General features: G+C 40.9%; 2 protein-coding genes across 7 annotated transcripts; both read right to left on the bottom strand.

The window, feature by feature from the left end:
* Positions 1 to 2,995: 2,995 nt before the first annotated feature.
* Positions 2,996 to 24,880, bottom strand: SMARCA5 (SWI/SNF related, matrix associated, actin dependent regulator of chromatin, subfamily a, member 5). Its single transcript, XM_066186456.1, has 24 exons — positions 24,680 to 24,880; positions 22,220 to 22,294; positions 19,856 to 20,022; positions 19,132 to 19,232; positions 18,351 to 18,451; positions 16,343 to 16,522; positions 15,830 to 15,985; positions 15,597 to 15,728; positions 15,270 to 15,338; positions 14,777 to 14,886; positions 14,277 to 14,503; positions 12,718 to 12,839; positions 12,477 to 12,629; positions 11,190 to 11,326; positions 10,578 to 10,722; positions 10,073 to 10,192; positions 9,729 to 9,839; positions 9,103 to 9,216; positions 8,376 to 8,498; positions 7,035 to 7,167; positions 5,970 to 6,088; positions 4,696 to 4,908; positions 4,147 to 4,257; positions 2,996 to 3,290 (listed from the first exon to the last, which is right to left on the bottom strand). Exons 1-24 carry the CDS (start codon positions 24,818 to 24,820, stop codon positions 3,225 to 3,227), a joined length of 3,126 nt encoding a protein of 1,041 aa, XP_066042553.1. The 5' UTR covers positions 24,821 to 24,880; the 3' UTR covers positions 2,996 to 3,224.
* Positions 24,881 to 34,694: 9,814 nt separating this feature from the next.
* GAB1 (GRB2 associated binding protein 1) lies at positions 34,695 to 130,431 on the bottom strand. 6 transcript variants are annotated; one of them, XM_066186453.1, is made up of 12 exons: positions 86,917 to 87,169; positions 85,698 to 85,845; positions 74,235 to 74,529; positions 63,540 to 63,753; positions 55,915 to 56,516; positions 53,984 to 54,069; positions 53,474 to 53,684; positions 42,189 to 42,278; positions 40,340 to 40,433; positions 39,874 to 39,997; positions 36,795 to 36,917; positions 34,695 to 36,586 (listed from the first exon to the last, which is right to left on the bottom strand). In XM_066186453.1, the coding sequence occupies exons 1-12, from the start codon at positions 86,928 to 86,930 to the stop codon at positions 36,428 to 36,430; spliced, it is 2,160 nt and encodes a 719-aa protein (XP_066042550.1). In that variant the 5' UTR covers positions 86,931 to 87,169; the 3' UTR covers positions 34,695 to 36,427. The 6 variants fall into 6 exon arrangements, with proteins under 6 accessions (XP_066042550.1, XP_066042546.1, XP_066042548.1 ...); XM_066186449.1 differs by having other exon boundaries at positions 53,474 to 53,777; positions 86,917 to 87,168; XM_066186451.1 differs by lacking the exons at positions 85,698 to 85,845; positions 86,917 to 87,169 and adding an exon at positions 129,961 to 130,431 and having other exon boundaries at positions 53,474 to 53,777.
* Between the last annotated feature and the right edge of the window lie 5,043 nt (positions 130,432 to 135,474).

Raw genomic sequence — 135,474 nt, 5'->3', positions numbered from 1 at the left:
TTAGGTTATTCCAGTCAGAAATAGAGGAATCAAACACTTGTACCCTGAAGCTTCTTGACTTGGTCATGCAGCTATTCTCAACTGCAGACTAACTCACCTAAAACTGAGAATCATTCTTGATCTTGGTCGGAATTCTGGCCCAGGGCAGGTGCTCACACCCACTGAATTCGCTCACTGATGAGAGCTGTTATCAGGTTCCAGGGGAACTTCTGGTTACAGCAGTATTGGACTAGAAATAAATTTTGGTTTAATTGGTCCCTGATTTATCAGTCTAAAACTCAGCTGTCCTGTCAAGAACCTTATTTCGCTTGCTGTAATGTTATCAGGCTGGTGGTTCCTTAAATGTGGTTGTGGGCTGCCCTCTAGTGAAGAGAAGGGAGAACTTGCTTAAAGAGAGATGCGCTCCTAAGAGCCGCAATTGAAGATGAATTGTAACAGACTATAAGACTAAAACCCATGATAAACCAGTAGTGGTACTCATGGAACACAGTGTCTTCCCATACAAAAATAAATACGCTTCAAGGTAGGTAATTCCTCTCCTCAGAGTTTTTGAGAACAGCTTGGTAACAACCCGATTTAATCGTTTTAGATTGACTGGCGTGATGTGAGAGGTGTTAATCTGCTTTGCCAGGATCTGAAATCTACAGGTGGATCCTGTTCAGAATCTCTGTGACTCCTTCAGCTGCGACACTAAGGTGTTCCTTTGCCCTGGGCAGTGTTCAAGTGCAGCCAGACCACCAGGAATAGGGATAGATGGCTGGGATGGGTGCCTGGCTGACTCACCCAGATTAAAATCCTGGTGCGTAAACAATGCATGATAGCAGGCATTTTTAGATCCCGAGGGCTTCTTTGCACAGGAAGAACCTAAGAAATTAGACCTGATTTTCTTGCAACTTAAAAAAAAAAAGTGATTGGTGTGTATATGACATGAAATTGAAGGAGACAACCATGCCTCCTGCTTTAAGTCAGATTAATTCAAATTCCCCTGCTCTCTTGTGGGTCTCCTGGCATGGAGTTTTGCCTAAATTAGACCCAAGTTTTGTTAGATAAATGCAATAGCTTCTCTGCATTCACACTAAGGAGAAATAAGCTGTCTTGGAAATATTTTATCTGTTCTACTTTAGCAGTCTGCCTTAAGGAAAGAGTAATCCTTTCTCCAAGTGCCTTTTACTGCCGTTGACTTTAATATGTATTTCACAGCAGACTTGGGACCTCGGTCCCGATGGATCTGATGCTTGGTGTTTTCTAGTTTATAGTAAACACGCACAAGGGGGAGTTCTGGTTTGTTAGGGCTTTCTCTGTGCTTGGGTGTATTTTTTAAGGTGGCAGACAGCGTTTTCTCAAACTTTAACGAGCACCCCAAGCCATAGGGACGGGAGGCTCTCACATGCAAGGCTGTAATTGCAGCTGGGTGCAAGGAGAGCATGGCAGGTGGTCCGTGAGAATTGAGACTGTATTGTAAAGCCACGCTGGAAAAATAAGGTGCTTTAAGTGCTTTCAGACATTCTTAAACAGACTCTAGCACTTCAGAACAATAATAATGACTGCTTTCCCATATTGTACAGTAATAACCTATTTGTTTGCTTGACAATAACATCAAAATACTGGCACATACTTAATGAAAAGGCAGCTTTTTTTTTCCCCCATATGACACTGGGAAAACACTTGAATCATCTACAAGCAAAACATTTTATTTTACCTACTTACTGTAAACAAACAGATTTTTTCTAACTTGTAGGATGCCATCTGGGAGAGTAAGTTTTAGTTCCTTTCACTTACTGCATGTGGACATGTGACAGTCATTACAAATGAAGTGCTGATAAACTTGTTAAAAAATCTTTCCCTTCTCTTTGCTCTGAAAGTTTTTATTTAGCCCAGTTTAAAACAAGTGCTCATGGTTTCTTTCGGGGTTTTTTGATAGTATTTGGTTGGGGGGGGGGGGTGTGAAAATGGATGGTTTTAAAGGAAGGCTTCAGCATTAAAGCGTTTTTCTTTAGGGTACGCTAAGTTTAAGCAGTTAAACTGATTTCTTCGAGGGCTGCCAGGACAATTCAAGGTGTGACATGCTGTGGCCTGGCTGTTAACACTGCTACACATTATCATGTTCTTGGACTTTTAGAATAGCCAAGTGTGGTTACTGAGCCTGTTCGCAGCAGGTTATTTGCAAGTCAGTCAAGAAGAGAAACTCATGTCCTGTGCCAGTAAGAACTGTGCTGCATCTGAGACTCCTCAGCAAAACTGACTTTTCATTTCTTTTTACGCAAAACTGCTGCCTTTTAAATTCATGTTCTTACCAGGCCAAAAACCGAGCAGAGCTTGTAAGCATTTGCTCTGTTTTGGTTTGTTTTCCTAGCAAATTCCAAAATTATGCTACATTAGATGATGGCATCTCAGTCAGCAGATGCCAGATACAGCACCAGGAAGGGACAATGTAGGGATCACCCGTGCATGGCTGGCTCAGGGCAGAGTGAGGGTGGCTAACTACAGCTGTGCACAGCTGGAGACAGCACCAGTTCCTTCCACTCCAGTCACAACCATCTCTGCATTTACCACAGCTGAGTGTGAGAGAGAAGGGCTTGTTTCCCAAATTGTCACATTTCCTGTTCAGACTGTGTGGCTGTTTGCCAACAGACCCAATTCTGCCATGTTTAGGCCACTCTAATGAAGTGCAGACCTCAGCATGACTCACCAACCCTTCTTCTGGCTCAGATTTTAAGCAGAAAGGGTTAACAGTTTTGTTCCAATCATTATTCTAAAAGTAAATAACCAGCCTCTGCACAAATTTCGAAGAACTGAACCTATTGGTACAATAAAAACAGTAAAGTCAGAGTCACAGAATTTCCAGAAATAGAGTGGTGGCTTGTACCAAGAAAACACCACTGAACAGTTCTATTTATCATAATGTTCACAACACCCTAAGAGGAAAGAAACTGGGGGATGACTAAATAAATATGTATTGAAGTGGAATTAATGAAAAAAAAGGTCACAAGAAGCCTTATTAATAAATGAAGACAATTTATTACTTCAAGTGTTAATGGTAAAAAAAATTCAGCACAGCTGTTGCATTTAAAAAAGTGAAACTACAATTAAGTACTATGTTCTAGTTCAATAAACAGATGAACCCAATGTTCTTTAAAACAGTTAAGCATTATACAGTGCATCTTATGAAGACCCGTAAATTAAAGAACTACTTCTTAAATTTAGAGATTAAAAAAATTCCGCATTCACAGCTTTAGCTTCTTTTTTCTCCCACGCCCATCAGGAGTGCCGTCCATTTTGCGCTTTTGTGCCTGCAGGGTAAGATTGGATAGTAATTATTGTCATACGGAAAGGTTGTAAGCAAGCAACGTGCTTCAAAACAAAGCAAGTGGAGAAGACTGACACCCTGGCAGCTTTAAAATGTGATAAATTGCAAATGTGGCATAAGGTAAATATGCACATCTTTGCTGTTGTTTTTCATTCCCCAAATCTGGAAGAGCATGATTTCACAGAGGTAAAAAGTGTCTAAAAGCAAGTATGGATGTTATAAAGCTTCCTCTTACGAAAAGGTACTTCTATTTAAATACCCATTTAAATGTTCTGTGAACAGGTCTAAGAAACTTAATAATCCATCACTATTAACCTTACTGATTTCTGTACTTCTGTCAAGTAAGTTGTGCTTCTAAGTTTTTGCTACATGGGTAAATGGGTAAAGGTGGTATTTTATTTATGAAACTGGCCTGCATATTAGCAATACTTTGAATTTAGTCAGCAAAGAGAGCTGTCAAGCATACGTGCTGCTGTTTTCCCAAATCGAGACCCATTTGTAAATAGGTCCGTGGATGATATAGCAGATTATATAAATCAAAATGCCCAATACATCCCTGGTATATTTACCAGGGTAAATCTATACAGTGTACCAACCCAGTGATCCAAAACATAACTTTATCTGCTCCAAAGCATATGAGCTACACTTAAGAGCCTTTCTTCCTTCATTTGACATCCTCAACTATACAAGCTGGAACACCGACACAAACTTTAGGCAGCTTTTGACATTGCACTCTAAGTTGTTGGTTTCAACTAACTTTAGATATCACTTGTCCGAAACATTTGGAAAAATGCTGTTTACAAGTGAGATTTTTCACAGAGATGCCTTTGAAATCTTACCGAAGATGGTTTTGGTCCGCGTTTCTTCTTTTCTGCCTTTTCCTTTTCTTCCAGTTCCATGTTTTCTCTTTCAATGAGAGTGATTAAAGTATTACATCTCCTTTGCAGTTCCTGCATTACACAACATATTCAATCAGTACCTTAGGCAGCTACTTAATGTAAAAATCCTCTTAGAATATTAAAAATGCTGGTGAGTAGGTAAGTGTGTCGCTGGATCTTGTCAGAGGAACAAAGAGTGAAATGTTTCATGATACTTACTTAGTGGCTGGCTTCACAGGAATGGATTTGATTGCAGATGTTTGCTTTGTGAAACACATTTGTATTTCATTCAAATTGGAAAAGGGTACCTTAGAACTTTGAACTTCTCCTCCCATTTGCCATGGCTCCATTTGACACCCAGACAGTTGTCAGAAAGTTATAAAAAGGTAAAGCCTTGTTCCCGTGCACCTACCTCAGTATTTCAGCAGCAATTTAAATAATTTAACTTAATATTGTGATAGGCATTCATGAATAAAAAAGAGCAATATATATATATATATATATATGTACCATTGCAGTTCTGGACTTGAGAAACCAGTCAAATCTGAATTGCGGCGAGTTTCGGATACATTGTCTTAATTCATCATAGACGTTTTCTTTATCAAATCCTAGTTTGTGAAGCATACAGATTAGGAAGCGATCCTCCTCTTCAGTGTAATTCTTCCCTTTATTAGTACCATAGGATATTCTTAGCTGGTGGAAAGGGGCTTTATATCTCCCAATCTGAACAAAACAAAAAAGACCACATAAAGCTAAGAAAGAGGTCAGGAATTAGCATGGAAGTCTTTTGTATGAAAGCAATAAATCACATGAAGACAGAAAACTCGATCTTTAAGGATCTCCTATGCTAAGTCATCACAAGAAAGGGACTGTAGGTTCAGGACAGTGCATTTATCAAAGCTATCTAAACTGGCAAATTTTGGTTTAGACAATAGACAGCTTTGTTATCTTCTGACTAATGGCAGACTTTCACTACATTTGAAAAGAGGCAAGACTGATCAGGATTCAAATGGCGACGATCCTTTTTAACACAAATCCTCAGGAACTGGTAAAATCAGAGTAAGAATAAAACGGTGCATGAGAGTTAGCACATGGTTCAGCTGCATTCTGGTTTATTGAGTCTGACACTTCTTCCCTAGAGAAGAACTAACTCAGCAAACTTCAGGTGGGGAGAAAATTCTGATAAAATGTCTTAATTAACTACAAATCTCTCTCTACAAATAATACCACATATTGCTTGGTGAAACACACACAAGCACAAAAGCCTCCTCTGTTGGGCAAGTCTGTCTTTTTAAGCGCTCTAAACAGGAGTCTCTAATCTCTAACTCCTCCCATTGTGCCACTGTCTCTACCTGTTTCTACCTCTCTCCATCTCTCTCCAACTGTCTTCCTTTGATTCTCTCTCCATCTCTCCACCTCCCCCGCTCTCCCCTCCACCTCCTCTCTCTCCATCCCTCTGTCTCTCCTATTTTCATTTACATGTGTCCAGGAGGAACGGTGCTCCTCCCAAAGCCTGCACTACATGGAGTTTGTTCCACAGCACTCTGAACTGTGTGCTATAATACAGCAGACTGTTACAAACACCAGGGTAGGCCACGGCTAAGGCTCTCATGGCAGCGCTTCCATGGGATGGAAAAGCCATAGGGAAGAAGCTGCTGAGTGTTACGCAAAGAGGCCGCTGTCATGCCCAAGATGTCTTCATACATCAGCAGCACTGGCCAGACAGGGGTCCTGTATCTCCTCACTGGCACCAGGAAACAAAGCAAGAAACTGAGCAAACTCACCTTTGTATCAAGAGCCTTTTTTATGCTGATTCGTCTCTGAATTCTGGCTTCTCCTCTTTCAATCTGAGCCATGATCTTCTCTATGTCTTGGAGTTCATTGCATCTTTCCCAGAACACAGCTAAGAAAAGAACTACTGGTTAGTTTCTTACCATGCATTGTAAAAGTCAGAGGTTTAACCTTAAAAAAGGATGTTAGCTGTTGTTCCTTTTACCAGAGCTTACTGCCACGTAATAACAGACATGCCTTTCGCTGGTGAGGAACCTTCCCTTCTGGCTACCATGTGCTTCAGTATTACAAATGCTGTTTTCAAGAGGGTAGATATAGGAATCTTCAGTTTAAATGAGGTGCAATACAGGCCAGAAAGATTTTTGTGTGTCAGTCTCCCCACTTCCTTCTTCAAAGGGAAACTGATGGAACGGAATACTGTTTTAGCAAGAGAAGCTAGAGGGCACCTGAGTGTCCGAAGACAAGCAAGTGCTAAAAAGACAATCAGGTGTTTAAATAAGGGATTTTTTTAGAAGAATTTTTACATTTTCAACCTGCTCTATACCTTTAGAAATGTAGTGCCAGGACTTTGTAGCTACACTACAGTGGAAGAAAGCTCTGAGACATGAGACTCAGGTTACAAAAACCAGTGGTCACTGCATGTTCAATCACGATGTATTTACTGTGTTCTGCTCCCGTGGAGGAGGTAGAGGTTAACTTCTGGCTAGTGAATACAAGGAAAAGGGAAATCTCTCCAGCTAAGCACTATTTCTCAGCATTTCCTTTTGCTAAAATTAACAAGAACTGAAGCCAGTGCTACCCAGTGAGGCTCGGGATATAGTGAAGTGGCTCAGCAGGAGTTTACAGGTGCATTTTAGTACAGCTTTAATTACACAGGTGCTACCGATGGTAAAAAGCCAGATCAGCAAATACAAAATCCATCAGTACAATTCTACCCTGAAAATCTTGAATAGCAGTATAAGAAATTCTCAGCAGTAAGATGTTACCATGCTCACAGGCAGCTCCAAGGAGGCAAGCAGAGTTAGATACTCTCAGAGCTGAGTACAGAATTAAGTTACCTGAATATTCAATGACTTCCTCTGGGGTTTTCCCTTCGACTTCTCGTGCTATATTTTCAATGTCATCACGGCCCCACTTCTCATTGGCTTTGATGAACTGGTTGAAATCTCTCTTATTCCAGTTAGTGAAGCCCTGTACAGCAATCAAGAGGAAACATGGCACAAAGGTTCAGGATTTGTCCATCTCCAGATCTGATTCAACAGGTTTCTTTAAATTGCCTGTAACACTTCCATCATTCCAGTTTCTCTGCAGTTTAATTTAGTAGAACTGTTTTTATACTGCAGGCACTGTAGTCTCTCCATTTAAATACTGCATAATGACTAGCACTAGTTCCTTAGTCACCTAGTAATTTCTGATAAGTTTTCAGCTGATAAATTAATCCCTCCTCCTAATAGTCTCTGCATGGCATTGCTTTTTAAGAAAAAAAAATTCTCAAGAGAAGCAAGGATTGTCTATAATGGCTTTTGTTTTGTCAAAAAGGCCCCCAAGTGGCTCAGAGACACCCTCAGCCACTGCACCTGGTCACTCTCCCTCAGAAGGACTAAAGCTATCTTTTGATGATGACACTCAGCAGGGACACAAGTAGCACTGCTGAGGTTATGAGCCAAAGTAGGTTCATTTCACATTACCAGTAACTTCTACAAGTAGTGGGGAGTAGCAAGTTCTGCCAGCCATGTTGTGATTTAGCCACAAGCTTACTGGACTGTACTGCTTCCTGACCTCTGTGATTCTGGTGTCTCCACAGCGAGCTGTTCCAGCTCATTACTAGGCAAGCAAGAAATCCTGTCCTGTAATTCCGATCCCCTGCCAAAATACAACGTGTAAATACAATATCCAAGTAAGGCATATCAGGCATTCACCTGTTTTAAATTATTTAAATATACACGCTTCCTAATTATTTAGGAATATTCAGCTCAAACCCTCTTTTAGAGACGGGCTCTATCCACTACCAGATGTCGTTTCGGAAAACTGACTGTTCAGACTCCCAAGATTCACTTCCATATGGGTGTGAAACAGAGGCAGAAGATGTGCATTAAATAATATGGAATGCAGCACACCCAACTCTGCAGCTAATTGGCAAGGTCCCAAGGAAAGACATCACAGTCTACAGTCAACACCACACTCGGATTCAGGAGAATCCAAGTGCACGAACTTGGTGCACATTCCTCAGAGATATCCTATGACAAACCTAATGCTGGAAACTCTTCAGCCAGAACCAAAATTTGCAGATGTGTTAACTATGGCACACGCCAGTCAGTGCCCAAGAAATGTTCCCATAACGCTGTGAAACACAAAACAAGCTTCAGGTGATATCAGTCTCACTGAAGACCCAACGATACCTGGGTTAGAAGTTTCTCTTTTTCTTCTAGTTCTTCATCATTAAGAGGTTCAGCCTCGTCAATCTTTAGCTGTTCTTCCTTTTGTGCTTGGGCTGCATTTGGGAGATCAGGATTACGAGGTACCTGAAAGGTTTCGCACTTTGTAAAACGGAATGAACTTTTCACAGACAATTGCTAATTGTCACCTTTCTGTTAATATAACCTAATAATTTCTTCAGTTAGATATGATTTTATTCCATTTAAATTATTGTAAAAGGCTGGAAAAGTACATATTCTCCTGCTGTTGCATTAAACTGTTCCATTGTGGGAATTCAGAGAATCACACAAAAGGGACTGGACCTTAAAGATCACTCTTTTCCAACCTCCTGCTATGGGCAGGGACAGCTTCCACTTAGACAAGGCTGCTCAAGGCCTTGTCCAGCCTGCCCTTGAACACTTCCAGGGAATGGAACATCCACAGCTTCTCTGGGCAAATGGTGCCAGTGCCTCACCACACTCACAGTGAAGAATTCCTTCCCAATATTCAACCTAAACCTGCCCTCTGTCAGTTTAAAGCTATTCCCTTGTAAAAAGCCCCCTCCAGCTTTCCTGTAAGCCCGCTCTAGGTATCAAAAGGCTGCAATCAGGTCGTCCCAGAGCCTTTTCTTCGACTAAACAACCCCAACTCTCAGCCTTTCCTCTTTAGAGAGGTGCTCCATCCCTCTGGTCAAGGAAATTCTTCAGTTACCTTGTAACCAATTGTTTTCCTGTAGTAGAGAATCTCTTTTTCCAATAGTTCAAACAGGCGAGGAGGAAAGAACTGGAAGTCCTGTACATTTGGCTGTTTTGGAGGCCGTGGAGCCTGAAACACAAAGTTTGCATTTGGCTCCCTTTCACATCCAGAATCTGCTTCCTTGTAAGAACTGATTTAAGTTTATGAGCAAACAAAAAGCTTTACTGTTACGCAAATGCACTGTCTTAACATGGGGGGGATAAAAAAGTCACACCATTCAAGAGAAAAGACAGTGAGAGAAGGGGAAGAGAGGTCTTTTGGGAGGAGGTGGCTGGGGAAAAAGTCACACATGTTTAAAGCATCAGTCTTCCACAGGAAAAATTACAGCTGCTTGAAAAAGAACCAGAAAAAACTCGATCTTACCCTCCCCACCACCTTACGAGTTTCATACTGTTCTTACTTTTTTCTCGCGGAAGTTTGTCTCAAGCCCTTTGGACATTTTTTCTGAATTTAAATAGTCTCTCCGCTTTATAAAAGTGAACAGAGCCGTTTTTATGACTAAAGACCTATTTGTTGCTTACAGCTTTAGCCATTAACCAGGCATATTGAAACAATTCATTTCTTTTGATTAGTCAACTCACCTTGGGTGCTTTTGGTTCACTGACTCGAAGAGCCTCTCTGAAGTAAGCATCCACAGCATAATTGGCTTTTCTTTCTCTTTTAGGTGGTTCAATCCATTCTGTAAATGCCAACTATAAAAAACAAAACCCACCACCCCCAAAAACAAAAATTAAGTCTTGCAAGATCATCAGACCAGCTACAAATTTTATATAAAATTAGCTCTACATCTACTTCATTATAAGTGTTAGTAGTGTTTTCATTTAAACTATTACCATAGATGACACTGTTATTTTACTCAATACCTCTTAAAATGATTAAAACATGCAATTTAGTGCATTCCTCCAAAAGAAACTTAAAACATTACCTTCTGTTTTTCTCTGTAGTCTTCCCCTTCAAAATTATACACGCTAGATTCAGTATCCATAGTAAAATTCCTAAGGGAGCTTTCACCCATCTTTGAAAGTTTTTCGTTCATTTCCGCAGTCTTGGACGGGGGATACAGAAAAGAACAGTAGCCATTTGGATGGTACTTCATTATTTAACATCTCATTCCCAGACAGAACGGGAGCCATTTTGGAAGGCACGTCATTATTAAACACCTCATTCCCAGAAAGGAGCCACTCTGAAAGGTACTTCATTTTAAAACATCCCATTGCCAGAAAGAAGAGGAGCCATTCTAGAAGGTACTTGACTATAAAACATCTTATTGACAACATCAGAAAAAACAGACAGGATTGAGCAACACGAAAACCCTCCACAGCAGAACCCCTTTTCTCTCCAGCTTGGAACCAAGTTATCATCCAGAGACTCACTATCTTGCCATCACATTTAAATCTACACGTGGGCTTCCCCTTTTCAAACCTTCTCACCTTCTTTGCCCCTCTTTCCAAAATGTGATCAATATCTTCATCTGTAATCTCACTGTCCTTTGAGGCAAACACGTGTGTCGCTCCATGTCTGATCATTTGGAGCATTTCATCCTTTCCAAGTTTATTCAGGTTTTGATCCACCAATCTTCCTAAAGATAAAAACGCTTGAGGATAGCAACTCACTAAAGAGTTTATGTTATGGAAGCAGCAAGACAGGACTTTTCTCCCCCTTATATTTCCACATACAAGCTATATATTACTGATTCCAAGCAAGTCAACCAAGGTTACCTTACTTTATCTATTAGAAAAAGGAAAGGCATTCTTTTCCCCAGTTTTAAGTAGAAGGTGAGTGCTTTAAAAAACCAAACCTGACTGCATCTACTTTTATGCACATATCACTAGGGAAGTAAGCAGAAAGTTAGTGAGGAAATGCCTACTCCTACAGTAAAATAAATTTTCAAGTGGATGAGGCCTTTGCACCTTCTCTTCAGAGCTCAGCTGAGGAAAAAGCAACATTCCCACTGGCTCTTACTGGCTGATTCCACCGTGGTTGCCAGTGGGAGAAGAAGAAGGGAATTGCATCCTATCTAGATACAAAGTGCCTTCATGTACTTGCCTTGCTGGATGACGATGGAATCCAGGCGGAGTTTCATTTCCGCACGCTCCACTATCCTTTCCTCCACGGTATTGTCTGTAATAAACCTGAACACCCGCACAGTCTTGGTCTGGCCAATCCTGTGCGCTCGATCCTGCCAAAAACAGGAACAGAAAATTCAGCACTTGCCTTCCACCATGACTACACAATTAGACTTAAGAGCTTCATTATTTCCGGCACATGAATTTACAAAACAGAAAAGGATAGGTTACTTAAATGCTTACAGCTATCCATGGCTACCCAAGATATTACATACTTATCTACACTGCAAGCTTTGGGATTTTTTGTTAAATAACATAGGGGAGAAGATATGGATGCTTCTGACCTGTAGCAAGCTTCTTTAAAATCAAAGCATGAAGAAATCATCTCTCTGCTGACCAAAAGTTGCCTTTCTCAAAATCCTTCGGTTGTGCCATGAACAGTTCAAGAAAAATACAATACCATGCCTCTCCTGACTAGCCAAACCTGAACCAGAGAGAATCACTATTCTCAGCATACACCTGTAGTGGTAGCTGGTACTGCCTCACTTGAGCTTCTAGACACCAGTTCCATCATTCACTTGAAGTAATTTTTGCGAGAGTACTTGACACCCTACAGGGTAACTGAAAAAATGAAAGAGATTCCAAGACTTGCCACTGAAAGGCCTTGTTTGTAAAAAAAAAACAACAAAAAAACCCAAACAAACCACTGGCAGTTTTTAAATAGCTTTGCTTTCTTAGGTGGTCACTAATGTCCTTGACACGTATCCAGGATGGAGATGCATGCAAATCTACTTAAAAAACCCCTTAAGACAGTTGCTAAAATGAGATCCTTCCATTACCATTACCATAAAAGCAGGTTTTGAAAAGTTTAATTCAACTTTTATCTCATTTTCAAGATCTCAGGAAACACAGTGCAAACACATTCACCTCCACTCCCCACAGCAGTTAAGATTTAAAGCTTTATAGATTTGGGATTAACAACCTAGATTTACTTCATTTTTACTTAATCAAGTCGGCTATTTTCATTAAATAATACTAAGAGCTGTAACATACACCCAGCATAAAACACTGTATAACCCAAATGTGACTAAGGACTAATGGTTCCACACAGTGGAAGCTGCACTTGAACTGAAAATTGGTCTTACAAATCCTGCTCCTGTGCTAAAATGGGAAAATACCAATTTATTTTGGAAGCACCCATTTCTAGCAAAGTTCTGTGAGCAAAAAAAAAAAGAAAAACAAAATTTCCACCTAGAATCTTACCATAGCCTGGAGGTCTACTTGTGGATTCCAGTCTGAATCATAGAGAATTACAACATCAGCAGTAGCCAGATTGATTCCAAGACCACCTGCTCGTGTACTCAACATGAACACAAATTTTGAACTGTCAGGATCGTTGAATGCGTTAATGGAAGCCTAAATAAATGAAAACAACGTATCAGTTAAACAAAATGTTTTACAAGTAGTATTTTTACATAAATACCATCCTTAAAATTGTAAATACCTGTCGTTCATTGTGAGGAGTTTGTCCATCCAGTCTGCAATATTCGTAATTCCTCCACATGCAGTAATCTTCCAAGATATCTAGGACTCTTGTCATCTGACTGAAGATTAGAACCCTTGAGCCTGTTCAGGTAAAAAGGTTTCTTATGCTTTCACCAAAACATAATATTTCACAAACTCTGCAAGTCTGCACTACCAGAAAAGGAAGGAGGGCAGTTCCATACACTAAGAAGTAGTTTGAATTTCAGACACCAAACTACAATGCAGGGCTGCAGCTGCTGCTGTCACAGCACGTCCATGCCACGGGACACATCCGTCTTACTCTGATATGTCACTGTCTAATTAATGGCTGCCCTCTCCCTTTCATTTTGTGTTGTACTCCTCAACCAAAAGTTCCCATACACAGCAGAGTAAGATGGTAACACAAATATAAAAACATCATCAAGTATAAAGAATAAAATTTTGAAGTATTTGTTTGTTTTGGATTTAAGATCTCTAGAAATAAAGTGAATTCTTCTTACAGACTTGTCAGTTTATTTACCTGCCAAGAACAACTTCTAAAAAAAAAAGTAAATGTTTTCAGTACTTAATGCATACACACGCAACCATTTCAGTCTACTGGAGAAATTTAAGTAAAACACAAGATATAACAAAGTATCTACTTCCTTTTGTCCTTTGGATTCAAGGGTTAATACTGAACTCTCTTGTTTGATGATAATTTGATTTGAGACCAGGCCAGAATTATTACAACACCTTATCAATAAAACTGATAACAGGAAGAAATCAAGATCAAAAAAAGCACAGTAACCACTAAATTGTTTGTTTTCATTCTTGAGTTCTATGGCCACAGCTGGCTGGATGATACCTAGATACAAAGTACAGGTTACTTTTATACTACAGAAGGCTAAAGTTTGGATGTGGTTTTTTTTTTTCTTCAGTGTCCCCACTCACAAACTTACCTCCAACTCCTTTAGCAAAGTTACTACAGTAAGCATACTCAAAAAACAATGAGTTAAAAAATTATTCCAGGGTCAAAAACTCTGTGTCAAGTGAGTTTTACAGCAAATCATTTCAAAGCTTCGTCCCTACTATCAAATAACTTTAAAACAACTCAGGAGTTCCCCCATGTCTGAGTTTTTACAGAATAGACCGAAAAACCTCAGGTGCTGCTCAGAATCACATCCAGCAAGAAAGACAAACATTTCACAAAGGATTTGACTTTAACCCTGCATGAGGACTCTGAATCTGAAATGGTCCTTCATGGCAAATCCAAGGTGTGGCTAAAATACTACACAGTTATATTTCAAATAGCTAGTAAGACAAAGAAAGAAAACCTAAAGCACTGATGTTTCTGTGGTCTCAACTTATCTGGGATGAAAAAATGGAAAAAAAAAATCAAAACACTTCAGCACAAAAATGCGTAATGGACTATTGATCCAAGGTGGTATTTCACTAGAAAGCAACAATAATGCTGGCTAAAGTCTGCTGGCTTTTGCTCAGAAAACACAGAAACATCACTGAAACAAAAAACTCTCAAAACCTCAGAAAGGAGATGCATACCTTGTTCTTTCAACTTAGGTAACAATTTGTCCAGAACTACCATTTTGCCACTGTTGGTGACCAAATGCATGTCTGTTGTGTAAGGTGGGCCAGGCTCTGCTCCATCAAAGAGGTAAGGGTGATTGCAGCATTTCCGTAGCTGCATCAGGATGTTCAACAGTCTCATCTTGTCCAGCTTCCCAGCCGAGTTCAGGATATCTATATCCTTCATCAGGATACGGGTATACCTACAGCGAGGATAGGAAAAAACCTTCTGTTCACTCTAAAATGAAGTTGGTCCCCCTTTAAGCAACAAGTATCGTCAAAAGCTCACCCTACCCTTCACTTAATCAGGTAAATCTCCCTGACATGGTCCTGTCATAGCAGTGTCACAAAGTAATAGGTATAAATTGGAAGTACACCAGAGAGAATAAATCAAGTTCCACACAACCTTCAAGTCACAGACAGCACATTCCTTCTGAGCCTTAGGCACAGCCCAGTCAAACACATGCATTAATTACCATTCTCGCTGCATTTTGCTGAGGCCCACATAAATTTTAACTTCCTTCTTTGGAGGCAAGCTCTTCTCCACATCAGCCTTGATGCGACGGAGAAGGAACGGTCGTAGCACCTGAAAGAGGTTCATGGTTAAATGCATTTTGGAAACTCAAACACTGATCAGGTCAATGGACAAAACACAGAGCAGATATTCTCTACCACAGATTCCAGACCTATTATTAGACAATCTGAAAAAGCAACCTGTGTGGAGAGATTATTTGCTATATATGGGATATACATGTGCTTTCTTTGAAAGACTCAGAGATTAGGTCAAAATCATCTTCCATATGGTTCTGTGTCCTTTGACTTAATTTTGCTTGACTGAAAATTTGTGGGATAATCTCTCTTATCCTAACAGTCTATCATAAGAAGCATTAGAAGAATTGTTTAAGATTTAAACAAATTTACTTACGCTTAGGTAAATGTAACACTTTTACAAAAGGCAGAAGGACTCACCATATGAAGGCGTTCCACCAGTTTTTGATCCCCTAGACAGTTGTTGGTATCAAACCACGAATCAAAATCCTGTATCAACAAAATCATTGGTTTATAAGAGGCTTCCTTTCAAGGTGCCACAGCATCACAATGGTGAAATATAACTCTTATACAGCCAGGAAATTAAAGAACAAATTATTGGCCTATTTTATGAAAAGCTCTATTACTCAAACGTTTTTAACTCAATCTATCACTTATCAGTGACACCCCTACCTATAAATATCCAGGTCTATTTTCATATCTGGAAAACCAGCAAAATTAATTTGATTAGCAGAAATGAAGACTTACTTCAGCTGAGTTAAAGACATCTGGCAAAAGGAAGTTGAGAAGTGCCCAGAGTTCATGTAAATTGTTCTGAAGTGGAGTTCCAGTTAATAGCAGCCGGTTGGTAGTCTTGAATTCCCTCACAATTTCTGATAACTGAAGGACATTGAGACATAAGCAAGCATAAAACATTACTAGTCCCCACACCACCACCTAATCACCCACACAAATCTCTTCTTCAGTGTAAAATAAATTACCTTTGATTTTTCATTTTTAATCCTGTGGGCCTCATCTATAACAAGGTATCTCCAGTTGAACTTTTTGAATACTGATTTCTCTTTAATAAGCATTTCGTATGATGTTACACAGACATCCCATTCTCCAGGCAACAACACATCTCTCACAAAGGCAGCCTAGATAACAAGGTGACAGCTAATTACTGAGGCTTTGTCAAAGATAAAGCAAAAAGAACACAGCAGCTCTGTTACAATTTTCCTATTTTAAATCTCATGAAGGCAGTGTCCTGCCTTCATAAAAGGGACTGCAAATCTTTGAACACGAAATTCTGAACATAAAGTGATGAAGCACTAGCTGGGCAGCACACACATGAATTCTAGGCTGGTGATACCCCAGGCAGGCAGCATTGTAGGTCTTAAACCACTACAAATCCAAGTAACATCCTTCCCAGGGAAGGAAAGGGAAAGAACAGCAAAATCACATGCTGGATGTACAGAGGAATACCCAGGAAAAGCCACCATATCCAGACTTACTCGCTGGTCTTTGTCACCGATCAAACAAACCGCTCGAAGTGTTGGTACCCATCTCTTGAATTCATTCATCCAGTTCTGCAGAGTGGACTTAGGAACCAACACCATGTGAGGTCCAGGAATGTTTCTGTAGTGTTTCATATAGCCAAGGAGAGAAATTGTCTGCAGTGTCTTCCCAAGACCCTGTAAGACACATGAATGTGTTAAGAGAAAACAAAACCTCTCAGAAAATACCCTTAAGAAAACCCACGGGTGAGCTCCGAGTACAGCATGGAAGGCACAGCAGCCTGAATAAACGAGGGAGATACAAAAAGGGAATCAAAGTCTTGGTTAGGAAAGGCTTGCAGGGCTTCCCACATTTCATTAGAACAAAGTACCAAGAGGTAGTACCAAAGTACCAAGGTTGTGTAGAAATCAAACTTTACAAATTGGACTTGGGTATTCTCTTAAATTTGAAATAAAGTGAATAAATTAAGAACTCTTAGGATTTTTTAATTTATTCAATTAATTATTAGTAACACTGTCACCATAATATTATATATTATCAGTATTACATTATTAATGCTTTATAATTGCAAGTATGTTCTTAAGTAATATTTAAACAGAGGCTTCCACAGAAGCCAGAAATGACATCAGTTCCTGTGAAGAAAGAGCCAAGTAAGTGTAAAAAAACTGCATGCGCCAAAGAAGAAAACAAATACTGAGCATCTGGTAAAACCCGGTATCTGCAATGTATAATTTTAACTAAAACAAAACTGAGGAAAAACTGAAAAACCAGATCATTCCTATACTTTAAGTAATTCAAAAATATGATTCAAATGCATGGGAATTAAAAACCCCAACCAGCATCAGCACAAGTAATTTCTGGTTCTAAAATTCGAGTTTTTGTTTCCAAAATAACCAAAATTCACCGGGTACAAGATGTGGAAAAGTGTATACAGGCTGGGTGAAAGGCATTAATAACTTCAAAATGATGCATACCTAAGAATAAAGAAAAAAATATTTAATAATATTTAATCTCTTTAACACAAAATGGATTTTGGAATACCACAAATCAAAGTTTCCGAGGTGTTTTCGTTAAAACAACCTTGCTCCACTTAGCCAAAAAAAAAAATCTTCTATTCATAAGCATGTATGTTTAAAAAAATCCTTTATGTATTTAAAAGTGAAGTATGTTACAAAACAGCAGTTTAAACTCATTTGTCTCTACCTTATCTTGAAGTTTTATCAGACAGAAATTACAAGATACTGGAAATGCAATACACTGAAATTAACTAGATTTTAGATTTTTGTTTCTTCTTTTCTACTCCTTATAAAAAAGAGATATATCTTAAATTATTAAGGGGACAAAAACACCTGCCTTTGAAAAACTACAGTTTCTTCTGCATTCATCCCCTATCTTTCAGGGGAAAAGAATAAAAAACAGAAGCAAAAGCTGCTATGGCCAGTGCCAACTGATATGCCCATGGTCATGGTGTATGAGGAATTTTAACACAGCTCTCTAGCTGTATCTATCTTTGCATTTTTCCCAGAAAATTCCCACTCCTTCAGCTGTTCTGTGGACATCAGTCCACAGAGGACACTCATATCCTGGTATCTACACATGGCCCTAACAACAGGTGGTGTTTCCACATTTGATGCTCTTTTCATATATGACACTCTCCTCACAAGGGCAGCTGGAGAATACCATAACAAAACACCTGCAATTTAAGAGAGAAAGAAAACAGAGGACATGTTATTCTGTGGAAAAACTCCCCTCCACCAACTTCATGTTCCTAAAGGTTGACAGATTCCCTTTCCATATGTCTATTTTTGAAACCTGCCTGCACTATTTATTTAAATTAAAATACCTTTGACACTTTAAAATTCAGTGACTTTAAACACACTAGAAAAATAAGACTGGCAAACTATATATTGCATTTTGTGTTAAACTCACATATATATATACACACTGCTGGAGTAAAATGGCATTGTGTTCTCAAGTGATTTTAAACACGGGCTCTGTGCATACCATTTCATCTGCCAGGATGCCATTGATGCCATTTTCATACAGAGAAATGAGCCAGTTCAGTCCTCGGATCTGGTAATCACGCAGCTTTCCCCATTTCACATCTAAAAGACACCAAAGAATAGACTAAAAGATGTACAAAAACCTAGGAGAGAATTTCACCACTTGTTGGCTGCTAATTGACAGTGATTACCAAAGCTACAGGACAAAACAAAGTAATAAATTCATGTAATAAATTCAAGGACAATGCAGAGTGGAGACAGCAATATGTTAATTTTGTTTCTGCAAGCTGCTGCAACAGCTTTGTTTTCTGCAAAAAATTCCACAGAAATTCCAAATCTATCACCACTGTTCAAATGAGAACACAGTCAAACATTGAAACAACAGAATACTGAATTCCATTAAATGAACTGGAAGCTGTTAGGTGCTTCAAACTGTATCAGAATTTAGGTTACATATGTAAAAATTATAAGACGACAGACTTAAAAACTCTTTCCTATTAACTGAAATATAGCAACTGGATTTCTAAGGGACAAGACTCACTGGACCGCCTTTCTAGCCTGAATGAAAAGAAGCAGTTCCTCCATAATGCATTTTGTACCATTAGATCGGTGCTGGATTTTTTTTCCTCCCTCTCCTGTCCCACCAAATTACTTCACTATCCTTAGAGAGTATGCAAATGAAGTCCATTTTAAACATTTTGAAGAAAAAGAACAGAGGCAAAACCAAAAACAAAACAAAACACAGAAACAAACAAACAACAAAAAAAAGGAAGGAAACATACATGATGGAGATTCTTCAAATCGAGTGCAGACATTTGTTGTCTTGGAGCTTTCTGTTAACAGCTCCTCATCCTCTTCCTGCTCTGTTCTACGGTGCCGATAGCTGGAAAAGTCCAAGAAAGTAGAAAGTTTGTGGAGAAACTGAAAGGGCATCAAGCTGCTGCAAAACAAAATCTAATGTATGTTATTATGTATATTGCAATACAGAATGCCAACACCCAAAGAAATTTCTACCAAGATTCTTCGCTAGAATTCATATTCAGCAGGCTCAAGTATCAGCCCAAAGTGACTTGAAAGGCATTAATGTGTGCATCAGTACTGGCCTTTAACTACAAGAAAGGGAAAACACTGCATTTAAGTTCTGGCTGCATCTGCCAAACACCGCAGCCACACAAGCTGCAATGAAGGCAATCCAAATTTCGAGACTTATAATTTTCGAGCTGCCTGCAAGATGTTGGATAGTGATGTTCTCCATGAGCTCTTAAAATTTAGAGCCACGACTGCCTTACTTTTCTGCCCCTGCTTTTCTTCATGCTGGAAAGATTTAGCATCAACACAAATCTCTTGTAACTCCTTGAATTCTTAATCCTCAGCTGACAGGTGGGCAGTCGAAAAAAAAGGCACACACACTGCCACAGGACAAAAGCTTACAAAGTTCAGCTTCCACATTTAAAGTACAATAAAATCTTCTTTATAGTACAAGTTGGCCTATGTGTCATCACTCACTCGCCAGCTGACAGTAAATTCTGTTTCTCATCCTTCTTTATTCGTGGACGTCCGGGTTTCATTTTTAAAGGTGAAGTTGGAGTTTTCTGAGCAGCAGGCTGAATGAAATGAGCAAAGAGCTCAGTCTGCTTCAACAGATACTCAAATCTGTTTGCTCTGTCTGTTTGCTGGTGACAAGGGAAAATTAAATGGAACAAGTGTGAGACATTCCAGTATGTATTCATTCAAAAGAAAAAGCAAACAAATACTTTTTAAATATAGATTTGCATTACTTTCTACACATCACTACAACACCAAAAAAGAGATGAGCAACATCAATACACCTGCTGCTGACAGATTCAATACTCTTTTTTGGGGCCAAGGCTCATCTCCGCTACGCAGCAAGATCAAAGCTGCGAGACAGACCTGTGCCAAGACTAAAATCTGACTTTGGCACAAAGATTGCACAAGTCTCACTAGATAAGGCCAGAGTCCCCTTAACAACTTTCTCCTATCCAAAGTGATATTCCCACTCCTAGAAATTTCCCCCCACCCATCACACACAGGATTCTTCATTGTGCTAATTCATCTCTCACCAAACTGGCAACAACTGCTCCCTCCTGCACTGGTGACCTGCCTGCTCAGAGAGAGACAGCACCTAGCTGGGCTGTCAGATAAGCAACAGAGCTGGCATCAAAGGGGGCAGTGAGGGCAGAGCAGCTCAAAGCCACAACTCAGAACATCTGTTTCAGCAGCAGAGACCTTAGATATGCTCAGCCTAACTCATCAGGCTGCCCCCTTTGATAGGAGTTGCTGTTTCTACTGCGCAAGAAAGATTACAGCAGGCAATGTTAGTATCTGAAAAGTTCCGTTTCTTCGAGACAGGTTCCATTTGGAACCAACACACCTTGCCAAGGCCACACCAAAACTTTGAACAGACAAACAAGCTAAAAACAGCTCCAAGGCTAACAGTAACCACTCTGACATTCTGCCAGCTGCCACAGCATAACCTGGTATTTAGCAACTTGCAGCACAGCTACAGGAAGTCAGTTTTCTAAGTAAAAAGGAACACACGTTCCAGGCTTCTGCAAGAGCAATGGCAGCTCCATGAGTGTTTTACTCCTTAGAGTGAGTAGATCCTGCACTATGGAAGAGACAGGAAGACGAAGTGTTAGAGAATAGAGATACCACAGATGAGATCTCGATGTGCCACAGAAGACTCAGACTCACTCTAAGGGTACTTTAAGCTTGAATGACACAGCCACAATCCACATCCACTAAATTTAAGTTTTCCTGTCTATTCTTCATTGGCTTTGTTTCTTTACTTTGTAAGAGTTTCTGAGGTTTAAACTAGGTAAGATCTCACTACCATCCAAATTGCTGGCCCTTCTTTTTAAATTCTATTTTTACTGGCTGTACAAAAGAGAAGTAGAAGAGACGCAGACTGCATGGCAGAAGGTTCCTCATTCTAAAAGTTTAGTGAGGAATCTTCTGCAAGTTTTGGCCCTGCACACACATCCCCACGCTTGCTTTCACTGCAGTTGAGGATGTTCTTTTAAGGGACTAACAAACATTATCTGAGACTTTTAGACAGGACACAGAAAAGAACAGGCTGTACTCTGCAACCCTGAGCTATCCTTATACCAACAGAGACGCTCTTGCCATTTTCTTTTTCAGTGCATCTCTAAAACACAACTGCCCTTGTTATTGTGTCTGTCTAGAGACTAAAGGACACAATTCCAAGTTCACTTCCTTCAGTGTGCCAGAAAGTAGCACAAAGAAATATGCAGAAGATGACGGGGTTATTTTCAGTGGCAAGAAGAAATAACACAGGAAGCAGCAAATTATAAGAATCAGTTTCACTTTCCTATGAAGAAATTCCACAAGGAGTCACAGACACTGAAATTACAAACAGGAATAAAAGCAAACAGGGAGCAACTGAGAAAGAAACTGCAAGGAGATGGTGAGGAATGGGCAACTCCATCTCTTACATTATAAAAACTATGAAAAAATAAAAAATAAGGAAAATAGCAAATTTTGTCCTTTCCAGCCTGTGAAGCACAGAATCACAACCCATCTTCAGAAATGTGAGAACTCTAATTAAAGTTCCACAAAGAGATTCCCAGACAATCTTTCCATTTCTGACTGAGAAGTTGAATGATGGACTGCTCTACAGGTAACTTTAAAATGCTGGAAAGAAGAATGCTCCAAGGAGCTGTTCTTCTGGATAATTTTTGTTTCAAGTAACTTAAATATTTTTAATACCTAGACAAATCTTTATAAATCCAGTTAAGATAGTTCAAACAAGCAAACAGAAAACTCAAATCCATTTTAAATAAATGCATAAGTACTGAACAGCTGTACATAGTCCCAAATATTACATACCATTTTCTCTTCATATGTAGGATCTGTTTCCTGGATTTCTTTCTGTTTTGCCAGAGATGCATCATCAAAAGACTCCTGAGATGAAAAAGAATTAAAAAGAAGTATTTCTGAAAAAGGGAAGGTACCCATGTAAAGGAGAACAAGCTTGTTTCACATTGTATCAAAGCAGCAGAAGCTGGCTGTGGCACCTGATGTGGACGGAGAGTAGTCTGCTCTCTATTATTTCCTATACAATTACCTGGAGATGGATCAAAGATCCCTGCCACGGGATGAGGGATAGAGCTGGGTCTCTGTAATCCGATTTAGCTCCATCATTAAAGCATCACATCAACGTGAATGAGGGAGGCAGCTGTGCTCCAGGAGATCAGCATGCCACTTCTGGGGTGCTGAGCCAACCCCTCCTGGAGCTGCCTCTGGGGGTGGGACTGTGAACGCAGCAGCAGCTCCAGGTCTGAAGTGAGGGTAATTTCAAGGTTTTTGCCAGATTACCCCAATCCCTCGTCACTCTGTATCAAAGGAACAAATCTAAACAAGAATCCAGACTGCAGCCTTGTCCTGAAAGCGGAGGAGGAATTTAGGAAACTATGTTTTTCTTCTGCGCAGTTTACTAAATCAAATTATGTTTATCACCCGTGGTACTACTAACAACAGACAAACCAGCTGGCTGGGAGAGGGCAGTCCTCCCTCATGCCCCTCCTGCCAAATCCTGAACATACTGCCTTCAATTACTCTCTCGGATCAGGGCTTTTTTATCCTTGTCTCTTCTGTCACTAGGTTAACTCTTTCCACATCATCTCCCATATGCATTTTCATCTTCTGTTGTTAAAACAAAAAGCAGTGAGATGATCCTTCCCTGATGAGCAATGCTAAGGTAACGTACAAATATGTTAATATAACAACAAAATAACTCATGGAAGGGTGAGAAAATGAAACAAATTAGATGCTTTCAAGTGTTTATTAACCATCTGTTTAACTGAGCCAAGTAGGAATGGAGCTAAATTCAATCTTTACTGGTCAATACAGAACAAAGGAACGGGAAAAGAAACAAATGAAACAAAGGCTGGCAAGAAACAGGATGTTTGTCACTGGGTATTTCCTCACAAGCCTCTGGCAGGTGAGGCATGTGGAAACAGAAAAATCCTAACACAAATTTAATTCACTAGTCAAAATCTAAAGAACTGAGCATAAGAAGCTACGGCTAAAGCTCTTCTGAAGTCATAACCAAATCCTCTTACTCATCCCTCACTGGGCTGAGCCAGCACCCAGTGAGCACAAGCCGAGGACCGTTGGAACTTCTGTTCCCAATTCCCCTTTCTCCCGAAATGCCAAACGTGGAAAGCACAGCGGAGCAGCACGGCCAACTGAGCTCATCATCTGCTGCACAGATGACAAAACCCTGCAATTTAGCTGGAGACCAGGGAAAGCGGTCTTTCAGATGCTCACGACTCCAAGGTATTCCAACTCAAACATCACTGTATGCCAGGAAATCTTTTCCCAAGGTAAAAAAGGAACGGACTCGGCAGCACAGAGAGCCCTCGCACACGGGCGCCTCGAGAGAACGCGTTTCTCAGCCTCCACACGCTGAACTCCAGCCCGGAATTGCCCTATTTCTGCACGTTCGAGCAAGACTTATTTCCCACAGTGCTTTGGCTACTTGTTCATCCGAAAAACATGGCATTTGCAAATTTATTTAGATCAAGTAGGTTGGACAGCCCAGCGTGACTCAGAGTACAAAACACCCAGCGCTGAAAGCAGGACCGACCAGTTTCCTGCTATCATTAAAGAAACAATGCTGCGATAGAATTAGCATCTCCAGGCAATCACTTCAAACCCCCTGAAATTTCTGGAATATATGCACCTGTTGCCAAAACGACCCCCCCCCCCCAACAACCCTCATACCGTCTTCCACTCCCCCCAAAAGAAGAAAAAAAAGAAGAAAGAAAAAAAAAGAAAAAGAAAAAAAAAGAAAAAAAGTTTCGAAGCACTTCAGCAGACAAACATCGCTCGTACTTTTTAGACGCCGGGCGGGCTCGCCGCTGGAGCAGGAAGCGCAAAGGCTGGGCAGGGTCTCGGGGAGGCAGGAGCGGGGCAAGCCCGCGGGGGCTCCCGCCGCCCCGTTTGGAAAACAAACAAGCGGCGTGACCCGGCCGCAGCGCCTCCTTCCCCGTGTCCCGGCGGCAGGAAGACCGCGGCTCCCGGCCCCCCTGCGCGGCGGTCAGGGGGCACGGAGGGATGTTTTCACAGATGGGAACCCCCGGACACCCCCACGCCGCCGGCCGCGCTCCCGGCGGGAGGGAGGGAGGGCAGAAGGGCGGGCGGCGGCGCCGGAGAGCGGCCCGGCTTTGCCAGGTGCGGCCCCGCGGCCGCTCCTCCATTGTCTCCCGCGGCCCCACGCGGCCCGGGGTGTCCCACCTGCCGCCGGGGGAGCGGGGGGGGCCCCGCCGGGCCAAGCCCACTCACCTCCATCTTGATGTCACCCCCGGCCAGGCCGGCGGCGCACGGCGGCCCCGTCCCCGCGGCCTCGCCGGTGTTGGCGCCCGGCGGCAGCGGCGGCGCGGGCGGCTCGTCCGGCTGCGGCGGCGGCGCTTGCCCGGCGGACATGATCCCCGCCGGGAGGAAACGGCGCTCCGCCGAGGCTCGGGCTGGCGTCCGGCGGTCTGCGCGCTGCGGGCGCGGGCAGGCGGGATCCCGGCGGAGGAAGAGGAAGAGGCGGCGGCGGCCTGCGGTTCCCGGAGCGCGGCCGGCGGAGGAGCGAGGCCCGGCCCGGCCCGTCCCGGCGGGAGCCGCCAACCAGCGCGCGAGCCGCGCCGCGCGCCCGCGCTCGCGAGACTTTCCCCCTCGCTCACGCGGCGGGGACGGCGGGGAGCGAGCAGCGCGCGCCGCCGCCGGTGGGGGCGCTGCGGGGCCCGCGCGCGCCCGGGAGCTCCCGGGACGGAGCGCTCTGGGATCCGCCGGGATCCCGCCCGGCCTGCGGGGCCCCTGAGGGCCGGCAGGGAGCGAAGTTGTCTCTGGGACTGCGGGGTCCTCACCTCCCCGCGACTTAGGGCCGTACAGGAGAGATCAGGTCAAGTCTGGGCGGGCGTCAGGTTTCGTACCCTGCGTAAGGTCGCAGCATGTTCCGAGTTGGAAGGGACCCGTAAGGATCATCGAGTCCAGCCCCTTGCCCTGCACAGGACAACCAAGCGTCACACCCTGTGCCTGACAGCATCGTCCAAGCGCTCCTTGAGCTCTCCTGCTGTGACCGCTTCCCTGGGGAGCCTGTTCCAGTGCCCATCCTCCCTCAAGGGGAAGGATTTTTTCCTGACATCCAACCTAAACTTCCCCAACGCAACTTCCAGCCATTCCCTCGGGGTGCTGTCACTGTCACCACAGAGAAGAGATCAGTGCCTGCCCCTCCTCTTCCCCACAAGCCGTGACTGCAGCGAGGTCTCCTCTCAGTCTGCTCCAGGCTGAACAGACCGAGTGACCTCAGTCGCTCCTCTCTTTACCCTCCTAAAGGCCCTTCCCCATCTTCTCAGCCCGCCAGGAAAGGCTCAGGAATCACCCGAGGAGGTGAAGCCATGCTCTGGCTGGGGCCCAGCAGCAGCTCCGGGTGGGAGCAGCAGTGGTGTGAGATTAAAGCAGGTGACAGCAATGTGCTGTACAGTAAGTTACTGATAAGGCAGCTGCAGGTTGCTGCATGGGTTCCTCATCTCTCCGTGAGTTCTGGGTAGAGGGTCTTGAACATTCACGGAAAGGGTGTCACAGAGCCACTCTCCCAAGTCCCCTGCTCTCACTTGCTCAGGCTGATGGAGCCAGACCAAGTTTGTAGGTACAGAAGGACAGTTTTCTAACCACCTGAGTACAACACCACAGTGTCCGCTCCCTGCTTTTAGGATGGGATTGAGCAGATCCACCCCTGCACTGCCTTTGCTCACAGGAGGAGTGCAACCCCTCACTGATAACCTGCCAGGTGCCACCTGCCAGAGTGTGCATCCCAGAACCCCAGAGTGCACAGAATGGGATGAAACCGAACAGGAAAATCTGCTTAGGAGCACTAGTATATCACTCCAGGTGCACACAGAGGCTGTCCAAAGGACCCGAGCTAGTCAGAAGCAAAAGTCCCCTGACTGGTTCACAGCACAGACAGCTACATTCTCCACATCGTCCAAATTGCTCCACACAACACATCTTCTCTTGTTGATTTGTCACACCTGTATTCCAGCAATATTCACAAGTGCTGTCAGTGTAGATGCAGCCCGAGTGCACTCCACAGGTTTGTGAAGCTGCATCTTCCACATCCTGAGAAACCATTGTAACCTGGAATGTAGGAGCAAAACAGGCCATCTTCATGATGATTATTACAACCTTCATTCAATTGTCTTTTATTAGACATCCTTTAACATTTTTTGAATGTTAAAATTATTAGCTTTGACATTTCCAAAAGATTGTGTCACTTTGTTTCTGCCAGAACTACTCAGAAGAATAAATTCCCAGAAAAAATCTCAATTTTCCTAGAAGAGGATTTCTCAGCTAATCACAAATTTACTGACATATTTTCCCACTCCTCATTGTCATCTCTTATCACAGAGGAAAACACAGTCCCTGAGCTTTGCTAAATGCTTTTCTCTCTATTCAGGGACACAGTTTGAACTTTTAAAATACATGCAGCAGCAAATTACACTTGTGTTATTTTAGCCACCTATGCTCTTCCAGCATAGCCTTATGTCCACCTGCTGTGCCTCAGCTCCTGCCCCCTCTCCCAGAGCTGCTCCAGATAATGCAGTGCTCTCCGTGTGATGAGGAGTGTAGGTCAGGGTGGGAAGGGACCTACACTCCCCCTTTTCCATTTTTCATTCTTTTGCCTCCCCTGAAAAACACACAAACAAAACCACACGATCGTTGCTGAAGGAAAATGGAGTAGAAGGCCCTTGGGAAGAAGTCAGGTATTTGGGAAGAGCAGTGAGGATGTTTCAGCACCATCTCTTACAATCAGACTAAAACTGACAGGCAGAGTTTGGTTCGACGGAGAAGGGAGAAAAGCACAACCTCTGTCCAAATGTCGTTGATCCTCGGCCATCCAGCAGAATAAAACAGCACCATGCAGGGGGTGGGGGTGTTGAGATATTTGTGTGCTTAGTATCAGAAGAGGTGAACATTCACCTCTACTTCAACAGGCAAAATAATTGAAAAAAAAAAAAATTGCCAAAAGTTAAAAGACAAAAGGCTCTAAATTTCTTTTGGAATTTTCTGAAGTCCTGAAAGCAGAGCAGAAGACTATGCAAGAAAAACCCCAGAAAACCAAAACAGAAACAAGACCCCACCCAACAACAGCAACCAAACCAAAGCAGGCCCCCTAAAATCCCAACCAAAGCAGGAAAGAGAACTTTCCAAGTTAACATGACAGTGTTCATGAACACACAAGATCATGACAGTCCATACAGCATCCAAATATGAAAACCTTAAATTGAAAGCCACCAGTGGCATAAAGAAGTTCATGACAGATGCTACTGATGTGCTGAACACCTCAAATACACAATAAAGCAAGCAATCCCCCCTCAGCCAGCACCAAACTGTAGAGAGAACTAATTATTAACATGCTTACGAAGTTAGGAAAGAACAGTTTAATTACAGATTTTTGTCAAATCTCTCGGGCGACACGTCTTTCAATTTTGTTGCTTAGTTGTGCAACCGTAACTTTAATTAATATTCTTTAGATGTCTCCTTGTTTAACAAGAAATTGAAACACCACAAGTAAGAGCAACTCTAAATGATACTATTAGGTGTGCAGAAATTATGCTAATAGGCATTGCTGCACATGCATCAACACTGTAAATCTTCCCAAAATTTGGGAAACGAAAGGAATGAAATGGTTATTTGTGGTTGCTCCATCAGACACATGACAGTCATTTGGGTTCAAGAAGCTAAGAGAGGGGTGAGAACTTGGTTTGTGTTCAGATCTTAAGGTGGGGTTGTCTTTTTTTTTTTTTTAGTTTGCAATGCCAAACCAGGATACTACCCACGTGAGATGAGATACTGCCAGTTTTTCTAGTTCCTCACAAGGCTGATGTTGAGCTGGACTATCCCATCAAGAGTACAAACAGACTTATTTCAAAGCCATCACTTCTGTCACTGTCCTTTTTCTTCCAGCCACATATTAACAGTGCTGCAGGCAAGAGGTGGTGTACACACACACACACACACACATTTCAAAATCATGCCACATCTGTTAAAAACAAAACAAAACAAAACCACAAAACAAAACAAAAAAACCCCAGAAACCCTCTGCCCATCAGCAAAGGTCACTGTCATCAGCTTCGTCATAACTGACAATGCATTGATTTACACTACTAACAAACCATTCTGCCCCCCCCCAAAAAAAAACGCACACTCAAACAATACCATATATTAATTTCAGTAGATTCCTTAATGCAATGGAAATGTTTTAGAGTTTACCATATTTATGTGTATACATTTCATCCATGTGCTCTTTAAATTGTGAGTACCATGAAGAGGATGTTGAGATTGTTCAAATTACAGTGTAGCCATCCTGATAAAATTAACCTTTCATAAGAAATAAACAGCCCTGACTTCATTTGCTGTGCTAAAACAAACTATAACAAACATTTGTAAGCCTGCTGTGTGTCTACCTTCAAAAAGTAGACTGCAAATATAGTGACGTGTCAAGACCAAAAGTCTTTCAAATTTTGTCCAACCACAAACCAGAGAATGTTTGGTAACAGCAACATGGCATGCAGATAGCATATCAGACACTGCTTGTGTCCAGTTTAAAACAAGCCCTTTGATCAGTAAAATTTACCCATAAAAAGACCCCATATGGAGTCAACTGCTGATTTTCATTACAGAAATCCTCGAAGAACGGAGATTCTGTAATAAGCAGCACTCTCACAGAAAAAAAACCCCAGAATGAATAAAATGCTTTCAGATTTTATTTCTTTGCTGCTATGACTGAAAAGACCCAAGCAAAAGGCAAATATATATGTATTTTTTTTCAATCTGTAAAACACATTTTTGAATAAAAAATAATGCACAAACACCTTATTACACACAGAGAGATCCTTCCCTTTTCAAAACTCCAGGTTCTCCTCCCTCTCAGCAACCAGGTTCTGCCCAGGCCCTGTTTCCTTTCATGAAGTTCACTCCTCACCTTACAGTACTGCAACCAGAGGGAGACAGGGCAAGGAAAGGCTCTTTTGGAAAACTTACTTCCTCCACCTATTGGCACAGCAGTTAAACCACCTGACTTACAGAATCACAGAATAAACTAGGTTGGAAAAGACCTTTGAGATCATCAAGACTTCCACTTCCTCCTGCTGCTGTTATTCTTAGAGCAAAAAGGGATTTTAGGAAGTTGGATGTAGACCTTTAGTGAAAGATAGGGATAAATCTGGAAAAGATTTTTTTTTAAGCAAGACATTATACTTTAATTTTTCTGTTTTAAATACGTGGGCAGTTTTATCCCTTAAGTAACATTTCTAGTTGGATTCCACATATACACAGGTATCTCTCTGCCTCTACACCCAAATTTCAGACATTGATGCCTCTGCCATGGCATCATAATCTGATTTTCATGGTTTTCTTGCCTTTCTTATGCTTCTATGTTTCTCCTCAGTTGTGATCTGGGCCGATTTTCCCCACAGTGTTTAGATACTTAAGTACTCATGAAAGACCTTGAGAAACACTTTGACACTTAACATTGACAAGTATCTACTTTCCTGTAACTAGAGTATCAGAATAGGACATTACAGGGGCTTCCAACCCAGCTTTTATTGCACAAATGGTGGGCTCTCATGGGCGCTGTGTGGACTGTGGTTGTTTTGTGCCACATGTATTTCCTGAGCCCTCGGTTATAGACATGAATATGCCTTTTGTATTAGCCTATAGCCACTGCTTTGCATACATCGTCTGAATTCCTTTCTGCAATAGTGATTATTCTGAATCACAGCAGAGATTTGCTACATTAAAAAAAAAAAAAAACAAAAACAACAAACCAAAAACCTCCTGCTCACTCACAAAAAACAGAGCAGCTTTTATAAGAGTAATTGGTTCTCAACCCTCCATTAATTAAAGAGAAGAGTTGGGGGGAAAAATGATGTCAGAAAGACACAGGAAATCCAAGTAAGACTTCACTAAGTGTCCTGGAGAAAATGTAACAGCGTTTATTCAGATCATTATGGTGCAGGGGAGATAAAAATTACTAAGATAAAAGTCTGACACTGTGTGTGCAGAATGGATGATTTAAAATAATTTTAGGGTGTTTTTTAAATTTTGTTTGGGTTTTTTCGAAGCAGAATAACATCCCATTTACAGAACAGTAACTGCAGGCTTAATTTCAAGTTTCCATCCTTATTGAAAATGCACCTACTAAAGGAAAATCTCAAGATCTTAGAACTATCCATTGGAAATTTATCCGTAAACTTGAAATGTTGTTGGGAGCCAACTTTTTCTGATCCTTGATCCCAGACTTTAAAGGTGGCCCTTCTCCTGGTACACCAAATGCTGTACAAAAAATACAGACCACAGATATCAAAAAACTGAGGAGAACAATAGTATTCATAGCAAGATCCAGCACAGCACCCAAAGGGTAGCACTGACTGTACTTGCATCACAATCCTAAATATTATCCTGTTCATTTTACACAGAGGAAACAAACCCACCAACCATCTCCAAAACTAAATTTTTGCTTCAACTCTTGATATTGTTTTTAAGCTAACCACTTTTTCGGAGCTTGTTGGTGCTTCCCTGGTACTGGCCACGGGATCTGCGTCCCGACTTCTAAGGTGAGCACTGGAACTGGGGGCAGCTGCATCCCATGGTGTATGTGGGGATCAGAGGCTAAATCCTGGTCCCGGGTGGCTCCTTTACTGTTTTTCTTCTTTTTAAAAAGTTCAAGGGCCAAATCTATTTTGTGCTTCCTCATATTGGGTCAGTGAGTAAAGCTAAAGGCAAAAATGTCTTAGGAACCATCACTTCTTTCATTTACGAAGGACAAAATATAGTTAAGCCACAAACAAGTGTTTTTTGAATTTAATTCCTAAACTTATATTTACATCATTGAGTAGAAATTATATTTTGAAAAAGTTCTTGAAACTTTCGCTTACTTAAAGAGGACAGCAGTGCCTTGAATATTAAATTCTGCTCCTCAAAAGATCCTAAATGGATTTGTGTGCCTGGGGAATTTGTACAATGTTACACATAATGCCTTTTCAAATGCGGCTCTATGCCTAACTGGAGATTAGGGAGCTTAACTCTAAACACCGTTTGTTTCCAACACTTGGGTTTCAATTATGATTAATTTTTAAAAAAATAATTAAATATGCACACCATGATTTATAGCTATTACTATGAAGATCACCTCAGCAGAGGGTTGAATCACTGTTTTGAGGCAATTAACTTCAGACTCTGAGGTACACCAGCAGGCCAGTCTGAGGCATCTCCAAACTCCCAGACCTGTATCCTTCACCTCTAACACATAATGGAAAGAAAAAAAAAAAACAAAAAAAAAACCCAAAAAACCAACCCAAACATTTCAGCTAGTCTGCATAGTTTATAATTGTGCAAAAACCAGAACAAGTGCACAGAAGCGAGTAGTGATTCCTCCCTCTAAAGGATGTTCCCTGAAAAGGACATAGAAATATGAAAACTTAGATATTTTAAAGTCTGGTACGAATTCAGGGAAAATAAGGCATATTTATATTTTCCTCATCTTCTGGCTTTCTGATTAAAACAATTAAGCTGCCTGGGTACCGTGTGCAAGTCCCACATACACACATTAAACCCAGGACCTCAAACAGCATTTATTAAAATCTTCTTAGGATTGGCCATTCTGAAAATATGATACACATTCTCTTTTTATTTCACTGCAGATATAACTTACCAGGAAAAGGCTTGGCAATGAGGAGAGATCCTGGGAGAATTTTCAAGAGCGAATCACAGTGATTACTACAAGTGCTGGCTTTACAATTGCAGGAAAACTTTGAGAGTCTCCATTTTACCAACTTGGTGCTTTATGTTCTAAACTGTACAGGATTTATTTCTATTCCATTTTAACATATTAACCTTAAATATTTTGTGTATGTGCCCAGCAGATTACACAACTGTACACTCAGCTAACCTGCTTCTTATAAAAAAGCTGAAGCAAACATAGATCATCCCTTTCAAATAAAACATGGAAATTTTCTTTTCCATACCATCTAGAAAGAAAACCACCGGCACCAGAACAGTCTAACTCTGTTTACCTAATGACGAGATGGCAAAAACCTTTCAACTGGTCATGCATTCAATACCTGTTCTCCCACTTTTGCTACTGAAAATTAACATCAGGGCTGCGGAAGCACAAACACAATCTGGAAAACTTAAAATGTCAAAGACATTGTTCATAAGCCTCTCAACACCTTTTGTTTGTATCCCATTCTGGACCTTGTCAGGCTGAGAGCCGAACTCAATCTGTTTCTTCAGTTAAGGCAAAAAACCAGAAACTTCATTGCTTGGGATTTGGTTCACCTACACCTAATCAACAGAATGTTTTTGTGGAACACTTATCACACTAATTGCTAGACAAGCATCTTTTTTTGTGCTCATGGGCCATATTAGTATCCCCAAGTAATAAAACAAACAACAAGAAATGAACATTTAAGAAGTTTGGTGCAATACACAGAGATCAAGAGCAGGTGTAGGAAATACGGAGGATAATCTCCGAATTTAAATTCACCTCTGGATAGCTTCTTAAGAACTAGAGGTATGAAATAGTTCAACAGATGAAGTGACATTACTGCTGTCCAAATTGCACACTGATGTTGTGTGGCAATACTTTCTCCTTGAGCAAATGAACATCCATTCACTTTTCGTGACACAAACCTCTACAGCTAAGGAGGGAATGGCACTTCTTTCCAGGGCTGCTACATTTACAAAGTACTTTTGCAAGAATACTACATATACATATACATATATATATATATACACCTATATACACACACATATAAAAATTTACTGCTGCAGGATTAGCTAAACTTAAATTTTACTGTGATAAAAATCTTGCTTGGCTCATAGTGTACTGTGAAAGCTACAGAGGTGCCCATCACACTCAAATTAGCTACAAGAAGTAGCTAATTACTAAATTCTAAATTACTTAAACAGCCCTACTGTAATTTGTCTGTACTCCCTAAGTGTGGCACTATGTCACAACTGTCATACATCAATGGATTGGTATTTTTTTTTTACATAAATACAAATGTCAGTAAAGAAAAAAGACTAATGATCATATTTTCGCCTTTTTCAATGTCACATTACAAAGTGTTAGTGGAACAGATGTGTTTGCACCTGGACTTCATGAGGTAATAGTGATTATGTCACAGTGTGTAAAAGTGTGGCCATTGGTACTTACCAGATAAAAAAAAGGTTCAGATCACACCATGGAATGATACCAAATCACCTCTCATGTCAATCTTAGTGCACAAGGCATCAGGTTTTCTTTTGATTTTTAAGAGCAAGATATTGTGTATTTGTAAGAGACATATTGCAGGTATACATTTCCAATTTATAATGACACATACAGCAATGAAAACTGTATCTGCAACTGGTAACATATAGTTTGAGTGAAACAAGAAACAACTTACCTATTTGAAAAAAGAACACTTGACAAGCAACACTGACAAGTTACTACTGCACCAGTATCTACTTTTCACCAGCTTGCCTCCAACTAGAGTGTCCTCACAAAGCTAATAACTGGAAGTGGCACAGGGCTGATATCAGTTTCACTTGCTTTCTACCACTTACAACTTTAGGAGTCACATTTTCAATTTCATATTCACATCCTTAGACCATCCAAGAGCTCAGACAGATCTGCACTGTGAAGCCCCTGTAGCTTCACTGGTGAAAATGAGATGTATCGTCAAAAGTTAATATCACACCTCTGATTCTGAACATGGATGACATGTAAGATGTAATACTGGAATACAGGGGAGAAGATTGCTTAGAAATCTAATTAAGGAGAAATTGTAGACTGCTACTTAGAAAATGTTGCACTATCTGTACAGTGTGGAAGCTGCTGTTTTCCTTAACAGAAGAAAGGGGGAAAGCCTAGAAATTAGGAGTGGATTCTCAATCATAACAACAAATAATGCTGTGAATCCTGCCAAATTCTAAATGAAGAAAGTCTAAGTGTAAACTGTAAGTCAAGGACTGATATCAGCAAACTTAGAGCAAACCCGCCTTCTATCCCTAGCTCAGCAAGAGAGGCCAGCCTAGGAGACTGATTTTTCCCTGGCCCCCAGAAGAGTGGGAATTCACATTATTTGGCTTCTTGGTGCGGGGTTTTTAATCAGAGATTCACGTTAAAAATCGTTCTAGCTGTACATTTGTTTTTTGAGAGGTACTGGGAGGTAATCTACAATTCTGACAAAATGTGGTTGGTATCCAGGCACTTTCCCAGACACCCTGACATCCGTTTGCTGCTTCACAGGACAGAGTTTACACATCAAAACCGAACAACTTGATTTATTTAAAATTCACCTCAAAATGCATTGTGTTTAGTTTCTTTTTTAAAATGAACATTCAAAGCATCAAAATATTACTAATTTAAAAAGAACTTTTGTTAAGAATAAGATAATTTACATACTGTAGATTGTGGCTGTGAGGGGAGAGAAACAACAGACGGTAGATTAGGCACAGTACGAAGGCCAACATGCCAGAAAACAATGCAGCTTTATGCTCAACTTTTAAAGGATCTGGACAAAATAAAACAATTGGGCAGAAAAATGAAACCAACCACTTACTTGAGGGCATTTGCATAAAACAAAAGTGTTAGTAAGTTTTCTATCTAGACCTAACTCATTCACGTATTTAAAGAATTCTATCTTCTTCCAAATAACAAAAAATGTTTCTAAACCAAGGCAGATTATTATTTGGAACTGGCATAGTAAAACAAAAGATCACAGTATGCAGAGCTTAAATCCTGTACCAGGAAAGAGCAACAAGTGGTTTACAAGGGCATCATTTAGGTATATTATCTAATTTTTAAAAACAGAGATATAAAATATCAGTTGCATAGGGATTTAAATATAAGGCCAAGCAGGAGATTAAAGTAAAATAGAGCTCATAAGAAGGGCACTATGGTGTTAAAACATAGTATTTCCATTTGAATTAATGTCTAATTCAAAATCACAGTATTTTGCTAGTACTACAAAAAGTGAACGTCAAACTGTCCCATTAATCTTGAACTGAAAACTGACATTAGAACTTCTAAACAGTACAAAACTAAAGCTCATTGTCTAAACCTGATCAGTGTATTAGCACAACAGTGCTTGGTACGTACCTGATTTATATACTCTACCTTCTGTAAATAATATAAAGGTTATTTCTTGTTAATAAGTGTGAGATCACAATATTACTGCATGCCATCAGTGGTTTGCAGGCTTACTTGACTTTTAATTATTCAGTCTTTGAAAGTGTAAGATCCTACCCTGCAGAATCTTCACTCATTGAACACAGAACACTGTCATTAATAAAATACAATAGAAGTTCCACCACTAACAACTAACAGATAAGCCAGGATTTTAGGTCTAAACCCAGTACAGTTCATTATTATTACTCACAGCAATTTTTTGTTAGGAAGGTAACCTGTAGACTTCCAAATGATCTTGTGTGCATTAAATATAAACAAGTGTGTAACTAACGGTCGTCTCTTGGCATTTCAAGTAGATTATTCAATTGTGAAAGTATTTCTGCAAAATCAATTTTGAGTTGTTAAAATGAAGTTCAAATATTAATTTCCGTATCTACATGTAGCTTAATTAACCTAAAATTGTAAGGAATAGTAGTGTGAGGAAAAAAGAATTCTCCAGCTGAATTAGGCATTAAGGTACACTAACTGGGAATACCTGAACCAACATTGTAACTGAAAAAGTGCATAAACACAGTAATACTACAAATGTGTTAACTACAGAACAAAAGGTTTTCTGAAAGCTAAGTGGTATTATTTTACATGTTATTTACAGGCTGTGATTTTTCCAGACACCACAGAGCCAATTCATGATCTTAAAGTTCCTTTGATGTATTCAACGTGTCCTTTGGCTTCCATCCTGTTCGGTGAGGAGCTGATTCCCACCCTGGGGAATCAGGTACTGTACAGCCAAACAACACCGCCTTTGTGGTTCTGTGATTCTTCAAAATTCACTTCTTTCCGTTCTCCGAGGACAAGGCAGTGTTTTCTCACTTGACGCTTTTCGTGGGCGTGTCGGACTCTGTAGACTGCCTGCCGTCAGTCCACGCCTCCCTCGTGCTCTTCAGAGCCAGTGTTTTCTGCTGGTCCACCACAACGTAATCGACCCTCTCGTCTGCCACGCTGCTGCCCGAGCCACTGCTCTTTTTCTGGGAACAGTGAGAAACAAGGTCAAGTCAATTAACAACAAGAAGGCAAGGGGGTGTCCCAAACAGACAAAGAACAAGCACCGGTTTCGCTGAAAGGGCCGACACAGTCTCTCAATTGATCCTTTGAGAAATGACCACGAAGATCATCTTGCTGAAGGCAACTCCGAACTCCTGATGGCAGAACTGCAAGAGCTGAACGTCTGCTTACCTTACGAGGTGGGGTAGACTTTCCCGAATCTAGGTCCAGATCTAAATATTCCACTTGTTTATCTCCTTTAGGTTTTACCATAGGGCTGCTTCCTCCATCAAGGCTGTTGCTTCCAAACAAATTCTGAAATCATAGTAAAAACAACCTCAGCTACAGAAGTACAAACTAGTGGTCCACATTATCAAATATGCTTACTCTATCTGCCAAAATGTAAAAGGTTAAGGAAATGACTGAGACTCTTGCAGTCACTTAAATCATGCAAATTTCATTGACCCTGTATGGCAAGGGGATACATTCTACGTCAAAACTGGGACAGAGTCAAAAGCCAATGGGAGGAAAAAACCCGAATACCACCCCCCCAAATTTAAGGTTGCCACCAAACCCATCTGTGCCTTCCACTTAATGTCCCCTTCACATCATGAAATAAGAACAGAGCATGTTTTGTTCTTTTTAAATGTAGTTGTTATATCTCAAATTTAGCAATGCTTAAGCACAAGCTTTTTTATTTCCCTAAACTGCTGTTAAATACCTACAATAATTTCTGCTTTACAACAGTGGCAAAGCTAAAAATGACACTTTAACATTTCATTCAGAAGTCATAAGGATTAAGCTGAAAATCAAAGAGTATTGTTCAATTGACAAGATCCAAATATTAAAACTTTGGAAAATACGTGTAGGGCTGCCTGAACTGAAGTCGCATTGTATACACCTAAATTTCAATTAGCCCAGACTTTTACAACCTCACCTCCTCTGTCCTCTCCCAGCCTGATCCCTCCCTCTTAACAGGTGTTATAGGAACAGTACAATAGAAGGACTCTTCTCTAAAAGATAAAGAAAAAACAGGAAGACAGAGGGCAGCAGTCAGCAAAAAATGAAGAGGAAGGCAGAAGGAAAGACAGAAGGGCAAGGCTGAGAGCAACTCGAAAGAAAAAGCAGAATATTGCTGATTTTATTAAATAAAACATAAGTATGACATGTCCAAACAAGATGCTTCAAAGCTGATGACAGAAAAAGATGAAGAAATACAGACTCCTTGCTAAGATAGAGTTGGAGCAAGTCAAAATTCTCAAAAAGTCAGATTTTAAAACAAAGGCCGTGAGATATCTGGAAATGTTCTGGTTCCTTAGGAAATAAATTTTTTGGGGGGCTAAAGCCAAATGGTCTGGGATTTTAAATTGAAGTTATCCGTTATATCTCTATTGTCCAACTCATTTAATATTAAGTGGTAACAAGGACAAACACAGACAACTGATACGAAGTTCATTTTTGTTGCTCATATTCTCTGAACAAATTCCTGCACATTAAACATACAAAAATCAGATTCTGTATCAATGTTTCCAGCACAAATTAAAAAAAAAACTGTTACTCTTTAAACAAAAAAAAATCTGTTATTTCACACAAACTAGGCAGGCATTAGGAAATAGAATATGCATTAGGAAACAGAAACTTTAATTACACGCAAATGAAACAGAAAGGAAATCTGTAGAATAACCTTAAAACAGGACCGGTGCAAGCAAACAGAAGATATTAATGAGCTGGGGCATTAATTGTACCATCTTGGTATGGACGTCAAGCCCCTGGAACAGCCTTAAGAATCAACAGAAACGCCCGGGTTTGAGCTGTGGTTCAGTGCAGGGAGAACTCTGGGCATGGGTGGGGCTAATCCCTGGTGTAAAGTGGGATGTTTCTGGCACCTATGGAACGGGACATCACCCTTTACTTACCAACGGCCCTTGCAAGAGAGGGGCTAAGGTTTAACATCAGCAGCTCCCCCGTGCTCGGCGCCTTTCCCTTGGGAAGCACAACAAGCACGGCACAAGGCACAGCTCAGGGCGCTCCGCAGGCTCCAGAGCCTGCACCCCGCCACCTCCCGTGGGGAATGGCACAAGGGGGAGCTGGGATGCAGCATCCAGAGGCAGCAGTGGTGAGCTGGGGGGCAGGGACACTGGAGGAGACTGGGAGGGGATCCAGAGCAGCAGGGGACAGGGAAGCAAAGAGCGTTGCGAGAGGAGAGTCCGGGGGCAGTGACATGGGCCAGCACATGCCATATAAGAAGGCAGACACAGAAACAGAGCAAAAAAGGTGCTAGACAGGCTCTCCCCAAAGAAGGTCTTACGTAAATGATTTAAAGATGAAAAATGCTCCTGTATTCTCCACTAAGAACCTAAACATGTGAGCGCACTGAACTGATTGGATGGGACTTTGAACAACCCAGTCTAGTGGGGTGTCCCTGCCCATGGCATGGGAGGTTGGAACAAGATGATCTTTAAGGTCCCCTCCAATCAAACCATTCCATGATTCTATACTGGACAAAAAGCTGAGCTCAAGATATAGGTTTCCTCCAGTGTTTTGTGTATATTCTAAACCACATTTTAGTTAAGGCCTAGGTCTATCTTCCTTAAAACTACTGCTACTAGGTCTTCGTTTTCTCTCTCTGCTTCCCCTCACCAAAGAAAAACCACCATCATTAACTTCTCCTAACTAGCCGCACTCCATGCTGAGTATCTGAAGCTTCATTATCTGAGAAAATTCTCCCCCAAAGGGGAAAACATACAGATACTCAATACACAAAGACTCCTTCTATCCTCTTGTTTGAAAGAAGCCTAATAAAATACACATGGTTCCGTTTTCATAGAATGTATACAGTAAGTATCAATCCTTTTCCCCCCCCTGTTCCTTCTACATTTCCTGGAAGATGTCCTTTTAATACAGTTTTTTTTAACATGTCTCAGAGGTTCCTAGGACAGTTTATTTCCCTTGATGTCGTAATACTCAACTGGTGCATAGCCCAAGGACAAGCAATTACAAAGAGGGGACAGATTCTAGGAAAGAGGTAGGAAAAAAGTCATGTCTTGAACTGTTTTATATAATAGATATGTGTATCAACCATTCTCTTTATGCTCTTAACTTCTTCAGTGAAATCCTACCAAAATTACAGCTTTGTTACGGAGATTTTTTTTATCATTCGGTTGATCTAGAAGTATAGAGGGAGTGATATTGAGTGAAGGATCTGTGTTTGCATGATTTAAAAGTAAGGACTGCACAGGAAGAGAGTAGTTAAGATGTAGATTTTACATACTGGGTCTTCAGTGGACTGATTTGGGTTCATGGATACATAATTCTCTTCACTGTCGTGCGAGTCACTGCTGGAAGTTGTGCTATGAACTGAATCCGGTCTGGGAGACACGGGAAACCTGGAGGAGCTAATTACCAGGAATTATTTTACAAACAATACATCTCGAATATCTTAAACCTCCTGGTAAACAACAAAAAATAAGCATATTAGAGCTGAAATTTTCATTCAGGTTTACTAGAGTGTCACATTTTTTGGTTATACGCCGTCCCTTATATTTAATATCACAAAACAGAATTTCACACGGACACACTTTATTTCAATGCACATATACACACACAGACTCACACTCTTCCAAAGGAAACTTCAAGCTACAAACAAGCTAAAAATATGATACAGATGTACACACATTTATTAACACTCTAGTCAGCAAAAATGATGATTCTGAATGAGGAAAAGCCAAGAAACTTACTCTCGTGCAAAGCTTCTGGTGATAGGAGATCTAACTGGAGCTTGTAATTCTTCCCATTCAGGCAGAGGTTTTATTTCTAGTGGAGCTGGTTTTGCTATGTAAGAAATAGACAATTGTAAAGAACAGAACATTTTTAAACAAACTTAAATTTAACAGCTTTTCACAACCTAAATACAGAAAAAACTTCTACCTTTCAAATAGTAAATAGTAGTAAGGAAAGGGAGACACTTCCGTTTTCAGAAAGACATGATATATTAACTTATGTTTTTAATCTTTACAGGTAATGAGAAGAAACATCATTAAAAAATTAAAATATAAAATTTCAAAAAAAACCACTGCAATTTCAGAACTTTGCAGCATATGCTTGTAGGTAGTAATTCTGTTTTGAAAAGAGATTCTCAAAGCGGCAGCATTGTGTTCTGTCCTCATTCTGCCGTGATGACTTGTTGAGCTGGCAAGCCCAGGGCAGGGCTGATGGGCTGTTTCAGCAGGACCAACTCTGGGGACTTTTCTTGGCTCAAGGCCAGTTGTTAATAGGCAAACTGTGCCCTCACTGTGTACATGTGCCTGTACTGGTGAGGTTTCACAGCTCCACGAGTGGGCAGAACCTGCAGCTAAGGCTAAGTCTGCAAAAGTGAGAAATGAGCCAACAGCAGGAAGAGCCTGGCTCGCTTCAGTGCTCATCCACAGTCGAGCAGAGCAATGTGCCACTCATGACAGCTAACACTGTTCTCCAAAAAAGTGCCATTTTTAAATTCCATTTTCAGAACAGAACCATGAGTAGGCTATTAGCAAGAAACACATTATCCCTCTCTCCGGCTTTTATGTCTCACCCCTCCTAAACACTAGAAAAAAAAAATAAAGTGTAAAAAGGCTTGTGGAAAAAAAAATATCACAGAGTCAAACTGCTGTCAACTTTATCCTCCCTAAAACTGCTTTTAGAAAACGAAATGCAATGTCATCATAAAAACAGTCCTTTCTCTCCTTGTGCCCTCTCTCACCATGGGTTTTCTGCCTCTTAGTAGGTTCACTAAGATCAAGTGTCAGGCACGTAGTGACAGAACTGAATGTGATATAGGCCAAACGATACTAAAGCATGACTGACACAAAAATTGATCAGCTTGGCTCAAGTCCTCTGTAAAGGTCTGAGACTACCTGGCAGGAGTAAACAGTGGGCAAGGTACTGCTGCAGCAGACACAGAGCCAGGACTTCGTCCAAAGCCCACCAAGAACAGCAGAAATATTTCATCCAGTTGCAATAGGCTTTAAAGCCCAAAGGTAATCAGTGGTATTTCTCTGAGATTTTTAATGTTGTTCATTATTTTCTCTACTTCTTGTGACTATGTAAGGCACCAACTCAGCATCTTCGATAAAGCCCATCAAATGAATTGCAATCCTCTTTAAGGTGCATAAATAGATGTCTGTATTAGTGTACGATCAGAGGGTCAATATTTTGCATCATTTCAGGAGACCTAAGTGAATTCAGGTTACTGCCTAACAAAAGTTTCAAGTAACTTACAAGTTACTATGTACAATTTACAAGTTATTATATACTTCCTTCTAAATCAACAGACAAAAGCCAATCCAAAATATGAACAGCTACAACTTAAGAGAGCAGAACATTCATGTTAATATCAAAGAAAAGTTTCTATTCACTGTTCAAGCCAGAAAGTCTTTAATTCCTTATACAGGAAACTGGTTGCTTGGCATAGAAAATGCATCCATGACCTTAGACTATAGCAGAAAAGAATATGCCAGAGTTAACGTTATTCTAAAAGAACAGTTTTCTTAATTTTTGCTTCACTTATTTTTATAAAGCTCCATATACATACAGTGCTAAAGTACATACCCTTTCTTCTTGTAGTAAAGTCACCTATGGTTTGTGAATCAGTTCGCTCTAAACCATGTGGTTTAGGTCTTAAAATTTTAGGACTTTGACCTAATTGGCAAAAAGAAGACTCTCTTAATAATATTCTATTTGTAAGTGGAAAACTGGAATTTTGTAAATAAACATCACAACCCCCTGCAGAAAGGTTAATGCCACAAGCATAAGCAAGCTGCTGAAGGAGATTTTACAGTCTAGCTGAGGCTCACACTAAGGGCTTAAGCACCAAACCAGAAACATAGAAAACATTGCATGCAAGTAATAAATCTCTCTGAGGCAAGCGTAAAAGGTTTACAGAAAGGCTAAAAAGTGCATCAAAAATATTGGAACTGATCATTACTACTAACTGGTTTCATTAAAAAAATTAAAAACACCTATTTGAGGCATATTTAGCATGAAGGCAGAACAGTCCTGTTTCAGATACAAACTGAAGTATCCTCAGAGAAATTACAAATCCTCTTTAGTCACAAAATTACTTTGGAAATAATGACTCTTGGGAGTCTCCACTCTTTTGGTGCTCTTGGGAGTTCTTCTACCCACTGTGTGTCTCCCACTTGAGATGCCCCAAGAATCTTTTTTAACAGTGTATTTGTTAAACTTGTTCTCCAGAGGTCTCCATCTGTCTGTACCAAACCCCACCACTCTGACCCTGCAGGCAGAGCAGGATTTTTTTCCCAAGTTTTCAGCCTGTATACTGTCTCCCCACCAAGGCACAACCCAACCTCCACCAGAAACGACCCTGGCATGAAAATACCAATCCTACAGACAGCAACACAAATCCCCCCTCCCAACAAGGATCTTCTTTAGCCAACTGGACCACACTGCAAGCGTTTCAGTTCACGCCGTCTATTTTAAATTAACATGACCAATAATGTGTAATAGCCCTAAGCTTTCATTAAAGCCTATCTGACAAAGTGTTAAGATTAAAAAAGGCAAGTGCCTTCAAGTGGTACACCAAGAAGTCATATGAATACACCAAATGGAAAGTTTAAGTCTGATTATGTTAGAAAGCTGCCCTACAGCACAAAATGGAAAAGGACTGGTACAGACTAAGGTGTGGGCTGCTACTCCCAGCAATGGGTGAGAATGCTTTGTAAAAAATAAACTTGGCAACAAACACCAGAAGTTTGCAAATCTCTACCCCAAGGGTTTTGCATATGAAGTGCTCTATTACTGTTATCACTGAAGTATTGGGAATAATCAAGTAACAACAAGAAAGGTAAACACAGAGGTTTTCTACTGTATCTTAACTTCCAGACAGTGCTTCTGAGACACCGTGCAGGTAAGATAAAATTTATTTATTCATTAGTAATGCTGCATAGCAACTTCCTGAAAAAGAAAAGGACGTGAAATTGTTTTTATACAGACAGTTCTTTTCCAATTTCAAAATCAGATACTCCCTTAAATGGCTCAACGTGCTGATGAAATGGGTGAACAGTTGGGCAATGCTGACCAAAGACACAGACTGTGAGGTGGAACATGTAATATTTCAGACTAGATCCAAGTCAAAAGCACGAGCCAGCATGTTGGTGTAGTGAATTCTGAGCTGATCCAATATTCTTAAGTCCTTGCCTATAACTCTCTGATAAAAGCCTGCCTATTTAAAAAGACCAGGATCTTAAAATTGATTGAACAAATGTAGAAGTTCAAATCCAAACACTTTTTATTAATTACAACTTGATGCTGAATATCATTACCTGATCATAATAACTTTGTATTTCACACTTTTATAATCTGATTTAAAAGAAACCTGGCCCAATACAACTCAAGTTAATATGTACTGATATAGAAGCACAGATCATAAGCACAGTAAGAAAACTAGCAGAGGTAAGGGAGTTTATGAAATTATTTAAGCAGGGTGCACTTAATAACCTCTGCTCTTAGAACCAAACAGACTAAAGTGCCTGAAACCCATAATAAAGAGATAAGCTCAAGGAACTCAGGGCTGTGACTCAGTATTTCTCCTGTTAATGATGTTACGTGGTCTAGCGCAGCCAACCTTCCTGAACTGGGATGATTAGCCCCATTTGTAAGACGTGGATATTATGTAACTGCCTGCCTGCTTCACACTTAATTTAGCACTTACCAACCACTCTGAGATTTTCAGAAGAGCTATATAAATAAGTACAGGTCCCTTTAATACCTCTACATCAGACAAGAACATACAAAACTCACTGAGCTTTCAGCTCTTGCTGCTGCAAGACTGTTCAACCTCAATAAATCTGGTGGCAAAACAGCTTGCTGCTACCAACCAGCCAGGATATTGCAATTCCTCGAGTTTCATGTGTCACAGAGAATTAAGATATTTGTGCAGAGTGTTTTCTTTTTCCTCCCTACAAAACAAAAAACCCAAAGGCCTAATCTCTGTTGAGGAGCTTATACTGTGCAACAGGAAAGACCTGACACCAGGCAAAGGAAAAGAGGAGGGGCGGATCAAAATCACAAATCTGAGGTTACATATTTGTGTAACTGCAGAATTCTCCCACCCTGTTTTTGCCCATTAAAGAAGATAAAGTGACATGAGCCAGGCCACTGAAAGCCCTTCATAATATCCCTTACTGCCTTCAAAAGACAATTTTCCCCAGGAGCACATCCCTCTATCTCTGAAAAGCAAAAAACTGATTAAAATATGGAGGGGAAAGTGCTTCCCACCTGTACAGCAGGCTGGTCTCCCACATCTGTTCTATCCACAAATACTCACTAAAGTGGCACAGGACTGTTCTTCAAATCAGTGTAGTGACAGCAGGGCTCTATGGAGAGCCTGGCTCCATTCAGCATTCAACGCCAGCAATTCTGAGGAACACATTTCCTGTGGTTCCCACAGGCTCAGATTTACCTCATCTCAGGAAAGAGAATACTTTTAACTCACATACCTATTCTGGGAAAGATAAATCTGGGCAAAGGAAAAGAAAGTTTCATTTATGTAATTTTATTTTTTTTCTAACTGAAAGGGAACTAAATGTTACAACACCACTAGATGCAAACTTACAAAGGAAAAAAAAAAAAAACCAACAAATAAATTATGTCAAGTGAAACCAACCAAACAAGAAGTGAAAATTAGATGTTTTCACTCTTCAGTCAAGTCACCACCTGTGAAATGCAAAATGCTACAGCCAGGAGACAGAAGCTCAACTTCGGCACGTTCTATCAGACTGTGCAAGGGCACTCTGAGCTGAAAAATCAGTAATGAAGCCTATTTTTCCAACAAATGGCTTCTTGTACAAACTGCCAGGCAGAGCAGGCGATGATGGCTGTGGCACTGGAGCGCACTCAGACGCACGAATTCTGCTCCTGGCATTTGGGGCACGTCAATGCTGCCTTTGTCTGCAGAGTCACCAGGAGAAGAGTCCATCTCACATGTTTGAGTTTGTTTCAAACAACGGTTTAAACTGAAAAACCTTTTTGGTTTTTGCATTGGCTCTTGTTTTCCACAGAACACTTGGAATATAATATTGGGGGGAGGGGTGGGGGGAAGCTGTCCCACTGCAGTAAATTCCTGCATCAGTGTAGGTGGGTCCTCATATTTTTGGTTTTGAGGACATAATGCTGAAAAGATTCATTTGTTCTCAGACTATTGCCTTGAAACACCAGAACTAAACATGATTGCTGTTAAGGACACTTCTTTCCTGACTGGATGCTTGCTCCATGGCTTGCTGGCAAGGGATTTCACGTCAGGAAATTGCAAACATCCTCACAGAAGAGGCCAATTCTTCTATTTAAATACCAGCTATTTAGGGCTTAAAATTTTAAGGTAAAAATACCAACGTGATGTAGAATTTGAGAAATGCATGATCTGATAATCCTGTTTCCTGGCCAACAGGAGTAATCCGCATGAGACAAGGAGATCAGATGTAGGAACGGTAGAGCAGTGCAGTGCTTGGGATAGGAGGGGGAGAGCAGAAGGAAAAACCAGCCACATAAGTGCTCTGCATCCACACAAAAGTACTTTCAGAGAGAAATAACTAACCACAGTTTCTTGTTTCCATCCACAAAATACACATCTTGCCCCCTTTTCTTTGTAATTAGACGAAACTGAAATTTGCACTGAGGTCCAAGAATTCCCATACTCAGAATCACTGCAGATTTATCCTTGAAAAACAAGGCTGAAACTCACTGTCTTGCTCCCACAGGGTTCATTATTTGGTTTTCAATTCTGCTGAGTAAACTCCCGCTTTTCTTCTCTTCCTCACCCAAGTGAACCCTGATTCCTGAGTACATGGTCTTCAACACAGAGCTCCTCAAATATCCTGAATTTGCTCTTTCATCTCTGTTTTCGTAAGACTGTTTCCTGCCAAGGTACTTCTAATTAGAAACATGTATTTAGTTATACAACATTCAAACGGAATTCTATACTAGCATCCACCAACAAACAGGAATATCAATAATGTGCTTTGTGCTGGTTGGTGGCAAGATATGGATGCTGATAGCTGTGGTCTCTAGGACAATAAAAACAAATTGAAATCAACTTATTCTTCAGTGTTATGAAATATAAAAAGCAGTCACATAGAGTCACTCTCCAGTCTTCTGAGACATCTTTACCCCCTGAAAATAACTTTTTGCAGCAAACTGGTAGTTTGAATGCTACAGAAATTAAGAATGATTTGGAAAAAATATCTGATTATGAAGAAGGTCAACTGGATCTGACAGCTAAGGTTCACTGGTATTTCTAAAATATTTGGCAAATGCCATAAAACTACTCAGAGAATACCAAAGCTATTAATCATCAAAATACTATTTGACTGCTCTAATTTGTGAGTAACTCTACATGTCTGTATTTTAAAAGCCCCCAAAGCATGATGAACTAAAAGCATTCAATAACAGAGACTGTTTTAAAACCTAAGTGCAGTGGTCTGGAGCGTTTATTGATTAGCAGTTTCATGCTGCACTAAGATTTGCAAAATCCAACAGACTTCAAATACAAAACACAGAAAAAATAACAAAATTTAAATTATTCACGGAGAAACTAAAGCTTAACATTAAACCTACTAAAAACTAATGGGATAGCATGAAAATATGTGCATCAAAAACTATGTTGTCTTGAAAAAAGTGATAAGGACACAGCAAAGAAGAGAAAAATTTTATGAAGAGAAATAAAAATAGGGCATTATTACCCATGCTCTCTTGTTCCTGCTCTACCTCCTATCTTTGGAGTTTAAAATTACCTAAACATAAAAAAATTCCTAGCCCTAATCCTTAAATTTATTAATCCCTAGCAGTAGTATCAGAGCAAGTATTGCAGTTTGTCTTTAGAAAACTGGCAGGTTTAATTTTGTTACAACCATTGTGTCCAGCAAAGTGCAGCTTCCTCTGCAGCTGTGATGCAGCCATCCAAATGAAATCTTTATTGAAATTATTTGTTGTTTCAAAGTTTTAGAAGACAAATCACAGCTGCAAGTTAAGGACTGGTGCATCACAGCAAGGAGTTATGTAAACTTCATTTAAAGCCATTAAGTAAAAACTAGACTTGTACAAGTAATTTAGTGCAGGCATGGAGGAAGTCTAATTTTCAGCTAAATGGGAGTTTCTGGAAGAGCAAAGAAGGAAAAAAAAAATCAATAAATTTGTACTCAACTTGCATTACAAACTCTGAGGAAGCACCAAAACATCCCCCAAAAGCTTAACTTTTTAAAATTCCTAAATGGAATGAACAAGGGGTGTAGCTTTCAAGAGAAATTGAAGATAAAATGCATGGATTTCTCAAAAGCAAAATGAACAATACTTCTGGTTAGAAAAGTCATCACAAAAATTAGTTTCTTTTTCAACAGATCTTCAGTTCTTGCTGCAGATTGAAACCACCATTCTCATATTTTATATGCCTACTTGTCCTAAAGCCTCAGAACATAACTGAACCTTTATTAAAGAATATGCAAGACAATGGTGATAGTGTGGAACACTGAAGTGTTGCCAGCCCCTAATAATTATTATTTTTAAAGAATTGTCAGTTCCCATTGTCACAAATGCTGCCAGTGTTTCTCTGAAGTTTTATTTAAGGATGGCGTGGTGCTCCTGCTGTATCAGGGCTTGCAATATGTTCACAGTGTCCAACTTAAATATTTACATGTTCGAGTGTCTAACAAGGAAACTGTTCATCAGGCTATTTATAACTACCTGCATGATTAATGAGGGTGCTTAATTTCCTTAACAACTACCTGCCTTGCCTGGGATTTGTCGAGCACCAGGCTGCAGAGCAACAATGGGAGATGATTCCAGTCATCCAGAAGCATCCCAGCGGGTCCTATGGGGACCAGAATGTGGCAGGTGCTTCCTGCCACGGGAAAGCTCTGGACACAATTACCTTCTCAAAGTGGGCCTGGGCTCTTTTATAAAGAAAACTGGAATTCTCTGTGAAGTTAATCCATTTGGGAGATGCACACGAAGGGTGATGCCAAAGATACAGCCACATTTTTAAGAAGCAAGCCACATATTTGTGGTTTAACCACGCAGATGATGTCTCTTAACATCTTAAATGAGAAAAAAAAAAAAAAAAAAAAAAAGGGGAAAAGCAACCAGATAAAATTTTTAACGTTTTAAAAAGCAATCACAATTTCCAACTCCATGAGAATTTTCTTCCTCTCCCTTGGTTTCTTTTGTTTGTTTGTTGGTTTGTTTTGTTTTAAAGCTGCAACTGGGTATTTTCTTGGCATGAAAAGAAATGTGTGCATCACACACTGTCTCTAAATCCAAGTTGACCAAATAGTGGGCTGAAAATTACCAGGGCCAAGCAGCAGTCTCTTTTAAAGGCAGTCATGTGAACTTAAGTTTTAGGAAGCCTCTCAGATTAAATGCTGATGTATTTTTGTAGAAACGTAAGCCATTTAAAAAAATAAAGAAAAAAACCCTAAAATGCATCACACTAACTATTGGCTATTTTTGCTATCAGCAAAATAATCTGTGCCACCCAGTCTAAAAATAGGACTGGCAATATTGTTCAAAATGATCTTGAATGCAATTAAACCCTAACAATATTTGAACAAACAGACAAATTGCTATTCCAGACAAATGAAGCAAAGTCCAGTACCATGTTGCAAGCTGGGAATCCTAAATTCTGTATTGCCTCTGTCAGCAATCTGCTGAGTGATCCTGAGGGCACTGTTCTAGCTCAGCTCCCCATGACCCTGAACTAGGACCTGGGCTAAATGGAACTCTCTCAGAAAGTGCTTTTAAGTACTATTGATCAAAAACTTTACAAAAACGACATTTATACTCATTCATTCATACATTACATTCATATACTATATTCAAATGAATGAGATTTAACTTTTGCTTTTAATTTTATCATGGCCATGAATTTTTAGTTCAGCCATATGCCCACTGTTCATATATTTCTTTTCAGAACCTTAAAAAGCCCGCTTTGGTAGAAATGTGCTATAACACAGAAAAAATAAGTTACCAATTAAATGTAAGTTGGGCATCAAGCTGAGATTTTGAGGAACTAATCTCCACCATCACCAATTCCATCACTGACTTTACACTTTGATTCAGATATTGAAAAACTGTATTTTATCAGTCAAGATGACGGGCACATATTTCTTAAGATATTTCAGCCTTACAGATGGGATGATGTTACACACCTTTTTCTGGACACCTTCTAAGCAGTTATTAAAAAAAAAAGTCTGTTTTCATAGTTGTTTGGTCTTAAAGTTTTGTTTTAAGATGAGATACCCCTCTGCCCTAGCCATGGAAACAAATCCTGGGGCAGGAGGGGGTCACTGCCATTCCCAGAGGTTCACAGAGATCCCCATCTCTCAAATGCTGTACCACTCAAATGCTTCCTCCTGACCAATAAACAATTCACACCTTTTAAATTCTCTTTTTGACCACGAACTTTTCCCTTGAAAAGAGAACATGGTTCGTTGCTGCCTAGTCTGTCTAGGGAGCATTCCTTCACCTCACAGCACTTGGACACCTTTAATTCTACTGCTCCTTCTTGGACAAACAGTATTTTGAAGAAGGCATGACACCATCACAACAAATGTCACTTTTGCTCTGTGGCAGAACCCGTCACTGTCTTTGAACAATTCAGAGAGTTAGACCCATCTGCATGAGCGGATGCAATATTTATTCTGCTTGACGCCTTCTACCAGCAAACACACTTCCAATTTAGCATCAGGACTACATGCAATCATGGCAAGCTAAAGCAGCCAAAAAGCAGAAATACAAAAATCAATATAGCCAATGGTCCTATGTAGCTAAAGAAAGAGCACCCTGAAAAAAACCAAATGAAAGAAGAGATTATTTTTATCATTCAGTTATAGGTGAATGCAGAAAAGCGCCTGCCAAACACTTCCCATTTTGTCCCAAGCAATACATCACTTACCTTTAGGTATGCTTCTCTAAAGAAAAAGTAAAGTGTTTTGATTCAAGTTATTGGGGCAGAGAGCCAACACCATGTTTTGAAATTACTATCAAGACTTCCAGAAAGTACTGGAAGCTCCCCATATTTGCAGAAGCAGTTGTGAGGTAGAGAAATGAAACTACACGAATCTGTGTTGTAATCTCAAGGCTGTAGATACTTTTATTCATTATTATTTCTTAACCCACTTTCTGCAACAAAGCTCTCTTAGAGACCAGTGGAAAAAGAAACAGGCTGGGGAGATCAAAGAGCCTAAGGCTGTAAGCAGCAAGCCCTTAAACCAAAGGAAAAGAGAAGAGTTTCTAAACACATACATTTGACAGCAGAAAGCAGTGTGTCCTTCCCTTATGTGCTGGTTTCACTGCATTATCTCTTTGTCAACAAACCTGCCTGGCCCACAGAAACATGACTGAGCTAAAGCTAATGCTCATGTGAATGGTGTTGGTGTATTCTAATATTCCAAGTATTTTTAATAGCTTCCAAAAAGCTTAGGGGCAGTGCAAACACTGTTTTTGCAGCAATCTGTAACCAAAACAAAAAAAGACAGAGCAGCTTCCTCTGACAGGACATGAAACGTGCCCTCGTAACACCTTACCCCCAACACACCTGATCTCTGCAGTATTTTGGAGACCATCTTTCGGAGAAGCACCAGTGGTGTTCAACAGAAGTTCTTGAACCAATGGCATATTAAATCCCCTCAACATTTAAAGGAGCAATAGCCTGAAGGTAAATTTTATATGTTCCATTTCCTACCCTTCTGTGTCTGCCAAAGATTTATTGAACACACAGGCCTACTTGACACTTCCTTTGCACTAATTTGTAGCAGAAGAGCATTGCAGTATATTCACATAAACAGAAACAACCTGATAATAGAAGCTGCTACAGAACTTGAAAGCTCGAAAAGCAACACAGAAGAATATAAAGCACACCACTGATTTAGTTAGGTAAAGGTCCACTTAAACAAAGGCTTTACCTAATTTAATTCAAAGGAACCTGCAGTTTTATTTTCCCAAAGGTGTATCTGGAAGGAGTTATTTGTGTAGAGGTCTCAGCTACTGAAATGGGACTATATCACCATTCCTATGTGTCACCAGATCTGTTCTTCACAACAACAGAAAACCTGCAGTGGTGCATTAGATTAAATGAGAGTGAAGCAGTCTGTGTGTGTGCGCTACTAGGATAAAATCCTCGGTACTAAATCAGAACCATTACCATGCCTGGCAACTCAAGATATTCACCAAACTCCTTTCTTCCAGCCCCTAAGCACTATACCATATTTACTTCCAGGGACAGTTTTACTTTAAAATCACTTCAGTATGTAAATTACATCAAACAATCACATTATTTTACAGTGATAACATCTTCCAAAAGTCTACAGGCAAAAATTTCATCCAGTAACTGTACCTTCATTAAGAGGTATGCTAACACATCTTAAAGTCCTTCCCCTGGTGTTAGCTATATCTTTCTAGCTGTAAAGCATTTGAGGATGGAAGCAAAGCAGGAGCCTTACATGCCACTTTCTGAATATGAAAGGCTAATTCAGATCAAAAAGAGAGATGCAAGAGCAACGATGCTGCCCCAGCAAACACTTGTGAGGCAGCTTTGCACTGCCAACAGCAAAAGTGAGATGCTTTTCAACACATACATTTATTACTTCTGAAGGTCAAACATTTTATCAGTAAAATATACAAACTGGTCAATCTGGGAAAATATTTTATATTAGTTTAGTTCAGTTCAGTTCAGTTCAGTTTATTCTGAGAATGTTTTCCAGCATCAACTTTCATCAATCTCTTCCTGTCCAGTATTTCTTAAGAACTAAGCAAAGCTGCTGTCTGGTAACACAGAAACAATTAGACACAAGCAGAGGGCCAACACTCTAAAAAAAGGTCATGCTGCAATCTTTGAAGATGGACAGGCAGAATGAGATGTGGTACTTTCCATTCCACACAGCTCATCTATCATAGTGATACTCTCTATTTCCCATAATTCCAGCCTGTTTTCACTTTGTGGTAAAAATACTACTTTAAAGGTTTAGTTGGTGAATATTTTGGATCATCTGAATATTTGCCATCACGCGTTCCCACAATGAAGTCAGCCATTCTCAATGTAAATACTACTTTTTCAAGTACATGAAATTGAAAATAGGACTTACTCAAATGCAAAACAGGGCAGATATTTGAGCTAATGTTCTTTAGTTCCCTCTTCTACAAGAAAGTTAGTTATCTTGTCTCAAAAACTTAGTAGGGAAACAAGTTCTTTAAGCATTTGCTTGTATTTCTAGTACGATGGCTGATAAAACATTTTAGATAAACTGGAAAATCCAAGGTATTTATTAGGGATTCTCTATACAAGTATCTCTTATAGACATATTGCAACCTAATCACCTTTGTTCCTCAAGAGCTCTGGTCACCCAAATGATCCTTATTTTAAGGAAAAAATAAACACATTACGTGCCAGATGTAAGAGATTAATTTTTTAAGATAGATTCAAAGGAGCCCTCTACAATGATTATGTGTGTGCTGATCCCATACCAAGCATTGTTAAAAATGCTATAACAACGCTATAAATTTGTGTTCTGCCCAATGCCTTGTGTTCTCTCTCTGCATCACAAGTGTCTTCTACATACAAGGCCACACTTCTGAATCTTAGGAATTCAGTGACATTTTTTCATTAGTAACTAGGGCAATAAAATCTAAACCTCTGCTTTTATTTGGTATTGTTATTGTGATGTTTTAATAATGTTAAAAATAATCCTAGGGCTCCTCTGGGATTTGGTTATCTCGTAGGACAAAACCTATTTTTAAAATGATGTCTAAAACCATGGTAATTTTCCACTAAGCAGAAGTTGAGAAATCTATGTTACTTTCGTAGCTGATAAAGATTAGGTTTTCCTCACCTTTTCTGTCCGGTTTGAGGTTCCGATCCACTGGCGGTGGCTCACATTCTGCAGCAGGTACCGACCGTCTGGGAGGGGTCTTTGGGCTCGACCTGAAACCCATGTGAGCAGGAGGAGGGACTTGCTTTCCAAATAATGGAAAATCAAACGTGCCTGGTATCATTGGTACATAGTTTGTTTCCTGGATGGGTTCAGTGAAGCTGCTGGAATGCTGTCGTGGAGGAGAGTTGGGATTCATTGGGACATAATTTTCATCTAGTTCTTCACTTGAAACACTTCCCACTGTCAACATGCTTCTGTTTTTCTAGAATTAACATATATTTCCTTTAACAAAATAAGTTATGCAATCAGCTGTGAATCATATGAGTCTTTTAACCTAATCTACTCAGATAAATGTATTCGATTGAAACTGAAAAATCACAAACGCTGCACAGCTTGCTTTCTTACACAGGAACAAAGAGCTTTCAAGCACTGTCACTGTTGCCTCTCATCAGATCAAGTCATACTTACAAAGTGGTTATGGAAGCCCTCCAATGAATTAGATCTGTCATTCGGAAACGTTCGTGGAATATCATAACAGTCTTGAGAACTAATTTCTGAAGAAACAAGAAGAGAAAGTGGCCATTTATCACCCCCGTTTTTGTCACCTGGCATCCAGAGTCTGCTGTTATTTACTGTCTGCTTCTGAGAGTACACAAACACACCTCCTGAAGCTGTGGCCCCTAGATTTATCTATATTTGAGAAGACTGTGTTCAAAACAACCTTAGCACTCATCAGTCACAACCTGAAGCTCTCAGAGTGGCATTTTTCCATGGCAAGGAAAGATAAATGAATTTTTGCTTTTAAAGAAGCCGCAGGGTCTGCCTTTCAACTGAGCAGGTGTAAGAACTTAGTGTAAGAGTGAGAATCTGTGCCCTCATGAAAAACCTATTCTAAAATAAGCAAAAAGCAGGTGTAGTTGAAAATCTGGAGAAAGGTTTTCTGACTGATGCCCTTTGCTTGGAAAGTGCTGATTCAACAGGATCCCATCTGTTGCGGGAACAGGTGAATCCCTTCTCTCAGTTCCCCAGTGTGGTCTCTGGGGCCTTTCAGCTGGAGTGGACTGCTGCAGAACCAAAGATCTCTCCCTTTCGGGAGTCCTGGCTCTTGGCACTCCCCATTAAGCAGGTCCTCAGCTCCATGGCTGGTTCTTTGCTGGACAGGGATCTTTTGAGGCTCCTGGCTCCCACGCGCTGCTCATCTACGCAGGCAGCAGGCTGCCTTACCCTGTGGTGGCAGGGATGCCCCTCCTCACAATGCCAGCACAGAAAGTGGGCAAACCCTGGGGTTTATCCCCATCTTGACCTGAAAAAAACCTCTGAAGTTTTTTCTGAGATTTTCACTACAGAGGAAAGATGAACAACTCTGCTCTTAGGTACCAAATTTAAACAGTGTTTTCAGAAAGACTACTTTTCCTGAGGCAGACAATCTCAGAATCAGTGTAGGAATACTCACCCATAAACTTAGCAAAATGAGAGAAAATAAGCAAAGCAAACAAGGATCTTTCACAGTGTTGCTTTGTGATTTTGAAACACTAACAAGCACCAATATTTTATGCTCGGTCTACAAAATGAATGACGAATAGAACAATAGTATCTGAGCATCTGTATGATCCCATCCATTCTGAATACTGCCTCCTCTAAAAGCTTTGTAGTCATCCCAAATTTCAAACAATTCTCCTTTAAAATCACCTCTAACATTAGTATTGACTTAAACCAATACAAAATTTCAAATTAAAAACAACACTGTAATACCCACCTGCTTCAGAAATCTGAAAGAGAATGAAACCCTTAGTCCAAGAGTGGTTAACAAGACAATACACGTGACAGCACATCTGGAGCACCAACATTTAGGTGGCCACAAGGAACAACTTGAATTCTACTATAAGACTGCAGCAAGCATGTCTATCACATGGACAAAAAAGAAAGGCTGGTGGCAATGATCATCAAATCAGGGTTGATCCCAAAGCTTGGGGTATACACCATATCCCCCCGATCTTCATGAAACAATTTCAGCTTCAGCAGATTGGGCCACGCTTCACTGAGCTCGCTTTGGTCATTTTGAAAGACTGATAACGGTAGTATTGCATTCACTTATATGAGCTTATTATTAAAGAAACACGTCTAGATCTTCAATTATTTTTAGCCAAGGCTGAATGTCACAGTGCAACATACATCCCTTACGGATGTTCTGTGTTTTGCTGTTTTGATGGCTTAGTTTAAAAATCACCTTCCCTCTTTCTTACGTATTTTAAACACAGTGAACACAGGCCACAGCGTGAGGGGCTAAACACTTCTTCCTACAGCCCAGAAACGCCCCTGACATCATTCACCCCGTCTGCATCGTTCGGATCCCACAGCTGAAGGCAAGAACTCTTCAGGACAGCCCAGGGAATACCGACCTTTCCGGAAGACGTTGAGGTCTCCCGTGGAGATGGTGTTGCTGCGCGCGGGCGGCGCTCCCACAGCGGGCACGCAGTAGCTGCTGTCGGTGTCCGAGGCGGTGCGGCTGATGCCGCAGCTTTCCACGGGAGATCGATCCGCCGCCTGGTGAGGTTTGGGTGGCCGAGGTGGAGGGATGTCTGGAATAGTCTCCAGTTTGGAAGTCTGAGACAATGTTCCCTCTGGGAAAGTTCGTGGGATCTGATAAGTACCTCCGGGCGTGGGGGGAATGTCATAGCTAATGGAGATGTGCCTCATCTGCGCGTCTAATGACGTTGCCGACGGGGTATTGAAAACGTGTTGCTCTCCTTCGGCGTCAGTCCCGGATGGAGACGCTGCCTTGGGCAAAACATCCTGGGAGTAACTCCTGGGCAGGTTGTAGAGGCTGGAGTCTGCCAGCGTCAGCGCGGAGCGGGAAGGCGGGGAATCGTAGACGCCCTGCTGCGGGAAGAAGCCGTTCACAGCGTGCTTGCTCCCTGATGGAGCAGGGTTTTTGTGGGAGGGCAGGTTATCGTTGCAGTCTGTTTCTGAAGAGCTGGATTTTGCAGAGTCAGCATGAGATCTACATGTGAGATTGCGAGATTAGAACGTTGGTGAACACGCAGAGGAAAACAAACATTGCGAACCATAAACACAAAGTTTATCACGTAACCAACTGAAAAGTCTGCCAGGGTCTTCCAATTTTTTATTTGTTTTTAAATGAGATGCAGGAACTCAATTATTAAACAAACATGAGTACCTAGGGATCCTAAGTAACTGCATTCATACAATTCCATGCATGTGAAATACATTCCACAACTGTGGAGCTTTATCAACAGCTCTACAAAAGGTTTATGTTTCATAAAGCAAGTGATTTTCAGGATGCCAGTTTGAAGCCAACTTTGTTTGGGGGCTGCAGGTTTTTTACTTATTATTTTTCTAACCCATGCTGCAAACTAGCAGCACTTCATTGGCACCATTAAAGGTAAAAATAAGATGCTCAATTCTTGGACGTACAGTATTTGCTAATTCAAATCATTATGAAAAAAATGTTAAGAGAAAAAATATGATTGCGTGCAACCCCCCTAAATGAGTCCCTGAAGTTATGGATCATGTAAAACTCATTTGAAGTATGTGAGGAGAAGATAATAAGAGATAAGATCATAAATAGGAGGAACATAGTATGTTCTTTGAGGGAAAAAAATTTATAGGTTGCATGTGCAACAGAGAGCTTTTGTCTTGAATGCAAATGAAGGAGGTCTTGTTAGATAAAGCTGCAGAGCAGTTTACTTTTGATTTCTTAGGAAATTTTTTTACGAGAACAGCACTCGTTAGTACTGGTACTAACCACTACCAGTAAACTTACATGGAAAGTAACCACATTACAATCATTTGATTTCCTTTCTAAACCTCCCCATTTACTGTGCTCCAGGCAGAGAAATTCTGTTATCAGTCTGGCTCCTTGCTTAAATGAAAGTCAAAACGGTGGCAAAATTCTAACACAGGAGATGTTAGTGGTGTAGTTAAGGAAGTCCATACACTTTTTGATCAAACATACTGTGATGGTTCCTGTTTTCATTACCTCAACACCATACCATTGTGTTAATTTATACATGCATATGTAAATATTTCAGCATGCATGTGTATCAATGAACACCTGCAATACAACTCTTGGTAAACTCTATTAAGCAACTGGACCACAGAGTTCCAAAGCTTTTGAGGAATAAAATACATAAATAAAGTACACTCACTCCCACAAGAAGGATTTTCTCCCTTATTTAACAGGTTCTGCACCTCAAAGTGATCCTAACTAATATTTATTATTCACATTTCATTTGTCAATAGGTTTGTACAAAACTTTTGTTAGGGACAGCTGGATTTATCTCCCAGCGTTTTGGCAACCTGAGAAAAAAGGAATCCAGAAAAGCTATTCATTTAGGTTCCCTTCCCAGTCATCAGAGGAATGGAGACTGTATGAAACACAGTCTGTCCTTCCTAGATCTCCATCTAAACCCAATGAATCACTCCCGAAGTGCCTCTCTGCCAGCTGTCAGGGGAACCAACATGATCAGCTTGGAATGGACATCTGCACTCAAGAGAAATGTCATTCACGTCACCAACTGGTTTTTGTTCTGTTTAACAGGAAAGATACAATCTTCCATCAGGACAAGAGGCTTATGACAGTTCTCACTTCAATTTTATCACCTTTTCCTATCAGCTTATTCTTATTGTTTTAGCATTTTTTTCCACCAGAAAAAATATAGTAATTTTGCTGTGGTTACTATCTTAAACATCGATTTCAGTTCTGTCACTGGTCAGAACTGGTTTCTAGGTAACTCTGAACTTTAATCTGCATTTAGTTTCATCAACTCCCCCCAAAAGAAGATAATTTTCTCATTATTTGTTCTTGGCACAACCAAGGAAGTAAAACTTCCTACATTCCTCATGATGCTGACCATCATGAAATATATATTTCTCTTGTTTGTTAACAGTTGCCTCAGAGCTCTTTGCCTCAGAGCTTCAAAAATTCACGTATGAACCACTGGAGGCTTGAAACACTTGCAAAGTATAGAGCACATAGGACTGAAGGAAGCACATGAGGTTACGGAGTGCATAATGGACTGTGAACACTCTGAGCTCAGCCCCTGCTGCAGCCCTTCCTCTTTATTCAAAGGATTGATTCAGGAGTTCCTCACTTTCTAGATATACTCTCCTAGTTCTATGATATCCATTTAAACCAAAACCCCAGAGAAAGTCAAGCATTTTTCACGTGAGCAAATATGGCAAAGATTGAGATCTCTAATTTTTATATTATAAAAATAAAGTTGGACACTGACAATCAATTTCAGAACCAAAATTATTAGTTCCAGATCACTAGGATATACTTTAAAAGGAAAAAAAAAATATCTAAAACTACAGGAATAAAACATAAACAGTACACTTATCTTACAGAAACATGCAGGAACATATACCCAAAGCTCAAAATGAAACAACAGCATATTTACAATGCCAGAGCCTAAGGATTACCCATGAAATTCAGGCAACAAATGCTATCCTTTTTAAATATAAGAGATTTTCTGGATCTAAGTGAATGATGCTTCTTCTTTCTTGACCACAAGCACCTGTGCAAACAGAAGGCTTTCAAAAATCATGACACATGAGGCAGCCAGGTCTGTCAATTGCTTAGCTGATGGCAACAGCCTACATTACTTATTACAAGAGGGCATTTCTGATTTAATTCATGATTTTGAAAGTAATCTTTTGGAATCAACATCTCAGTCTACTGAAATGGTTTTCAAAATATGAATGGGCTGTAAGTAATCTGACTTTGCATGACTGAAAGTTTGAAGACGCTCTGAAATAAAGAAAGAGTTTATGCCCAAGTGAAGCTAGGGAATTCAGCCTCAGAATTTTAACTATTTTTACAAGCCATCATTAACCAGTGATCATGATAAGAACACCATATACAATTCTGCAAATATATAGTTCACAGGAACAGACTGTACTCCTGGTTTGGGGTTCTTTTCCAATAACTTCTGTACTTCAAGAATTTTAATTTTTCCCTTTAGTACAGCTCAATAAAAAAAATCAATTGGCTTAAATATTCCATTAACAATTGGTTATTACGATAAGCATTAAAGGATTTTTACGCCTCAGTTGAAAATAACAGCGAAGTTGGATGCAACGCAATGATAACTCCTCACTTTATAAGCAGAGGATGACTATGAGGTGAATTCAGTGTTATCATGTGTGTGCATCACATATGTGCAGATTATGGTAAGTGGCCAAACTATCCCTTACTCAGTGCTAGGACTGGCCATCTCTTTCCACATACCAGTAAAAGAAAACTGTCCAGCCTGTTGATCGACAAGGACTGGGCATTAAGAGTACGGTGGGGAGGTGGGGCACTGAGGCAAAGGGAGCCCAGTAAAAAGCCAGCCTCCACCTACTAAAAACCACTTGTTGACAGAGATCCAGGAAAAAGGGTTCCCAAGTGTTTCAGTCTGAGCGTTAATCATCTCATTTTTGCAAATAAAGTATTCGGGCTGGCTTGACTACTCATCTTTTTCAGCTGATTCTTTTCCCACCTGCAGGAATCAATATGATTAAACAGAATATTGTGAACAAAATGGCAGCAAAACTGCTCTTGTGTGCCAGCAATCTGGGACAGCAACAGCAAGCATAGGAAAAACAGGACAGACATGAAAATAAATAACAACCAGACTTCTTTACTTCTTTACAGAAAACGGAAGCCAAAGTTACATAGTTTTTCTGTTAAAACTCACAGAACACCATGCAAGATGAGTCTCAAACAAACAATATTTTCAGGCAAGTTAATGGCTCTGTGATTAATTTCTCACACGTGTTCCAAGAATGGCTACTGTTCACTCACTGTAGTGGAATCTTTTTACTTTCAAAGTCTTCTAACAGCAGGTACTCCTGCCCCTCTTCTGAGAGAAAAGGTGACCCTTGGCTGCTTCATACACAGGAAAGATGAGGAAGACAGCATTTAGTTTTTCAATACACCACTCGAATGAGCCAGAAAAATAACGGATTTGGAAGCAATGTTTGGCTGCATTTTCTTACGCAGGAGCCAAATACAAACCTTAAAATCTCCCTAAATGCTACAGTGAAACAATGCTCTTTCTTCAGTCAACAGTGATCAGAGCATGAAACTATTTTAGACAAAATACTGCATGATAGTTACAGCTGCACTTGCTGCATGCAAGACATTCTCACAACAGTATGTGGTGCACTCTATGACACTATAATGGAGCACTAATTATTATTTGCTAGGTCTGAAACACTACAATTCTCAAAAATCCCAAAGAGGTGACTCAGATACATCTATGTTTCTCAGTTACCCATCTCACCCAGTAAAGAACCTCAAAGCCTTGAAATAAAATTCAGTGGTTCCCAGATTACCTGCAAAGTAACATGCAGAATCAGAATAGAAAGTATTCCCTCTGCACATTGGCAATTTTTAAGTCTGAAGGGAAAACATTTAACATTTAAGTAACAGAAACATTTAAGTTACAGCTATTAAGCCTTGCACTTTGCACTAAGTCTGTATGAAATACACAGATAAATTGTTCCAAGCCTGGAAAATAGGAAAATTATGCAGCCATTTAATTTTTTTTCTTTGCCTGTAAGGATGTGGACTGGGGCAGAGTGCACTCTTAATAATCATCTTGGTAATGTGCTACACAGATACAACAAGCTCTCATTCCATAGGAAAATGTCTACATGCTCTATACTCTGTCCCAAATCCAGCAGCTCACCTGCTTTACCAGACATAAAACATAGGCAGTCCTTTTAGGTGGAACTGAAAGTCCAGCACAACTGTCACTCTGAATTTTCATTATCACAGCCTTTTTAATGAAAGGACACAGCTATTTAGTTACAGAAAATAAACTAAGCCCATATAATATCCAAGTGATCATAATGTCAATGTCTTCAAATATTTCTATAAAGCCATCATTTATTTAAACAATCTCTACACTCTCAAAGATTTTCTTCTGTTCTCTCAGTTCACCTGTTCTTTCAGTTCACTAGGCATTTTATCTCCACTGGTCCTTCTGCCTTCCCCAGTACCTTCTCCCCTGTGTCACCAGCGATGCCTTGAGAAATTCTGCAGGCTAATCATGGACTCCATACTTTACTACATTTTGTGGCCCATTCTGTGGTCTCCTCAGCCTCTCTACTTAACCCACACATCACATAATTGTGGAAGTCAGGTCAGAAGGTCAATTATACATCCCAACCTTCCTAATTCCTAAAAAACACCTTTACATCGTGGTGGTAAAACTCTGCTCTGAGCCTGTCCCTTGCAAAGCAAATGGGAACTCAGACACATTTCTGATGGGCCAGAGTGCTGAAATCCAAGTCAATTCCTCAGCCAAGCCATTCTGGAAGTGATACCAAACTTAAAAGCTTTTGGCAGGAACACTGACATTCCTCTTCAGCACTAAACATCCACTTCAGCTTCTAAACATCACTAAACACCAAAATCTTCTGCGCTGGGTTTCCCCTTCCCCTGCAGGAGGTTCTGGGGCATTCCGTGCTGCCTGTAACCTGCACATTCCATACTCTGGGGGAACTGTAGGCTCATTCCCTTGTTTTATAAGGAAGACTGTAAAGGGTGGATACTTTTCTACCACATAATCATCAGCAAATGGAGCAGGAAGCTCCTCAGGCACAACAGAGCAAGATAAAAATGCCAAGGGAGCGCAGAGCACATGGCACAGGTAAAACTGGCAGAGCATCAAGGTGTTGATGCAGAAGACACTGCCACTAAAAGGTATGGCCCTAAGGAAGCATGTGAAATAGTCATGAAAACACTCTCAAAGGAAGTTTTCCTCAGTCTTCCACGTACTTGTCTGTAACCACAGAAAGAACAAGACGTTTTGTTAATTTTTCTGAAAATATCCCAGCAGATTTTATTTGAAATTACGGCAGAAAAGAAGCTTGCCAGAGGAATGTATAAGGTTCTCCTACAGAATGCTCAAGGTCAGAAGGGACCTCTGGACATTATCTGCTCAGTTTTTCTAACACCTCTAAGCAAACCCTTCAAAATCAGGTGAAGCTCCTCAGGAGCTTGTCCAGTCAAGTTCATTTGTGGTTCTTTTAAATAGTTTTTTATTAAAAAAAAACAACAAACCAATAGGACAGTATGTCCCTGGGCAGCCTGCTCTAGGAATGGCCACCATGATCCATTCTGGCAAATCACAGTGATATTTCCCAGATTATCTACTATGAACACTGCCTATGCAGGAGGTGCAGGGCATTTATTTAAGTTAGAAGTAGCAGTTGGAGAAATAAATAGAGATTTAATTCAATAGTTCTAACTTTTTCCTTCAGATTTCCTATTGCACACTTCTCTAGAGAACTGACTGTGCAGATTCTCTTTATTCAGTAAAAAATAAAGCTTATTTGAGTTTCCTTTTAAATAAGTGCTATTTGGAAAAAGCTGAAATTCAGGATATGGAGACTGAGTGGCTTCAGCCTCTGCATTCTTAGTTATCATAAAATAATTGGGTTTTTTTTTCTTGTTTGAGAGTCTGAAGCATGCTAGTAATAGTAAACAAATGCCACTTGAAGATCACTGTACTCAGTGATGTGGTAACCTGGCAGGTGATAATAAAATCAGCATGTTTTCTAAACCCCTCCCATGAAAGCTTTAACTGGCAAAACTGGGACAACAAATGCCAGGAGGGAGAAAGGCTAAATTCCTCCAGCTTCTTTTAGTACTAAACTGGACTAAGCACACCAGCTTGTGGCTAAAGGAAGGGTACTTGGTGCCATGCAGCACTCCAAGCTCCAATGAAAGGCTTGGATTGCTGCATTACTGTGATACTTCATGTTGGCATATTGCTGTCCACGCTTTCGGAGAATGCAATATAGGTCTGGCACTGATCACACAACTTACTATTGCGGCAAAAGGTTTAATGCATGGGAAAAAAAGAAGGAAAAGTTACAGGCAGCTTCCCCGCGTAGATATGTGCATCCAAATGCTCGGCGTCTTGGCAATAAAAAAATGCGTTCAGCACGAACATTCTTGGCCTGTAATACAAACAAGCGTTATTAAGAAACAAAAGTCACTTACCTCATAGGTTCAGGTTTTTTACTTTGACAGTTTATTAGCAGTAAGTAGTCTTGAGGATCTTCTTGGCCAGAGGAAGACTCCAGAGGGGGGACGTTAATAAGCCGGTAAGGAGAAGGAAGGGAAGATTCTGCTTGCATGGAAGGCGGTGAAGTGTTGATGGGCAAGGGTAACTCAGCAGATGTTTGTAAGGAGCTAACTGGTGGCTTCACAGCATCTGCAAACACAGAAGCAAAGAATTCTTTATACAGTAAGGAAATAGTTTTTCAACAGTAGGAAAAGAAAATTATCAACAGAGGATGCAAAAAATCTTGGGTTATAGCTCAGATTTGTGAAGTTGGACATGAGAACATCTGGATGTTAACGTTTGTCTCAGGGTATTTACATTTGTATATCAATCTTTGTATTTTCAAACTGCAATCAATTTCTAAAGTAAGCCTCAGAAACAGAGGTTCTGCCTTATTTAACGACTTTTTAACCTTCTTTCTGGACACAGAAAGAACAAAGATGCTGACAGCTGCGGTAATACAGCTAAAAACACAAATCTGTTGTTTTAATCAAGAGCAGACAAAACCCCTTAAGTAATTACTTGAACATGGCAACCTGAGTCAGCACTTGCAAGTATTCATTCCTTTTTGACCAAGGTGACTTAAACATTTGAGATTAGTCACCAGGCAAGGCCTGGCCACTCTCAACATCTGAAAATCAACAGGAAAACTGCTGCTTTTGCAATAGGAGATCCCTTACAACTACCAAAGTAACGCAAAGGTACAACAGGTAACACGTTCCACTAAGCCCCCTGATTACATACCCGAATTTTTTATTGTTGTGCAATAAATGAAGCAGTTGTGGTTGGGTTGGTTTTGGCTTCCTTTTCTTGTTTTGCTTTGGCTTACTTTGGACTTCTTTCGGGGGGGGGGGGGGGGGAGAGGAGGTGTTGCACTGTGGTTTACTTTTTAAATAACCTTATCTTTATAATTCTTATCCACTTCCTATCCATAGGATATTCTAAAGTACCTTCTTTTTTCCTTCCAAATACATTTATCCAGACTATTAAATTATCTGGGAGACTAGAAAATACTGACACCATCAAACATTAAACAATCATTTGGCTTTTTCATTGCTTTAATGATACATTGACTAAGAACAACGTAATTAAGCAAACTATTTCCCAATTATCAAGGCTCCCTTGCAGCTCGCTGTACATTCCAATTTGCACATCCCAAGAATGGACTCTGATTATTAGCATTGTTTAAATGAACATATTATTATCCAAAGCTCCTGCTCCTGTCAGGCTTACAGGCACTACAAAGTAGCTTCATTCAGCTTCTGCTTCCCAGCACTACCCTGGGAAAAACCAGATGAGCAGCCCAGAACACAGCCCTCCTGCTTCCAGTTCTCTCTACACCAGGTACAAGTGATTTAGACATGGAAATAGAAATAGCAGCACTTGCTTTGAACTCCCATGGCACCTAAACAGGCTCAGAAATTAAATCCCACCACACCCATGTGGGTGGAAGAAGTCTAGGTGTATGAAAATTCTTCAACTCAACCTACCTGAAAAGGTAGGATAGCCTAAAAAAAGTTATTATGAAGGGTTGTGGCTGACCTATTCATCAAACTAGTTAGCAGAAGAAAGGAAAAACCAGACTATATCGAGGGATCACACACATAAAAAATAAATTGATGGACCCAGATCAGATAAATAATAGTACAGAGAGGTTTGTAATTCATAAAATCTTTATACATCATGTTTCTTGAAACACATATTCCTGAAAATTCCTGACCACATCCTATAGTTTGAAAAATGGGGAAAAAAAGATAAAATTCCTTGCATTAACTGTTCCCTGAAAACTGTTACTTTAAATAGCCAATGTTTACTTAAATACCCTTGTCTTTGTAATTCCCAGGCACTTCCTATTTATGTGTATTCTAGAGTCACTTCTTTTTCCCTTTCAAATACAGCAGTACTTGGATGCAAAAGCTACTAAAAAAGTAGTTTATTTCCTACACGCTGAAATATAAAACATGAACAATTTTCTATGATTTAGGAAATTCGAGAGCTTGAAGGAGCCTCTTAGAGGCACCTACTAATGTTCCTTGATTCCCCTAATGCAGAGGCTCAACAGCAGGAACAGAAAAGTGCCTGAATGGACCTACCAAAAACGTACTTCTTGTTCCTGGAAAAGTGGCAGTGGGAGAAAGGACAAGCAGCTCTCTGCCCTGTCCCCTGCAGCTCTGAGGCGTGCAAGTAAATTTATGCTCCAGCAAGAGTGGGGAAGAAAAGTTTCCTGCCAAATACACCAGTCTTTGACCACACTTAGAGATGAGATCCTCAAGAGTTTCCCTGCGCCACAGTCCCCACCCCATTCCTGGGCCCTGGCTACGCACAACCCCCATGTCATTGGAACTGCTGGGTGCCAAGTTCACACGAGGGGAAAAAAAGCAATCCAACAGGATATCCTTGGGGCTTTCTGGGAAGCTGGGTGTGTCAGTCAGCCCTCACGCAGTCAGGAGAGCCCAACAGGTACACAGTGAGGTGCCTACGTGACCCGACGCAATTAAACAGACCACGCGCTGGCATTCCCAGGAACAGCAGCAAGACTCGAGGGGAACTTTCCAGGGAAAAATAAAATCAAGAATTTTGAAAGAGGACCAAAGCATCCACAAAGTCTGATGTAGTGCTCTGGCTTCTGGGGCACCCCAAGACAGAGGCTGCTTCCATAGCCTCTGGCACACCGTTCTCTGAATTTCTCCTGTTTCTTTGAGTGCTTTTATATTTTTGACCTTTACTACCATCCTGTGGCAGTGAGGTCCACCCCTTAGTACACATGACATGAAAACCCACTTCCTTTAAAATCTGCTGCCTGCTAGCTTCACCTGATACATTTCAGCTCCCATCTTCAAAGAAACTGTGAACAATTGCCTTCCACTCATAATTCCCATTCCCAACTTTACACAACTTTGTCGTAGTTTTTACTGAGTTGCTGCTGCTTAATTTTTCCCGGTGCAGAAGACATTTCATTGCACATCTGGTTTCCCGTTACCCTCACCTTTCCTAGCTCTGCTACTTTTTCGTTCCTGAGAAGGAAAATGAACTATTTCACGCAAAGCACACACACACACAAAAAAAAGTCTGGGACACACTTACTGATTTACAAAGACATAACAATGATTCATTCTGCTCCTTTCCTAACCTTTCCCTTTCAATTGTTACTGAATATTCAAGGTGAGGCTGTCCAGCTGTCTGGAAGCTTTATGATCTGTTCTCCAAGCAAGGATTTGGAGCCCATTAATGTTAATGGATCGTTAGGGACACTTTCCTTCTGATGAGTTGCCTCATTTATTTTGACACAGATAAAATTGATAAAATCCCTGATCCTCCTACAGATGTGTGTAGGGTTTCTTTGAGATTGGTGTTTGTGTGGTTTGGTTGAGGGGTTTTTGGTTTTGTTTTTTCAGCATATAGAGCATTAACTATTAAAATACCAACTTTCTGGTCTGAAATCCATCTCCATACAGGCATTTTTTATGTGCTAAATAGCGTAGGCTAATGCCAGATTTAAAGATCTACTGAACTTGGTCTAAAGCACTTCAGATTTGCTCTATGCATTGGTGCCATTTCAAATTTGACTTTGAGGGAAACAGGACTGTTAAAACTTTCATCACTGAGCAAATGAAGGCTCTTTGCCTATCGGCACCCTCTCAAATATTCTCTTCAGCCACGTACTCCTGAAGCTGCTCTGAAGGAAAGTTTCTCTCTCAGCAGCCCATTATGATTTCAAAGAGTACAATCATCAACTTGCTCCGCTTTGGATTTAGCAGATTTTTAGGGAAGGGGTCATCTGCACACCAAAGAGCGTTGTAAGTCATTTGGTTTGTTCCCAGAGCTCAGACACTCGGACCGCTTTGAAATAACTGGGAGCTGGAAAAACAGCCAGAATATTTAACATGCAAATGAGTCTAACAAGAATCCTATTTTGTTTTTATAATTCCTGCATTCAGTACAGCTAGAACAAGAAGCTTTCTCAAAACAGGGCAAGGGGTTTATCTTTTCTCAGTTGGCTTGTTATGAGCAATAATAGGCTTCATTTTCACTAGAATTTATACTTTTTTCCTCATAACCATTTGCAGATCTTATAAAATTAATGAGGTAAAAAGAGCATTTTCTGAACAAGAATAAAAAAAGGCTCCACTTTCTTCCTTCTTAACTATATAAAGCTTCTTTACTCCACAGGTTCCTATATATCTGTGCTTTGTGTACAACCTAGAAAATCTGAGTGTGAGAGTTTCCATTTAGAACTGGGTTTGTATTTTGGTTGGGGTTTGTTTTTTTTTTAATGAAAGCAAATATTAAATTGTTTTCTACACTATGATGTACAGTCTCTTAATATTCTAATTATGCAAAAACTTGAAATATTCTCATTGTGAACAAAACACAGAGGCCTCATTACAGCATGCATTTCTTTAAATGTCAAAATTGCAATCAAAGTAAGAAAACGCATTCTTTGCACATTGTAGGTAGAAATATGAAAAACAGAAATGGGATTTTATCATTGCAACAGTGAATCAGCAACAGATGTGCAATGGTGTGATTATTCTACTCTTCTGAGATGTTTCGTTCCATCCACTTACTATAATGCAGGTGTTATTAAAATAACCAGTGGCCAAGAAAATATCAGAGCAATAACTCATTGGAAAAATTCACAGATACAATAGTAAGAACCATTATTAAAAAAACAAACAAACAAAACCTTCATAACTTCACCTGAAACCTTAAAAGAATGTTTGTTTGAGAGATCCTGGAATCAAGGGGCCACATGCGCATGCACAGAGCACAGGCACGTGTATGCTGGTGGGCACTTGCTCTGTTCACACATGAACGCGATGGATGGGAGCCAGATCCAGCCCAGAAGGGGCACAGACACATGAGCGTGGATTTAGGTTTTGGCATTAAGTGATCAGCTTGGCATCAGTAGGAAATCTGTGCAGTAGAGCTCCCCATGGAACCTTTCGGCCACACCCAGAGAAAGTCCTTTCAACATTCTAAAAAAAACTTCCTATGCATTTCATAGGTTTATTTCCTTAGTTTAATATAATCTCACAGTGTCTCTCTCTTTCTGGAGATAAACATGATGGCCCATTTAAGGAATCAAGAATTCAGCTTTGCACATTATGTCTAGGACAACCCTGCCTCCTGCATCTGAACCAGAATCACAACCAACTGTTCCAGGTTCCATCACACGCTGAATTTTCCAGCTTTCAGAGCTAACATCTAAAATTTAGTCCTTACTATCTGCAGTTCATGTGTAATTTTATGCTGCACTTTTGGTTACCCATTTAAAATTTGAAAATACCAAAAGCATTTGCACTCGGAACTGACTCCCCCTCTCCACCTGCAATTTTCTTTTGAAGACAATTCATTGAAAGGGAGAAATAAGAGAAACATCTGTAGCCTGTTCTCCCCATCTTCACATGGCACACAGGCTGGGTGATGCAGGAAAAATAATCAAGGAGTCCTGTTATAGACCAGCTTCTGTAGCTGCTCGTGAAGAGAAACAGTGCAGCCCACCACACTAAAAAGGAATTTGAGAATTCTTTTTCTTCACCAAAAAGGCCCAGAGCTTTCCTTGGCAGAGCACGCTGCTCAGACCACATGGTGTTCCAGAGAGGCTTCCGTCACTCCTTGTGCTGCCTCCCAGCACTTCACAACTCACGGGATAGCAACCTGCAAAAAACTTTTCCACTCCTTCTCCCAGAGACTCAACAGTAATGTTAATAGCACAAGAGGTGTCCAGCAGGAGCAGGAGAAAACTAAGTTAATTACCTAGGCATAATAGATTCAGTTTATTTTTCCTCAAGGAAGAGCAGAATCACCTTCCATGTGAACTTCTGTTACATGCAGCTGTCAGCTTAAGATAATGACCTCAAACACACAAGATTAAGATTCTGATCATACCCCTGATAGTAAATTATTTTTAAATACATGTATTTTTGCCTCACATCTTGTAAGGGAAGACTTACTGCTGCAGATTTTGTGCTCTATTCATCACCATCATCTCACTAAACCACCTGTTCTTTTACGACATCATCTGAAGAAGAAGATGTCTTAGTCCTGTCTGCTGTCTTCTCTTTCTCCTCTGGATAACAGGCAATGATCATCTCAGCTCCAGCCACCAGCTACGAGCTCCATCAAACCCTTGATTATTCCTATGCCGTTTTGCTAGAAAGCTCTAATATCATTCTTCACAGTCTATCGTCTTCCTCTCAGTAATTCCAGCCTTAAAAAAATCATATTTGTCTCAGTGGCCATTATCCCCCAATTTTTACTTACTCAAAGTAAGGAACCATAAAAGCCTTCACAAAAGAGGTGTCTTTGTGCCACTATTCCTTCCAAACCTACTGCCTGACTTCTGTGACAACAGACCCGCAACTCTTCACTCCTAGCGGAGAGGGTTTCTCTCCTAATGCTTAACTCAGTTCTTTTGTTATTTTTTGCTGCACTCCAGACCATCAGTCACCCATCCTTCTGGCACGTCCCCTTTGAGCCAACAATTCTTTCTAGCTAATCGTATCTGAGAGATACAAAAACGCCTCAGCTCTTCATTAGTACATCATCTCCGTAGTGCAAACTTGTGGCAAATTTTTATTAATCTTATTACTCTGTCCTTGTACTTCTCTTTATGCTCTTCCAGAGTCTCCCTTCCCTCATCAGCTCAGCTATTTCTCTTCACTTTTGAGCCCTTTAAAGACCAAGGTCTCAAATATTCAACATATGCTTTTGGGATGGAGATTTTGCTTTGCCAAGTGTGCCATGACCTGTCATCAACTTGTTAAAGCTGTCAAAGAAGAGCATTTTTTATTTCTTAGAGGCAGGAAGGGCACCCTAAACACCTCTCATACCCACTATTTATTAATCAAAGACAAGGAATCAGGATGGGAGAGTGAAGTTATGTTCATCCTGTCAAGTCTCTGTTATTGCACCCAAGCAATGATCAGTATGTAGTGCACGGATTATCCGAACATCCTTTTAAAAAGCATGGCTATTTTTGGTTAACGAAAAATAATTTTACTGTTCCAAAGGCAAAAGAATATGAGGGCATACATCAGATAGCAGCAGCCTGAACAGAAACTTTGAAAGCATTGTGTGTGAAGCAAGCTGCAGCTCCTTCAATGCATGGCCCTTAAGATGACAGAAACTTTTGTTCACCACATTTTATTATTTGTGTAAATGTAATTGTAGATTTCAACGTCTTGGTCTTCCCTTTTCTCCTCTTCTTCTCTACCTTGTTACTTCATCTGGTTTATTTTGCTACTACTATCTTTATTCAAATGAATACATGCAAGTAACATGTTTGCATATAGTAAGATCATTTCCTCCTTTCCCTGCTCTGCCAAGCACGCAACTCCCTAAATTACAGAAACATGGAGCTGGATCACATATAAAACATTTATCGCAGATGTCTACTAAATTCTAGGGAAGGACTTTCACAGCCTGTGCTAAGATATCCTTCGAAGGGTTTTCTTTATCGTTACATCACTCACTGAGAGAAAAACAAGTTCTCTCCTCAGATAACAATGGATCCATGCCCTGCTTATCACAGCTTCTGTTTTGAAAGTCAGTTCTTCACTCCGTATCTCCTTCTCAGGGAAAAAAAAAAAAAAATCCTTCAACCTTTCTTCTCACCAGTCACTTTTAAAAGAACATTTCCTATATTTCTACCTTTCTTTAAACATTTATCCTCATCGTTCTGAAAGTTCAGGCCATGGGATTTCAGAGGACGTCTCCACAGCAGCAGGCACAAAACAGCCATTACCCATCAGGTCCACTCCGTCTCTCCATCCCACTAGAGTTCAAAGTGAAACACTGCTGACACATTTTTGCCTTGTAGTTCCATTTTAACCTCTAGATGATCTATTATATCACGATCTTACAGAGAAAATATGAATGCTAAAAGTGCAGTGTGAAACTCTGTGGCAAACCCAAACTCAATGCTCATTTTTAGCACCTCCCAACTTTACACATGTGTTTTAAACAGAGAGATGATACAGAAAGGTTTTACAGCTACCATTTGAAAACAAGAAGCATTAGCTGAATAAAACATATCAAATACCCAGAAATTTAATTTTTAAAAGTAAAAGAATCATTTACCTTATTTAAAATAAAATATTCCTTCCTGTTTCAGCCTTAAGTTTGAAATCCCTAAATCACTGTGAAACTTTTCTTAAAAGAAAGTCCCTAAAAAAATCCAAATATTGCATTTACTGTAATCATAATGCAATCATTACAGATTGCACTACACTATGATGCAACCAGAAATGTGAACACTCTATGCTTATAAATATGATCAAAGAACATAAATTTGTCTACTCTGTCCAAATGCAAATGTAATATTGCAGATCTTCACAATGAAGAGATTCCACGTGCATAGATCAATTTCTAGTGGGATGGTCAAAACAAAGCATTAGGTAAAAATGAGTACTCAAAATAATTTCTAATGAAATAATACAAACCCCAAACATTACACCACAGGAACTGCTGAGTCTTTGCTATGTATGAAAGGAGCTGCTCAAAGCTACTCTGAGCTTTACTCTTCTCTACAGTTAAGAGCGGCTCTTTCTCCCCCATTCGTCCCAACACCAAAACAACAACTCCACGTTTGTTTTCTAATAGCAGTAGCCACTGCCATCTTGCAAATTTTTTTTTTATAAATCCAAGGAAGCCAGGAACAAATCCAAACGTTCCTGGATTTCCAAATGAACCCCAGCAGGGGCAATAGGGCAGTGGGGTCCCATTTCCCGATTGAGCAAAGGATGCCAGTGACGCTCACAACACAACTCTTAATCAGTCTGGCAAGAGACGTTTTGTCCAGCTTCAAAGAAAACCATCTTCTGCTTCTACAGGCTAATAGAAAGATTGGTTATACTCCTTTTGTTTAGCTCCAGACTAAAATAATAGTGCACTTTTACTGTCTGAACTTCATTTGTTCTTCAACTTCCCAAAATAAACTGCAGGTGAACACAGATTTTATAAAGTACATTTACGACCTGCTCTTCCACTGGCAGGAAGATTCATCTTGGAAAAATAAGAACTTGGCAATAAACACTCAGCAACTGCTTTTCCCATTTTCCTTTTATTAAAATTCTTCCTCAATGCACTGCAAAGCATCACTAAACCCACAAAACAGATAGTACTGTCAACTCTCAATCATGTGAAGTAAAGGTGTTGGAATAATTCAGCCAAAGCTAAAATGCCAAAGATGAAACATGCAATGAGAGTACAATGGAGAGAAGTTATCAATAGAATTGACTGAAGCAAAAACTCAGTTTGTGAGGGCATAGTTACATCTCTCCACATCCATGGCAGGTTTAATCTTCGGTTCAATGACAGAGAACTAAGGGCTAACAATACACCAGCTCTCAGAGGAAAGGTCTGACGGTTTTGATGGGAGCCCAGCTCTCTGTTCCGTGCAATGGACACGTGCTCCGTTGTGCTCTGCCAAAGACCTGCCAGGTGAACAAGTTTCCTCCATAGATCCCAGATTCCCAGTTTGCCCCCAGAACCAAGGATTTCTGCCCACAGCTGCACTGGTGCATTGCCCCCCTGCCCACCCCTCTCTGGAACACAGGGATGCCTGGCAGGCTGAGCACTGAATCCCATGGCAGTGGCCCTCCGAGGTGTGCTGTGGGTCCTGGCCGTGCTCAGGATACCACAAAAACATGCTGGAACTTTCATAAAAAGGAGCACCCTTCCCCAGCTTTGATTAGAGTGGCAATTCAAAGATGGGGTTTTCAAGACAAAGTTGTAGTTCAAAACTGCAATAAGGAGAAAGAAAAGGGCCCCTTCTTCAGAACAGAATAGTATTTTCCAGACACTTTTGAAGATTTGGCTGGAGCAAAGTGATGCAAGCCCCTTTTTCTCCTTTACCTCCCTCAATCCACAATCCTATAGAAAGCAGGGATTTAATTCTAGCTCCTTCAGTCAGGCATGCCTTATGTATAACCCTCTTACCACTCCTATTTAATCTTTTCTTGGAACTGAGCACAGAGCTACAGCAAGTCATGTAACTCACTAATCTCCAAAAGGAATGCAGGAATAATAGGTAAATAAATAAGAATGGATTCGGGACAAGCAATGGCCACAAGGTATTTGCAAGGAATTAAACACACCATCATGTTTCCTACAAGCTGCCTTCATACAATATCTATTTTGGTAGGATTAGAGTTGGGCAGTGCAGAACTACAGGTTATTTTTCATTTGTTTCAGCTGATGGGGGGTGGATTTCTTTTCCCCCAAATTTCAAAGCAGACGGAGAAATGGTAATATTAGAAACCTGACATTTTGCACTCATTCCTGCTTGCATAACCGTATGTTTTTATACCAAATGGGACTCCTTTGATGATTATGAAGATCTACTGCTGTGCATGATTTTACTTAGACATTTTTCCTGTACTCCCCAGACCTAACATCACGCAGAACAGAAGAGCGTCATCCAAGTTCTATGGCACGCCTAATTTGTTACAAATTCTGAATATCTCCCTCTGTTCTGCTTACTTTTTTTCCAGGGTAACAAGGAAGTTTCAATGCCAATACACACAAGTTTTACAACATATGCCAGCTAAAGATAGTCATCTGATCTTTGAAACATTCTTCACACGTAGGCACCGCACTTTCTCAGAAAAAGCAACAGAACTTACCCTCATCTGTAGGGTTGAACCCACAGATATCACAGATACATCGAACCCACTTATTCATCTCCTCCTCGCTGTCTGCTACCAAATAGAAAACTCGGTCTATAGTGTTGATGTCAAAAATATAGCTGTTTTCAAACTCCTTTTTGTTGAATGTTAATCCAGCATCCACTTGTTGACACAGATTTAAGTCAATAATACGGATAGGCTTCTTGGCATGGTCATTTTTGTAGTATTCCAATACATCTGGATCCCCCGTTAAGCGGCCGCTCCGAAGCACAAACCATCTTCTCTTCCATGCCTGGAAAATGGGGAGAGAGAAAAGGGAGAAAAATTAGAAGGAAGAAATCACACTTTACCGCCTTTTGTGCGTGGTTTCAGCCTGGGTTGAACCAAGTATTTCAATTTTTATACTAGGAGATTACGCACCAAATATCCACATTTATTTAGGTATTGTTATAGCGGTGGACTTGAGGATTAGTGAATTTGTCTTTTAAATTTTATAGCTCGGCTTTGTTGGTAACAAGTGGATATATAAATTAAATCACTGTTTACAAAACAAGAAACCATGAATACACTCAAGAAAAAAGTGGGGTGGGGACCAGGAGAGAGGGAAAAAAAGGCACACAAAAAGAGCTTCTGAAAGAAGCTCTCACAGGCATGGGAAAGACAAAATAAAATACATCTTTAAGTGCTCCATGGGGTTTTGTTTCCAATATCTGTTGTTTCAGGCTAATGCATTTTAACGGAATTTTTCACTGATACTCAATGAGTGACCTGCATTTAAAGAACAGACAATGCTCACATTGTACATGCACCTCGATGCCAGGGGAACTCTGCACTCAGAACCTCATCACATTTCTACAGCAGTACTTCTTACAGAAAAAGAGCAATGTTATTATTTTTTGAAACTCTTAGAGAGATGGGGATGGAGAGAATGACCAAATGTTATAGTTTTACCACATAAACCCAGTCTTTGGGGAAGATACAGAAGAAATGAATTTGATACTCTGACACTGTGCCTATTATACCAGCCCTCCTGATGCTGCAGAAAGAAGCTGGTCTAAGAGAAAAGCAAAAGCAAAATGTCTCATTCTCTAACTAATCCTCAGCTGCCTTTCATCCTGTGGGCCTCCATCACCTGCCATAATTCTCAAAGACCTTAACTCAAACCACACAGCCAAGCTCAGCATACAGCTGTCCTGCTGCTTCCAAGAGCATCTTTATTGCCCCACTTGGCTGCACTTTTGCTCCTCAGCTCTACCAGCAATACTATGCTAGCAGCTTCTTTTTATACCCCAGTGCCAGGGTGATGGGCACAGCAGAAGAAACCAGACATACTGCCACTGCTCACTAGGAGAGCTGCACTGCTTTCACCTGCGAAATCCGAAAGCAGAGCCCAGACACAGCGGGGAGCCACCCCTGTGTCATCGGTTTGTTTTGTTTTTGTCACCTTACACTTTTCAGCAAAGTTGGAGACCAAGGTAAATCAGTGCAGTAGCCAAGCCACTGTGCATTACACCACAGACCCACACCGTGCCCCAAGATACACCACTTTCAACTTCTTTAGGATGTTCAAACAAGGTTGTCAGCTAGTTCTTTGGAAGAAAAAAAAAAAACAAACAAACAGCAGAAGAACTGCATAAATAAGACAGGTGAGTGCATTTTCCTTTCAGCCAGTCCTGGCTGTGTGCTAACCAAGGAAAGGAGAGGAGCCAGCAAGGATGGTCCCAGAAGGGCTCAAGATGTGTGATGTCCTTTAAACACTGGGAGAGCAGCTTTGAAAACAAGAGTTTCTTACTGTGTATTAGGGAAAGATTCGGAGCCATTTTTGCGAGGCCCAAGAGTGCATTCGTTTCACTTTTCGTAGGTGCTACCTTCAAACAAACTAGTGGAAGGAGGACAAATGGGACAAGGAGCAAGAACTGCACTGCCATCTACCCACTCTGAACAAGAGCTTTGCCCCAGAGACTGACAAAACCCTCACTGTGAAGTGGGCATGCCTTTGTGAGGCATCAAGCTTAGGAAGCTACTATGAAAAGACAGTACAGAAAACAGGAGAAAAGGAAAAAGGACAAACAGTTTAATTAAGGCTTGTGATCCATTCTCCAACTACCAAAGCTCTAAAAGTTTTTTGATTTTAAGATAATGTCTATACTTTACAAAGCAATTGTATTTCTTGTAGTTCTGAACAACAGCATCTATTTTTAAATGCTGAACTATGTGAATCAAGTCAAAGTCTCAAGCAACTATTTCCATGGTGGCAGTAAGTTTAACTGGGTGAACAGTTGAAATGTAGAAGATGTAATAGATTAAACCCCTTTGACTTAGATTTCAAATGTGAGTAGCAGCACAGCTGGATAAGCACCATTTAACAGTGACCCAAAAACATTAGCAGAGTTTGTTTTGTTTCCTGCTTCCAATTCAAGTGACAACTTAGATGCTGAGATAACAGGAAACTTCAGCAGAGGAGCCTCTCTCCAGGCAAGGCTGATCACAGATAACTGCTACAAACTGCTTCAGAAACAAGCTTTATCTTTAACCTCAGCCTTCAGTCACTCAGATGAAATTTTCAAAGCAGAAATCAGGAGGAAAGAGATTAGAGACAGGAGAGGAACCGGAGCAATTGAAAAGCACCATGCATTTTCTCTCACAGTTTGTGCGACAACAAAACCCCATGTGAAAAACCTCCATCAACTCTGTATCGACCAGGCGTGCCTCTGCTAAAAGTTTATTTCTAGTACTGTGTTAGGGAATGAATTAGCAATCCTGACAATTTCTGTTGAGTATTAATGAGTAAATAGGACTCTAAAACTGAGAAAAACCACTGAACTAAAAAGAATTTCCTTTCAGCCCTTCAGGCTACAAAACAGCAACTCTTAAGTATCTAAAACATTGAATTTAGCCTGCTAGCACCTGCTACTATTTTTGAAGAGTTTTCACATAGTGCATATGCGAACATTTATTTCAGTCCTCTAGTGAGTCACACTCTGAAACTGGCACAGATTCTATTCAAAAACAAAAGCAATTCCATAAACTACACACTAATAAGGCAGATACAAAGGTTCTCTGGACTACAGTACAAAGCACAATTTAGCAGCAGAATAAAGCTTAAAGCTAGACAAGCGAACTGACATCAGCACCCTTGCTAATCATAGTACAAAAGCGCCTCTATACTTTGTCAAAGTGCAAAATGAGCTCACATAAATCACCCTTTGTTATTTGAAAATATCTGGGATTCTTAAAGCCTGATCTATTTTTAACATTTCAGGATTTGTCGCTGCAGCGAAAGCTGTGCGCTGCCCCACTGAAGTACAGAATATTGTGCTATTTGTGTTACATGTGCAAGGAAGAGTTCCTTCAGCAGCAGCTGCCCAAAGAACAATCTCTAAAAGAGAGAGTGCATGTGTGCAAATACATACCTATGCAAGTTTTATTTTTTTTTTTTTTAGCCCATTTGGCCATTTTTGTTTGAAAATTTTGTGTTTTCTCTTACAGAAGAGCATGCTACAAACGATTTCTCATAATCACTCGAAAAAAGATGCAACCAGTTTATGTTGCAGGAAAGTTAAAGGTACCAATTATTTATCTGTCACGTAACTGATGTCATTATCAGCCATACGTTATCAAACACTGGTTTTCTGTGCTAGAAGTCAACTGCTTTGAATTTAAGAAGTCGAAAAAATAGCCAGAATACTACTTAAACATTTTGTAGTTATTTAATTCTGGGAAGAAATTTGAGCAAAAAAAAATTTAAACGAAAGATTCACTCAAATATATAAAATACGTTATTAATATAAATAGGGTTTAAAAATATATTTCATAACTATACTAGCACTTAGTCGCTAAACACTGCTTGCAGAGCAAATACCTAACTCAGAAGAAAAATGGCTCCTTTTAGAAGTGTTGTAAGGCAAACATCGTGGCAATCAAGTTCACCCAAAGCCTGTGTAGGCTTCGTAAATTATTACAAAACATAGTTTAACAAGGTTTGCTGCTTTCCCCTCAGTGTAAGAAAGGCCTTGTGTGCCTCTCAGCTTGTTTTCTCCTCCGGGCTGCTCAGCACATCAGCTGGCCCAACACAGGACACCACCACGCCTGCCAAACATTGTCCTGCTTCTGTCATGAGACCATCGCATCATGAGACCATCATAACTATAGAAACGAGCTTGTTTGCCTGCTTTTGAGGGAGGCTGAAATGTGACAAGCTGCTCCCCCACAGAGCATCAAATGATCAAAGGAACAGTGGAATTCTGTATTTTTCACACAGCATTTTGGGTAAGTTACAAAGTAAAACCAAGACATTTCTAGGATTAGGGGGGGTTTTTTGTTGGTTTTTTTTTTTTTTTTTCCACTAAGGTATATGCAAATTGCTGATTTCAATGTGAATGAATGAGCTAAGAAATTGACAGAAAGCATCATGCAACAGTGTTTGAGTTTAGTTGGGTTTTGGCTTTTTTTTTTAACCACCGCATACTACTGTGTGCAGTACACAAAATTTACAATACATTCTACTTACAAGACGTATACCTGTTAAAGAAGCTGTAGCTATACTTCCCTTAATCTTTACACTTATGGATTATTTTCCTCTCCCCTCTCCTCATATACACTCGAGATGTACCTCATTCAGCTGCTGCCTGTAGTTCAAAGACATAGGAAATAGTGGATGTATATGTAAATGGAAGGGAAAGGAAGGAGGAAGGGGCAGGAAAGAGCAGATAATTGATATTTTTAAAGGGATTTAACCTTCCATTTAGATCCCCTTAAGCTGTTGCTGAAGAGGCCAAAATGATTACATGAGATGTTTAAATAAAAGCTTAGAGATGTTAAGTCAAAGACAGCTTTTTCTGGTCCATTCTTCACAGAATTAGCTCTGACATGGCCAAGGGACTGCTGACTGATAAATTGACCAATTATCCTTCTGTAGTTTCCTACAGTTATTACCCACCATTCTAAGGCTGCTTAAAGCTGATTTTTCCTCTTCTAGGACATTTGCCACCATTTTTCTTCAGGGTAGCATCCAGTCAAAAAAACTTTTCAAAACTCCTGAGCGCTGGCTAAGTCAAAGAGGGTATTATCCCTTATACTCCACCCCAGTAACACTGCTGATAAACATTTCCCCATGTAAGACCAGTAAACTCAAGAATAAAATTACAAATCTCAGGCCTTCCTTCTCATCTCTCAAGTGTGCAGATGCTTGTGCTTAGGTTTTCATCTCTGTCCTCAGAGAGTACTTTAAAAGGGAACTATTTGGCATCCTTGTCATCCTCCTTCCTCAAGAGACATCAATGAAGACCTGGCAGAAAGAAATTACCTACCCAGGGGCACAAGGAAGGCTCCAAAAAAATACCTGGTGTTTCATAAATGCCCAACAAGACATTTCCTTAGCCCAAAAGAACTTAAGAAGTAAACAGAAGACAGAACATGAATCAGAGAGACGTAAGAGCAAAAGAAGTGCAACAGCCTGAAGTGACTTCATAATGCCCTTGTGGACATTTAAGACCTGTAGCTACTACCGAGCATTTTTCAATTTTCTGCTGGGTTCAAGATTTAATTTTCTTTATGCTTTTTGCTCCCATCTATTTAATCTATTCCTCTCTTTCTACTTGTTTTTCAGTGCAAAGGTTAAACAACAGTGAAATTGGTACATGTCTTTGACAAACAACCAGAAAAAGGATCCCAAACAGCAGTTGACTATTTCTGCTCCTTTTTGCCTCCACATTTCCAGTGGCCAGGTATTCCAGCCACGGCAGAAGACAAACACACCTCTGGCACAGCTCCACTGACTCCTGCATTAGACCTGTGCTCTGCATCCCAGTAAAAGCTCAAATGAGACAAAAATAAAAGTGTTCCTTCACACTGTGCTTCTTTTTAAGTCCTGTTTGTGGTCAGCCTAGACCAGTGACAACTCTCACTGAGGAGCTGCATCCCACAAGGCACGTACTTGGGAGGACTGCCGGGAAGTAGCAGAAAGAGGTCACATTGGGTAACGGTACTTCCAGTACAGGACTTTACTTTTTCCAATTGCTGCTCTTCCAACGTGCAGGACTAACTCCAACATGGTCAAATTGCAAAATTTCAAATGTTTTCCCGAAGAAATTAACACTTGCAGATTTCCATATGGATTTCTATATAGATTCCTTATTTTGGGGTGTTTTAAGGAAACAGTTTTCTACAAATCTTTTAAAACCTTTTTGGTTTTGTGCTTTTTTTTAATCTGGTTTCTTTTTTAAAGGCCACATCATGAGCACCAGGAACCGAAGAATATATAATTACTAGTTATTTCTGAAACTCTTGTCATAACACCAACAGGCAATAGATATCCTCTTCCCTAAAAATGATGCCCTTTATTTTTTGAAACCTAAGACAGAACAACTAAACCAAGAACAAAAAAAAAAAAATCCCAAAGCATGTTTAGTGTCTTCATTCTGGCACAGCAGAATCTGCAATTCCATGATTTGACAATAGTCCAAACTGCTCTTAGTAGTGCTAGATACTAAGAAGTGCAAACAGATTGCAGGAAAACAAACAAATGTGATATGAGGAAAATACTGAATATGTTATGACTTTCTTTAAATACTTAAGACTTGTTTTCCAGGAAGCACCATCTTTTCTCACTGAGCAAAATAAGGAAAAAACAGTCTCAGTGGAAGTTTCCACTCTCCTGGCCATCATCCTGATCATCTGTTCCGAATACACACAAGGCCAAAATTTCCTGTTTTCAAACTATTGTCACCATTTTCTAGTCTTGTGCTGTCGATTCTAACTTTAGCTTGTTAAATAAACAAAACACTGAAAATCCAGCAGAACAATACTTCCACACACATTTACTCTGAGCTCTGTTTCATAACTGATGTTTCAGCATGTGAATTACTCTCCCAGCGTTAACTGAAGTGCCAAAAAAGGTACAAAATAAAATGCAGACAATGTAGCACAAACTGCTGCTTTATTTTGTGCATCTGAAACAAACTGAATATCTTCATTGTTCTCTCCATTTCGCATGGGAATTCTTAATTTTTTCTTGCCTTTTGAATCTTTTTTCCTACATCCTTATCCCTATTCCCAATGTGCAATTGTGCAGCCAGGTCTGTATCACCTCATTCACATTAAACTGATCCTCATTACAACTGGTTTCAGTAAATGCTTTTCTGCAACGTGCCAGAAATTTTCTAATGGCAAGCACAAACGTACTCCTGCACACCAGGGAATTACCACCATCTCTTCACCCAAGGAGAACCTATTCAGAGCTGTACAGAGATATAAAGCAGGAGCCCTGCAGCAGGACCAGGACCTGAGCCCCCATTTCACTGTCCCCAAGCCAGGACCAGTGACCAGATCATCTCCCTCTATTCCTACATCCTCTAATCCAATTGAAACGCTTATAAAAGTGCCACTGGTTCTGATCTCTTGTAAACCCACCTTTTCACTTCTGGTTGCTCTCCTCCACCACCCATCCTGTGTGGACAAGACATAACTCCTAGGAACTTGCTGGGAACACGTTCCCCATCACTGATCCGAGCTTGCCATCTCCTCTCACTACTCCATCTCACTCCTCTGTCAGCAATGAAGACACAACGCTCACGGCATGAGGTCTGTCTTGGCACAAGAAGAAATACAGCGGTTGCAGGTCCCTTACTCACACATCTACATGGTCTTTGGTTTGCTGCCCTGTTTCCCAGAATATTTCTAAAATTTGGTCATTTCCTCTCTGATCAGGAGCATGCTCTGATCATCCCCCTCTCTAGTCTTTCCCATATCCATCCTATTTGAAATAATGCTGCCAAGAGAATCTCCCTTCTCTCATTCTGATTACATCATCTTCTATTTTAAAGTTCTCCATTTACTGACTGGCTTTATTGGACTTTTGAGCCTCTTTTCCTATTTTGAGGCTATTTCTACTTAGGAAGATCTGTATTCTTACTTGACCCTGTCCCTCTTGCAAGTATCCCCCTATTGCTTTTTGCTCTACCACTGATACGAGATCTGGATCATTTTTCCTTCGCTCCTGCATCTCTCGTCTTTCTTTTGAAGGCTTCCATAAGCAAGGGCAAGACATCTCCTTCCTTCAGATTCCTCCTAGAGATCAGCCTCTTTGACAGTGCTTGTGATCACCCAACCAAATTACAATCTGGCTTTGCATCACATGGGTTTATTTAAGAAATAATGTTTTTGTGCATTCACCAGACAAAGGTTTGTTTGTTGAAGCTTTTTAAAAGTTCCTCCAGTCTTTTCATCAGCTTTTAATTAGAAGTCACTTCTCCCCACAACTCTTAATCTAAGAAAGCAAATCACTCGGGGTAGGCTCTGCCCTGTTTTTAGAAGTCTCTGCACATTGCTTATCACAACGATTACCAGCATGCTGACAGGACCCCCTTAACAAGACAAACACAGAAGACACCAGCCATGCCATTTGACTTAGATTCCCCTGAGCTCATGGGTGTAGGCTGCATGAAGCAACACCCAGAAAAATAAAGAATTCAGTATTTATAAAGATGTGAAAAATTCAAAGCTGAGAAGTCAAGCCTCCACTCCACTGGTATCAGCAGGTGCTTGCCCTCTAATGGCTGGGTATTAACTCTTTCACCATACACTTTTATCCACTCATTCCTCATTTCCTAGGAGGACAGTCGCTTTGAAGCAGTGTTTGTAACAAGTAGGGGGAAATTTCCCATTTCTCCAGATCACATGCCCGGTAACATTCCTGGGCTTCCTGTAATATTTTGTACAAACGGAGTTTTATTTTTTTCCTTCTTACTCTCCCATGTAGACATCTATCTTCATCATCTGTGAAAGACTTATACACTAGGAAAAGCAGGAGGAGACACTAGAATTTTGTAAAAACATGCCATTGCTAACAGGGGTTTGGATCCCCTAAAGGACACTGCGGTTGCAATGACCATACAACACATGCTTGCATCACATGCTTGGATCACTCAAGCATGCTCATTCTGCAAACAGTGCAAGAGTTTTCTATAGATGACAGGAGGCCAAGCCTTCTGCACATCATCTCTTCAACAAAATATTCATAGGCTTAAATCCTGTGCTTTGTACACCCCATGAAAGGGATTTGAGCTACAGAAGCATCAGTTTCTCCAACCTGAATAGGGAATGATGAATTAAGAGGGATTTAGCAATGAATTAAGGATGATGGTACAAAGATACCCCATAATTTCTACAGTGTGCCTCCCAAGTAACTAACCTGGTTTAACCTACCAGCTGTAATAAAGAAGCTTCTACCCATCCATTAACACACAGTCTCCAATGGAAATTCAGATTGTGTTTTAAATAATCCCTACAAATTAAACTTAGGACATGCTGACACTCCATCTTTATCCATTCCTCGTGACAGCAAGGATGCACAGCCACTGACATCTTTGCAAATCAACTATGTGCAGACCAAAGCAGGAGCCTCTCTTGCAAATGAGTCAGCCACTGCTCCAGCAATGAAAGGACTGACACTCAAGCCCTTTTCCTCAGGCACAGTGAAGGGACAGCTAAAGGAAACCTCTTGTTCTGCCACCGCTTCACAGGGAGAATCAGCACAGTAGTTTTGATATACTCTGCAGAGATGGCAAGGAAAGTTGCTATGAAAAGTAAAAGCTAAGACAAAATAAAAATCAGCATTCTGTCTGATAAATACATTCTCACTTTACACGGCTGACAATATTTACCAGCAGTTTTTTCTGAGCAGAACTGACCTGAAGAACTCCAGAGAAAAAATAATTTCAAAATAAACAAGCACAAAGTCCAAATTCTTCGCAAGACATTATGATACATAAATGCCTTTCACTATGCTCCTTAACCCTGAGTTTCCATTGTAGCAAAAACATTGTTTTTCCAACAATGCAAACAATAGTTTTAGATTCAAACAACTCACTGGCAGTAACAAAATGGTTAAGAAATTCAGAAACCAACATCACATACCAACAGCAAATTCAGCTACATACCAGGATAGTTGAAAATCGAGATGCTTCAATATAATTACTCAGATTAGCTTACAAAACACTCCTCTAGCTCTCATCAGCTCACATAAAAGAGTTTTCTCTTGCTGGACTGTGACAGAACCCTCGCAGCAGCGCACATTGTTAGGATGAACAGCTCTGCAGAACGTAAGCACCACAACCGATTCACAGCCAAGTGAACAGACAAGCAATCACAGCCCTTCGGTAACAGCACAAATACTAGGAGAAACTGTGTTCTTAGAGGGCTGTATGAACACACCTAACACAGACCCACAATGCACTGAAGCAATACATCACAGACATCACAGAGCTTCTGTTTGCACTTCATGGCACAAAACCTTTCTCTTGTTTTTGTTTTTTAGAGCTCGTGATAGGAGTGAAAAAATGGGTAGAGAGGTTTAGGTTCTTGCTTCAGAAACAGAATTCAGCAAGTTAACTTTTGTTAATCAAAACAAAAGCTCTTTTTGAGCAAAACCAATTTCAAGCACAAAGATAATGTTCTTTAAGGAAACCCCTGTTTACACACTCCAATTCATTCTCCCCATACCTAAGTTACAAAGCAGAAAAGGCAACAACATCAAGAGCACAGTTTTTGTCTAGTTTACCTCTTCAAGTCTTCAGAAAATTTAAGCAGTGTCGTGGCCATTTCAGTAGTTTTGTCTACCTCAAAAGAAGGAAAGCTTTCTTTTTCCTGCCGGCTTCCCACCTCACTCTACACCACCCTATCCTCATAACCTTTGACCAACAGGAAGCAGACACAATGGACTGAAAATAACAGCAATTGTAAGATTTTACATGATTTAATACATGAGGGGTGGGCTTAAGATTTGAAAAACTTCCCTTGCTTTGGTTTTTCAACAGCTGCTTAAAACACGTTATCTACATAGACTTAAAATGTTAGTTCAAAATCCCAGGCTGAATGGGGCTAAAAACTGTGAAACTTTTACTAGGCACTATCACGAGCACAGAGGTACAAATGCTTGCACACGCTGAGATTTTGTGTTTAAGTCACAGTCATTAGGCTGTTATACACAACAAACTTTGTTTTCCAGCAGTATGAGCAAGAGCAGTAGAAGTTTCTTAGAGCATTTTGTCTCTCTTTAAAAAAACTCTCATTTATCTGAACTTTTAGATCAGAAATAGGTCTATGTCCCATGAAATTAGAAGACGTTCTTGTAAGAAGTGCAAGCGTCCATTTAAACACTGCAGTTAATCCACGGTGACGGAAAGCCACAGATCAGTTTGCTAATACAAAGAGGACTTTTGCTAACTCTAAGTAGCCGAGATGCACTTTGTGGTGTAGAAGGAAAGATCTTCACTCCTCACATAAAAGCCCAAGCAACGATCCCATATATCTCTTCATTAGCAGTAAAATATTCATGTACTTTAGATTGCACCAACAGCTTGGCACACACGCTGCAGGGTTACGGGTTCCGAAGTCCAAATAGGCAATTACAGCGTTTCTTTTTATTAGTTTTCAAGTTTTTTTGCCCTGCACCCCGAGTACCTGCTGATTATCATTTTGCAAAGCCACAATCGCGTCCCAGGTTCCTCCTCTGCGGTTAGCCCACAACACACAGAGGTCACAGCCAGAAGAACAGAAGCACCAACTCAGAGAAGGACCGATCTCTTGTACCAGAGCTGCACTGTGTTTTCTGTACAAAGGAAGGGGCAGGGGGTGGGATAAAGGGTCAGTGTCACCTTTACAGAGTCCTGGTCCTGAGCACAGGACGAGCAAAGCCGAGGTTCCCCCACAATCAGAGAGGCTGGGAAGGCTCCTCTGCCTTGCAGACACCAAGCAAAAGTTCCAGCTGTGAGTATTACATGGGATAGCTACAAGCATGCTGAAATGCATGGTCATAATAATTTTCCAACGTTATTAGGGTTCCAACGTAATTCTGAGTACGTTTGCTACCCCATGCACACACTTTATCAAGCATTCACAGCACCTCTACTGCACATGAGGCACTGCTCCGTTTCAACGGCATTTTAATAATGGAATTACAACAGAAACATTCTTTTCTTGGCAGGGGAAGCTCAAGCACTGCATTTCTGCAGAGTAAGACTACCTTGTCAATGCACTATTTTATTAAGGTCTGCTAGAGCTCAAAATAACTACAGAGAAGCCCCTCACAGCCCTCAGTATCCAACAACAACTTCCAAATACAGAACATTCAAACAGCACGTGGGGAATCTTCTGGGCACAGCAGCACAAGCCACCACTGCCGTATCACAGGGGTAGCTTGAAGCACAAATAGTTCAACAAGGAAAGTAAATACGAAGTCCTCAGCCAGCCTGCAGTTTAGGAGTCCCTTGATACCACTCTGTCGGCTAATAGGATCCTCCTCTTCCCTCCCCCCATTTTAAGACACAACCTGATGCCATCACACCAAGGAATAACAGAGAAAGGATATCCTGCCTAGATTTTCCATTATACAGATCAAATCATCAATCCAGAGAGGTCTTTGCTCACACATGGGATAAAAAGAAGATGCTTCCAACTGATAAACCCTGAGAGGAAGCAAGGTTGGCTCCATGACTATTTTTAAGTAGCTAGCATTCACACAATGGCCTAAAATTTATGGCCAACCCCCAGGGTCCATGAAACCTTCATTAAAAATAAAATGAAAACGAAAAAACAAGGAGTTAGCATGTCTAAGAAGGGAAAAGCAAAACCAAAAGAACTAGAAGGTGACAGATATAATTATGCTTCTTCCCAGACTCACCTTGAATTCAGCATCAATTTGGATGCTAAGCTTAAGTGAAAAGATAGGAAGCTTTATGTCATTTTCTCAACAAATGAAGCATTTCCTTCAACAATTGCTGGGAGAAATCTTTCTTCAACAGCTCTTGTCATTTTGACTAACGCTCTTTTGCTCTAAATATCATATGACAAAAAGTAAGTAAACAGAGAAAAATAAAAATATCTTTATGTAGCTGTATTATGAAAGGAGGAACTTGTTTCTTAGCCCTCATTTCCAAGGCCAGATACCACAGCTGTGCTGCAGCTCCAGCTGAACTGCTCCCTGCATCTCACCACCTACCAGACAAAGAGCATTTAGTTTACCAAATGTCCAGTGTCTCACACTCAGCTCAGTTAAAAGCATCCCACATCTAAGGCTTCATCTAAGCATAAGAAAAGTCACGCTTTGTGCATCTGGACAGATGATGAATACAAACATCTTTGGTATAATCTAAGGATAAATAATCTAAGTGGCATGGTTTCAACGCTAAATTCACTAAAAATTTACTCTCCTGCCAGGCATTTCTCTGGATGAAGAACAAGATGAGGCAAAAAGCCCTGTAAGATCATCCTTGTAATCTAGGAAATGCCCACAAACTCAAAACATTTTAAATATCACCATTCATCTCCACCTTTTACAGCTAAGAAGGATTTCTTCTTTTAAGCATTTATCCTTGTGGAGGTTGTTGTTCTTGTTCTTTTTAATAACAGCATCCTTCTGATGAGTAACTAAGAGATTCATGGAAAACAAAAATTTCTGATCTCACCACAAACTACTCCCCTCCTCCTCTGTGCACTCAATAAAAAAAGTGAACAATTAGCCTGCTGTTTGCTCAGTACAGTGAGATTGTTCATTTATTCATTTGTATCAGATCACATCACGGAATAGAGAAAAACATTAAAAATACTGTAAAGAAAATAAATCTCCCATTAAACTACCAACAGTGCTCTGAGAATTTAAACCCCACCAGATTTTTATTATTTCTTTTGTAGTTTTGAGCAGATTCAAGTGTTACCCTTTACCTTATCTGGTCTGCAAAGTACTTCACATTTTTACGTTTTGCTCTTTGACACGAAAAGCAAGCACTGCACTACCCAACTGTTTTTTCCACCTTTTTTTGCTGAGAGTTTCCTAACTGGTTTCACTCGCTATAAAAATGTTTAATTTTTAACTTGCAGGAAAGAAACTCTAAAGCTGGACTCCTTGTTACTTTATTTGTTGTCTTTCTTATACACCTAAACGGCATCTACTTTGTTTACTGACTGGAAGCTCTTACCACTGCCAGCACTTCAGGAACAATGTGACTGTGGAAAGGGAAAAACATGTTTTTCTACATTTTGTTTGTCATCTAACAGAATTATAAGGTACACATGCAGAAGTTTCAAAATATTTTTAATAGCGGATAACCTCAGATGGACAAAACAACTTAATTCAGCAGGTACTTTATCTCAACTCCTAACTTAACCCTTTTCATTCTGGAGCCACTTACGAGTAATAATAACTCATAATAATGTAATAAGTAATAATGATTTGCTATAGCACTGGTTGTTTTTCAATATCTGTATCATGACACAGAAAAAGTGAATTCTATTTCTAACAATGACCATTTTTTAGTCCTTAAAATGGAAAGAGCTTTGAGATAAGTGCAAGAGGCATGAAATCAGAAACAAGGTTTAATTTTGTACAGTATCTTGTCCAAAATTTTCCATCTCTTAAACCTATATACAACATTATTATTATGAACCCAGTTAGACACACAACTGATTTGATGATTTAAATTTGAACATGCTGTTTTGCCTCTGCTGCAAGCCTCTTCCTTCCAGAAAGCCACAGAGCTGAAGCTGCTTATTCACAACTTGAATCACGAGAGATGAACTAAGACCAGTAATAACAACGTCAAAGCAGAATTTCGGAAATAAGTGATGCAGAGTGACTGTATCTTCACTGTCACTGACTGCACAGGCAAGGCACTGCTAATGCCACTTTATTTGTACTGCTGCTGGCAGCTCCAGCCCCCGGCCAGGCAGGTACCACTTCACTGGAGCTACTACACGATTTGAGAGCACTCAAAAATGTTATGCTCAACAGGCAGAGAGGCCAAAGGCTGAGTGACATGGAAACAAAGATATTCTCACTCTCGGTAACAAGCTGATGTGCCAGAGTTGCCAGAACATTCAGTCTTACACTCCCATTTAAAAATCTTTCACAGAAAATGAGACATTTTCCAGCAGATTGGGCAAGTCAACTCAGATTTTACCAAAGCAAAATTACGCCACCACCCAAGGAAGATCAGAAGATTTTGAGGATGGGATGATATAGCCAGAGTGTTTAGGTTCAAAAACATAAAATTTAAAACATGAGGCGCCATGGCAAGTGAAGAGTATAAATACTGCTAGAACTGCTCACATCAGCTACTGATGGACACAATCCAAACTGTTTCAATCCAGAGGAAAATTATTTTGGCGATGAAAGTCGTTGAATCAAAGTAACAATAAAAGGCACTTATTTTAATGTCTTGGCACCTTAACCAAAATATGCTGATCAATCAATTTGTTAGTCACTTCATGACTAATAAATAGGCATAACCAGTATTTATTGTATGCTTTCTACCTCTTACAGCTCTGCTCAAACATTATAATAAAAGCACAGTTTAATGGTTTGCTGTACTATGAATTCCTCCCCATGGTGGCAGGGATGGATGATTTTCTGCAATACTTTGTGCCTGAACTAGACATAGAAATTAACCACCTTCTGCCTGGCAGCACTGGATGCAGCTTGGGGGAGAAGCCACAGCTGAACTTCTCTTAGCATTTAAAAGAGGTATCACATCATACCAACAGAACTGACAAAATTCCCACAGAACATAAGAAAAGTTTCAGTGACTTTATCACACTCCACAGAAATGAGCTGGCAGGGTAGAGAGGAATATACAAATGACTGCTTTCTCTTTGATTCACAATATTTAGATTGTTATTTCCAGCCCAGGTAAAACAAATTGGTGTTATGATACTATTGTTAGGCTGCATGTATAAACACACTTATGCACTTTTGGAGGCAGGCCAGCCAGCTCAGCAAACACTTTACAAAAGAAACAGCAAAAGAGGTAGAGCATGAGCTGCTGCTCGGGTTCACCCACCAGGCTGTTATGGGAGGTGGGAAGGAAGAAAACAGCACAAAACAGTGGAGCAAAATATGTTGTGAACATGCTATTTTGAGAAATGTGGAAAGTTTCTTGGAAAAAAAAAAAAAAAAAAAAAAGACAGCTCAAGAGTTGGTTCATGCTTAGCAAAACAACTCCTGAACATTTCATACCGACAATCAAGCAGTTTAAATCACCTGGTTTAACCCAAGGCAAAAGAAACAAAGGAACAGCGGATATAGATTTCTTACAGTGAAAGGAAATTGGTGGGCAAAGCACAAATTACCATGATCAAACTTTTAGCCAGTGGAAAAATCTATTTGTTTTCTTTAAGAACAAAGAATAAAGACAAAAAACACTGTATCTTCCACTGCATTTTCTAAGGGGCAGGGCTCAGTCTTACCCCCTCTCTTTTGCAACAGCTCAGGCACTTGATTCCAATTCTCCACTCTACCCAATTTATCTAAAAAGTTACATTAAAAATAGGTTTTTTCCCTCACTTCAGTCAGGAGAGGTGTTTGGAGACAGGTCATTTACAGTTGTTTTCCAGGGGACTCAGTTTACAGATACAGAGTTGAAACAAGTATATCTGAACCAAGAGAGATTATGGATTTTTCAACCATTTTACAACCAGCCTATCTAAATAGAAAAAGAGTTGTAAGCTTGAAATAAGAAAGGCAGACTAACAAATACAATCATAGATTAATCTCCCTAGCTTACATTCTGTCTTGGTGATCCTGAAGTCACTTATCTGTTCCAACAGCCAACAGGGCTGAGATATCATCTCTGGAGCTCATTTTCTAAGCACATCCAACATGCAGAAAGAAGAAAGCCGCATGAAGAAGTAAAGCCAGTAACTCATTCCCTTTGGAAGGGGTCTTGTGAGGTCTCTCATTTGTGATTTTCTGTCCTTCATTCACAGGGGACGCTCTGGAAAGAGTAACCTGTGTTGCACTCATACCAACAAAGGAGGTTTACTATTCTCACAATCAAAACACTTGCCTTGTTTCATGGAAACACTCCACAATTTTATATTCTATTCAGAGGAACAGGTCCTTCACCGGCAAAAGACAGCTGCATAACAAGGCCTGGCTTTGCCCTTAAAGTAAAAAGTAACTGCAAAGTAGTGCCATTTATTATTGGCCCTAAACATTTCAGGAAGCATCAGGACTTGACCAAGGTCTCTGAAAAGGAGATTTTGAGGTAATTCATGCTTGAGAGCAAGCTAAAGTTGAAATGGAGAATATTTGCATAAGTATACATAGCAGATAGTGTAAGAGTCAATTCACTTCAGTCTACAACACAGAAAGATAATTACAGTAAAATAACACTTTGTGAACAGTTCAAAAGGCTTTTTTCAAAATGCAAAAGAATCAGAACACTTGCCAATTCATTTATTTTAAAGTATTTGGTATCTGAGGAAACTTGACTTGATTTTGCACATAAATTATTGGCCTGCCTCTAATTTTCCTATCGCTGATAGTCAATATAACCTTGGATTTTAAAATCAGTCACAGGATGATGTCTCCTATCATCAAGCTGGTAATTTTTAGTCAGCTGGTAAAATTAAACTTGAAAACGTGATGTGCATTTGCGCTGCAGATAACAATCCACACAATACGGGTGTCTGTAACCAGTTACTAACTAGTACAAGTTTGTGAATTTATTTTTTGTCAAATACACATGAAAGAGCATTCTCTTCACAGTGTGTACATTGCCCCACTTCTTCACGTACAGGAATGGTCTGTTGTGGTGGAGTTTTGGTTTTGTGGTGGCTTTTTTTTTTTTTTTTTTAATTTTTGTTTCTGACACCAGATCCAAAATAGCTCCTAGACAAAGGTCACTTCCTTGCAGAACTGAGAAATAAATAAACCACATTTGTCAACAGAATTCAGAAGATAAGGGCATTGCTGGGGTTCCCTTGCCAAAAAACCGAATATGTGTCTTTTTGTCTCACTGGATGTGCTTATTAGTGTCATATCGTACTTTCTGTAAGCAAAACAAATGGACAAACTGCTCAGGACACACAATGGAAGTTAGACATCTTTCTTCTGTTTGTACCCAAGCTCCCAACAAATGACCTCAGCTATTTTTTAATACAGAAAAGTCTGATTATACAGCAATAGTGGTCACTACCAGGCTCACAATAGCAGTCCTAGCTTTCCAAAATTCTGGTCTAGTAATCCTTGTATTACAAATGTTGTAACACTTGAGATCCAGAAGAAGAATAATAAACAATTCTTTTTAATTTTGAATTCAGTGTTTGCAATTGGCTCCTTTTAACAAGTAGCATGTGAAGAAGTCAGGTGGGGTTTCTGTACACCACCAGCTCTGGTGTGAGCATGAGCTGCTGTTTGTAAACAGGACAGGCAAGAGGACAAGGAGTGTCAGTTATACTATACCTCATCACAAAGGCAAAGGCAGCCTGCAGGAAAAGCACAGCCACTTTACAGAAACAGAATGGTGATACACACGCTGCAATATTCCATAGGAAGTTACACAAAGCATATCCTCCCAACATTAACAGTGCAGAATTTCATCAAGAACAACAAAGCATGGTAAAGCTAGCACAAGGCTGACAATGATTTTTTAGAGAAAACTACATCATCATACAGAATGATGTAAACTCACTTTTAAACACAGGAAGACAGAACATTCTTCATCAGCCTCCAGCTGCTGCAACTATTATCCAGGAGAAAAACCCAGCAAGATCTCCATTTCAGCATCACTCCGAGGAGAGCGCTACACTTATTTAGCATCAGTTCCCAACAGCAATACAACTGAAAGCTCTGCAATCTGGTAGCCTCAATGAAGGTTTTAATCATGTAATGAGATTACCTCATCCGTGTGTGGTTTCACAATGCAGTCTCAATGGCAGCCCATTATGGCAGTCCCCTGACACGCAGTATCAATCATGCTAATCGGCTTTACTCTGCTATCACTCCTACAGACACACTGCCACGCACAGAAACCAAAACCCCGCACAGTTTCTACCCCACAGGTTGAAAGGAATTGTGGAGAGAGAAAACACTGCCAGCTCCAAGCCCAAAATTGATGCCACTTCCACCCGGCAGGTTATGAGCCACATTCCACTGTTAAATTTTACATACATAAGCTATGCATTCTATACAACAGCTCTCATGGAGAACATGAAGTTTACATGTAACAAGTTACATGTTTACAGTTAATAAATATCACATTGGAAAAATCTTAAGGCTTCACAGAACATCAGCAGCTGCCTTTTCTGAAGCACAAGCTTCTTCCCCAGGTACTATCAAGTGGAGGTCACAAAGCAAACCCCCCTGCCCCTTTTACTGTTACCAATATAAAAATGCTACAGTAATTAATGTCCTTCCTCCACCAAAGCCAGGAGCATCCAACCTCCATCCAAGGAACATAGGGCATGTACAGATAAAACTTGTTCTATTTGATAGATGAGGGTAATGAGAAAATCTAAATAAAACACACTGGACTTTGCTATCCCAAATTAACTGCCTCGTAAGCCACAGACTCAGTCGGCCCAACAGAAGCCAGGATCTGATTTGGGACTCTTGCTTTGCTGGGCAATCTTTTTTTTAGACATTAAGATACCAACAAGTAACTTTGTGGAATTTGACATTCGAGACAAAACACATATCTTTGAAAATATCTCCATTTTCTGCCCTACTTTTCCACAAGCATACTCAATTCAAGCAGTTCTATATTTAGGATATCATCTTTGCACGTCCCAAAGCGAAGGCAGACAGCTCTAGTTCAAATAATTAAGTAAAGATTTATAATTTACCCTTGCTACCCAAATACATGCTAACCCTTCAGAATAGAATATAAAATTGTAATATAGTTTAAAAAAATGCACAAAATCAAAACCTTAGATCCAAATCAACAATGCTTCTTCCACTGCTTCAACAGAATAACTAACCTGATAAAAAGGAGACAAGACAGAGGAAAGGAGAGAAAATGCATGACTTGACTAAAAAGAAAAGGAAAAAAATTTAACTCTCTAATTATGTTTTACTTCATCTAAAGTATCAAATATCGGTATTAAAAGTGGCATTATTATTCTGCCACTAGCATAACACTGAAATCTACCTCAAATGGGCAACTGCTGGCTGGTCCCCGTAAGCATGGAACACTCACAGTGCAAAAGTGTCTGTCTTTACACTGCTGAGCTGTTAATAGGCTTAAATGTTTAATTCTGTCCCATCCAGGAACTCTCTATTGTTTTCAAATTTGAACAATATTCCAAAGGTCTCTTCCTTCTGAGACCAAGATTTTCCTTCCCCCCTCCCCCCAAAAAACCTCTTGTTGAAAAACACTGAAATGCCTTCCAGGGTCTCTCAGCCTTGCTACTGAAACAATTTAACAGGGGTAGAGGACAAAGAAGGACATCTTGCTTAAACAAACCAGTAATTATCTCATTTTTACTCCTTTTCTCACACACAGCTTACAACAGATATCCAGGACCAAAAGTCATTAGCACAACCAGTTAAAACATGATTTAGCTAAGACAATACTATAATGGGAGATGTTAGGCAACCTAAAACTTTGAAATTCACTGGATGGTCTATCTGTAATAAGATTCCTGATGTTATTATGTTAGTTTTCATAGGGATCCAAAATGTTAATTAAATGAAAGGTCAAAAAACGTGGGAGTTGCATTGTCAAAAAAAATCGAACAAGAGATCAAATTCACATGAAGTTTGTTTTACCAGGCATCCCAAGTTTGCTTAATGCCTCTGTGTGATGCTCTATAAAATTGTCATTTAGATTAAAGTAAGTCTAAGCTCAGGTAGGAGAGTCACATAAAGCCCAGAGGAGCTGCATTAGGATGAGAGAACTCATTTCTAATAGCAGAGCACAGAAGTTATTGGCTTTCTGTCACTCATTTATCAGTGGGACCATTTTTCTCCCACAATCATTTTCATTATTCACAACAGAAAGGCACAACGTGGCCAGAAATAAGCACACTGTGCTGCTGACTAGACCCAGTCTGAGCATCACAGAGATAGCCAGGTACTTGCTCGCTATGGTGAAAGACCAGTGAATCACCAAGAGTGCTCAGAGGATAAAAAAGGGGGAAAAGAAACTGCCCTGAATAAAGAAAAAAAAAAATTTAAAAAATCAAACATATCAAGTCACTGTTCACCTTTCTGCTCATTTTTCTGGATGATCTGGAATGGGGAGGAGGAACAGGAGAGAGCAGCAGGTAAGAATTCATGCATGCAGGTGACTTATCGTTGACAATAGACTAAGTCTAAATTAAGAAACTGCCTTCCTTTTGATAGAAACCAAGTGATAGACTCATGCAATTCCTGGATTTGCCCATTCTTGTTGATCTCCAAGGTCCTAAAATACTTATGCTAGTGGAGGATAGGTATCTTAAAATTGCACAAACACACAAGCAAACAGTGAATGGATAAGAATGAAAGACAGGAAGAAACTGATTTTCAGTGCAGGACAAGTATGAAATAGGGATTTGCTTTGGAATAGGAACTGCAATTACAAAAAATAATAATAAAACAATTCCAATTACTGCCACATATCAGGAAATTATCATCTCAAGCTTGGTATGCAAGACCATAATAATGCTTGATGCCTGACAAGTCATTTTGGGCCATAAAAATATGCTATTTCTGGCACATTTCTGGTTGGTCAGAAGCTACAGCTTGCTCCACACTTCTAACCAGGGCACTGGAATAGGTGCGAATGTTGAAAGAAGGCTTTAAGAAATATCTTCCCACCTGACAGTAATTTCTTTCTGACTTCATTATGATGAAGCAGAGCGTGAAGTTGCACTGGAACTTACACCCACAGAAAACTTTAAAGATGAGAAAACGCTTCTGGAGGTGGACATTTGACCACATTACGTACAGGACTGGGGCTGTTTGGGTGTTTTTGTAATTTTGCATATTTAAAAGAGTCTGTCCTGGGAAAGCACAGGTGCTCCTCAGGCCAGCATGCTTTCAAACCTCACCTACAGGATTTGCAATGGATGCAGTTCAGAACCACAAACCTCAACATATTCTTGGCTGCACGGCACCGCCAAGACCACGTCTGCAGCGAGGCGGATCTCAGCCTGCCCTCGCAGCTCCTGCCCAGCACACCAAACACCCGCCCTGAACAGCGCCAGGCCTGGGACACACACACATCCACACACCAATTCTCTATCCCGGCTGCTCAGAGCAAGGAACTCAGACCACTTCTGCTGATCTTATCCCCCTGCCAGCTCTCTCGGACCAGTGAGCAGGGAACAACCATCACCAAGGGACAGATCAGCTGAAGAGTAAGGAGCTCCAGGGCGTTGTCTTACTAAGAGTCAAAATAAAAAGCTGGCCTAGACAAGTCTTCAGAGGCAGCAGAGCTCTAGCAGCGTGAGCTCTAGACCCAAGATGTTGCTAATAACCAACCTGCCGTATCTTCTCATCTCTGTAGTGCAGATTCAGAGCTGAAAAGAAAGGATAACATCTTTTTTTGGAATCTGCCTCCTGCCCCTAATTTCTGTTGTACATTATTACATACAGAGATATGGTATGCATACACCAGAAACAACATGATTTTACAGTTATAAATTACCAGCATTTGGTAAGACAGTGATTTCAACCATTGTTCCAAGATACCAAGTAGTCATTCGTTAACATAAGAATGGAAACTACATGAGATTTTATGGTACAAATTTATAGTCAAAAAGAAAAACAGAACAGTCTCATTAATTTTACTTACTAAAAGCACACTTGAAATGTTTCACAAAGTACAGCGAGTTTTATGGAAGAGGGGGAAGCCCTGAAGTACACGCATGAAACCAGAGACAAGACATATGTACAGGGTAAGCTGTCCAGGTGCAAAATGTCATGGAAGAAACAGACCCGCAAGAAGAGGGAAAACTGATAGACTGGCCCCAAGACCTGAGGAGTTAAAATAGCATTAGTTAGCAGAAATACACTGTGTGTATTTTAGCAAAGCCCTGCCAGCTCCGTGCCCTGTCCCGCTCCGGAGGGATGTGTGGGGTGGCACACACATCACCACCCACTGAACCTCCTCCTTGGGCCACAGCTTCCCGAGGCCATCTGCAGGAAGGATGTCTGCACAGACTGCATGTGGCTGCGGCTTTGATACTTTGGCTTCAAGATTCCAACTTAAAAGGGAAAGCTGGTTGTATTTATTTATACTTGATCGGAGGTGCCTCTTAAGATCATACAGAAAACAACTCTTGCTCATCCTCCAAGAATCTCCCGGCAGCTGTGCATGGATGCACACACACTTGCAGACATGTATCTTGGGAGGACAGGGAGAACAACAATTGATTTCCTGCAAATGTAACGTCCTGTTGTTTTTCCGAGGTAATCTAGAGAATTATCACAATCCCAGATGTTTACAGGGGGAAAGAGAAACTGCAGTAACTCTGCACAGGATGAGACGGCGGACTGCCTAAGCACATTATTCTAAATGCAAATTCAAAGTTTCACTACTTTTTCTATAGAGGCTCTCTGTTCCAAACGCTGGAACTGCAAGCTGTGGGATATTAACAAGCATACATTTGAGTTTCCAGTCACTTCAAGTGTGTCTGAGGCAATGAACTTATACAAAGTATTTTTAGACTTCCTGCAATCAACTGTCCTGCTGGCATTGCTCAATACGACACACAGTTGTCTGAAGGATGCAGTTGTGCTAACATACCGTTTAAAGTTTCATTTCTGTGTTTTCCATAAAATGTTTTCCATAAAATAAGTAGTGGCAAATTTGCTCACCCAACAAGTTGAATCACAAGTGATTTAGGGTCATCTAAGGCATGCCATATTGTGTAAATGCTTATTAAATTACACTTATAAAAAGTAACTCATTTTATCTACATAAGATAATTGTGTAAACTAAACGAAACACTAGTAATGACTGGGCGTGTGTAGCAAAAAGAGATGGCTAAATTCTGCACAGTAAAGTTTTGCCATTACAGCATCTCACAAGCCTAAGATTAGTCTTGCCTGGAGATAATCTACATCGTCTGTGAAGGAAAACAAAGAAGAAAATGTCGCCTCTACTTTACACATCCTGCAAGATAGAACAACTGATCTCTAAGAATTGTCCTATTTCCTGGTGTGGGGCAGAAAACAATAAACGGTGGAATCATTTTGAGGAGGAGTTAGGAAAGAGGGTGACAGCTTGTATCATCTGGCAATCTTATGTGTCCAAGGAAGGATCAAGATATATCAGTGCAACCACGGCAAGCCATTCAGAATATTCCAATACAAGATGTTCTGGCAAGAAAATAACCATGGGCAGGGTGATCACTGGAACAAACTAATTATTCAGCAGCGTTGAGTAACAAATCACTATTTGATGCAGCTCCAGACTATCCACTATTATAATAAACACTGTCATTAACCATGATTAAGCACTATCTCTAATGAAGACGCTTCAAATGAAGGAGCTTGCTAATTAGCTGTGTCCTACATCTCAGAGCCAACAAAGGAATCTTAGAAGTCTCCTGCTACCAGTTGGTAAAAATGGGTGACTAGGACTGGCCTAATAACACACTGACGACACTTCTTCCATTAAGAAAACAAAAGATGCCATCAAGATGTGGCGCTGTGATTTTAAACTGTTGCTGATGTGTTTCTTTTGGACTGTGACTGCTCTTGGTCTACTTTAGCACTCTGACTGTCATTTAGAGAAGGAACCGACTGCTACTTTTGGCAACTGCTACAATTCATCATCTCCTCACTGCTGCCATTATTATTAGAATACTAAGTCACAGAAATATTGATCACACTGCCAACAATTCAGAAGAAAATTATAATAAGTTTCACAGACTAAAGCTGATGTAGAGACATAACAGAATTGCCTTCGATTAAAGGCCCAGCTGAAATTACAATGCAAATAAAGAAGTTCATTTTGAAGAGTCAGCTTTCACAGCAGTGTCCTGTTGCAAAGAAATTTAAATTCTTTCTGAAGAATGACATCAAAATGACCTCAGTTTCATGTTAATAAGGATGACTGTTTTCCTCAGAATAAATGATAACAGACAAAGAATTTAAATGAAGGAAATAGTCTTGAGGAAGGGAGGATCCTCTAAAATTGGTGAAGAACTGAGTGAAACAATCAGATTTACACTGGATGATTCAATGCTGCTGAGGCTTACTACAAGTGTGTACAAGTGACAGTAGAGCATTGTATTCCTTTTTTTTCCCAGTTATAATCTTGGTCTTGATAAAACCAAGAATAGTGCAAGGAGTTAAAAATTAAGCCACATACAAAGCTAAGGATCCTTTTCAGTAAGCATAGAAAACATTTCTTATTATGATAAAATTGGGTCGGATTAATTGTGTTAGCAAAAAGAAAAAAAAAAAGCTCTTTTGTCATTTGAGTTTTCAGAACTCCTCTTCCCTTCTGTGCAGCACAACCAGCAGCTCCACAAATGGATTATCAAAAAATAAGCTTCATTAATTTGAACAAATTTCATACATTTGGTAAACTGCACAGGGTCCTTCACTGGCCAACACATATGCAAAAGCATTCAAGCATCTGTTTTACACAACTGTTCGTTCTCTTTCGCGTCATACGCAAGGAATTTTTCTGAAATACCATCTGAATGCAAGACTATTTTTGCTATCACCTGCAAGTCCAAAAGTAGCACAGCAATCTCAAAGAGACCTTGCCCACACCTGCAAATTCCAAAATGTTGGTTATAGGCTACTGTTTTCACTACAACTTCAGTCCATGTTTAGTCATTTAGCAGCCCAGCACAAACAGCAGTAGCTCCAAGAGCAAACCACGTCTCAGCTTTTCAGAAGTCAAAAAGAAAAAATAAAAAACCCACCAGCCAAAACCCCAGTTACCATACTGACTTTGGGTTTACAGGTGCAAAATATAAACAGCGACAACAAAAGGCAACGCACAAAATCCAAACTAACAACTCTTGCGTTTGACATCTGTCAGCTGCCATGGTATTTAGCCAATTGACTCATGTCAAGCACTAGGAAATACACCTAAGTATTTCCTAGTGATTGATATAAGATAGAATATTCTATCTTATTTACTAGGGATGTGTTAGGAAAGACATAACCCATGTTGTCACTGTAATCCTGTTCATGAGGAGTAAAACTGAGTTTACCCAAATTTGTAGAGAAAACAACTGAAAGGAAAGAGAAAGCACCAACTCCTGTCAGGCAACATATCTCTTTTGTCTTAGATTATGAAAGGCTACGAAATACTTCAACAGGAGTTATGTAAATGTTTTAACAGGAAACTTTAATCTGAGAGCTACAAATCATTACTTCAATTGCTATGGATTAGGGCAGAGCATAAACAACGTTTTTTTGTTCACACTGAGGTGAGGCAAAGAGGTTGGCATTTGTGCCACACAAACTATTTGTAATAAAGCACAAGTGATATTCTTGACACTCCTAAGAAGAATTATGAAAAAATACATACAGCAGGAAAAGCATGCACAAAGACAAAAAAATAAAACCACAAGAGAGCTCAAACTCAGTTTTATGCCATCCAGTTTGACAGAGGAAAGTTGGAAAAACTTGCCACCTCCCCAGTCCTCTCTGGGACATTTAATATTCTGTATATTGTTTTATTAAGCACGCACAAAGTCATACTGAAATAAGTGACTGGAAAAAATTTCACTTCTCTCTACAGATACTCTCATTTTGTATTACCATCAGATCCTGACACCTTAATAAGAAAACCTGGTTGTATTTCATACGGGCTGTTATAGAGATTTGCCATACAGAACGTACTTTGCAAATTATTCTGCAAAGCTTTCAACTGGATAGTTAAATGGAGCCAGAGGAAAGTGCTTAAGCAAGTCTTATTTAAAAAAAAAAAGGCAGTTACAGTTAAAACTGCATGTATAAGACATAAGAATTTACACAAATCAAGAAATATCTCAGATCTCAGTCTTACAAGCACCTATCCCAAAGTCTGCAGTTAAAAAACAAAACAGAAAACCAAAACAAAAACACAGAACAAAGACCTTCTCCTGAGTGTTTACTACTGTTGGGTGAACTTGAAAGCATAGTCAGAGCTCAGTTCCTCCTTTAAAGCAAAGTCAGTACAACAACTCCCAAAAGCAGAAATAGTGCAAGAGTTAAGTTTATTTTCAGTATGAGAACATAGGCACCCAGAACATGACAGCAGCCAAGGTTAGTTTTACATTTTCTCATGTGAGGAATGAACACCAGTTATCTCTGGACCATTCATCATCTCACGGAAGTTTCTTTAACACAGGTGATGCATGAGGGGGGAAAAGTCTGTTCTTCACACGGTGAGAGACAGAGTGTGCAGGGCATCTCCAAAACACAGTTTCTCTTTTCTCTTTACCTTTCACAGTTTTTCTTAAGGGCATGGACTGAGGCACTCTCCAGATCTACTACACTAAGAAGAAACAAGATGTTTGGCAACAGCCTTGGTAAACTAGAAGTCACAGTTTTGAACCTAAACACCAATCATTTCATTGGCACAGGAGTTTGAAAAAGCTACTGCAAGAGCAAAGACTGAATTTCAATAGTTTATTAGGCTTTCTCAGGCTGGTATGAGAATCTAGATAGTTTACAAACCCCCACTTGGAATTTTTTTTCTCCTTCAAGCTATAGGCTCTGAGGAAGCAAAACCCATCAGAACTTTTTTGCTAGCTTTCTGTGGTACGTTTTCAAATATCCCCCCTTTTATTTATTATTGCAGTTCTTGAGAACTCATAAGAAGATTATGATGAACTGCTTTCCCTAAAATTGACATTGTTTCAAGAAAAAGCCTATTATCTACTGTAGTAAATCCAGTTAGTGCTTCACCACACAGTCTCTTTACACCCAAGTATAAATGCACTGAGGTTACAAGCAAAGAGAAATACCAGTTCTATGCCTGTGAAATTGGTTTATCAATTTAGAACATGAAATCCCTGTCAAGATGACTTCAGATTTCATATATTTTTTTTCCTCACCCAAATTTAGTAACCTCTACATTATTTTAGGCAAAATGCTTGACTTTTTCCAAAATAAGAAACAGCTAATACAGAAACTTTCAAGACAATAATGATGATGATAATCTGAGTTGCTACTTCTATTTATCGTACCAGTAGTTGTCATGTGCAAAGAACCCCTGCTACAATTTTTGAACTTGTATGATAGGCTTAGAGGTGCACACCTGCCATTTTGTTACACAGAGATCTACTGACCTTAAAAGCCAAGCCTGTTGAACACGACTTTCACCAACGAAGCGTGGTTGCTTAATGACTTAATGGAGGCAGACCATTAGCTTACAAAATAGCACCGCTCTGCCTACCCAGAGAGAAAGTAGAATTATCCCAGTGGGACAGAGAGAGAGAGAGAGAGAGAGAGAGAGAGTCTAGCAAGGAGAATGCAGGGAATGTCAAGTGCAGGATTTGGATATGCTGAAGATGGTAAGGCAGTAAGAGCAGACATACCTGTGCCCCTGGTGCTGCCCCTCTCCATGGCTCACATCCTCGCCTGTGTGTTAGAGTGGTCTTCACAGCCAGCTGCACATCCAGCACAGGCTGGCCCACAGCCAACTGAGTGACTTCAACTGCTCCATATTAATACGACCACAGAAGCAGCAGGCAGGGGACAGCCAGAGGAAATGGAGAGGGCTGCACCCTCTGCTCAGCAATCCCCCCTTTGGCAGCCAGCAACCAGAGAGATGGGCAAGGGAGCTGCTCGTTCACCGGGACCAGCGCTGGAGTGCCACATCCATGCTGGCACCTGCTGTGCCACCTAACACATGACACACTTTAGTGCAAGACAACAAAAGACAGACAGACAGACATCCCCCTCCCTGCTGGGTAGCTGTTCACTGTTCACACACCAAGGCACTTACAAGGAAGGCAACCACCTCCTCAGCCTCACCATCAAGCACTTCACGCAGACACTTGACAAGCGGAACCTCTCCGTGGTAAAGGGTAAGATTAGAGAGATGGAATTTTAAAAGGCCTTGGGACTTTCAAAGAGTGATAAAATGCACCAAATTCCTGCAATAAATTATCTTGCACATTCTAAGCTATTTCCTGATACACGAGCTGTTCCGTCAAAAACTTAAAGGTCAAATTTGCATCAATAGCCTCGCCAAAAAGTTTTCTACAGAGAAAGAAAAGGAGGAGGAAAGGCTAAAGAAGCAGACACGAAAATAAGAAACCAGTATTGATATTTTATGCAAGATAAAGTCACTTGCAGTGCAGAATCTGCCTGAAGGGGTGAGTTATTAGCCTTGTTTTAACCAATATGCTCTTATCTCTACGTCTTTCTAATTAGCAATATTCTTCCCTCCAGTGTTACTTAGAAATCCTTCCTTCTTTAAAAAAAGGGGAGAGGGGGATTAACGACTGTCTCAGTTTTAATCTTTCCTCACACTCCCACACAGAGACCTTTTTCTTTCTTAAGGACACTTCACAAGTACTTCATTATGTTCAATTTTTTTTTTGTGCCCAGTATATATAAGACAGCTACTTGCCATTTTTAACTCATTCAAGCTGCAGCCAAGCATCTTGCCACAGAAAATTAGGCACACTGCTGTTAAAAAGAAGGTCTCTGAAGACTTAGAGTTATAATGGTACGCTTAAGCAAGCAAGCAAGCACATGAAAATGCCAAACGTAATTTCTTACCTATGTCACTTGCAGATTTCTAATGAGTCGCCATGGGTTTGATTCGTTTGGGGGTTTTTAAACTTCTTTTAAATGAAGGAGAAATGGAAGCACCTGTATTTTTCTAAGACCAGCACACCCCAATAAGAAAACTGAAAATCTTAATTACTCAAACCTGTCTAGCTCACAATTAATCAAGAATGCACAACACGAAAATCTTCCACATTCAACCAGCTGGTATTTTAGTGAGATCGCATTCATATTAAAGATGATCTGCTACAACACCCAGACGGGGAAGAAAAAAAAGCACAGCCACATGTATGCCTTATTTTCACACCTCATACTGTCAATAAACCCTTTAAGAGCAAAACATTCAAAAAGAAATACCCTGTCTCTTAATGGAACCTGGCACTGTGATTTGCAAAGTAAACAGAACACATTTAAAGCAGTTACAACTTAGTAATAGTTTTGCAGTGCTCAAACCATAATAAGCCATGCACAACTAATATCCAAGAAGGAAGACTTCTCAGTAGCAGTTTCCAGGCTGCCATTTCATTCTCCTCAGCTTCTCCTCCAGAGAAAACCTGCAAGGTATGTACCCAGCATCACTTATGCCTGTCATACACCAGCGCAGCTGTGCCACCTGGTACTTGTGCAGAAAGGCTGAACCCTGTTCAGCCCTTCCCTCCCCACTGCAGAAGCAGAGGAATACCAAGAACCCAGCACATTTTTCACACCTTGCTGCAAGTCTCCCCTGTAAGGCCACTGTCTTTCCCTGGGGACACAGATTTGCACCTAAGAAAAAAACCCCTGTTACCACCAGGTGCTGTGATCCACCAGAAAGCAATACTGAAATTCCCCAAGAGAACAGATTCAGCCCAGCTGACAGCAACTGTAGGTCTGAATGACATATTAAAAAGCAATCAAGCTGATTACATTATGCATCAAAACATGGTTAAGTGGTACAGTTTTGCTGCAATGTTAAAAGAACATCTGATCTTCCTCTGAAGAAATACAGTTTCACTGTCAAGATACTGGCAGGGAAAAAAAGATGAAAAAACTGCAGTGGAAGAAACAGGGTTTTTGTCAACAGTTTGTGGGTTATAAGTCTAAACCTTCTTACACCCAGCGAAAGCTTTGGGGAAGCAAAGGGTGAATTTAACGACCTTGCTCTAAGAAGACGGAAGGGACCGTAACACTACAGAGTTCTCCTGTTCCTTTTGGCTTTTCTTGTTTGTATTCTTAGGTGCAAGTTATTCCCACCACTCCCTTCTCAGCAGGTGTAGGCTCACTTCTAAAGCTCCCAGTAAACCTCCTCTCCTCGCACGCACAGCCTGGCTGCTGCAGGCCAGCTACTCCCCAGGTTTCTGTACTCAGAGCCCAAGATAAGAACAAAAGTTTCTGTAAGAAGCAGGAGCATTTGTCACTTCAAGAGAGGAGGAATCCAGCAGAGAAAAGCAACAGCAGAGAAAGAAGTCCACTTGCATGTGTCCTTCTACACCATTTTTCCTGAAAGTGTCAATGTGCTGCCTTTGGCTGGGCTAGAGTTCATTTTTTTTTTCATAGCAGCTTGTATGGGGTTATAAATACTGGATTTGTGCTGGAAGCAGTGCTGATAATGGGGATGCTTTTTGTTATTGCTGACAGGGCTACCACAGAGCCAAGGCTTTTTCTGCCTCCCCCCAGCTCACCAGTGAGTGGGGTGGGGATGCACAAGGAGCTGGGAGGGAACACAGCTGACGCTGACTGGCCAAAGGGATGCATGTTCCAGGCCATGCTCAACCTATAAAGGGGAGGGAAGAAGAAAGAAGGAGGGATGTTGTGTCTTCCCAAGTAACTGCTACACAGTTGCCAGCTGAGGTTAAACCAGGACAGTCACTCAGGGAGGCTGCAGAGCTCCACTGTGGATGTGCCACCTTTCTGCTGCAGACGGAAACATCAAACACACACATTCCCCCCAGCAACTACAAACTCTGGGCGCTGCCCCATGTGTAGAAGGACCACTCTGACCCAGAAAAGAGGGCAGTAGCTTAGGAGGAAAGGACAGTCTCAGAACTTCACCTGCCTTTCCAAGTGCAAAGGCTGCCCTTCACCTAAACAACAAGTTTTTGATCCCTACTAAGTTCACCCGAACAGGGAAGCATCTGCTGGACACCACACACGCCAGACACCAACAAGATGACCCAAGTTCCTCAGGCAACAGTATCACAACAGGCTGAGGACAACCCCAGATATTGGTTATCCAAATTGACAATATAGAGTCATGGTTTTAAATGGGAGCTCTCCTTCTATTTTTAATTGAAAATTTTCCACTCCAAGTTTCCTCCAAATTTTGGAAGCCTGACTAAGAAAGACAGTTTAAGTCAAAACAGCTGCAGAGAGAGATACATTACAAGTTTGTACACACTTCTGCATACCTTTGCATTAGTACTTTTAACGTGGTATGGCTTCTTCTTTGAAGGTCTAGAGAAACTTAAAAAGTAATATTGTGAATATTAAACTTATGCCTGGATTCAGTGCGGGGTAAAGATTAATTAGCAGTATAAAAGTATGCTTTGCTGGACCACCACCAAGTCTGTGAACCTCACAAAGCTCCAGAACCATACTTCTGAGGCTCTGCTGTTGTAGCCCAGGGGGCAGATGCATTTATTTGCCCTCGGGTGGTTTGCATCCACAGGTTAAAAAATACATCTGTCATTCACACAGCATTTGGACCAGTGAGAACTTACCACCCCACAGTCTGCTTTTTTTTTTTTATTTTAACTTATTTCTTTCCCGTTTTTAACCCAAAAGGGTTTTGCTGATTCCTCTTGTGAAGAGCAATGCCACAAATTAGGTCTCAAGTCCAAGGCACTCCCACACTGCAATTCCAAAATGCGGGCTTTTGTGGGCAGTCGAGAAGATACAACCACAACGTAACTATTAAGGCAAGACTTTTCTCCCAACATCCTGTTACCAGCCTGTGAGTCCTGTACACAGTCTTGCATCACATCTGTAGACTAAAATACAAAAAAAGTAGTTTTCAAAGGAAAATAACAAAGATTATGTGCCGCAAAGCTCCTTGCAGGCAGCAGGGGAGTGGATGTCTCCTTTCCCTACACAGCGAGTAAGAGACTACCAAAAGAGGATTTAAGTCAGCCAGCAAGCGAACAGGTCAACATGTAAAGTTTCACTTTTCAGCACTGAAAAAACCCCAAACAAACAAACAAAAAAAACCCCAAGAAAAATCCCAGCAATAACAAACACACACAACAAAAAAATGAAATTCTGCTTCCATGCATCAGGCCTGAGCAGGAATTGGATTCAATGCAGGGTAAAGATTAAATACTAATGATGGCTTCTGACTCCAGCAGTAACTTCAACAGAAAAGTTGTTCCAAGTTATTTTTTGAGCTATTCAGTCAAAAGTCTTTGCATTTAACATCATGATCCAACAAATGAATTTCTTTCGAAAACTCCACCCTTCTCTCCACGCCAAAAGTTCACAAATCTGAAATTCTAGCCCCAACCTGGATTAACAATTCATTGCTCTGTCACCAAGTCATATTTTGCAAGACGCCTTCAGTGTATTTGTGGCAAGAATCATCTATAAAATCCCGAACTGCCAAAACCTGCTCTGATAGTCACACTCCACTTGCTCCCACTCTCACTCAAGACTCCAGTGCAGACTGAGAGCAGAGACAAGGAAAGGGCATCTCTGCCAGGGGTCCAGGTATTTTTCTGCTATGACTACTGAGTCCTCTATCAATTCAAGTTGGAAGATTCACAACATGTCAGTAAGTTTGAAATGGAATCAATAAAGCTATTTGTCTCATTTCATTCTTGCCTCATGACTGAAGGAAAAAGAACAACTACTAATTAGAGATCAGTCCACCAGGTGCTGCAGAGAGCGTAACTTTTGGTGTATATACTGATAAGAAGAAATGAGGAAATCCTCCAGAGCATAGTAGTCATTGTTATTCAAAATACCTACGAATGAGCTAGTGTCTGTATGTTCTTAAATATTTTAAATTTTATTCCTGGAGACGGTTCTTTCTGAAAAGGCTTGTCAATAGAAACACTGATTTCTGAACATACGGAGTGAAAGCTGTAGACAATCTGAAATTTAAAGACTGAAAAAGAGCACTTGATTTCAGGCTTCCTAATTATTTTTTAAACGATAGCATGAAAGATGGAAGATTTTAAATAGCAAAGCTATCTGGAAGTGAAGCTTTTAAGGAACAACACGACAAAGGAAGTGTATTTATAGGTTTGAAAACAGGGGTGGGGGGAAAACACTGAAGCAGCTGAAGCAGCATGTTTTTTCCAAAGTGGACAAGAAAAAACAATTAAATAGGAAGAACAGGCAGACATAGAAGAAAGTAAAGTAGTTAAAACCAAGGCTGCAGTACTTAACTTATTCCTGTCCCAGGCATCATGAAATTGTTGCTGTTTCTTGTTTTTACTTTAAAACTAGTGAGTTTTTTTTTCCCCCCTACCTGATCCAGTTTTGTGAGTGCCTTTCTCAGTTTTCATAATTGAACCCATTAAATAAATAATTATTCGGCTATGACGCATGTTGCTATGGCAAGGGCTGCGATAGCAAAGACTCAAGCTTTTATGACTTCACTGCAAGGTCACGGAGAAGCCGGCGAGCAAGAAAAATGCAGGGTGAAAAAAGGCCATTTCCATTAACATCAACCACGAGGAAAGACACCGGGATGAAGCAGGTGGCCGCACCCCGCAGAGTGGTCTAAGGGCGGGTGTTTCACCTCCCACTCCAGCCTGTGCACCAAGGCACAGGAGGAAGGGAGATGTCACTGCCCCATCCTTCTGGTTTTGTCTGGCGGCTTCGTTAGCACGGCGTTCCAGCAGTGCACGAGGCCCCGGGGCCACATCCAGCCATCTGCCCAAGAACCCAGCCCAGCGCTCTTTTGCCTTTCAAAGTACCCAGAAAAATACTGCAAGGCTGTGATCTTTAAAGAGAGCGAGTTCCTTGCCAGATCACTTTAAAGCGGCGCTCGAGGAAGATAAACACAACAGCCTGGAACACGGGCATCTCCGTTCCCACCAGCGTCCAGCCCAGGCGGGAGAAACCCCGCACGGCGCACAAGCAAAGCAGCAGTGCCAGCCCAAGGCAGAGGGGCAGGAACTTCTGAGGGTTCCCTGGGGACAGTCAGACACACTTGGTGGACTCCTTGGAAAGCTGCGCATGGAGTAAGGCAGAGCCCCACAGCAGGGGAGAGACGTGCAGCCAGCAGCCTCCAGCCCTACACCCAACAGGGCTGAGTGGGGAGAAGAAAAGCTGCCCTCACATTTCTGACCAAAATTCTTCCCCAAACAGTTAGAAACCACTGCCGCTGCAGGAGAGAGAATTTTCAGTGAGTGGCCACTCACAGCACGGTGCCCTCCAGGTGACAAAGGCCACCCACAGACAGGCACAAACACGTCTCTAAGGAGAAACGTAATCAAGCTAAAGCAAGGTGCCTCTACCTTGTTGCTATTTTTACCAGTAGATCTTGTCCTAAAAATATTTGCGTGGGGGAGGAGAAAAAAAAAAAAAAAAAAAAAAGGAGGATTTAGTGGGGTGTCAACTAAAAACTTCTCATCAAATGCATGCATGCATTTGAAAGCAAATAAACCGCTTTGATGCTGCTCCGCGGTGATGTCTACAACTCAGCAGAGAGGACAGGCAGGCAGGCTCTCACATTAACAGAAGAGGTGGGAGATTCAAAACTCGAGATGAAGAAAGCACACACTTGTACTGAACTTTCAGAACAAGTTATTCCAGTTTAACATTTTTCCTCCTGAACTGACATGGCATAAATAAGAACCAATGAACTAATGAAATGCAAAGCTTATCCCGAAGCATGAAAGTATTATAATTGTGCTGCGCTCTGCTAATTTTAGAAGACGAAGAAGAATGACTATACTATAATAAGTCAAATGTAAATATCCAAGGCCATCCAATCACCCACAGTGAGTGCAGCCCACATTACTCAATTCTTCTCTGCATCCTCTCAGTTTAAGGCAATAAGAGCAGCAAGGAATTCCTCTGCTGTCTCCAGTTTAATAGATAGACCTATTCTACTCCAGAGTAGGTTTAAAATTCCCTTTACTTCAAGGCTGAGCTTCTGCCTGTAGGTTTCTCAACACACAGGCATGTCAGACAGTGCAATACAGAACTGTAAAGTCTAACACCTTCACAGTGCTCCACGCCCCTCGCTGGCTCCACCAGCACCTCTGAGTCCCAGGGAAAGTCAGATTTTCATCCCTATGGTACCCACACACTGGGCTGACATCGCTGTAGTCTGAAAACAGCAGTTTCTTACATGGCACGCAGAATAATTGGACTGAAAATTCAAATAAAGAAAAAAAAAACCACCCCACCAAAAAACAAACCCACACCAAAAAAAAAACCCCAAACTACTGAGAAGTTTCAAATGAGGGAACGTTCCCTTCTAGCTACTATTTCCAGATAAAAATCCCTATGGGTCATGGCCTCTCCAGTTATAAAACCAGCATTTTGCACAAACCTTCTTCCTGTAACACAGATTATGGAGGTCAGATAACTACTCAGAAATATTGAGACACAAGCCACATGGTAAACTGTACATAAATATACGCTCACTATCTCCACTTTAAGTTACCCTAAGAAACCCTGAACAATCCATCCCAAGCAAACTATTGGAAGGCTATCAAAATAGGAGAAGTCAGGAAAATCAAAGATTATGAAGCTACATTTACTTTCAGCCTTTTGGGAGAGTGGGGAGAGCAGAAGAACAATCTGGAAATGTATTGCTTCAGTCAAGATGTATTTTTAGTTTTCTGATTAAATTTTATTATTGCTCTCATGTTAAAATTAAAATATTTCATTTTTACCGTGACAGAAATACTAATCAAATATTTCTATTTTATCAAAACATTTTTCTATCAAAGGTCAATAAATCAATGGATTATAATTAAATACTTCAATTTATCTAGATAACAATTCTGAACAACTCTCTTGAGGGAAACGTCAACCCTTATAAGAAACTTCAGATCCTTAGAGACAAACAAATATTACATGCTATTGTTCAAAAGGAACAACAAAAAGCAATTCTAGTCATCAAAGCCCCAGATTTTTACAACAGACCTGACTCTATAGCTGAAGACGTTCTCATAAACAAAACTAGCAAGAAATATATCAGCTGCAGAACTCGGTTCACAACCAGACTCATTTCATGTTTTCTCTGTTCAGCACAATAGCGATCAACTTACAGCAGCTCTGATTAACTGGCTCACTTGAAAAATTCTTTCCTAGATTTTGCTTCGTATTAACTCATGAAACTTAGTCCAAGAGGAAAAGAAAATTTTCCTTAGCACTGGAAATGCTGTGCACAATGACTACCATATTCTTATTACACTAGACCTTTTCAGTGAAAGAAGCTGTTCATAGTAGCTATATTACATGAAATACCAAAAATATTCTTGTGATGAACTCCAAAAGGTCACCAGAAGACCAATAAGGCAGTGAACTTGGGAAAGGGGTTTAAAAAAGAGAACAATAAGTCCCATCACTTGATACAAACTGTCCATCAACACATTTTCACTACATTTCAGAACAATCCAGAAGACCACCAGTACAAAAATCTGCAACTCCCATTTGCCTCTGTCAGGAACTCGGGTCCCTTGATTTCTTTTTTTTAATACAAAAGGCTGATATTACGGTATTTTTTGAGTGGGCCTGATTTCCCACAATCTGCCAAAAACTGGTATCATCACTCTGAGGTGTGTCTGAAAAGCACAGAGATTCCATGTGCCATTAGTGTGTCATAGCACAGGGGCATATTTTGCTAATGCTATGTAAGATATTACAGTGCGTTCACGTAGCTCTGCAGACTTTACCACACTCACCCAACAAGACAGGCGAGTTTGGCTTATACAATACGTAAACAAGCCTTAGAGCAAACATGCAGTAGAACAAGTTGAAACATTGGTTACATTAGTTAAACCTCATTACACCTGAGTAGCCTCTTCATTTCCAGTTATTCCCATTAAGAACACTGCAGGTTCGCAAGATCAGAAAATAACAAGTCATCACCTTCTCCACCCCCCCCCCGCCCCAGACTCCCCTTCCAGGAATACTTTGCACAGATTGATGCAGCAGAGCAATTGGAGAGTGCACAAACAGGTCTGGACCGCTTCCAATTTGCTTTCCCATCGATATGCAGACAGCTTTATCTTTTTGCCCCTATCAGGGCCATTGCAAAACTCAGAACATGCAGCCTGGTCAGTTTTAGCTCAACCAGCAGCAGCCCTGGGTGCCTTGATCTGTGTCACTGTGTGCAGGATCCTGGTGAGGGGGCTCATGCAAGTATTTCCTCTTGGACAGCACCAGTCTAGGATTACATCACCAAATCATGGAATATTCTGAGTTGGAAGGGGTGGCACATAGGATACAGGGCTTATCTCCTGTGCACAGTAATTAATTCTGCTTTGTCACACATCATTCTTAGAGAATTTCTCAAAGACTTGTGAAAATAGAAAGTAGCAGTCCCAGTGGCCATGTCACCACTGTAAATGTATCTTCCAGCTCCAAATCGCTTCAGACTTGCCTGACACAGTCTGGGAGTACCTGATAGAGCCACAGTCCAGGGAAGACACGACTGATGCTGTCAAAGCCCCTGAAGACTCCAAAGCTTTCTACCCCATTCAGATGAGGGAATGCATGTTGCGAATTCCATTGCCTTCAGGTTTCGTTACATTAAAAATAAAATTTAAAAAAACCTAATTATTTTATTATTAGAGCAGTGAGATCATCAAATGAAAGAAAATTTGGCTTTATAGTTAAAATTGCATTCCTTCAGGGGTCAGCTTTCATATTTGTGTTTGCTTTTACATCTCAGTGGAATTCGAACCATGCACTCTATTTGGGGCTTTACTGAAGGATGACCACTAAGAAATTTTGCAGCTGATACAGAGGACAGCAGTTTATCTTGGCAGTGCTCCCAAAAGAGCAGAGATAATTCCCGTGCTCACCAGTCTCTCTTCTGTCAACTGTTCCTATGCACAAATTCAAGCCATTTTGGCCTTCATGGATCTCCATACGGCCAAAGCCGAAACTACAAAGGAATCTCTTAATCTGGCCAGATTAGACTAAAAAAGAGCAATTACATGAAAAGCCTGCTACATGCTTTCCAAACACAGAAAGAGATGTTTTACACCATGAAGTCTACTGAAAAATTTTTATGTAGTTCCTTCCCTTGGCATAGACATAAGAGCATTTCACAAAAATACACAAGTGAATAGAATAACCTCCCAAACCCTTTGTACGCATAATAGAAGAAATCAACCTTGATTGAGAACAGAATGAAAAAAACACCCTCTAGTTCTAATAGTTCAGAAAATAGTTTTAACACTTAATCCCAAAATTAATGCAGAGTTTAAAATCAGAGATAAACCTGCTAGAGCAGGCAGGAAAAATAATAATATATAAGTCTCTATAGAGATACAGTGCAGTTATGAATGGCTTTAAATACAACCTTCAAGGAGACTGCATTTTATGAATCTATGAAGAAAAAACAGTTGCGGCATTTAGAGATATACAGGCCAGTCCTGATTAATGTCTTTATCAATGATCTGGATGAGGGATTCAAGTGCACCTTCAGTAAGTTCACAGATGACACCAAACTGGTTGGGAATGTTGCTCTGCTGGAGGGCAGGAAGGCTCTGCAGAGGGATTTGGACAGGCTGGATCAATGGGATGAGGCCAATTGTGTGAGGTTCAACAAGGCCAAGTGCTGGGTCCTGCCCTTGGGCTGCGACAGCCCCAGGCAGCAACACAGGCTGGGGCACTGGCTGGAAAACTGCCCAGAGGACCTGGGAGTGCTGGTCAACAGCAATTGAACATGAGCCAGCTGTGCCCAGGTGGCCAAGAAGGCCAGTGGCATCCTGGGCTGGATCAGCAATAGCGTGGCCAGCAGGAGCAGGGCAGGGATTGTCCCCCTGTACTCAGCATTGATGAGGCCACACCTCGAATCCTGTGGTTTGGGCCCCTCAATAAAAGAAAGACATTGAGATTCTGGAGCGCGTCCAGAGAAGGGCAATGGAGTTAGGGAAAGGGTCTGGAGTACAAGTCCTGCGAAGAGCAGCTGAAAGAGCTGGAGCTCTGTAGCCTGGAGAAAAGGAGGAGGCTCAGGGAGGACTTTATCCCCCTCTACAACTCCCTGAACTGAGGCTGTAGTGAGGAAAGGTTGGACTCTTCCACAAATTAACAAAAAATAGCAGAAGAGGAAATGGTCCCAAGCAGTGCCAGGAGAGGTTCAGATTTGATTTCAGAAAAAACTGCATTATGGAAAGAGTGATCAAGGGCTGGAAAAGACTGCCCAGGGAAGCGACAGAATCGCCATTCCTGGAAGAGTTCAAAACCCATACAGATGTGATCCTTAGGGACATGGTTTAGTGGTGGACATGGCAGTACTTGTTTAATGGCTGAACTCAATGACCTCAGAGGTGTTTGTCAACCTTAATGATTCCAGGAATATGATTAACAAGCCTGACACACACCAAAAAAAAAAAATATATATATAAATTAAAAAAAAATAATAAAAAATATATATATATATAAACAAAATGACACTAGCTACAGTTGTCTCTGGAAAATGCCTATGTGTCCAGCCAATGGTGAATGTGGGCAAGGCCATCTACAAGTTCCTGGAATGGGCAAATCTAGTGGCAAAGAGACTTAAACGTCAGGAAAATGTTGGGCATATGTTAAAGGAACGGAGATGTCAGCTGCAAAGACAACTTCCAAGAACACAGAAAATACACTTAATTTGGTAGCAAAACATTAGTGGCAGTAGTATACAAGAAGACAAGTCTGAGAAAAGGCTCCTAAAGGAGCAGAGAGATTGCGTGCCATTGATGCAAAGTTTACATAAAATGAGCGTGAGGAGCCATCCACAGCCAGATCAATGGCAAAGCAAAGCAAAGATGAACAGATACAAGCTGACACAGAAGCTGCACATCTTCAAGGGAAAGTGAGACCAAAAGGAAAAGTGAAAAAAGAAAATAAAAGACTACGACCTTTTAGGAAAGACATGAATTTATTTCCAAGAGTAGCAGGGCATTATGTCACAAGGCTAAATATAAGAGTTCAAGCAAGGAGTTTTTGATTGCTTCCGATGTGAATAAAGGTGAAAAGGGAAAAAAAAATAGAATGAATGAGTATCAGCTTGGAAAAGGTCACCTGTAGGCCTCTGCAGGCATCTGCAAAAGTCATGAGGAAAGACTGAGCCAGGTTAAAGCCAAAGCTTCACGTTGTGGGAAGGCTCTTGGCTCTGAATTCTGCTCTAGCTGGCCCCTCACAGATAATCTTCTGGGCACACCGCAAGACTTATTCATTTACTCATGTTTTTACGTGAAGGACAGAGGAACGGAGATTTTGTGAAGATTTTCCTACTTCTTACTAGGAAGGCACAGAGATATATTTTGTTGACACACCACTAATTTCCAAGCTGTTTGAACTGCTTTAATTACAATGTGTACATATACCAAGAGGTTCTGGTAATCACTGAAAAACATAAACTGCGCTTTATTACATTTAGAATATATCCTTATTTGGACATTGAGGTAAATTTTACCACACTCAATTGAATTTCAACTTGTTCTTTCAAATAATTTCCTTAACAATACTTAATTTTTAACCAAGACCCATAACCAACTTGGAGAACTCTTTCATCTTTTAAGTTACAGTAACACATGACTGACAGAGCTACAGTTCATGCAACATGTCCTTGTTATCACATACAATAATTATCCCAAACAAACTTTTTGAATTACGCCATTGAAATCTTAAAGGTTTGCTGGGTTCTGTCTAATCTTCATGATACACTCTTGGGTAATTTCACCCTTGTGAAATTGTCCTCGTAAATCAAAAGGTCAGTCCTGCAATCCCATCTGCATCTGGGGACCTTTTTCTACAGGTGAATAAGAATGTTTGAATGCTACCAGAGAAAAACTGCAGTTCAGAAGAGTTACATTTAATAGCCTCAAAGAACTCTCCTCCAATCAGTCTCTTTTTAGCTGTGTAGCCTGAAGTTTAGGGATCTGTTATAAAAAAAAATAATTCATTAGTGTTGGATGCTGCACTTCTTCATGAAAAGCCAAGATTAACACATTGAGTCAACAAGTTCTATTTTGAAATAGTTTAATTCACTAAGGAGATGACTGCTTTCCCCAAATGATGCAGACTTGTCTGCTGTTGTCTCGGCCAATTCAGAGGCTTGTTATTCACTACTTGGTTGATTTCAAAATCAGACTACCCCTTCAGAAAGTTGCAGAGACAATGACATCACATTTATGATAATTTATTGCACAATTACAGTGGCTACATCCCTGGATTTTATTTCGTGGGAAAGCATGTTTCTACTTTAGACTCAACCATTTTCTTGGCTTACACCTGTCCACAGTCACGAGTTTTGGTATGAAGCTTAGCATGATTTTTTTCCTAATACTATAGAGATGTTTAATAGCAACTTAAGGCTGCATAGTTCAATTGCCTGGAGAAATATTTGCACTTTACAATGAGACTTACTGAAATTCCACAAGCTACTCAGAAGTGCTGCTTAACAAGTTGCTAAAAATCATACAGCACTCCATCAGATTTCACTTTAATACTACTCATGTCTTCTTAAATAAATAAAAAGCCCAACATCCTCTGAGAAGGCAAGATTGTCATCGCCTCAGATGAATGACAACAATGCAATCACTGAAATTCATTGCAAGAGTATAATTTAATAACCTCAAATTCCAATGGAAAGATTTGCACACCACTGTGATGTTTATTGACTAGAACTGATAAAATAGCACTGTGGAACATTACAAGACAAAGTAATGCAAGTGACTGCAAAATTGGCTTTCATTGTACTTCGGTCAGTGTTATCTTCATTCTAACCAAAACACTCTATATTACAAGCTTAAAAGACAATAGTAGACAGGCCCTATAATACCATAATTACAGGACCCAGCCCTTACATTTTTGCTTCTGATTCAGCACAACTTTCACCACATGGCGTAGAAAGGACACATAAGTATTTTCTACATTATTGAACATGCCATTATTTGAATATGTACTATAAAGCTTCAAGAATTCCAAAACGCATGTAGCAAACAGATAAAAATATTTTCATGTAATTGTTTCCACATGGTACAGTATTGTTATGAAAGAGATTGCCATGATTATAGACTGGAATATATTATTAAAAGTATGCTGTCTTCTATCACAGTGCTTTCTTTCCCTAGTATGTACAATGGTACATTACCCAAATTGCACCCCAAAGAAAATTACTTTCATACTCCACATACAGAAAACTCATTTCAACCCCAACCATAGGAAAAATAACTCCTCCCACTATTGTGAAATAAAATGTAATTTCTTTCATTACACACAGACAAACAGTGCAAGTAGGCAATGATGGCAAAAAGGGTATCCAGCGCAAGCACAACTAAAACAAGCTCTCAGGTCCACGAGTTTCTCAAACTTACCTTTCTGAGGAACTTCATCCATTCATTTAGTGACTGGATGAGAAAAAAATGGCACAAGGGAAAGCCCCATGTCCCTGTGCATGTGCAGCCTCAACCAGAACAAACTGGAACATCAGGCATTCCTACGGCATATAATAGCAGGGCTCTTTTGCTTTAATTGTCGTTTCTGAAACTGGTACTAAACTAGGCTAGAGTAACATTCCGTTGCTTTGTCTTATTGGCACAACCTGCAAAATGGTTCTGGTAGGTTTTTTTAGATCATCTGCATAGAGAATATGCTTCCCATGCTATACACAACACTGTCAGAAAAGTCAGGGTAAGTTGTAACTTAAGAAAAAGGCAACCTCTATCTTTCACAAGAAAGCACAATTAAGTCAGCATAATATTCAGGGTATCCTTACCTCATCTAATCTATCCAAAACATATTTAACTTGTTCTCACCTTCTTGCACCTTAGTGATAAGAACCAGAGAGGGAAGTGAGGAGGCACAGATGGGAAGGAAGGTACAAGTGTAGAGCTGGATCTTCCTCGGCTGTCTCCAGTTACCAAGTGAAGTCCATTTAACAGTTCCACATGCAGTGCAGAAGCTGTAGTGCTCAACACATTGTGAGGCTGGTGTGTGATGATTCAAGATGAATTTCCTTCATAAAGGACAGTAATCAGTAAAGAGAGTGCAAATGCAACAGGAGAGGTGGGGAGCCTGCATGGGTGTTAGCTTTGTCTTCTCTGCATTCTTCTGGGGTCACAGTCAATTGAAAAATAAAAGATTTTCAAAGCTAAGAAAGAAGAGTAATAACATGAAAAGAGAGGAAGACACACTCCTGTTCTGCAGCTTTTACCAGTGTGGTCTAAGATATGCAGCAGGCTGATGGAGGCTGACACATGCTCCAAAGTATCCTGTGTTATCTTCTTGTCTTGCAGTGAAGGAATCCAAAAAATGAGCAAAGTCTGAGAGTTAGACCAGGCAGTGTTTCTCCCAAGTGACTGCTTAGATGACCCACACCATGTACCTCAGCACCGTACCTACATGCAAGGTGTGAGAAAGCCAAGGGGCACCACCAACAGCAGCAAGGCTTGAGGCAATCTACTTGCTACTGTTATTAAGTGCAGAAGATCACAGCCCACTGTTTATGCTCTGCTTTTATCATCTGCTACCATTCACCTGCTCGGCCTGAGCAGCCCAGCAGCTCCACCAGTTTGAAAGATTGGAAAGACAAGGAAATCAGCTGGCCACAGAAGCATGCAGTAAGCAGCTTACCCAACCTGTACTCAAGTGAATTAGCTTCCCAAGCACACTGCCAGAGGGACCCCCTCCACCTTCATAAACACAATCTCAATGTTTGGAAAGGAGCCAGGAGTAAAATGTTTGTTTACTGCAGGCAGGAAGAGCTACCTATGATTCAGACATTAGGATGTGACAGGAAGGACTAAATTATGCAATTTAAAAGTAGGAAAATAAACACGAAGTAGCTGCAATGAGAGGAAGAAGGACGAGGAGGAGGAGGAAAGGATGAAGAGACACAAGTTTTGTATTTTCAGTCCCACTCGTGCAGGGCTGAAGCCATCATTGCAGCAGGAGGCCCCACAGCATTCCTTCACCTTTTAACCCTCATTCTAGAGCCCCTAGCCAGGGACTTTCCTCCTCAACACTGAGTAAGAAACATCTGTCCAGCTCAGTCTCCCAGTTGGAAAGGACAGATCACAGCCTTCCTTATTCCTTACCTTATTTAAGCAGACTAAGATTTCAGAAGAGCATTCCATATGCCTTCCCTTTAAACAACAACTACCTGAAGCAAATGATCGAAGAGCTCATTCTCCAGCCAGCTAAGGGAAGTGGCAACAGTCTCCAGCTCTGTCCAATGCTGGTTGCAGAGACTGATAGAAAAACCTTTTCCCGTAAGCAGAAGTCAGGAGAAGCACCCCGATGGGAATAGCACTGCCTTCCCAGCAGTCGTTGGAAGCAATCTCAGCAGTGCTGCTCATGGCTTTGCACCTCCCATCCACAGTTTGTTAGATCCCAGCAGAAGCTTAAAGTTTCCAAAATTGCAGCAATAATCCTCATTAATAACATGCTTATTCCAAGGCTAAAACAGCAAACAAGCAGATTTGTATCACAGTGAGTTATGGCTGTACTGTAAGAAAACCCCACCAAAGAACGCTCTCAAATTTATGTAATGATAGTGGTGCCTCCATTATATTATCAGTAAAGATCTTCCTGTCATTCTCTTTATAAATCAGACAATAAATTCCTGCCTTTTTTTTTTTTTTTTTCACCTTGGAGCTGCAGAGATTCACAGACTGACACAGCCATCAGATCAAGGAAAAATTCAAAGGACTGTGAATTAACTTAGCACTGAAGTACACACATAGCAAAAAGACCTCTGAAGTTACTTGGCCTAGGACAAAATTACCCGGGGATGAAATCAGGGTTAAGTTTCCCAATTTAAACTAATGAGTCATTTGTATGCTACTCTTCAGTACAGATCTTCCCCCTGCCCCATTTCTCCCTTCCCCACTCCAAAACTCCAGAAAAGAAAAACCAGGTTTTATTTTAGTAATGACTGACTCCTGAGTGAATACAAGTGTGTACTCTCTGCTGACAGACCTCTGGTAGTGAAGAGTCATTTCAGTTATTTCTCACACTGCTGAGAAGCTTCTGCAATTTAACTTCATTGGTGCACACAGACAACTGCATTAGATAGGTCATAACTAAGAGCGTGACATGACCTCAGCTTTGAGCTTTGAGGGCATTATTTCACACTGACTAACAAGCCATTAGACTGCAAAACTTACACAGCATGATGCAAATAATCTCAGCAATAATTGCATACAAACAGTGAATGGAAAGGCACGGGACATGCAAGATTCAGGAAGATACACTTATTGACATCCCTACTCTTGGACCTATTGAAGTTATCTCCCTTAGCAACAGGGAAGGATTTTGTAAACAACGTGTTTATCTAATACCACCATGAGAACATCACCCAGTGTAACAAGTAACTGAAAGAAAAAACCATTTCTTTAATGAAGAGCACCAAAAGAAATCATAGAATTATGTAGCAAGTAATAGATTTAAAAGCGATAAGTTTTTGTCAGTTTGTGGCTTACATCTCAAATTAAGTTCATACAGATCACCACTTTCTAGGAAAGCGGGACTGTCAGATGGCATCACACTCACAGCCTACCTCTGACACTTCCTGCACATCAGCAGAACCAGGAAAAGACTGGATCGCACAAGTGAACCAAAGGAATCAGTTACAACATGACATTTTAGAAGTTTCCTCTTATCACAGCCCAGACCTCCAAGAGTTCATGTTTACAGACGGGGGACTGTCTCCAAGCCTCCCAAGAATCTCCTGCATTCCCAGTGTGGATACCACATGGCAGAGCATTCCACTGCCTCATTTGTCCTGGAAAACACCAGCCTCTTCTGTTTCAAACTACACTCCAAACACTCCCCTCTCTCTCCCTGCCCCCATTTTTTATTTTTTTTTTTAATTAAACAATGCAAGGACAAATTGTCAATTCACATCAAGTTCATATATTACGCTGACATCCTCTTTCTTGGTTGTTTATTGATGAAACAAACACATACCAATCCTTAGAATAACCACTAGAAGAATCAAATAAATTATCCCCACCATCTCTTTCCTAATAACTTTCTTACTTTTCAATGTTTGCTGCAAAGGGACACACTTGCTGGCAGTCTTTTACCCTATTTTTAAGGATCACAGATATGTATACACATTTTTTAAAACCATAACTGTTTGTTAAATTCTGTATATGGACTTAGGACTGGTTTCAAAAAGCATTCCTTATAAAGCAGCAATTCTCTCTGCACCATCCCAAAACCAGGTGCAGCTTTTCCACTACATCTGATCTTGCTTAAGATTTTGCAGGGAAACACGAACGTCAGAAAACTGTAACAGAAACATGCATTAAGTGTGAATGTGAACATTTGTCTAACACATTACGTGACTCAGTGCACTTATTCTTCATACAAAGGGAAAATGACAAACTGACACATAATTTTCAGAACTGCCTTTTTTTTTTTTTTAAAGAAATGGGTATCACTCCAATTTGAAACTCAAAATCCATTTTTCATCTGATATCATTTGTGTATTTACCCTTTTAATAACCCTTCCAAAAGCACTGTAATTCTTATGTGTGGATTCCATCAAAGGTCTATTTGAAGGCAGGGGTACTAACTGTGTTTGAAGAGCTTCCTGAATTCTCATTCCATACCCCAAATCTAATCCAGTGAACTCCTACTGTCAGCAATAAACACCTACGGAGAGTTTATTTGGCTTTTAAATCCCGAACCCCAGACAACGTAGAAAAAGAAACCAAAGTCTAATTTTGTGTTGTTTTTCTTTCCCCCCCCTTTCCCTTTGAGGCAGAAATACTGAAGAGCCTGGTGGTGGCTGTAGCCCCAGCGAGAGGAGCCTGCTGGCCTGCTCCACTGAAACCCATGGCATTCCTCCCGGGGTGGAGACAGGCTTACCCGGGAGGAAGGAGGGAGCACATCTGCCATCACCCTGCCCCAAGGCTGGCTGTGCTGGGAAGTGGGTGGGGAAGCAGATTTACTTTGTGACAGCCACTATCTCCACTGCCATGAAGGGTTTATCAGGCATTGTCTCCACTCCTAAAGCAGCAGAACAACCCACATGTCACCAGCGAGCTGGCTGGAAAACGCGTGTGGGGAACAGGCAAAGGAACGAGGTTGCTTTTTTCCTGCTAGGCAAGGTTATCACATTTTCTGGCCACCATCCCCAGCCACCAGGTACAGCCATCAAGCTTGCTCATCTGAGCCAGCCAGCCTGTGGCGGAAGGCAAAAATTACCTCCTTTTAAAAAACACAGAGAGGGAAAAGCTTTCTTCTGGCTTCCTAGAAATTCTCAGACAAAAGAACAAGCACAGCTCCTGAAAAAGCGTAGTTGTTCTTAAATCAGGCTGCCAAGAAATTGCTGTACAAAATAAAAAGGAGCAAAAGCTTTTCATTTAATTCACTTCTTGATGCGGGGCCTAAACTCTGCTGTCTGGAGAGGTTGGATCTTGGCATAGCTTCCTAGCTGAAGTATCACCTCTTTCTCCAGGTATGCTTTTAAACAGAATTATCTGTATTATGCACAGATATTACATATAATAACACACAAGCCATATGGACCTAGCTGGCCGACGTTTTTAATGACAAGTTGCTATGCCACCAGTTCCAAGAGAGACAACTCCAAATACCCCATTTGCCATTTACCCCAAATAACTGCCATTTACCAATAAAAAAAAAAAGGAAGAAAAATGTGTCACCATAACCTCAGGGAGTTTAATCACAAAGTTGTAATTTTGGGGCATAAAAAGCAATTAGATATATTCATTCTCCTCAGTTAAAAAACAAAAACACCCCAAGAAAAAGATGGTTACAGTTCAACAGCTAATTCAGTCTCTTTAATCTCACAGAAAGTTACCTTGTAAACATTTACCCGCTGGATACTGCTGAGGAGACAGTCAGATACTACAAACATAAGAGCACCTTTTACAACTAAAAGCACTGTGGCATGTTTCAAAGAGCTTCAAAAGTTCATCATGAGAAACAAAACCTTTGTCAACAGCTGGAAGCAAATGCAAGTACAAAAAACATACTACGTAACCTATTATTGGAAGCCAGGGGTGCTTTTCTTTTTTCTTTAAAAAAGTCCACAAAGACAACTAGCATATTGCACTGAACAATATTTGTGCAACTATGAACACTTTTCCTAAAGCAAACAAGCCAGACAATTCATAAAAGAGCCAATGTAAAAGCCTAATCAAGAACTGATAAAGAGGGAATTGAAAATAAACAGTATTTTATTGCAATTGGGAGATGGCAGAATCCTCCCTTCATCCTTCCGAAAAACAAAAAAGAAAGGAAAAAAGAAAGGAATACACAGTACTAGAGTTAATATATATTTGTACATATAAGAACCTGGATTCACATTAGAGTCCCTAAAACAGCAGCAAATTACACTGCACTACAATATTCACCTGTACACAAAACTTACCTGCCTTGACAAGATTATCCCTTTCTGTGTGATCTTTTGGCCTGCCTTGCTCAAGTAATTTGCAAGACATAAGGTTTGGCCCTCCTAATGAAATACTGCAATGAAATTGCAACAGTTCTACTTGCTTCTATTGGCAATAAAATGATTACTCACTGAAGCACTGAAAACATTAAGGCAATTTTGAAAAGTTCTCAAGAAGTCTGTCACTGCAAAACTGCAAAAGCGGGAATGAAAAAATAAGGAGGTGAATCTCAGCTCTACATTAAAACAAAACTTGCACCTCATCAGTTGTAATCCCCTTCTTGATTTCGGAAAATATTTCACCCAATATAGTCCAGTGGCATCTGCTTTTAGACTAGGAAAAGGTGAGAGAAGGACAAAAGAAGTCTAAGATACCCAAGCCAGAGTCATCTACATTCCACGAGTTTATCCTCTTCCTTAAATTTACTACATTTTGAATCATTGATGTTTCTTTCACATTTTTGCCAACACTTCTATCAGAGCTATCACTAAAATTTAATGGGTAGTAAATGTTTTCTAAATGTCTGTAGAAGAGAGCATTTGATTCTAATAATGTGATCCCAAAAGTTACGTCAAAAAAGAAAAACAATAAAACATGCCTCAGAAATGACCAAACCATTGTTCCAAGATTTTTAAAACTTAAAGGGGGAGAGAAAAGGACACTAGAAACAATTCTGTTTGTCACTTTCTTCTCTCTCTAAATAAGGGACTGTTGACTACCAAGAAATCTCTCTCAGCTGAAAGAGTTACCTGCTCCAGGTTAAAAAAAAAACCAAAGGTTTCCAGAATTGATGCTCATTTTGACAGTCAAGGTCTATACTTTTTTAAGATAAACTGTCCAATAAAACACTCTTTTCTCAATCTATCCAACTGACATTTCACACAGCTGCTTTGGGCTGATGAGTGACTAAAAAGCATGCAAAACAAGCTCATCTGTGTATACCTAGAAATTCAATTCATGGTATTCCATTATTTCCTCTGCTTAGTACATATGTTAGTTTTACTTAATTTCAATGCTGCAAGACTCTGTGCTTACATGGAGGAGCGGCCACGATGCAGCATCAAGAAAGTGGCAGACACTGATTGGTTTTCCCACTTCCTCTCCCTGCTCCCTGTTAGTTTCTCATTGAACTGTAATCCCCTGTGATTAGCTGCACCAAGTCTTATTAACAGACTTATCAAAACACAGAAGCAGTAGTGAAAAGGCCTCCATAAGTTGCTATACACCCAACTGAGACCCATCTTCAATATCACGGAAAGTCAGATTTTTGAGTCTCCCTTCATTTCTCAGCTGCTGTGTTCTCAAATTAAGAGTTATTATTTCACAGCTGTTAGGAAAAAAACTTCACAGCATTTAATATATTTAGAATATCTGGCTTATTTCGTATGTTCAGTAGTTCACCTGCACTTCAAGAGGAACAGGACAATTTCTGGAAATCAGGTCTCCAATTTTCCTGTCTACAGCAAGCAACAAAAGCATTCAAGTGGTTCAGGTACCATCTGAGCCCCTAAGCTGAGAGATGCTTAAATTAATAGTATGGTAAACTACATAAAAATTAAAATAACTAGAAGAAAATAATCTTACTATGCATACATTAGGCTTCTTAATTTGTTTTATATACTGGTGCCTGCTCTTACCCTCTGCAACCATCCTCTGGGAGTTAATTCAGAGCATGCACCACAGGTCAGGCACTAAGAGTGCTGCAGCTTTGGCAGCAAAGTCAACCTGAGCTGCTGATGGCCTGCCAAAGATGACAAATACTTGTATGATGAGTTCCATGTTCTTCAAGTGAGCCTTGCACCCCAACAGCAAGCCCAGGATGTAGCTACAGTCCTAAAGTCATACCCAAGATTGTATCAGCATCTTTAGTTGGCACACAAAACAATGCAGATTCCTCCTATAATCAACAAAATCACTGTGTTTAGTCCTGCTCTCAGCTTCATGGTTTAGGGTTTACTAACCCATGTTTGAAAGGATCAAAACTCAAAACTGCTGTTTTCTGACCAGAGCACAGAAGAAAGGGAGGCTCAGGCTTCCATCCAGAAGGAAGGTTTCCTGCCTGAACACCAGCCCCTGCGAGGTCTTCAGCAACTTCTTTAGTAACTCAAGCACAATCAAGTTCAGAATAAAAAAGATGTCACATAATGTTACTTGATTATACTCATCTGTCCTGAGTTAACTTAACTTGACCCAGTTCCACGGGGACAGCACTGAATTACGTCAGACAAGCTCACCTTGATTTGGCTTTTTTTCCTGCGAACCAACCAACTTCTTAAATTTGCCCACTATGCTGATGAAAGATCACAAAAAAACAAAAAGCTTAACACAAACAGGTGCCTTCTAGAAAAAGGGCTTTGGTCAGGCACTGCAGCTTTTACAACTATTCTGCTGAATATAACATTTCTTAACAGCATTACATATCTTAGCACGTTTAAGTATTACTCAAGACAAAGATGCACCTATGTGATTAGTGCTAAAGAGCAACTGCCAAACAAAACCACAGCAAAATACTCCCCTTCTGTACCTGTGCTGTCTGAGCCTCTAGTTTAAACATCAATAACTACCTTAATAATCTGGGACTTTTTTAGTCACTGTCTACAACTGAAAAGATTGGAAAGTAAGGGGATGCTATCTGTAGCCTTGTCTAACTCACATCAGAGCCTCTTACATCCTAGGGAGGTCAAGTCAATTTCTCATTTTTAAACTCCTTGCTTTTAAATAACTAAACGAACAATCAATAGGAAAATAGTCAAATAACCACAGGACTTTTAGGCATACTTACATCAAAATTAAGGTTTCTTCAATTACTTAAAAAAATCATCTTACGAACTGTAAGTAGAACGGGGAAGTCTATTAGATACAGAAAAATCTGAACCAATTTATCTCAAAAAGTGTTTAGTCTACACAGAGTCTTTTTGATGGAGTTTTACCTTTTATCCAATAAAATGTATTTCTAAGTAGGACATACTAGAATCCCAGAACAGTCAGGTTTGGAAGAGACCTCTGGAGTTCATCCAGTCCAACCCCCTGCCAAGGCAAGGTCACCTGGAGCAGGTGACACAGGAACATGTCCAGGTGGGGTTTGGAATGTCTCTAGAGAAGGAGACTCCACAACCTCCATGGGTAGCCTGTTCCAGTGCTCTGCCACCCTCAGTGTAAAGAAGTTCATCCTCATGTTAAGGTGAAACTGCTTGCATTTTTAGTTTACGGACATTCCCCTTCATCCTGTCACTGAGCACCACTGAAAAGAGTCTGGCATCAACCTCTTGGCACCAGACTTTGAGATATTTATCTGCACTCATGAGATTCCCTCAGAATACCGGGAATTATTATACTACACCAGTAGACTTTCTATAAACTGATTCCATAAACCGACCATCCGGGCTAAGATTCTGATTTAAAGCACATCCAGGTGTCCTACTGAGCCCCAGCCTATCCCAGACAAAAGTGCAGACGTTCTAAGAGAGAATTTAAGACTTATTCCTATTCCCTCAAGCTTTTCTTCCTTGCTTTACCAAGGACAGCTGTGTTTAAATATCTGGTGGTTTCCTAGCATAATGGCAGTAAAAAACCTCTGTGCTGCCACCACAAAGCATCAGCTATTTTAACTGGCACGTGCACAGCAGAACTGCAACGCAGCAGAAAACCACGAAGCCAAGGTTTACTATCACATTTTCAAGGAGAGATGGGGAGAAAGGGGCTTTCCAATTACATTTTCTACAAATAAGGGGACAGAAAAACTATCACAGCAAGGTAAAGTGAACACATAAACATTTGCAAAGCTGAAGGCAATGGAACAAGGGAAGAAAGAAAAATATACAAGAAGATGGCAGAAGCTGTGAAATTTAGCAGTCCTCCATCTCTCTGCACAAACAAGTTCCTTCATGTACTCGTGAAACCACAGCATAGGCTGTGGAGAGCTGTGCAGGATTTAGCCCCAGCACCCTTTTCCTTCTCCTCAGCTAAATCCACATCTTGGATCCCCAACCAGCCCCAAAAGCTACCTGTACCTTCCTCAGACACCTGCTGCTGGAAATGACCAGTCTATTCCCTCAAACAAACTGCTATGAACACCAGCTCCAGGGAACTGACAGCAGGTGCCAGTGGCTGTTAGAACATTAATTCCATACCAAAAACACATGGACAAGGCAGGAGAACAGAAGTCCTAAGAGGGGAAACAAACATTCATGGCATTAAAGCATACACTCAAGGAAATTTGATTATTTCACCTGCAGGACAGGGTCAGTTGGAGTGCTTTTTCTTTTTTTTAGCCTCCAAATGAGTATAAGCTAGCTTTAATACCACGTCTAACTGTTTTAAACTAAAAATTGAAGTCCCTGTGAAACATATGTCTGTGTACTAGCTTCAAAGTGCTCCTTTTCACCCTTCCTAAGAACTAAACCATATTTGACTGCAATTTCAGACTTTTTATCTCCATTCCCAGATGGTAACCTGGGTTTGCCCTAACACTTGCATGCAAAACCTAATAGAGCGCAAAGTTATAGATTTCCATATATACACATGGAAAGTATGTGTTGCAGGAAAGCAGTTTCCTATTGAAATCACTTTCCCATCTTTTCATCTGGTGCAGCCCCTTGAAATACCACCACCATAAAACATAGCTTTGGAAAAGGCAGCTCTCTGCTGAGCCTTCACTTAAGTGTAGAATTACAGGGAGCACAAGCCAACTCTCCAGCCAGTGCACTCAGCTAAAGTTCATCGTCTTAAGTACGTCAACTTTTTGTTTGCTCGAAGACGGCGACCGTAATGTCAAGGTCACTTTTAGGTCTTTGAAGGGAGCGTCAGCCTTCGGCCGGCAACAGATCAGGCACTGCAGACAAACAGGAGGAGTTTTACTTTAAGTCCTTCTCTAAGTGGTACTTTTCTTTTACACAAGCAGAAAAGAGTCAAAAATGCCATGTAAGATTTAAACTCATGACCTTACGGCCTACAGTGCACGGTGATGCAATGTCAGTGACCAAATCACGCTAACATAAGGTTGCCATATTATCGCCCCAATACTCTGCCTACTCAAAAAGCAGATCCCTCCTACAAGTGAAAATTAAGGAATTACCTCTTGAGGACAGGGAACCACTTGACCAGTGCTGTAGTCAGGGTTTTCCCCTCAAACGTTCTGGTGTAATTCCAGTACAGAACTGGAGCTATAAATACACTGAAGGGGCAGCAACATAGAAAAAAGTTGGCTTATCTAGAGACTGATTTATGAGATTGATTTAGGAGGGTAAACTCTGTCCATTTACAGACGGCAACCTACACAGGATTTAGAATTTATTAGAAGTTTTTAAAAACATGAATACTGCTCTTAATTGCTACACATTGGTAAAGAGGCATCCTGTGAAAACACATTCAGACATGGACAAGTGGCAAAAAATAGAGTCCATGTCCAAACCAGCAGGGAAGCAGAACCCTGCTATGACCCATCATGATGTTCGTTCCTTTGCACGAACAGGATTTTTGACACTGGGAACGGGCTACCCCAAATATTATTTTTTAATTTAAATAGAGTCTCATTTCGCAAATTTCCTGGCATTTAAAAAAAAAAAAAACCGCCCAGAACAGTTCTTCGAGAAGAGGCTGCTAATCGCTGACAGACAAAAATAACACGGTCACGTTAAGATCTGTATTCACAGATCCTCAAATAAATCTGAAGCTTCGCTGCTTAAAAAAGGGGGGAAAAAACAAACAAACAAAAAAACCCCACTGGGAAAAAAAAAAAAAAAAAAAAGAAAGAAAGGAGGAAAAAAAAAAAAAAGGCCCAACATTTTGTCCCAAATACACAGATGCCGCGAAACAAGCCGGGTGCCAGTGGGAAAGGGCTCAGCCAGCAGCGATGACTCCTGGCATCACCCATCCCTCCTACGTGACCTGACAGCCTCCCCGGCGGCCCCGCAGCTCCGCTGTGCCCTGTCACGGAATCTGCCCGCTCAGCAAACGCGCTCCATTTTCTCGCCAGCAGCGCGGTGTCCGCTCCGCCGCAGCCCCTGCGAGCGCAGCCACCGCCGAACAACAGCGGGAACAACTTCGGGAAAGACACGGGCGCTACTCTCACAACTCCCTCCTCTTTTTTCCCGGTGCGGAGAGCAAGGGCAGGGCTCCCCCCCGCCCCAGCGGGAGCGCTCCCGGGGCATCCCCGGTTCCCGCCGTCTCCGGGCCACCAGCTCCGGGTGCGATCCCGCCGGGAGCGGCGCGGAGCCGGGGAACCCCCCGCCCTCCCTGGGATCGGGCACCAGCCCCGGGACGGCAAGTGTTTACCTTTAAAAATACATATACAGCGAGCCCGGACCCAGAGGGAAGAGGGGAAAACTCCGCCCCCTCCCTCGCCCGACTCCCTCGGAAAAGCGATAAAAACTGGGCTGAAACATCTGACCGCTCAGCGCCCCTTCTTTAAGGAGAAAAATAAAAAAAGAAAAAGAAAGAAAAAAAAAATGAAAAGAAAAAAAAAAAAAAAGACGTAGGATTAAAAGAAAAGGGAAAATAAAGGCTGGGGAAGCGGCACGGGACGTGCCGTGCAGAAGTCCCGGCTGGAACGGGGAGGCGGCCGGGAGGGCGGCTCGTCCGGGCCCGGCCGGGAGGGACCGCGCGGGGAGGCCGGGCCGGGCCGGGCCGGCGGGAGCGGGAGGCGAGCGCGGAGCTCCGACGGGAGACAAGAGGGGCAGGGAGGAAGGGAGGGAGTGAGGGGGAGCGCGGCCCGCGAGTGGGAGAGGGCACTCACGTAGCGTTTCAACTTCTTCTCCGGCGGGGACTTTCGGAGCCAGCCCGAGCAGACCACCTCCCCGCCGCTCATGGCTGCGCCGCTGCCCGCCGGGGCGCTCCCTCCGCCTGCTGCTCCTTCTCTTCCTCAGGCAGCGGACACGGCGGCGGCGCCCGGGCCGGCCCGGCCGAGGGAGCCGCGATCGGCGGCAGCACCGCGCCCGGCCCGGCCTCCCGGGGCTGCGGGGCGAGGGGCGGGACGGGGCGCGGGGTGTGTGTGCGTGTGTCTGTCTGTCTGTCTGTCTCTCTCGCACAACAGCCCGCCGGAGCGGAGCGGGGCGGCGAGCGGGGCTGAGGCGGGAGGGTCCCCCCTGCCGCCTCCTCCTCCTCCTCCTCCTCGCCGCCGCCGAGTCACACGGACATCGGGAGAGACGACAGGGGCGGCCGCCGCCCCGCCGCAACTTCGGCGTCCCGGGGCAGGATCCAGGCTCCAGCCACCGCCCCGCGCCCGTGGCGCCGCCCCCGCGCGCCGGGACCCTCCCGCCGGGCAGGGCCGCGGGGGCTTCGCTCCCTCCCGCCCGCCGAGCTCAGCGCCGGCCGCCGCGGCTCCCCGGGTCGCTCCTTCCCCTTCTTCCTCCTCCCCCTGCGCCGGGAGGAGGGGATCGGCAGCACTCCTGCCTTCCCTTCCTCGCCTTCCCCTCCGCGGGGAGTGGCGGGGCGGGGGTCTGGCTCCGGGGCTGGGGCCGTGGCCGGGGGCTGGGTCCGCTCCCTGCCGGCCGCTGAGGGAGGGCTTTGCCCTGGAATTCGCGGCGCCGCGTCCCCCCCCGAGCCCCCTTTGCCCCGGCGCCGAGCGGCGGTGCCGTCCCGGCCGGCCCCGCCTGCCTCCGCCCGGCGCCGCCCCGAGCGCCGCCGCTCCCCCCCGAAACTCCGCCGGAGCCTTTTCAAACAACAAGGGCTCGGAGGCAGCGAGGCAGGCAGGGAGGGACGGCCGGCGCTTCCAGAGGGATCCTGGGAGCTGTAGTCGGCCATCGGTGGGGACTGCGGCGGCGCGGCCGGGAGCGGAGGGGACGCGGCGAGGGACGGGCTCGATCCCTGCGGGCAAAACAAATAAACAAACAAAAGCCCAAGCAAGCAAACAAACAAACAAAACCCAACCTAAAGATCCCTATTAAAACGGCATTAAAAATAGCGCGGCCAAAGTAAATTCCTCTTAGAAAGTCTGAAACTGCTTTAGCAAAAAAAAAGGGGAGGAAAAAAGTAAAAAAAAAAACCCTTTAAAATAATCCAAGTCATTCACCATCTCTGCTGTGGGTGCTCTCTGTCTCTTCCACTCCGTCAGAAAAGGGTTAAATAAGTAATGATAACAACTAAATATATATAATCAATAACTAATATACTATTAAACAAAGAAAAATAATAGTGAACTTTTAACCAAAAGAATCATAGGAATTTTTTTAGACAATTTTTTTTTCAGATTACTAAACTACAGGTTCGTGAATGGGATCGCTGCTGTGTTGTTTAGCCCTAGTGCTCTTCCACTGCATGGAAATAGTCCCCCTAGTGTGCCTTGGCATGAAAGGAGACTGACAATGCTGCCATTCACCTAGGTATAAGTGTATTTAAAAGTTACAAAGCAGCGGTTGTAGCACATAGGGGCATTTGAAGAATTAACAGGAAAAAAAATAAAGGAGAAAGTGCAGAGGTGTTAAAATCTGTGCATCAATTTCAACATAAATCTTTTCATGATAATTATGACATTATGAAGCATTATTAAGCACTAAAAGAAAGATCATCAAAGAAGATATTTTGCCAAAAGCATCTGAAATTAGAAAAGAAGTGAATGCTGGCCTTTAACAATATTCAGAGCACACAAATCCAAGCATCCACACCATCCTTGCATGAATTTCTGCCCACCATCATTTCAGCTTCCTCAGTGGGGCTGGTGGAAAGAGTAAAAGAGTTATTTGGCTGGTAAACAGGAACTCAATTTGTAGATTTCAAGCTGGGTTTCAGTGCAACACTTTTGTTTAAACCACTAATGCCATTGTTTAAGAATCTCAACATTTGAGATTATCCAAGTGCCAGATAAGACCACAATTTTTTCCAGTTTCCTTTAGAGCCCTGGAGACTCTTTAGTATGTAGAACATGTAGAGTCAGTGTGAACTAACTAAGAGTGCCACTGGCATTAGGGCATTGTGACACGATCCAATGGTTCATTTGAATCCCATTAATTAACCCGTGCCTTGAGGGCCAATCAAAGAAAGCCTGTTTTGACTTAAGCAGTCTCCATGGAGGCACCAACCAAACAAGTTATCTGGTCCAGAGACACAAGATTGTCCCTCAGGTCAAATTTCAAAACATTACATTTGTGTTCTAAAACACACTGAAACCAGTGGCAGCCTGGACTCCAGCGTAAGTTTTCATGTATTTGTTTGTCAGTTTTGTGGAGGGGTTTCATCCCTGTCATGTAAGGATAAAACCTACGCTAGGGGGAAAGAGTTAATGTCATAGTGATGAATAATAAACAATAAAGCTTGCCTTTTAGACCACACTTAGTTATTGAGCCGAGTCACAAGCCCCAAGACTGGACATAAAATGTTTTTATTGCATTGTGGAACTGAAGAAAACATAATACAGCAAAGCACAGTTCCCAAATGTTAATATGTTGTCTCATGGATTGCTCCTTTCCTAGTCACGGCAGTGGATTTCCTTTTCTGCACTCAGCCGTTTGAGTTACCCATCCGCAGACCCACAGCCTTCACTTACCATCTCAGGAGAGGGCTGCACAGAGCTGTGCCTCTCTTTCTAAGTTACTGAACAGCTAGAAAATCCAAGAATATTAACCCTGTGAATTGCTGTGCAGTGCTGGATATCCAGCAGTGCTCCGCAGTTCATAATTTAGATAGCCTGTATTAGGGTAAACTGAAGCAATTAAGGCTAATGAAATTCATGAAGAGCACAATATTTAGGTCTGACTCTTAACACCTGCATATTTACAACTGTAAAACTCTCTGTGAAGAGAATGGTGAAATAATTACACTAATCAGTTCCTCCATGTAGAAAAATTTTTTATACTCAGCCAACTTAGGCTGGAGCATAATTTCTTGAACTTAAGCATACAAGTCCCAAAGACCTCTGTTGAGAATAACTGTTTGAGCTACACTTCTGTCCTGATAGTTTAAACAACATTAAGAATTCCCCATTTTAAAATTCTCCTGCAGTATGGCTTGTGCTTGGAAGAACCAAACGCCCTTCAGGGTTTGAAGGACTGTAACCCTCTGTCAGGACATGACCACCCTCTCCCCTCCCTTTGTTCCCTCAGGCTGTTTCTGTGCTGTTCCTTGGGAAGCCTGGAAGATAAAGGTGTTTTGAGGTCAATTATTTGCGCTGCAGAGGTCTTTGGCATTTGCGTACAAGGCCTTTGAAGAAGAAGAGAGAAGGAAAGAGGATTATTTTCTTGGAGGGAAGGGTATTTTGCCTGTTTTTAACAAGGATGTTGCAATGACAGCTGTTGAAGAAGAGGATGTGGCCAGCAAAGGAGAAGGGAGCTCAGAAGGGATCCATCCTCTCTGCCCACAGTGCCGAATCCTAGAGCACCGTTGGGAATGTTGCCATTCCTGGATCCCACGTAGCCATTGCCATCTGAAACAGTCCCTGGGCTGTGACTGGGCATTGTGACCAACCTGCAGTGCACACAATGCTCAGTGAAGTGCTCTTCAACCAGCAAGGTGATGCCATGGTCCCGTGGAATGTGGCAGCTTACACGCACGTGGTCACAGTGCCGGCGCTGCCTCCCAGCTCAGGAAGCACGTGCAAGATGCTTTGATTCCTCCACTGACCTTGTGTTCTTCCACAAGTGCATTCCAAAGTGTTTAAATGGGTTGTCCAAAATTTTGGAGTAGACTATTTATACATCTTGCCAGATAAAGTAGGTCATGTGGAAATCCATTTGTGTCTGGTTTGCTTGCCAAGTCGCCTTGACGAAGGAAACAGGAGCTGATAGAAGAGGAGATTAAATACACATGGGTTTACTCTCAAAAATATAAATGATGCTCATTTCTCATGCAAATAGCTTAGGAATTCTGGACTTGCATAATAAGAGGGTGCTCACTACAGCTCCCAGCTTTGTGTGATACTTCTAGTATGAAAACCTATGCATTCCTCTCTGGTTTCACCTTGCAGCCACAGACAGCTGTGGCTCCTGATGGTGATTCCTAAACTCGTCTATGTCCCTTGCTTACCTTTGAACACAAAATTCGTACTTTGAGAAAAAAAGAACCAAACGGTCTAATTAAAAAAAAAAAAAAAAAAAAAAAAAAAAGAAATAAACAAAAAGTTTTGCATGTCAGTCTATATCCCAAAACATTTTTAGGTGTTTATGTAACAATGAATCATGAAAACAAAGAGTGTTTCTTTTAAGTTTGCAAAAATCTGCATTTATTTATTTCTTTTCATCTCAAATACTTCCATTTTGATTTCAAAATTATTCCCAGGTAAATTTAATGTACGTAGCTATTTTGGTCAGTTTGTGGATGACATTTACTGTTTCTTTCAGACTGCAGTTATTGAGATTATTTGGCAAACAGATTGAGGAAAGTAATACAAAACAGACATAATTAAAAGAGATGACTGTATGTCCACACACTTTAGAGTTGTTTACTGGTTGTTAAGCTACCTCATCTCTTTTCCATGATTACTTTTAATATTGATGTAGGCAAATAAAGGCAAGAGTATACTGCAGAATTCATACCAAAAAAAAAAGGAGTAGTTTTCAGTTCTGCATAGGTGTAATACATTGAGATTTCCTTTGCGTATTCTGTGGAAAACTCTCATTCCCCATTCTGGAGTGGAAATTCACTGGTAAATGTTTGTCCTCTGTTTTTTCACCAGGGGATCAGTTGACTACCTCACTTCATGCAAGGGAATTTCCCTTTTTTCCCTAGGCTAGTCAAGGAAGAAGGAGCAAGCTGGCTGGTTGGCCAGCCATGCAGAAACTTCCTCAAGTCTCTGCTGTTAAAAAATTAATCAGAAGCTTTTCCCTCCATAAGGACATTACCTTTGCATCTATGTACTGAAAATGTGTGGACTTTTTCTACCACAGGAAGCGTTTTACAAGTTCAGCAATGGAAACGTACTCATTCAGACACCCTAGGCTTGGTCTTGTAACAGAAATAAAAAATATTGTAGAGATGATCCTGTTTCCAGGGAAAAAAAGTAAGGTATGGTCATATAAGTGACCAATACTCCAAAGCTGTGCATAGTCAAAGGAAGCATCAGCCAAGCTCTTCGGTTGAGCATGGTTTGTCCTCAAAAACACAAGGTGGTGTTTTAACTGAACACCTCCCAAAAGAAAAATTCATTGCAATGTCGAATCCTGGGGAACAAGTTGAGTCTAAGAGACAGCGAATATGGTAACACTGCAGGCTGGTGGTTTCTGTTTCTGCTTTAAAAGTAGGCTCATATCAGAAAATGTTTTGGTTAGAGAGCCTTTTTATACAATACATCAATTTTATTAATTCTGCTCACAATGCAAGT

This window comes from Chamaea fasciata, unplaced genomic scaffold, assembly GCF_029207755.1.
Source record: "Chamaea fasciata isolate MVZ Bird 193981 ecotype frontalis unplaced genomic scaffold, bChaFas1.0.hap1 SCAF_6, whole genome shotgun sequence".
Classification (NCBI taxonomy): domain Eukaryota; kingdom Metazoa; phylum Chordata; class Aves; order Passeriformes; family Sylviidae; genus Chamaea; species Chamaea fasciata.
Note: the sequence above shows the minus strand (reverse complement) of the source record. Positions and strands in the feature narration are given on the sequence as shown.

Bases quoted from the DNA above. Each gene is read 5' to 3' on its own strand.
- SMARCA5 (XM_066186456.1), bottom strand. From the start codon at position 24,820: ATGTCCGCCGGGCAAGCGCCGCCGCCGCAGCCGGACGAGCCGCCCGCG. The intron at 19,233-19,855 runs GTGAGTGATGAC...GGACTTTTCCAG, and splicing joins AATTTACTGTCAGCTGGCGA to CTATCGGCACCGTAGAACAG. The intron at 6,089-7,034 runs GTAACTTAATTC...TTCTTTTCTTAG, and splicing joins GGAAGTCATTGAATATTCAG to CTGTGTTCTGGGAAAGATGC.
- GAB1 (XM_066186449.1), bottom strand. The intron at 63,754-74,234 runs GTAAGTTCTGTT...CTGTGTTTGCAG, and splicing joins GTTCAACCCTACAGATGAGG to ATGCTGTGAAGCCACCAGTT. The intron at 36,587-36,794 runs GTAAGCAGACGT...CACTGTTCCCAG, and splicing joins AGTCTACCCCACCTCGTAAG to AAAAAGAGCAGTGGCTCGGG.